Source organism: Citrus sinensis, chromosome 2 (assembly GCF_022201045.2).
Source record: "Citrus sinensis cultivar Valencia sweet orange chromosome 2, DVS_A1.0, whole genome shotgun sequence".
NCBI classification, from domain to species: Eukaryota; Viridiplantae; Streptophyta; class Magnoliopsida; order Sapindales; family Rutaceae; genus Citrus; species Citrus sinensis.
Window position 1 is genome coordinate 18,188,646 of NC_068557.1, and position 120,095 is coordinate 18,308,740.

The following is a 120,095-nucleotide window of genomic DNA, read 5'->3' on the forward strand; positions in this document are numbered from 1 at the left end:
ATATGGTAGCATTATCAGTAAGATTCTTCGATACTTTCATGTTCCCTTGATTGAACCTGTCTATGTGAAGCAAAAAAGCTGGGTAGGAAAATTATTTCGAGGATTGGTTTTCATTAGAGGCAAGATTAAATCCTCTAAGAATGAGGAAACTTTGGTAGCTCTGGAGGATGACCGAATGCTCAATGACGTTTATTCAAAGGACGAGTTACCCGATTTTCGACTTGGTGCTAGACCTCATGCCCTTTGCTGAGCAGCAGCAGCCCCATTTCAGGATGAGGAGCCAGCCGAGCCAGTTGTGCCTCCTGCAGCACTTATAGTTTCTGAGGACTGCATCCAGCAGCTCTTCGACAAAATGGATACCCTCTCCATGCAGCAGCAGCAGCTCCAATTCAAATTTGAGACATTTCAGCATCAGATTCTAGACTAGCAGATGGAACTACTTGCTGGCCAGCCACGATCCTTGGTCACTTAGGTTACGATCCCGATAGTTCCTCCTCGCAGCCTCCATCTTAGTTTCTGTCTATGCATTTCGCACAAACATTACTAATATCATGTAGTTTATATGATACTAATTTTTTTGTTGTGCTTGTGGTGATTTTGTGATGATGTGTTGATTATTTGAACTTTTTTTGTGATTGTATTGCTTTTGATGATATGCTAGTGTTTTTGCTTGTGATTGTGATTATTTTAATGGTATATTGCTTCTCTGGTTGGACAGTTGATGAATATGGAGTTTGGTTGATAAATCGAAGTTTATATGAAAGTGATTTGACTGCTTTTATTTTTTAGGATATGTTCATTTTTAAGGGGAGATTCTGCCGAAATTTTCACACATGATAGGTAATATATGCAATTCTCTCTTTAATCTTTCTGTTTTCATTTATTTTTTATGCTGAAGGGGGAGATAAATTATATATGATACTGTTGATAAAAATTCATTTTTTGGTTAAAAATTGATTGGCCATATACTTAGGGGGAGCACATAATTAAGAGGAGTAAAATTAAGTTTATCATCATAAAAAAGGAGAGATTGTTAATATGAATATTTCTTTAATAATGATTTTAATGATAACAAAACTTGATTAAGATTGATTAAGCCTTTAAAAAGCTCAAACATTTTTCATACATTTTAAATAAATTTCTATTTTGAAATAGTAAATATTTGAACTTAAATGAAAAATGATTTTATGAAATTTGGTTTTCAATTTCATGTCCTTATTAAAATGCCTTCTGGACACTTTTGGCAATCCGACAATATGATAACGGCGAACCAATATCAAACAGACTTGGTGATTTAGTTTTTAGACACTGTCGGCTATCGACATCTTAATAACGGCTGACTGACATCGAACAAAATTAAAGTTTAGCCTCTGGACACTAACGGCAAACCAACTTCTTAAAAACGGTAAGCCAACATTTTCTTTGCAGGTCATCGGAAGATAATGGTGATCCGACATTTCCATAACGGTGTTGCGATAATTTGAAATCTGTCCAACGGTCACTTGCTCATGTCAAAACGGCGATCCGACTTCTAGATAACAACGATCAGACTTCGAGTAGAAAGTCAATAATGGCTAGTTTTCAGTTTCAACTATAAATAAGTTCTATCAAATTCAAACAAGGGTTGATCACAATGTTATCATTGAGCAAATTATTGAGCAACAACTTTCATTGGGCTTTAAATTCTTGTATATATCTCATTTACTCACACTTTAGAATTTCATTTGTAATCAAACACATTGTGTGAGAGAGATTAATTTTGTAATCTTTTTGAAAATCAAATTGAGAGGGTGTAAGTGTTGGGATACACTTTAGTTAAGAGATTGGGGATAATCTCTTATTATAAAGGTTTATTGACACCTTGGAAATCAATTGTAAGAGTGGTTGAAGCCTTGGAGGCTTGCTAAGTGGAATCCTCAAGCGCAGTGAGCTTGGAGGTGTGGATGTAGGCACGGTTAGCCGAACCACATAAAAATCAAGTGTTTGATCTCTCTTCCCTTACTCTTCTATTATTGTGCTGGATTAAATTTATTGTTTTTGTTCTTATTAAGGCAATAGATTAAATTTTTGTGTGGTTTGTTTTGCATAAGTTTTAAAATCTCAATTCACCATCCTCTTAAGTTGCTTAGATAGTATTTCATAAAGTTGATGACACAATGATTTATTGCCCTTGTACAAAGTGTTGCACTCGATATTTTGTTGAAAAAGATGTGGCAAAAGACTTAATAGTGGATTAAATTTTGCCTTCGTATAGAATTTAGACAAAGCATGGAGAATCTATTATATCGATGCATACTACTAATAGTAATATGGCTATTCATGATTCAATTATAAATAATGACATGGTTGGAATGCTACATGATGCAGTGGGTGTGCCACATATGGATCTTAGTGATAGTGATAATCATCAAATGGAATCAGATTGAGGTGAAAGGCCAAATCCTGAAACTTCTAAGTTTTTAAAGCTGCTTCAAGTGGCAAAATCTCCATTGTATCCATATTGCAAAACGTTCATAGCATTTTCATTTATTATTTGACTCTTGCGTCTAAAAGTGATGTATGGTTGGACAAATAAATAATTTACACTATTATTATAGTTACTTAAAGAAACATTTCCTGAAGATGTAATACTACCGGATTTATATTATGAGACCAATAAGATCACTTTTGATTTAGGCTTCACGTATAAGACATGGGATCCATGCAAATATGTTGAAAAGTGTATTGTACTTACACTTTTTCATCTAGAAAAGATCTTTCCATTGTTATTATTCAGATGAGAGAAAAAAAAAAAAGAGAAACTTGATAGATTGAGCTTGTATATCAAGCCACGAACTAAAAATAATGGAACTATACGAGATAAAGAAGGTGCAAAGATTATTTTAAGTATATTGCTTTAGTTTTTGCTTTCTTTGTATACTTTGATTCGATATTTGGTTATTTGTTTTACAATTAGTGTTTGCTTTTTTCAATTTATGAGTTATGAAATATTAGTTATGCAACCCAAGAGGAGGGGTGAATTGAGATTTGAAAACTTAAGATAAACAAACCACACAACAATTCAATCTATTATTTTAATGAAACTTAAAACAATAAATTAAATAAAGCACAATAATAAAAGAGTAAGGGAAGAGAGAGCAAACAAAATGATTTTTTCGTGGTTCGGCAATCCCCGCCTATGTCCATGCCTCCAAGCTTACCGAGCTTGAGGATTTCACTAATCGAGCCTCCAAGGCTTTAACAACTCATACAATTGATTTCCAAGGTGTCAATAGACCTTTACAACAAGAGATTATCCCCAATCTCTTAACCCAAGTATCACTCAAAAACAAAGATTACAAATAAATTTTCTCTCACACAATGTAAATCATTACAAATGAATGAATGCTCAAAGTGTGAATAAATAAAACAAGAACAAGTTAAGGCTCGATGAAGGTTGTATTCTCAATAACAAGCTTAATAATTACTCTTGGATGATTTCTTATTTGAATTTGACTGAGCCATTTTATAGTTGAAGCTGAAAACTAGCCGTTGTTAACTTTCTGAGAGAAATCAGATCGCCGTTAACTACTATCAGTTAACCATTTTGACTAGTCCAAATGACTGTTGGGCTGAATTTTAAATAATCTATTAACCGTTTGAAATTATCGGTTAACCGTTTGTGGTTAGGATATAATTCCTTTTTGGAAATTATCGGTTTGCCATTTATTTCCATAAACCTGTAAAACAATTTGTGCTTATCCATTTTTGCTAAACGGTTCAAGGTTAAAATCAATATCTCTTCGGAAATTATCGGTAACCGTTTTTAATAAACGATTCACCATTATTTTCTAGAATCAGCTTTTTTTACAGTTTTTTGCAGAGAATGGTTTTCTAATTAAAGTTAACGATTATCCAAATTTATAAACATGTCTAGAAATATTATACGGCTTTAAAAAAAAATTATCTATTAATGAAAGCTCCAACATTTTTAATCAAAAACATATAAAGTGTGTTATCATCAAAATCAATTTTATAGACATATACATGTTAACATTCTCCCCCCTTTTTTATGATGACAAACCTTACAAGAAAAGAATATTTACTCCCCCTAAATAAATACTCTCCCTAAGTGTATGGCCAATCAATTTTTAATCAAAAGTATGTTTATCCAACAATATTATATATCTCCCCCTTCATCATCAAAAAGAAAAAAAAAATTGAAAAGATTTAGAGAAGAGTTTAGATATTACCCATTTTGTGCGAACAAAAATTTCGACAGAATCTCCCCTTAAAAAATAACAAATCCTCAAATACAAAGATGATTAAAAACACTTCCATATAATCTCAATCAAACTCAACTCCAACAACAAAATCAAGGTAGCTCAACTTCATCGATCCAACAACTCAAAATAATATCTAATCCAAGAAACAACATGCATATAACCATCAATCATTAAAATCATCAAGTTAAGCTAGAAATATCCATGCATACCAAATACCATCATAAAAACGAAAATAGTACATATGTTATAATAATATCATCCAAAATATGAAAATGATAAAAGTAATGTATGTGCGAAAAACATATGCAGAAGCTAAGACGAAGCTACGAGGAGGAACCACCAGGATGGGAACCAAGAATAACAAGAATACGTTGTTGACTTTCAAGAAGTTGTTGCTGTTGATCAAGTATCTGCTGCTGCTGAAGCTGAAACGAAGCAAACTGAGATTGAAGCTGCTGCTATTGCTTAAAAAGACTCTGAACATCACCAACTAGAGCTGGGGGCTGATTAGTATCCATCTCATGCTCCTCAGAATTAGAATATGCTGGAGGCTGTGATACGGATCCATGACGAGGCGGTAAAGGTCTAGCTCCTAGCCTAAAATCGGGTAATTGATCAGGAGGGTAAACATCATTAAGCATGCGATCGTCTTCTGGAGCAATAAGGGTGTCTTGCTTCTTAGAAATGGATGTCTTGATTGACTTCCCATTCTTCCGAGAAAATCTGATACTCGTCATAGTTTTCTTACCAATCCTCATAGTCTACACATAAACTGAGTCTCGAATAGGTACTCAAAAGTGCCATAATATCTTAGAAATAATACTACCATATGGAAGCAATCAATGGTTAACCCCCGGAGTACTTAGCATGTGCCTCAAAATAATATAACCAGGGTTAATAGGTCACCTCTCAATAAGACTATCTAATAACCCCACATCTATCCTTGTCATCTCATCTGAATGCCTATTTCGATGAGTAAAAATATGTTGCAATATAGTGTGAAGGATCCTAATTTGTAAAGGCAATAACTATGATAAAAAAAGAAGAGCACAAATATCATTTGTTAGGTCTTAACATCTACAAATATTCCTAACACCATTAGGGTGAAAAAAATCGGCAAAAGAGAGAGCCTTCCTAGCAGTAGAGATTTTGCGACTGACATCCAGAGTACCAAGGATGATGTTTAAATCCTTAACATCAAATTCTATGGGGACACCTCTTACATGAGTAATTATCTAATCCAGCCTTTCTGTGTAAATTTCCATGTTCGAATAAAAGACACGCACTAGATTAGGATAAATCCGTTCATCAAAATCTAAAGTTGACTCCCAAGGCAATAACATATCTCTTACACTTCTACCACATACAATTAACTCCCTAAAGTCTTTCAAATCCACATAATAAACGTCAATTACCTTGCGTCTCATAAAGTGTGATTCGAATCGTTTCGCCAAAGGAGCCGTGGGAAAGTGGATCCTCTCGAATTCTGAAGTCTCCCATGGTAGTATTGGATTCCTACCGGGTACACCTTTTCTCCTGCGAACAGCCCTAGAAGATTTGGCCATGGATATAACTAAAGAAATTGGGGGTTTTGAGAAATGATGAAAATAAAAGAAATTAAATCGATTAAAAGGATACTAGGAGATAGAGGAAGTGGTTATGATGCTCAATTTGGCTAAAAAATGACAAAAATCCAACCAAAATTGAAGAAAATTGTTTGGCTGTCCCTAGGGTTTTGATTTGAGGCTTGATTTGGTGTTTTGAGTTGATAAAACTAGTCTAAAGATGTTTAGAAAGGTTTATAGCAGATTAATTTTGCAAGAAATTCCCAGAAAAATAAAGGATTTTAGAGAGAGAGAGAGCTTGGGTAATGCGGTTTAGAGAGAAAACGATGAAGGGGTAAGTAAAAGTGGGGAAAAAACCCTAAAACGGTTTTTATCATACGGAAATGGTGAGCCATTTACTGCAATCGGTATGTCGATAATTTCTAGAGAGCTCCAAATGAAAAACAATTGATCCGGTTGCCAATAACGATGAAGGGTTAATAAAGGTTAGCTCTCTACTTTTAATCGATTGACCTTTTTTACAAACGGTTGGCCGATAATTTGCAGATATCATTTTCTAGTTTCTGCAATTAAACGGTAAACTATTTATTACCAAACAGTGAGCAATTTATTTCAACTATAATTTCGCACATTTGTTTTAATTTTTGGCCAACAATTAATCCACTCCAAGATCATTTCATTGATTCAAAATGTTTTAAGGACCGATTTAATGCATGATTAATGAATGCACACAATTTAAACAACCAATAAGTAATCACATCATGAACAACAAAATAAAGTTGATATCACATAATGCTAAGCTATTGTGCAATATTCATCATTCCAAGCTCATGTCTAATTTTAATAAACTGTTCTTCATTAAGAGGTTTTGTGAAAATATCAGCAAGTTATTTTTTTGTTGAAACAAAATTTAATAAAATATCTCCTTCTTGAACATGATCTCTCAAGAAATAGTGTTTAATTTCTATATGTTTGGTTCTTGAGTGTTAGATAGGATTATTTGGAAGATTTATGGCACTATTATTATCACACATAATAGGCATTTTATCAAGGTAAATGTCATAGTCTCTAAGAATTTGTTTCATTCATAAGGCTTGAGTACAACAACTTCTGGCTTCAATATACTCAGCCTTGGTAGTTGATAGTGCAACCGAATTTTTATTTTTACTAAACCAAGAGACTAGAGAGTGATCTAAGAAGTGACATGTTCCACTAGTGTTTTTCCTATCAACCTTATATCTGGCAAAATCAGCATCCAAATAACATGTTAAGTCTATATGTGTTCTTTTAAGATACTGAAGGCCAAGATCTATAGTTCCACTCAAATAATGAAAAATCTTTTTTACAGCAAGTAAATGAGATTCTTTAGGATATGATTGAAATCTTGCACATAAGCATGCACTAAACATAATGTCAGACTTACTAGCAGTCAAGTAAAGTAAGGACCCAATCATACCTCGATAAATTTTGATGTCAATTTCCTTGCCTTTTTCATCCTTGTCAAGTTTGATTATTGAGCTCATTAAAGTACTTTTAATCTTTCTTTCTTCAAGTCCAAATCTCTTGAGTAAGTTTGTAACACTCCACTATATTATTTACTTAAAAATGATTAAAAACACAGTTACTTTTAATATAACTACGAATTCTAAAAGTTTACAACAAACAAAAATTTCTTACAAAAAGTAAGAGTCATACAGAAACTCCTTAGTATAAAAACTTTATTTTACACAAAACTAAGATGTTTATTTTTATTGAAACAAAGCTGAGCCCATTATAAAATCCCAAGATCTGTTATGCCCATATGCACTTCGTCTTGGTTAGGACTTGGAGCCAGCTTGCCCTTCTGATCGTTACCTGCAATGTAAGGACTTAGTGAGCTAATGCCCAGTAAGATAACACTTTGATGCATGTATAAATTATGATGCATATGGATGACCATATTCAACTCTTAAAATAAACTTAGAAAATACAAAACAACTTTATTTGGGCCCTAGGTATGTTGCACTACAAGGCTAGCACTTTGACTCTTTAAACAATTTGCCCTTGAGCCTTATTAGTTAATTTATTGGGCTTTACGTATTGCCGTCCCCAAAAGATTTCTTTCAACTTAACTTTGAGGGCTTTCTCTCCTTAGAACTTTGCCACTTGGTAGTACAACCACCTATTTTTCATAAATTCATTTTCTGAAACGTCTTTTTCATAATGTAGTCCATGATATGCATCCATCAAATGCAACTTATAACATTTGAAAATCCTCGATACATAACAAAATCAACACACAACTTATTTAAAAACTAGAGTTTTTAGTATAGGCGGCATAGCCGACCATAGCATAATTAAGTATAAGTATCACATATTAGGCGACAGAGCTGACCATAGCATCACATATTAGGTGGCAGAGCCGACCATAGCATCACATATTAGGCGGCAGGGCCGACCATATAAAGATATAACTAATCACACTATAATAGCCATCATAATATAAATGAATTGTTAAAACTGAACTTAAATATGAAAAAAAAATTTCCTTACATTGTTGTTGAAGTGTTACTTACCTCTTGATCTTCACTTCTTTAGACGTTTCTAAGTTAAAGATTCATTTACTCTCGTTATTATGACTTAGAATAGAAAGAAATGAAATTTCTAGGTTGCATTGAAAATGAGAGGTAAGGGGGGTATTTATAGAATTTCTTAAGGCTAATTGATGGTTAGGATTTTTCCACCACAACTCTTGATCAATGGTTGAGATTAATCTTTATAAATAACTTACTAAATTCAAAATGTCTTAACTTTCTCTACATACTTCTTCTTACATCATCACTTATGTCATTGCTTATGTGATCATTTCTTATGTCATTGCTTATTTCATCATTCCTTAAAATTAAATATTATAAACTTAAAGGGCTTGTTAGCTTAAAATAAAATATACTATATTTAAGTGATAAAATTATGAAATACTATCTAAGCAACCCAAGAAGGGGGTGAATTGGGTTATAAAAAATTATGCAAAAAAAAACCATACAACAATTTAAATCTAATACCTTAATAAGAACGAAAATAATAAATTTAATCATGCAAGATAATAAAAGAGTAAGGGAAGAGAAATTAAACATGTGATTTTTATGTGGTTCGGCTAACCGTGCCTACGTCCACGCCTCCAAGCTCACTAGGCTTGAGGATTCCACTAAGCAAGCCTCCAAGACTTCAACCGCTCTTACAATTGACTCTAAGGTGTCAATAAACCTTTACAATAAGAGATTATCCCCAATTTCTTAACCCAAGTGCATCCCAACACTTACAATCGCTCAATTTGATTTTAAAGAATATTACAAAATAAATCTCTCTCACACAATGTGTTTGATTACAAATGTAAATCCAAAGTGTGAGTAAATGAGATGAATACAAGAATTTAAGGCTCAATGAATATTGTATGCTCAATACTTTGCTCAATAATAATTGTTGGAATCGTTAAAGTTTGAATTTGATTGAGCTTATTTATAGTTAGAGCTGAAAAACTAGTCGTTACTGACTTTCTGCTCACTATCGGATCGTCGTTCACTAGATGTCGGATCACCGTTTAACTGGTCAATATAACCGTTGGGCTGAATTTTCAAATATCGAATCACTGTTTTTAAGATGTTGGAACACCATTTTCAAGATGTCGGATCACCGTTAGTGTCCAGAGGCAACTCTTCAATTCTGTTCGATGTCAGATCGTTGTTATCGAGATGTCGAATTGCTGTTTTCTACAGTGACTGCTACAGTGAACTATTTTTATAAAATTATAGTTTGGCCCCAAAACTTTATAAAAATATACTATGACCCGAAACTTTAAAAAACTTGTCAGATAGGTCGATTTTCAGGATTTTTAGTAATACTTGTTATTATCAAAATTCTCAAAGCTTTTTCAATTGAAACCATTAACATGAGAATAACCAATTTTATAAAAACATTTTCATAGAATATAAAGCCTTTATAAAGTGAAAATGATGATTTAAAAGTATATGAAAATTATTTTGAGCTTTTAAAAGATTAATCAATCTTAATCAAGTTTATTATCATCAAAATCAATAATAAAGAAATATTTTTGTTAAAAATCTCCCCATTTTTTATGATGACAAACTTTTCAAGAAAATACTTGTGTAATTTTGCTCTCCCTAAATATGTGCTCCCTAAGTAAAATATTTGTAGAATTTAGCTCCCCCTAAATATATGCCCATCAATGTTTAACCACAAAAAAAATTAATAAAAAGAAAATTATTCAATAAATTATAAATTATCTCCCCCTTCATCATGAAAAAGAAATGAGCGCAAAAAGATTAAAAAGAGAAGTTTAGAGATTACCCATGTCGGAAAAAAAAAATTCGGCAGAATCTCCCCTTAAAAATGAACATATCCTCAAAACAAAGTGGTTAAAACACTCCCATATAAACTCCAATTTAGCAACCAACCTCCATACCAACAAATTCAACATTATCATAAGCAACAACCAAACATGTTATCAAAATCAACTCAATCATAAACAAAGCCCACATATCCAACAAAATCATCATAAAAGCATCACAAGCACAATAAAAAAAACAAATAGTATCACAACAACTACATGAGATGAGTAATGTTTGTGTGAAATGCAAAGGTGCAGAAAACTAATATGGGGGCGGTGAAGAGGAACTGCCGGGATCATAGCCAAGGTGACCAAGAATGCGGCGTTGTCCAGCAAGTAACTCCATCTGCTGATTTAACATCTACTGCCGAAAAGTCTGATTGAAGTGCATCCACTTTGTCGAAGAACTGCTGAAGACGGTCCTCAGAAGCAGAAGATGCTGCATGAGGTACAGCTAGCACGGCTAGCTCATCATCCTCAGAGGATGCTGTTGCTCAGCGAGGGGCACATGGTCTAGCTCCAAGGCGAAAGTCGGGTAACTCATCCTTCGAATAAACGTCATTGAGCATGCGGTTATCATCCGAAGCTACCAAAGTATCCTCATTCTTAGAAGAGGTAACCTTGATCCACTTGCCTTGCCTCTAATGAAAACCAATCCCCGAAATTATTTCCCTACCCATCTTTTTAGTCTCAACATAGACAGGTTCAGTCAAAGGAACATGAAAGTGTCTCAGAATCTTACTAACAATGCTACCATATGGAAGAGACATGTTAGACACAGTGGGGGTAGAGAGCATATGACGTAAAATAGTGAATAAAAGGTGCACTTGCCTTCCTCATATAAGAGAGTCAAGTAAACCGACATCTAATCTAGTCACCTCATTAGTGTGTCTCTGCCTAGGTGTAATATAACACCCCAAAACTAACACGTGCGAAGTACGTGAAGAAGGATGTTACTTACAAATCGTAATCCTTACTCATAAATTCCAAACTGAAATACCTCAAAATCTTATTCAAACAAATCCACAAATTCCAACGTTTAACACTAAATAATCTCTCCCAAAACATAACATTACCAAAAGTCTCAAACTCCAAATTACAAGTTCATAACAGAAATAAACTAAATAAATACATGAGTTCATTCCTCTTCTTATTCAAATAGCAAACAGAAATGAAATCATTAACTCCAAAGCTAGGCACACCTTTCAAATGGAACTTAATCTTCAAAAAGTAATGACGAGGGGTGAGCAGTCAACTCTGTAAGTAAAATCATTTCTAACACACTAGCCCAACCGATACCAAAAATATTGCAAGTCTTCTTTTATTTAAAACATATATATTACAATTCATAAATTTCATAAAATGATATATCACGATAAAATAACATAAATTCATTGTATCTCAGAATATCAAAAGCATAGTTACTTATGAAAATAAATCAGAGATCACATTTACAGAAAACAGATAGTTAGCTCATGTCACATAGTGTCACCTATAGTCCTGGTGACCCGGCCAAAAACAGAATCAGAATATCGTGTGCACACTCAGAACAGAAACCCAGTACTGGTCCAGATAGATATATAATATATTACGATCAGAATCAGAATCAGAATAACTATGGACAATGAGCCAAAACATTAGGAATCCCATACAATCATCAATAATTGAAATCAGAGATGGGTACAAAACATTCGTATCAGATTCATAAAAGTCCATAACAATAATTTAGGCTTGCATAATATTTTATAGACAAACTTATAAAAAGTAGTCGTGTCATAAAATAATTTACATATTGAAAAGCATTTATGAAATATTTTGTTAAAAGGATTTAGATTTGAAATATTTTCATAAACTGACTTTGTAATGAAAATCCATTACTCTTCTAAGTAGTATAAAAACTCTTACAATAATATCAAAATACTTATATATATCCAGTATTTTAGGAATGAAGTTACTTACCTCAATAAATGGATTTGAACTAACACACCTCTAAGTCTCAGAAAGTCTCAATCACCTCCAATACCTTAACAAATATAAGATATAATTATTAATAACTTATCTAAAGAATCTGATTCGCTAATTCATACCCGTACTAGTCTGGTTCTTAAAATTTTAACTCTTAATCTAAATTCAAAATGACAAAATATTCCATAGAACTATTCTGGACATTCATGGGTACCTCATATAAAAGTTCCAAGAGGATCCGATACCAAAAACATTTTCAAAACTATTTATTAATTGACAAATTCAAAACTGTTTCACAGTATGGTAACCGAACAGAACGTATTCGGAGAATTTTATAAATTCCGTTACTGATCAGAAAATTATGAAATTAAAACCGGGAATATTAGACACATGTATCAACTCCTATATAACATTTAAGAATGTTTTGAGTTCATTTAATAGTACAAATAAGTTTATGAATCGGATTGCCTTGCTGTAAACACAGTTTTCCAGTGTATTAATGTTTACTTCAAAAATCCATATAAAATTGAAAACAAAGTCAAATCTTATGAACCAAAATTTAATCAATAAGCCCTACATGTCTAGTTTTCAGAAATATAAAGTTCTTAAGAAAAATCATTCAGAAAATATATGTTTAAATTCGAGATACTCATATTGTCCAGATTTTTCCAGTGTGCTTAATACACCAAGGGTTGATTATTAAAACCCACAATAAATCAAAACCCTAAACAAAACCTAAACACACCTTAAATCATGTATTATAATCTGTATCAATCTAAAATCATGCTAATATAAATCCTAAATAAAGTGATTGGAAATCTCATGGAAAATAAGGAGAGTAAACTTACCAATTGCTTTAATTTTCTCCTAAACAAATGTTTTAATTCCTAAGTTGGATTGAAAATGAAAGGGGGTTAGGGGGTATTTATAAGATTCTTTAAGGCTAATGGATGGCTAGGATTTTGCCACCCCAACTCTTGATTAATGGTTGAAATTATCCTTCATAAATACCTTACTAGTTTCTAAAACTCTTATCTATCTCTACAACTTCTCTTACATCATCACTTATGTCATAGATTATGTCATCTTTACTTAGAATTAAATACCTAAGTAAAGATGAGATTATCCTTCATAAATGTCTTGCTAACTTTTAGAATTCCTTAACTTTCTCTACACTTCTTCTTGCATCATCGCTTATGTCAATGCTTACGTCATCATTCCTTATGTTAAATATTATCAACTCAAGGGGCTTGTTAGCTTAAAAATAAATTCTACTATATTTAAAAGAATTAGGGTATTACACTCCCCCCTTAAAAGAATTTTGTCCTCGAAATTCAAAGATTACCTTATGCATAAAAGAGTTGAGGGTATTTTTCCAACATTTCTGCCCCTCGCTCCCATGTGGCTTCCTCAATAGAATGGTTCTTCCAACATACTTTAACTAAGGGAATAACTCTACTCCTTAATATTTGCTCTTTTCGATCAATAATCTCAATAGGCTACTCCTCGTAGGACATGTCTTCTGATATCTCAATTGGTTGATAGTCTAGCACATGTGAAGGGTCCGCTACATACTTTCTTAAAACAGACACATGAAATACATTGTGAAGCCTAGACAAACTTGGTGGTAAAGCTATGAGATAGGCCACCGGACTAATTCTTTTTAAAATCTCAAATGGTCCCACAAATCTAGGGCTAAGCTTCCCTTTCTTCCTGAACCGAAACACCCCTTTCCATGGTGATACTTTCAAGAAAACAAAATCTCCTTTTTCAAATTCCAACTCACGTCTACGACGATCTGCATAACTCTTTTGTCTGCTCTGAGCTGTTTGAAGATGTTCTCTAATCAACTTGATTTTATCAACAGTAATCTGTACTAATTCTGGACCCAGAAGTTTTCTTTCACCAACCTCATCCCAGCAGATTGGGGACCTACACTTTCTTCCATATAATGCCTCAAATGGTGCCATGCTTATACTCAAATGGATGCTCTTCCCATCCACCACTCAAATCTAGTACACAAGCTCGAAGCATAACCCCAAGTGTTTGAATAGTCCTTTCGGATTGTCCATCTGTCTGTTGATGGAAAGCAGTGCTAAATCTTAATTTTGTCCCCAACTCTTTATGTAAGCTAGCCCAAAACCTTAAAGTGAATAATGGATCTCTATTAGACACTATTGACACTGGAACTCCATGAAGCCTTATTATCTCTTTAATGAATAACTTAGCTAGTTGCCCTACATTGTTTGCACTCTTCCTTGCCAAAACATGAGTCGATTTCGTCAATTGATCAACAATTACCCAAATGCAATCATATCCCCTCCTAGAATGAGGTAATCCAGAGACGAAATCCATTTTTATGTGTTCCCATTTCTATTTAGGAATAGGAAGCGTTTGTAAAGTTCCTACTGGCCTTTGATGTTCGACCTTCACTTGTTGGCAGACTAAGCATCGAGACACAAAAGTATCAATATCTCTCTTCATATTCCTCCACCAACAACTCTGCTTTAGATCCCGATACATCTTAGTGCTACCAGGATGCATACTGTAAGATGATTCATGTGCTTCTTTTAAGATCTCTGTCTTCAACTTTTCATCTGTTGGCACGCATAGCCTTTGTCCCAACCATAATGCATCCCCTTTGTCAAGTCTAAATCCGGGCTTATATCCTTTGTTCACATCTTCACGAATTTTATTGAGTTCCACGTCGTTCTTTTGAGCTACTTTAATTCTATCAATTAGAGTGGGTTGGACTATTAAATGTGCTAACAAGTCTGCTTGCCCATGAGTAATTATCTCAATCCCGCATCTCCTTAAGTCTTTTTCCAAATGAGATTGCATTGTGATAAGATGAGCCATGCACCCAGACGATTTCCTACTCAAGGCATCTGCTACCACGTTTGCCTTACCTGGATGGTAATTAATAGAACAATCAAAATCCTTCACCAACTCCAACCATCTTCTCTACATCAAATTCAATTCCTTTTGAGTAAACAAATACTTCAAACTCTTATGGTCGGTGAAGATCTCACAAGTCTCCCCGTACAAATAGTGTCTCCAGATTTTTAGAGCGAACACTATAGCAGCCAACTCTAAACCATGAGTCGGATAATTTTGCTCGTGGTTCTTTAACTGCCTAGAAGCATATGCTATAACTTTACCATGCTGCATTAAAACACAACCCAAACCTTTTCTAGAAGCATCACTGTAAATCACAAAACCTCCACCTTCAGAAGGGAGAGTTAAAATGGGGGCAGTCACCAAATGACGCTTGAGCTCTTGGAAACTCTTTTCACAAGCTTCATCCCAATTGAACTTTACATTCTTCTTAGTCAAATTAGTCAATGGTGCTGCTATGCTAGAAAATCCTTTCACAAAGCGTCTATAATAACCTGCCAATCCCAAGAAACTCCTTATTTCAGTCACATTAGATGGTCTTTCCCAATTCACAATTGCCTCCACTTTGGCTGGATCTACCGAAATACCATCCTTTGTCACAATATGCCCCAAAAATGCCACACAATCAAGCCAAAACTCACACTTCTTAAACTTTGCTAAGTTGCTTTGATTTTCTCCTAAATAAATGTTTTAATTCCTAAGTTGGATTGAAAATGAAAGGGGGTTAGGGGGTATTTATAGGATTCTTTAAGGCTAATGGATGGCTAGGATTTTGCCACCCCAACTCTTGATTAATGGTTGAAATTATCCTTCATAAATACCTTACTAGTTTCTAAAACTCTTATCTATCTCTACAACTTCTCTTACATCATCACTTATGTCATAGATTATGTCATCTTTACTTAGAATTAAATACATAAGTAAAGATGAGATTATCCTTCATAAATGTCTTGCTAACTTCTAGAATTCATTAACTTTCTCTACACTTCTTCTTACATCATCGCTTATGTCAATGCTTACGTCATCATTCCTTATGTTAAATATTATCAACTCAAGGGGCTTGTTAGCTTAAAAATAAATTCTACTATATTTAAAAGATTTAGGGTATTACATGTAATCATGTGCTGGAGAATACTGTGAAGAAAACGGACTTGGAAATGTAACAACTAAGACCGAAATGATAAGGAGCAGACCTTGTCAGAGAGATCGCGACGTCTACAAATATTCCTAACGCCCTCAATGTGAGTAAACTTACTAAAATGAAGCTCTTTTCTAGCAGTATCCAGGTTTAGCCCCTCATAGGATATTCCAAAAATATGATCAAGCTCAAACATATCGAACTCAATCCTAACACCTCCAATATGTATTACGATCTTATCTTAGACTCGTTCTTCAATGCCTAAAGTTTCATTTCATTGCCTTAGCATTTGAGGTAAAGTTCTACCACATATAGTAATATCAGAGAAAGCGTTAATATCAAGATAGAAAGAGCTAGTTACCACTTTTCCCATGAATTTCTCGTGAAATCGTTGAGACAGTTGACCATTTTGAAAATGCAAGCTATCAAAATCTTAGGAAAGAAGAGGTCTGGAGGAACTGGATTACTTGGAGTTGCATGCTTGGTTCGAGCATGCTTCGGTCGTGAAGCCATTGATGATTTTGGAAGAATTTAAATCGATAGAAAGTAAGTTTGAGAGATGAAAGAGTGATTACAAGTTGAAATTGGATGGAAAATGGAAGAAATTTGGGTCAAATTTGGCAAGGGCAGTGCGGCTGGTTCTAGGGTTTTTAATTTGGGATTTTTCAATTTTTGAAGTGAAAATCAGTTTTAATTAGTGGAAAAGGTTCTAAAGAAGATAATATGTGTTTCGAATGGTTCAATTTGGTGAGAAATAGCAAGAAGAATGGTAGATTTGAGAGGAATAAGTGGTGGTAGTCGCGAGTTAAGAGAGAGAGAGAGAGAGTTAAGAACAAAAACGAAATAGGGAAGAAAATGGGTCATTGTGCAATTAACGCGTGATAACGGCGAGCCGTTATAGAGGTATCGGTGAGCCAAAAGCATCCAGAGAGTTCCCAAAATTTTTCATGAAAACGGCGAGCTGTTATTGTGCTATCGGCAACCTGACAGCGTCCAGAGAGCTCCCAAAATGTTCCATGAAAACGGCGATCTGTTAATGTAATGTCGGTGAACCAACAGCATCCAGAATACTTGTCAAGGTTTCTGCTCGAAAACAGTTAGCCGTTTATTGAGATAATGGCAATATGTTTTCTAAAACTTATGATTTCGCACATTTATTTTAGTATTTGGTCACAAATAATACATTTTAAGATCATTTCATTGATCCAAAAACATTTTAAGGACTAGTTTAGTGCATAATTCATGAAAGTACATGTATTTAAACAATTAATTCATACACACATTCAAAGAATAGTAATACAAACACTTCACTTATTAATCATGCTCAAACACTTCATAGTCATCAAATAATCAATCAATCAATTTCTTTAGACTAAATAACATAAGTAGAAATGTTAATGTGAAAATTTTATCATCCTAAGTTCATGCTGAATTTTTGAAAATTGGTCTTCGCAAAGAGGTTTTGTAAAAATATCGGCAAGTTGTTTTTCTGTGGAAATAAACTCTAATGCAATATCTCTCTTTTGAACATGATCTCTCAAGAAATAATGTCTAATTTCTATATGCTTGGTTCTAGAGTACTGAATGGGATTCTTTGAAAGATTTATAGTACTGGTATTATTACACTTAATAGGAATTTGTTCAAGATTTATGTCATAATCTTTAAGTGTTTGTTTCATCCAAAGTATTTATGCGCAACAACTTCTGGCGGCGATATATTCAACCTCGGTGGTTGAGAGTGCAACAGAATATTTTTTCTTACTAAACCATGAAACAAGTAAATGGCCTAGTAAATGACAAGTTCCACTAGTGCTTTTCCCATCAACTTTGTATCCAGTAAAATCCGCATCCGAATAACATGTTAAATCTATATGAGTTCATGTAGGGTACCAAAGGCCAAGATCTATAGTTCCACTTAAATAACGGAAAATTCTTTTTACAGCAAGTAAATGAGATTCCTTGGGACATGATTGAAATCTTGCACACAAACATACACTAAACATGATATCGGGTCTACTTGCGGTTAGGTAAAGTAAATATCCGATCATGTCTCGATACATTTTGATATCCACTTCTTTGCCTTTTTCATCTTTGTCAAGCTTAGTTGTTGTGCTCATTGGAGTGCTTTTGGTTTTTGAATCATCAATGCCAAATCGCTTGAGTAGGTCTTTCATATACTTGGCTTGATTTATGAAAATTCCTTCCTCATTTTGTTTTATTTGCAACCAAAGGAAGTATTTCAACTCTCCCATCATACTCATTTCAAATTCTTTACTCATACAAGATGAAAATTCTTTACACAACAATTCATTAGTAGAGCCAAAAATAATATCATCAACACAAATTTGAACAACAAGAATATATTGGTTCTTATGCTTAACAAAGAGAGTAGCATTTGCTTTACCCATCGAAAAACCGTTATCTAATAAGAAATTCTTAAGCCTATCATACCATGCTCTAGGTGCTTGGTTTAATCCATACAATGCTTTTAACAACTTATAAACATGATTTGGAAATTTTTCATTTTCAAAATCAAGGGGTTGTTTCACATAAACTTCCTCCATAATATAACCATTTAAGAAAGCACTCTTGACATCCATTTGAAATAAAATGAAATCTTTATGACATGCAAATGCTAACAACATCCTAATGGATTCTAATCTAACTACAAGTGCAAATGTTTATCAAAATCAATTCTCTCTTCTTGGTTGTAACCTTGAGCCACTAGTCTAACTTTATTATTTACAACTACACTGAATTCATCCATTTTATTTCTAAATGCCCATTTAATGCCTATAATGGATTGATGTTCTGGTTTAGGAACTAATTCCCATACATTATTTCTCTCAAATTGGCTCAAGTCCTCTTGCATTGCCATAATCCAAGATGCATCATTTTCTATATCCGCAAAAGATTTTGGTTTAATTTGAGATATAAATGCAGCATGCTCACAAGAATTTCTAAATGATGATCTAATGGTTAGATCTTGTGAGGGATCTCCTAAAATTAAGTCTTTAGGGTGAGAAGAAACATACCTCCACTCATTGGGGAGTTTTCAAAAGTACTTTCATCTTGCTCTACATTTGTTTCTTCATGTTAATTCTTTTGATTTCTAGGTGGTGCATCATTTTGGTTATCATTTGATGAATCTTCTTGTAGTCCTTCATCTGCATTATCATCAACAACAACAACTTTCCTGTAGATGAGGGATTAGACTCATTGGATGTGACATGCATAAATTCTTCCACAATTAAAGTTATTTTATTATACACTCTATAAGCTTTGCTTGTATTTGAATAACTAAGAAAAATGTCAACATCAGATTTTAGATCAAATTTGCCAAGATTATCTTTTGTGTTCAAAATAAAATATTTGCATCCAAAAATTTTGAAATAACCAATGTTGAGTTTTCTATCTTTCCAAAGCTCATAAGGAGTCTTGTTGAGATAAGGTTTAATAAACACACAATTTAAAATATAACAAGTGATGTCGACAGCTTCGGCCTAAAAATACTTAGGTAATCCATTTTCATTCAACATGATCTTTGTCATTTCTTGAATAGATCTATTATTTCTCTTAATAACTCTATTTTGTTATAGAGTCCTAAGTGATGAAAATTAATGCTCAATGCCAAAATCATTACAAAAATTCTCAAATACATGATTTTCAAATTCTCCACCATGATCATTTCTAATATAAGAAATAACATATCCCTATTTCATTTTGAACCTTTTTACAGAAAACTCTAAATGCATCAAAGTCATCATCCTTATTAGTTAAGAATAATACCCATGTGTATCTAGAACAATCATCCACAATTACAAATGCATTACATTTGCCACTTAAACTAGCATATCTAGAAGGTCTAAATAAATCCATGTAAAGTAATTGAAGTGGTTTTGAAGTAGAGACATGGTTCTTATTTTTTAAAGAAGTTTTAATTTGTTTTCCAAATTGTCAAAATTTAAAAATTCTACCTTTTTGAAACCGATTTTTGGAAGACCTTTAACCGAATCATTTTTTGAAATTTTTGAAATCAAATCCATGCTTCTATGACCTAATCTTCTATGCCATAATCAATCATCATCATGCAATACAAAGAAATGTTTATCATTAGTAGATCCACAATCTATATTAATTGTATAAACATTAACACATCTATTTCCTGCAAACAAAATCTTGCCATCACATGTATTCTCAATAGTACATTTCGATTTATTAAAAATAATTTTATAGCCTTTATCACACAATTGACTAATGCTAAGAAAATTGCGTTTCAAGTTTTCAACCAAATACACATTTTCAATAAGAGTAGAGGATACATTACTGACATTGCTAATACCAATGATTTTTTCATTTGAATTATCTTCAAAGTGAAATAATATCTAAGCAACCCAAGAAGGGGGTGAATTGGGTTTTTAAAAATTTATGCAATGTTTGAACAAAACTTAATGCAAATCTTAAACGAATATAAAACAATGATAAATAAATCAACCAAAATGTAAAAAGATAAAGGAAGAGAGATTCAAATACTGAGATTTTTACGTGGTTTGGCCAACCTTGCCTATGTCCATGCCTCCAAGCTCACCGAAGTTGAGGATTCCGCTAATCTAGCCTCCAAGGATTCAAGAACACTTACAATTGACTTCACATGTGTCAATCAACCTTTAAATTAAGAGATTATCCTCAATCGCTTAACCCAAGTGTATCCCCACACTTACAATCACTCAAAGTAAAAATTACAAAAGTGTTTCTCTCTCATACAAAATATATGATTACAAATCTATACTCAATATGTGAATAAATGAAACAATAATGAATTTAAATCTCAATGAATGTTGTATTCTCGTTTACAAGCTTAATGATAACGTTGTGATCTACCATTGTTTGAATTTGATTGAGATTTTTTATAGTTGGAGCTGAAAAATAGCCATTATTAACTTTCTGTTCGAAGTCAGATCACCGTTAACTAGAAGTCGGATTGCCGTTTCGACTTCAGCAAGTGACTGTTGGATAAATTTTCAAATTATCGGATCACCGTTACGCAAATGTCGGATCGCCTTTATCTTCTAGTGACCTGCAAAGAGACTGTCGGCTTACCGTTTTCAAGAAGTCAATTTGCCGTTAGTGTCCAGATGCTAAACTTCAATTCTGTTTAATGTTGGTTAGCCGTTATCATGAAGTTGAATTACCAACAGTGTCCAGAGACTAATCTTTAATTAGCCGTTATCAAAATGTTATATCACTGAAAGTGTCTAAAAACTAATCACCAAGTGTGTTTGATATCGGTTAACCATTATCATATTGTTGGATCGCCAACAGTGTCCAAAGACTAACCACCAAGTCTGTTTTGATATCGGTTAGCTGTTATCATATTCCCTACCCAACTTTTTTGTCTCAACATAGGCAGGTTCAATTAAGGGAACATGAATGTGTCGAAGAATCTTACTGATAATGCTACCATAAGGAAGAGACTGGTTAGACACAGCAGGGGTAGAGAGCATGTGACGCATAATAGTGAATGTGAGGTGTACTTTCCTCCCTCGGATGAGAGAGTCAACTAAACCAACATACAATCTAGTCACCTCATCACTGTGACCTCGCCTAGGTGTAATCATATGTTGTATAATGCTGTGAAGAATACGAACCTGGAAAGGTAACAGCTGAGACCGAAAAGACAATGAGCAGACCTGTCAGAGAGATCGCGTCGTCTACAGATATTCCTAACACCTTTAAAGTGAGTAAACTGGCTAAAATAAAGCTCCTTTCTTGAAGTATACATTTCTAGCCCCTCATTAGAGATTCCAAGAATAGTACTAAGTTCAAAAACATCAAACTCAATCCTAACACCTCTAACATGTGTCATGACCTTATCTTTTCGGGTAACTGAAAGCTCCATATTAAAGCAAAACACCCTAAATAGGTTTTCATAGACACACTCTTCAATACCTTAGGCTTCATCCTATTGTCTTAGTATTTGAGGAATAGTTCTACCACATATAATAATATCAGAAAAGTTATCAATATCAATGTAAAATGAAGAAGTTACCGTTTTTGCTATGAAGTTCATGTGAAATCGCTAAGCCATGTGACCATTTGGAAAATGTAGGTTGTCAAAATCCTGAGAAAGAGGCTTGGAGGAACTAGGATTATTTGAAGCCGCTTGTTTGGTTCGAGCACGCCTCTGTCTTGCAGCTATGGATGTTTTTGGAAGAAATGAAATCGGTAAAAAGGAAGTTGCAGAGTATAGAGAGTGATTGCAAGTTAAAATTTGACGGAAAATTGAAGAAAATCCTGTCAATGTAAGTAAGAACAGGTCGGGTGGTTCTAGGGTTTGAACATTGGGATTTTTCAATTTTAGAGTTAAAAACTAGTTTTGATCGGTTCAAATGGTTCTAAAAATCATGAGGATTGATTTTATCATTTCAATTTAGTGAGAAAAAGCAAAAATAAAAATGATGAGTTTGAGAAAAAGATAGAGATGCAGCCGGTGAGTTTAGAGAAAACGGTTCAGGACTAATCGAGAAATGCAGAGAAAACGGTTCACTGTTCTAATATCCTGCAATATCAACGAGCCGATAGTGTCCAAAACCTTGTTCTATTTCATTCACAATATCGAACACCCGTTATCCTATTAACGGTGAACCGATAACTTTCAGAATGCACACCCAAAATTTCTTAGAAAGCGATGAGCCGTTATTATGAAATCGACGAACCGTTAGCATCGAAAATGCTTTCCTTGGTTTCTGTCAATAAAACAGTTAACCATTTATTAAGAAAACGGCAATCCGTTTTCTACAACTTATGATTTCGCACATTTATTTTAATTTTTGGCCAACAATTTATAGATTCCAAGATTATTTCATTGTTCCCAAATGTTTTAAAGGCCAATTTAATGTATGATGCATGAACTCACGTGTATTCAAACAATCAATTCATAAAAGCATTCAAAAATTAATAATTCAAACACATCACTTATATATCATGCCCAAATACTTCATAGACATTGACAATCATCAATCAATCAATTTTAATAGACTTAATAACATGAGTAGAAATGTTAATGTGAAAATTTTATCATCCCAAATTCATGCCGAATTTTTGAAAATTGATCTTCGCAAAGAGGTTTTGTAAACATATCAGCAAATTGTTTTTCCGTAGAAATAAACTCTAATATAATATCTCTCTTTTGAACATGCTCTCTCAAGAAATGATGTCTAATTTCTATATTCTTGATTCTAGAGTGCTGAATGAGATTCTTTGAAAGATTTATAGCACTAGTGTTATCACACTTAATGGGGATTTGTTCAAGATTAATGTCATAGTCTCTAAGTGTTTGTTTCATCTAAAGAGCTTGTGCACAACAACTACCTGTGGCAATATATTCAGCCTCGGTGGTTGAGAGTGCAACCGAATTTTGTTTCTTACTAAACCATGAAACAAGTGAATGACCTAGAAAATGGTAAGTTCCACTAGTATTTTTCCTATTGATAACTCTATGAAATGAGAGTTATTACAGCAATTCTAAACTTAAATCAAGATCACTTAGAGAGTAAATGATGTGTTTTTATTATATTTTGATTATATTTTGCATAAACATTCATTTTAATGAGTCTTAATAAGTTTTGCTTGAATTAAAGTAATTTGTGCTCAACACATGTGCATAATTGTAGGTTTTAAGAAGTTTATAATTCATAAAGGGATGCTGAGATATTAGACTACCAAGAGGAGGAAAGAATATGGCCACAAAAGAAGTTAAGCACAACCGGGAATAATGGAGTGTTCTAGCCGTTGTCAGAGCAACCATTGTTGTAGCAATTCTGGAGCACTGAGGGAGAAAACTTAGTGCGGGTCAGCTGCAGAACTGCGATCTACAGTTTCCTAATTTAACTCATGCACGCCCGATGCTTTTTTTTACCCTAGTTTTTAGTTATAAAAGGAGGCATGCACTACATAAAACGACGGCAAGCAATTATCATTAAACACATTAGAGAGAAAAAAGAAGAAGAAGATCAAAATTCAAGAGGACGGCTTCAACAGCATTGAAAAATCCCGCAGAGTTATTTGAATTTACTTTTTGCCGTTCTCAACTTATACATTTCTTCTTTCTTTGATTAATCTAATGTATCCCACGAACAATATATTGATATTTATTTTTCTCTTTCAGAATATGAACTAGATTTGCTTGTACTTGAGTGACAAATAATCTAATGGGTTATTGATTGTTCTTATGAGTTACTATATCATTGTTGTAGCATTTTATTCTAGTAGCTATTATTATAACTGTTATTTCGATTGACCACTCATTTAATAGTTCAAGTTAAGATAGAGCCGCAAAAGGGCATGTCTTAGCGGATATTATTAGAGTAATACATGATCTTAATTTAAGTTTCTTGGATTAAGTTATCTTGATCCCCCGAAAAGATGGAACACCATCTTCACAACTCTTACAATAGAGGGGGCATCGTGGGCTAATAAGGAGGGCATGTAATTAACATGATAGATTTAAAACCTATTGCTAAAGTGTGGGTGAAATTTCTAAAATCCAGGCTTATGCCAACCACACACACTACTACTGTTTCACAAGAAAGGTTGGTTTTGTTATATGTTATGTTCGAGGGCTTCCCATAGATGTGGGAAGCATTATCGAAAATGAAATCAGAGATTGTGCCATAAAGAAACACAAAGCTGCTGCCTTGCTATTTCCTTCACTCATCACCAACATCTGTGTAGTATCAGGTGTTCGTCTTGATGCAAAGGATGAACATGTCAAGAATGATGGTGCCCTTACTGCACGCACCATTAAGAGAATTGCTGGTGAAACTGCTGGAGCAACAGCTGAACCAGCTGCTGTAACAGGAGCGAGACAAGCTATTGGTTTAGAACAGACAATCCAAGCGTTGAGCACCAGTATCACTCAATGTACTGAGGCTCAGCAGAGGGAAAATGATCGGTTTTAGAGTTATTTACATCACTTGGACAACCACCTACACCAATTTGCTCTTTACATGAAAAACACACACCAGAATTTCCCTGATTCATTGCTCCCGTAGTACAATTTTGACGCCAACACCACAGATGCTCCAGCAGAAGTCAGTGAAGAAGCCATTGACACAGATGAACCAGAAGCAGAAACTACAGCAGACCCATAAGCAGAGGCTGACTCAGAAGATGCTGAACCATCTGATCAACCTAAGGAAGAAGGTGACAAGTTTGCGACTGACAGTTCGCCCACAGAGGCAGAGGAAAATTCTGAGAAAGAACGTGAGGAACCCCCAGTCAGGACCTTTTCCAAAACCAGGAAAAGGCACATCATTCAAGAATATGAAGACAATGAACCTAAAGAGAAGCCCCCCATTCCAGTCATTTCAAGAAAGGGCAAGGAAAAAATAGCACCCTCTCCTGCCTCCAAAGATGAAGCCGAGCAAGTCAATGCAGAGCTAGAAGCTGTAGCAACTAGAGTCACGCGTACACCCACAGAAGCCAAGCAGCTACTTGACATCATTGCCACCATCACAGTTGAGGGACAGACAGCTAATGCACCAACCCCAGCTCCTCCACAGCCCACTCTTAGCAAACTTGTTCGTGCTAGTCCAAGAGGATCCAGCAAAAGAAAGGGCAGCACTTCTAGAGGCATTGCTACAACAGCCTTGACAAAACCAAAAAGGACCATATCAGTGTCAACCAAGCAAGTTGCCCTAGCTGCAACTCCTCCCACCAGCCCATTGAAGAAAAAGACAAAGACGCTGTCAGCTACCTCCTCATAAGCTTTCCCAAAGGATAAGCTGCGCAATGCATCCAAGAAGCGTTGATGTTATCCCACTATGTTGCAGCAATACCCAAACAACAGGGGAGTATCCCCTTCTTGCTAGTCAATTTATTTAATTCTGAAAAACTTTTCTTTTATTATGTTTTCAATTTGTGTGGTATTTTCTAATGTCCTCCTCCATGTCCTTGTCGAATTGTGTGACTTTGCTGTTGTGTGCTTGTGAGGACTGTTGTGCAAATTTTAATGTACTCACAAGCGCACGAATCTATTGTAGAATAGACTAATGATGACGAGTGTCGATCCCACGAGGAGATGGATTTTAATTATATGTAGAATTAATTTTGTAAATGGGTGGTTGAAATTATGGTGGAAATGATTTAAATTATCCTAAATTGGAATTGAAATGGCGATAATAAATTCTAAAATTGGAATTGCAATGGCGAGAATAAATTGAAGATAATTCTATTGAAATGACGTACTTGGGTATTCGGATCCGTATCAACATGCATCACGGGCTAAATAATCCTTATTAATGCCAATTAAATCATGAGGGGGGAATCCACACCTCATGAACCACGCTCTAATCAATATGGTGCTAAGGGCTTATCGTGCCAAATAATAATAACCTTGTACTAAAGAGTCGGTGTAACCAAGGCGGTATCTAGACAAGATTATTATTATTTGTCGACGAGAAGTTAAAACATCCACAAAAACTAGAGGGGAAGAGAAAATAAATTTACCAAATTAAGCCCATGACACATGTTGAGACTTCACCTTCAACCCAAGCTTGAAAGAAAATTAGCCACTCATAATTGAACTAGGGGCAAAATGGGAATTTATTAAAATACGAAGAAAATACAAGATGAAGAAGGAATTACAGAAAATGGATCCCAAAAATGGATTCAGAGATATCAAATTAGGGGGGAGGCCCCCTTTTTATAGATACATGGAGTAAATTATGGTCATCGGATTAAAAACAGCTTGGACGCTCAGGATTGCGCCACGTCATCAGTCAACAATCCACGGTTTGACCCTGATGAACAGTAACACGGTTTGGTTGAAAATAATCCTGTGTGATGCATGCACCGTACGCGAGATTTTTTGTCCACTGATATACTGCCACGTCACCATCAACAGTACATAAGAATTTTAGTCCAACAGGATCGTGACACCTCATCAGTCAATGCCACATCATCGGTCAATGCCACGTCATCGGTCCGTCTATGTGAACAGTGCTGTGAACAGTAACGTATATAGTACCGTATGCGTGAATAGTATCGTACATGTGAATAGTGCCATTTTTTCTTTTATGCTCCTCCTAAGGTTTTCGACCGTCCTGAGTTCAAAAGTGATGTCCGTTTTGCCGTCTGATCTCTCCTTTATTGTGAAATGACTATAATGCCCCTAAAATACATAAATTACTTAATTAAAATAAAACACACGTAATTAAATCACAAGAATGTTAAAAACATAAAAGTAAGGGTTGTTAGTAAGACTTGAAATGTAAAATGATTGTTTTCTCCTTTATAAATATGCATTTTCTAACACTCAACACACCCCCCAACCAGCTTATTGCTAGTCCCTAGCAAATAAAGCGAAAACAAAATTCAAAATGATTTTTTTTTGAAACACTCGTATTTATTCAATTAGATGAATGATAGCAATCAAATAAAAGTATAAGCATTATCTCCAGTCTAAAGAAATATCACACCCATATTAACCATCCACATGAATCAACCCAGTAGACTTTGTTATAGTTACTTTCAAGAATGACATGTCAAACCCCAAAATCTCACTGGAAGTAGTGACACTCTCACAAATAAATTAAACCCAATAAAAATAGTCACTCTAATGAATGGTAATTGAGAGAGAAAATAATAAAGAAGTGATATCACATGCTCTCACCAAGATGAAATAAATATGCCCTCAACTTAGAAATAATATGATCTCAAGTTAAACAAAAATGCTAGTCAACCCACTTTATTTATCTTTTTTTTTATTATGCATCACTACATCTTTTTAGCCCATATAACTAGCTTCTACTTCAAACTATAGTTCCCTAAAATCAAGAAGGACTTTTATTAGGACGTAACATAGGCTAGGGACATGGCTAACAAAGAAGGGAAATAACGAAAATAAAGTGTATGTTTGAGAAAAATACAGAGATTTTTTTTTTAAGAAGATGCGAGGTGAATTTCACCTATTGTTGTTATTTTTATTCTTTTGAAACAACAACTTTTGTTTTTTTTTTTTTTGCTTTTATTTGGCATAACTTCACTGAACAAAATAATTATTTACATTTTCTCAAACATAAATAGGTGATGGAACTTATAAGGCATCGGGTAATACTCCAAATCAGAGTGGGTCAAGATGATAAGTTGACAAAGAAAATATTTTTTTTTTTAAAGGCTCAAAAGGGTTAACTATGGATATTTAATAAAAGGGATGGCTAGAAAGGCTCAAACGGATCAAAGATGGCCTTTCTATCGTCTTTTAGGGCTCTAAATAATCATCCATATCTACTAGTTAGATGGGCCTCCAAATGTAGCAACACACATTTTTTTTCTTTTTTTTTCTTTTTTTTCTTTTTTTTTTAATTTTACAATTTTCTTTTTTAAGGGTTAACTCAAAAGAAATATAGAGATCGTGTATACAATAATAAACTGTTAAGCTGTATAAAGAATGGGCAAAAGGGTTACTCTCCAAGAAAAATGATAGGCTCAAAAACTCACTTGGTACTTATTATGACATGTTCATTCCTTCAAGCAACTCATATTTGTCTCCAACATCAACATGTAGAGTAGCAAACATAATGTCACATCACTTAAGACCAAAGATAATACAAATACTAAAATTTGAAATTAATCATGTCATCCAATGTTAAAACAAACCACACAATTTTTTTTTTTAAACAACATTCTACCCCCCAACCTATTCTAAACATAAAAGAAAAATATGCATGCAGAAATGTGAAAATGATGTAGAAAAATTAATTAGAAAAGTTACACTTAAAATGATAGAAAAAGAAAATAATTTTTTTTTTAAAGAAGATGCGTTTCTAGAGGCACTACACTCCATATTCAGCCATCTTCAACTCAAAAGTTGGAAAATGTATATTTATAGAAAAGAAAATAAAAAAATAAAAAGAAGAAGAAAAATAAACATAAAAACAGAATAAAGAAAAAGAAAATGTTTGAAAATTTTTTTTTAGTTTTTTAATTTTTTTTAAACGATGAAGATGCTTTTCTAGAGTCAATACACTCCATATTCAGCAATCTTCAACACAGAAAGTTAGCAACAGTTAGTTTCTATAATAAAAAATTAGTAAAAACTTAACCAAAATTCCATAATTGTCGACTATTCCCTCCCCCCAACCAGAACGAAACATTGTACTCAATGTTTGAAAGGAAAGAAGTAGAGTTTAGAAGACATCACCTGGGTGGTGCAACACAGAAAACAATATTTACAAGCGGAGAGTTAAATCTAATTTGTACTTCTTACTGCGGCTACTGTTACCATCATTATTTGGATGCTCCAACACAAAGGTCCAGGGGTCTGGCTCTGGTCTATAAGCTTGTAACATATCAAGTAGCTCATTAGCAGTGTGAGCACAAATAAAGAGTTTTTTCGCATTAGAGGGAATGGAATAGTTTTTTATTGCATGGTTAAGAAATGCGATAAAGCCATCATAAAAGTTATTGACATTTAACAAACCGATGGGTTTCTGGTGGATGTGCAGATGGGCCCAAGATGCTAGTGTGATAAGTGCCTCTAGTGTTGCAAGATCTCCTGGAAGGAAAATAAAAGCATCAGCATGATTAAGCATTTCAGTTATTCTTTCTTGCATACCTGAGACGACTAACTCTTCTCCAGTTGATGAGTCAGACGAACTGCCCAAAGGTTTTAGGGCTCTTGGGATGATGCCTAACACTTGGCTGCCTCTGATAAAAGCTACTTCTGAGACCATTTTTGATAACCCTTGATTACCTCCTCCATACACCAAGTGTAATTTTCTCGCTGCTATGCTGCGACCACAATCTATGGCTGCCTCAACGAACTCTTTATGTTTGCCATATGTAAATCCAGAAAGCACACAAATGTTCTTGAATTGTCTATTTGGAGTAGCTGCCATTGGGATACTTCTCAAAAAATAATTTGTGAGTGCTTGACAAAAAAAATCACATTTAAGAGTCTTGGTGACAATGGGTCACAGTTGTGTATGAGGTAACATGTCAGTGTCAAATAATGCGTAAAGCACGTGGCTCGCGAGTCAAAAAGGAAACAGTAAAAAGGAAAAAAAACAGTAATAAAATTATTAAGGACAATAATACACACAATAAAACAATAGTGAAATAAAATAACAGTAAAGTGAAAGAATATTTACAGGTAGTTGCGACTGTGGCTCACATCTTCCTCTGGTTTTACGTCCAGAAACGGCTTGAACACCCGCTATGGGTCGAGGATAGGCTTCCTATCCAGTTTTCTTATAAACTGGCAAACAGGGTCGTTTATAGTCAGATTCCCGAGACTATATCGTGCATGTTCTTTTTGGAATAATGGCCATAACTGGAGAATCGCTCCTTGCACATATCCACTGGGATGCGTTTCAAGAGACAAAAGGATAGCATCCAATGACTCCTTATTCAAGCCATCCCTAATGAATTGAATCTTATCTTCCCTGTTATCAGACACCATTCCTAAAGAACATGGGTTTTTATTGCAACTCATTCTGGCACACTTATGACAAGCAACAGAAATTCTTCGAGCTCGTCGTTTTCTTGCATAATTTCCTTTACCACAACCAGGCATGTATGCAATAAATTTTAGAGGTAACTCACCTGCCGATCGTACTTTAGCCTCGATTAACCAACGGATGTCAGCAGGTATGTTATTCCTCATGCGTAATCGCATGCGTTCGGACCGAGCTTTATAGATCGTAAGGAGGGCATTCTGAGGAAGTGAAAGGAATCGCTTGTGAAGCTTCGCTAGAATCTCGTTTCTGTCCATACTTTCACCTCAGAATATCAGTTATTATGGGAAACTGAAGTAACCGACTTGATTGTCACGGAGTACCGTTATCCGCCACTTCACCGGGGTAACAAACTAAAGCACACAAATAGAAAAAAAAATTGAAATACACAAAGAAAATTAAAATCGTCCTCTTATTGAATTTACCTCAAGCTCCAACTGGATGTCGTAAACACTTCTCTCAATGTCTCTGAGTTGGCGTTCTAAACCTTCAACATAGGCTACTAACTCTGGTGGTTGTAGAGCCCAAATGCGTTGTGTTTTACAAAATTGAATCTGCCTTTTGAGATGAGTTTTGACACGTTGAAGTGGTTTAAGAATGTTCAGAAGGAACGGTCTAAGTATGAGACTCACGATTAAAAATGATAAGAGAAAACTTAATGGTAAAATAAACACACTTATGCAAAAATAATTTCAATTAGCAAAAGAATAATAATAAAAAGAAATACAGAAAAATCAAATCAACGAAAAGAAAAAAAATCAATTCAAATTTGGTGGGTCACTCAAATTTATTTCGGTGTCTTCTTCATGTGGTTGGTATTCTAGATATCGCTTTAATCTTTGACCATTAACTTTAAACATGACACCGTTCTTTGGGTCCTTAATTTCAATTGCCCCATGTGGAAAAACAGTATGAACAATAAATGGGCCAGACCAACGAGAGCGTAACTTACTTGGGAATAGGTGCAAGCGAGAATTGAATAAAAGCACTTTCCGACCTGGAGTGGATGATTTTCTCATAATTTGCTTATCATGGAAGACTTTCATTCGTTGCTTGTAAATCTTGGCATTTTCGTATGCATCATTGCGAATTTCTTCAAGTTCTGCCAGCTGTAATCTTCTTTCTGAGCTGGCTTGTTGCATGTCAAAATTGAATTTCTTGATGGCCCAATACGCACAATGCTCAAGTTCCACAGGTAGGTGGCAAGCTTTTCCATACACTAGCCTATAGGGTGACATCCCAATCGGGGTCTTGAAAGCCGTTCTATATGCCCATAATGCATCATCAAGTCTTAATGACCAATCTTTCTTGTCTGGCCTCACCGTTTTTTCTAATATGTGCTTTATTTCTCGATTGGATATCTCAACTTGGCCACTGGTTTGCGGATGATACGGAGTTGCCACTTTGTGTGTGATTGAATACTTTGTCAAAAGAGCTTTGAATGCTTTGTTACAAAAGTGGGCACCACCATCACTGATTATCGCTCGAGGGAATCCAAAGCGCGAAACAATGTTGCTTTTCAAAAATCCTATCACCACTTTGTGATCATTAGTTCTGCATGGAATTGCTTCTAACCATTTGGATATGTAGTCAACAGCAACCAATATGTATTGATGGCCAAAAGAAGGGGGAAATGGTCCCATGAAGTCGATACCCCATACGTCAAAAATCTCAACCACTAAAATTAGATTTAGTGGCATCATGTTCCTTCGTATAATGCTCCCTATTCGTTGACACCTATCACATGAAGAACAGAAAGTGTAAGCGTCTCGAAATATAGATGGCCAATAGAAACCACATTGTAAAACTTTAGTCGCTGTTTTCTTAGCACTGAAATGGCCTCCACAAGCTTGTTCATGGCAGAATGAAAGAATATTCTGAATTTCATTTTCTGGGACACATCGTCTAACAATTTGGTCTGCACAATACTTGAACAAATAAGGGTCATCCCAAAAGAAATTCTTTATCTCTGCAAAGAATTTAGCCTTATCTTGCTTGGTCCAATGCTCTGGAAGTTTACCTGTAACAAGATAATTAACTATATCAGCATACCAAGGTAATACTTCCACACTCATTAATTGTTCATCTGGAAATGACTCATTCAATATTAATGGCTCTGTAATTGTGTCAAAATGGAGACGAGAGAGGTGGTCCGCCACAACATTTTCTGTCCCTTTCTTATCTTTGAATTCTAAGTCAAATTCCTACAAAAGTAACACCCAACGAATTAGTCTAGCTTTTGCATCTTTCTTTGTGAGAAGATATTTAAGAGCAGCATGATCTGTGAACACGATTATTTTACAACCAATGAGATAAGATCGAAATTTTTCTAATGCAAACACTACTGCTAGCATTTCTTTTTCAGTAGTTGAATAGTTCAACTGTGCATCATTCAATGTCATACTAGCATAGTAAATAACGTGGGGAATTCGATCAACTCTTTGTCCTAATACTGCTCCTACTGCATAATCAGATGCATCACACATGAGCTCAAATGGTAAGTTCCAGTTCAGGGGCTGAATGATGGGTGATGATGTCAACAAATGCTTTAATTTTTTAAACGCAACAAGACATGAATCATCAAAGACAAAAGGTACATCCTTAGCAAGTAGATTGCATAAGGGTCTAGAAACTTTGCTAAAATCTTTAATGAAACGTCTATAAAAACCAGCATGCCCAAGGAAAGATCTTACTTCTCTGACTGTTTTGGGTGAAGGAAGATTAGAAATGAGATCCACTTTGGCTTTGTCAACCTCAATACCTTTGCTCGAAATGATGTGACCGAGAACAATACCATGTTTTACCATAAAATGGCATTTCTCCCAATTTAAGACCAAATTCTTCTCGATACATCTCTGCAGAACTAGTGTTAGATGATGTAAACATTGATCAAACGAGTCACCAAAGACAGAAAAATCATCCATAAAGACTTCAAGGAATCGTTTAACCATATCAGAAAAAATGCTCAACATGCATCGTTGAAATGTAGCAGGTGCATTACATAATCCAAATGGCATTCTCCTATATGCAAATGTGCCAAAAGGGCAAGTGAAAGTAGTTTTTTCTTGATCTTTTGGTGCTATGGGAATCTGATTATATCCTGAGTAGCCATCTAGAAAGCAATAAAATTCATGGCCTGCTAATCTATCAAGCATTTGATCGATAAATGGTAAAGGAAAATGGTCTTTACGTGTGACAGAATTCAACTTTCTATAATCAATGCATACACGCCATCCTGTAGTTACTCTAGTGGATATCAATTCATTATCAGCGTTGGTAACTACTGTGACTCCTGACTTTTTAGGGACAACTTGTACAGGACTGACCCATGAACTATCAGAAATTGGGTAAATGATACCTGCGTTTAATAGCTTAAGGACTTTAGTTCTAACAACTTCTTTCATATTAGGATTTAACCGACGTTGCATTTCCCTAGTAGATTTAGTATTTTCATCAAGATGAATGTAATGCATGCAGTCTACTGGATTTATACCTTTTATGTTTGCTATGGTCCATCCTAATGCTCCTTTGTGCTTTTTCAAAACATCCAACAACTTACGTTTTTGTTCGTCATTGAGGGATGATGAGATGATTACCGGCAGGGAACTTTCTTCCCCCAAAAACGCATATTCCAATGTGTTGGGCAATGGTTTGAGCTCGAGTTTTGGTGGTGATTCTAATGATGGGATGAGTTTCTTCTCTAATGGTGCTAGTTGTTCAACTCTTGACTTTCATTTATTAGTGTCCATGGATGGTACTGAGTCAAGCAGGGCGTTGACCTCATCAACCGATCTGTCAATATCAAAATCAAAACCAAAGTGAGTTAAACATGTTTGTAAAGGATCATCACTAAGGTTTGAAACAAAAGTGTCATCAACTAATGCTTCTATTAAATCCACATCAACAATTCCATCATCTGCATTGTGAGGTTGTTTGGCGATGTTGAAGATATTCAACTCCATAGTCATGTTGCCGAAGGACAATTGCATATTTCCAGTCCTGCATTGAATGTGAGCATCCGCAGTTGCCAAGAAAGGTCGGCCTAGAAAAATGGGAATGTGCTTCCTTGAATCCTGTATTGGTTGAGTGTCAATTACAATGAAATCAACAGGAAAATAAAACTTGTCTACCTGGATAAGCACGTCCTCCACAATACCATGAGGTATTTTCGTGGACCGATCTGCAAGCTGTAACACCACTGGAGTTGGGTGTAATTCTCCCAGTCCAAGTTTCAAAAATACTGAGTAAGGCAACAGATTTACACTAGCTCCTAAATCCAACAAAGCATTCTCAATTGTGTGGTTCCCTATACTACATGAGATAGTGGGGGAGCCTGGGTCTTTGTATTTTAAAGGAATTTTATGTTGGAGTATAGAACTAACGTTTTCTGTTAAAAATGCCTTCTTTTGAACATGCGTATTTCTCTTTTTAGTACAAAGGTCTTTAAGAAACTTGGCATAAGATGGAATTTGTTTAATAGCATCAAGCAAAGGGATGTTAATACTTACCTGTTTGAAGATTTCAAGAATCTCACCTGTGGATTTTCCCTTCTTTCCTTTAGCTAACCTCTGGGGGAATGGAGCTTTGGGAACATATTCTCGTGAGTTGTTTTCGTCTTTCTCCTCCGGTGATGAGTCTTCAACATTTACAGGTACAATTTGATTTTCTTTTGTCACCGGCATCTCCACTTTGTTGTCGACTTCTTTTCCTTTTCGCGAGGTCATGACTGCTTTGACCTCTCCATGCTGCTGTGGTGAACTGGTACTTGCTTCATGTACTCCTTTAGGATTAGGCACTGGTTGACTTGGAAACTTGCCTTTCTCAACAGTCATTGCCAAGGTCTAAACTGAAGAAGCAAGTTATCCCATCATTTTCTCGAGGCTTGAAACTGATTGGGCTTGTGAGTTGAAGCCCACTCTCAATTCATTTCATAGTCCATCAATGGTGCGATTCTGTTGCTCAATCGTAGAGTGAGTAAGATTCTTGAGATTCTGGAATGAATCCTCCCATGGTCTGGGTTGAGAGTAGTTCTGGTTCTGATTGTATGATCTAAATGGGGGCTGAGAGGCTTGAGGATTTTGTGGAATTTGTTGCATTGGTGGAGCTGGAGCTGCTAGTCCATTCTGTTGGAATCCTTGAGACCATGAAAAATTGGGGTGGTCTCTCCATCCAGGGTTATATGTGTTGGAGTATGGGTTGTAATTTGATGGCTTTCTCATTACACCTATGGCATTGGCTTGATCTAAGTATGAGTCATGGTCATGTGGCTCTGTTGATTTAGCAGTCGATAACGATGCTATTTGTCGAGCAAGACCTTCAACCATCTCCTTGACTTCTTTGATTCCCGAAGTTGACTCGCCAATTTGAACCTCATTTACTCCCTTAATTCGTCTAGTATTCCTGAGTGATCGACTTCGTTGTTGGGAATTATCCGCTTGTCGCTGAAAGAATTCCCAAATCTTTAATGCACTTTTTGACATTAGCACTCCTCCACTTGTTGCCATTAGCCATTCTTGCACATTCGGCAATAATCCCTCCAAAAAGTATTGGCATTGGTGCCATTTTTCGTACCCATGATGTGGACACTTCAAGAGTAGCCCATTGAATCGCTCCCATGTTTCAAAAAACTGCTCGTCCTCTCTCTGGGTAAACTCTGAGATTTCCCTGCGAATAGCGTTGGTTTTATGCACTGGGAAATATTTATTCAAAAATTTTGTTACCATTTGTTCCCATGATGGAATGCTATTAGCAGGTAAAGTATTTAACCATGAACGAGCTCTATCCTTTAAAGAAAATAGGAATAATCTGAGTTTAACGTCATCGTCTGAAAAATTTTCATATTTAAAAGTTTGACAAATTGCATGAAAATCATTCAGATGATTATATGGGTCCTCATTTTCTAGGCCATAAAATGTTGGGAGACAATTTAGCACACTGGGTTTTAATTCAAAACTCCTAGCAGCTACATTTAGGTATCTTATGCATGATGTGCTCAAATTAGCTAAGGGACTAAAATAGTCCTTAAATGGCCTCTCTTGTGGTGCTTGTAAATCCATTCCAAATTTATTTTTAATGTGCTTTTGTGTGCGAAGTGTTTTTTCTAGTTCAAGGTCTATAGGTTCAAGATTAGGAAATAAAGACCTACAACCATGCATGCAAAACAAATAAAATAAAAATAAATATAGGAACAAAATAAATAAAAATAAAGAAGAGGGAGAAATTACGATACTAACTTTATTGCGCTATTACAACATTTGTATAAAAATACACAAAAATAAATACGTGAAATAAATTAACTAAAAATTAAATTAATTAAAATAAAATAAAAAATTACAAAGAAAAATAAATTGAAAATTAAATTACAGAATTTTAAAGAAGAGAAAAGGAAAAAAAAATACTAACCTTTAAATGTAGATTCACTTTTTTTTTCTTTTTTTTTTAAAAAAACAATACAAGAAAACAATTTAAATGGAATTATTCACAAAAATTAATTTTACGAATTAAAATTACTTACCTCCCCGGCAACGGCACCAAAAACTTGTTGTGCAAATTTTAATGTACTCGCAAGCGCACGAATCTATTGTAGAATAGACTAATGGTGACGAGTGTCGATCCCACGAGGAGGTGGATTTTAATTATATGTAGAATTAATTTTGTAAATGGGTGGTTGGAATTGTGGTGGAAATGATTTAAATTATCCTAAATTGGAATTGAAATGACGATAATAAATTCTAAAATTGGAATTGCAATGGCGAGAATAAATTGAAGATAATTCTATTGAAATTACGTACTTGGGTATTCGGATCCGTATCAACATGCATCATGGGCTAAATAATCCTTATTAATGCCAATTAAATCATGAGGGGGGAATCCACACCTCATGAACCACGCTCTAATCAATATGGTGCTAAGGGCTTATCGTGCCAAATAATAATAACCTTGTACTAGAGAGCCGGTGTAACCAAGGGGGTATCTAGACAAGATTATTATTATTTGTCGACGAGAAGTCAAAACATCCACAAAAACTAGAGGGGAAGAGAAAATAAATTTACCAAATTAAGCCCATGACACATGTTGAGACTTCACCTTCAACCCAAGCTTGAAAGAAAATTAGCCACTCATAATTGAACTAGGGGCAAAATGGAAATTTATTAAAATACGAAGAAAATACAAGATGGAGAAGGAATTACAGAAAATGGATCCCAAAAATGGATTCAGAGATATCAAATTAGGGGGGGAGGCCCCCTTTTTATAGATACATGGAGTAAATTATGGCTATCGGATTAAAAACAGTTTGGACGCTCAGGATTGCGCCACGTCATCAGTCAACAGTCCACGGTTTGACCACGTGGATGAACAGTAACACGGTTTGACCCGGATGAACAGTAACACGGTTTGGTTGAAAATAATCCTGTGTGATGCATGCACCGTACGCGAGATTTTTCGTCCACTGATATGCTGCCACGTCACCATCAACAGTACATAAGAATTTTAGTCCAACAGGATCGTGACACCTCATCAGTCAATGCCACATCATCGGTCAATGCCACGTCATCGGTCCGTCTATGTGAACAGTGCTGTGAACAGTAACGTATATAGTACCGTATGCGTGAATAGTATCGTACATGTGAATAGTGCCATTTTTTCTTTTATGCTCCTCCTAAGGTTTTCGACCGTCCTGAGTTCAAAAGTGATGTCCGTTTTGCCATCTGATCTCTCCTTTATTGTGAAATGACTATAATGCCCCTAAAATACATAAATTACTTAATTAAAATAAAACACACGTAATTAAATCACAAGAATGTTAAAAACATAAAAGTAAGGGTTGTTAGTAAGACTTGAAATGTAAAATGATGGTTTTCTCCTTTATAAATATGCATTTTCTAACACTCAACAAGGACACAACACCTTTTCAGTTTGGAGGGGATGTATATCTGGGTGCTTTGGATATGTGTTTATATATGTGTTGTGTGAAGCTCTGATATCTAATATTTGTGTATGGATTTGAAATCCTAATGAAGATAAATTGAGTGTTAATGGGTGATTATAAAAATGCCAAGTAGAGACAATAATAGTTGCAGAGGGAAATTATGTCCTTATACTTAACCTTTGGTAGAGTTTTATGCGATTGCTATAGCAGAGCCAAAAGAATAGAAAAGATCTTAAGTTTGAGGAAAAAAGTTTGATTGATTGTGCCTACTATGAAATAAATTCTGCTCTAATGGCTCAAGTTGCTGAGTAACCAGAGCTGAGTATGTACCCCATATGCAGAGTTGCGTTCAAAGGCAACAAGAGTTATGAGCACTGCTGTAGCAATTACTTTATTTAAAAAAAGTGAGACAATAATACAATGAAGTCCTCTGTCTAGGGTATTGAGTAGCCAGGTATGTTCATGATCCCCATGTTTAGCCTTGAGTAAAAGATATCTCTAGATAAGATTATATTACAGATATTGCTACAGCAACTCTGATCTGTGCATGGTTTGAGTAATTGGGTGTCATCATTACAATTGATTGGCATTCACATGAAAAGTAAATATTACAGTAAGGAGGTTGAATACTCTCAAGTTTTTATTCGTAAAGACAGTACAGTTTAAGTATGTGAGATTTATGCTACCCCATATATGAATAAAATTGTGTTACTGCTGAATTACATGCAATCTCTTGGTAATGTTGTAGCATATCTGGAATTCAATCAAAGTAACACACACACACTGTGGACAGAAGGAAGCTTAAGTCTAGAACTGATTTACTATGGTCATTTTACATTATTGGGATTGTGATATGAAGGTGGAAGAATCCTTGCAAATTTGATAAAATAGCTAAGTTGTGTGTTGCATGATTGTTTATGTGAAGTGTTAATATGTTGTCATTACTTGAGGATAAGTAACGGTTTAAGTTTGGGGGTGTGATAACTCTATAAAATGAGAGTTATTATAGCAATTTTAGACTTAAATCAAGATCACTTAGAGAGTAAATAAGGTGTTTTTATCATATTTTGGTTATATTTTGCATAAACATTCATTTTAGTGAGTCTTAATAAGTTTTGCTTGAATTAAAGTAATTTGTGCTCAAAACATGTGCATAATTGTAAGTTTTAAGAAGTTTATAATTCATGAAGGGATGCTGAGATATTAGACTAGCAAGAGGAGGAAAGAATATGGCCACAAAAAAAGTAAAGCACAACCGGGAGCAGTGCAATGTTCTAGTCGTTGTCAGAGCAACCATTGCTGTAGCAATCCTGGAGCACTGAGGGAGAAAACTTAGCACGGGTCAGCCAGAATTGCGATCTGCAGTTTCCTAATTTAACTCATGCACGCCCAAAGCTTTTGTTTACCCTAGTTTTTAGTTATAAAAGGAGGCGGGCACCACATAAAACGGCGGCAAGGAATTATCATTAAACACATTAGAGAGAAAAAGAAGAAAAAGATCAGAATTCAAAAGGACGGCTTCAGCAGCATTGAAAAATCCCGCAAAGTTATTTGATTTACTTTTTGCCGTTCTTAACTTATACCTTTCTTTTTTCTTTGACTAATCTAATGTATCCCGTGAACAATATGTTGATGTCTGTTTTTCTCTTTCAGAATATAAACTAGATTTGCTTGTAGTTGAGTGACAAATAATCTAATGGGTTATTAATTGTTCTTATGAGTTGTTATATCATTGTTGTAGCATTTTATTCTAGTAGTTATTATTATAACTGTTATTTCGGTTGACCATCCATTTAATAGTTCAAGTTAAGATAGAGCCGCAAAAGGGCATGTCTTAGCGGATATTATTAGAGTAATACATCATCTTAATTTAAGTTTCCTGGATTAAGTTATCTTGAATCCCATAAAGGCTATACTTAAAGTTAAGATTTGTGACAAACTAGACATAAGTACTCACCTTATAGGGTAGAGAGAATAAAGGTTCATAAGACCATGCAGTAGGTAGAATAGCAACTGGTTATTGCTAATATACTTAAGGGTGTGAGAGTTCCAACACGCGACAGCTGAGGATGCAAAATAATTCTGCCTAGTACTGTAGCAATTGCTGTAACAACTGGTGTTAATTTGATGAAAAGCAGTCAGCCCATAAAGAGAGTTTGATCATTCAACTACCATATTCTCAATTGATTTTTAAACACATTTAATTTAATTCATTACTGCATTGTTTTATTTTATTCTCTCACAATTATCAATTTCACTAGAACCTACTTTACATTTGTTAACTTCGGACTTAAGGTAGATTGCACTATTGTGATTGCTGTAGCATTTTTAGTGACATCTATCCTTGTGGAGACGATCTTGAATATTCATCACTTTATTACTTGCTATGTACACTTGCACATTGGCATCAATAGCATTTGATTATAAAATTTACCAACACCTATCAACTTTGTAACCGAAAAAATTCGCATCCGAATAACAAGTTAAATCTACATAATTTCCTCTAGGATACCAAAGGTCAAGATCTATAGTTTCACTCAAATAACAGAAAATTCTTTTTATAGCAAACAAATGAGATTCCTTGGGACATTATTGAAATCCTGAACACAAACATACACTAAACATGATATCGGGTCTACTTGCAATTAAGTAAAGTAAAGAGTCCATCATACCTCGATACATTTTGATATCAACTTCTTTACCTTTTTTATCTTTGTCAAGCTTGGTTGTTGTGCTCATTGGAGTGCTTTGGTCTTTGAGTCATCAATGTCAAATCTCTTGAGTAAGTCTTTTACATACTTGGCTTGATTTATGAAAATTTTTTCCTCATTTTGTTTTATTTGCAGCACAAGGAAGTACTTCAACTCTCTCATCATACTCATTTTAAATTCTTTAATCATACAAGCTGAAAACTCATTGAACAAAGACTCATTAGTAGAACCAAAGATAATATCATCAATATAAATTTGAACAACAAGTGTATTTTGGTTTTTATGCTTAACAAAGAGAGTAGTATCCGCTTTACCCATCGAAAAATCATTATCCAATAAGAAATTCTTAAGCCTATCATACCATGCTCTAGGTGTTTGCTTTAATCCATACAATACTTTTGACAACTTATAAACATGATTTGGAAACTTTTCATTTTCAAAACTAGGGGGTTGTTTCACATAAACTACCTTCATAATATAACCATTTAAGAAAGCACTCTTGATATCCATTTGGAATAAAATAAAATCTTTATGACATGCAAATGGTAAGAGCGGTCTAATGGATTCTGGTCTAGCTACAGATGCAATTGTTTCATCAAAATCAATTCTCTCTTCTTGGTTGTAACCTTGAGCCACTAGTCTAGTTTTATTCCTTACAATCACATTGGATTCATCAATTGTGTTTCTAAATGCCCATTTAGTGCTTATAATGGATTGATATTCTGATTTAGGAACTTATTCTCATACATTGTTTCTCTCAAATTGATTTAACTCCTCTTGCATTGCCATAATCCAAGATTCATCATTTTTCGCATCCACAAAAGATTTTGGTTCAATTTGAGATATGAATGCAGTATGCTCACAAGTATTTCTAAATGATAATCTAGTTGTTACACCTCATGAGAGATCTCCTAAAATCAAGTCTTTAAGATGAGAAGAGACATACCTTTACTCCTTGGGGAGTGATTGAGATGTACCTTCATTTTGCTCTACATTTGTTTCTTCATGTTGTTCCTCTTGATTTCCATATGGTGGATTTGTTTCTTCATGTTGCCTATCTTGATTTCCATGTGGTGCATCCTTTTGGTTATCATTTGGTGACTCTTCTTATAGTTCTTCATCTGCATCATTATCAACAACAACTTTCTCTGCAGAGAAGAGATTAGATTCATCAAACGTAACATGCATAAATTCTTCCACAATTAGAGTTCTTTTGTTATAAACTCTATAAGCTTTTCTTAAGTTTGAATACCCAAGAAAGATGCCAACATCATATTTTAGATCAAATTTACCAAGATTATCTTTTGTGTTCAAAATAAAACATTTGCATTTAAAAACTTTGAAATAACCAATGTTGGGTTTTCTCTTTTTCCAAAACTCATATGGAGTTTTATTGAGATGAAATCTAATCAACACACATTTTAAAACATAACAAGTGGTGTTAGCGGCCTCGGCCCAAAAATACTTAGGCAAAGAATTTTCATTCAATATGGTCGTAGTCATTTCTTGAATCGACTTATTCTTTCTCTCAACAACTCCATTTTGTTGTGAAGTTCTAGGGGATGAAAATTGATGCACAATGCCTAAATTATTGCAAAAGATTTCAAATGCATGATTTTCAAACTCTCCTCCATGATCACACCTAATACATACAATACTATACCCTTTTTTCATTTTGAATTTTCTTACAAAACAATTTAAATGCATCAAGAGCATCATCCTTATTAGGTAAGAATAATACTCATCTGTATCTTGAAAAATCATCAACAATTACAAAAGCATAATATTTGCCACTTAAACTAGCATATCTTGAAGGTTCAAATAAATCTATATGAAGTAATTGAAGAGGTTTTGAAATATAAATATGATTTTTACTTTTAAAAGAGGTTTTGATTTGTTTACCAAATTGGCATGCTTAACAAATTCTATCTTTTTGAAAGCTGATTTTTAGAAGACCTTTAACTAAATTATTTTAAAAAATTTTTGAAATTAAATTCATGCTTGAATGTCCTAGTCTTCTATGTCATAACCAACCATCATCATGCAATGCGGAAAAATATTTATCATGTGTAGATGCACAATCTATATCAATGGTATAAACACTAACACATCTATTTTCTACAAACAATATCTTGCCATCACATGCATTCTCAATAACACATCTAGTCTTATCAAAAACAACTTTATAACCCTTATCACACAATTGACTAATGTTAAGCAAATTGTGTTTCAAGTTTTCAACCAAGCACACATTTTCAATAAGAGTAGATGATACATTACTGATATTTCCAATACCAATGATCTTTCCTTTTAAATTATCTCCAAATGAAACGTTTCTACTGTTTTCAATCTTAGTAAAATTTGAAAACCAAGAGTAATTTCCTGTCATGTGTTTTGAACATCCACTATCCAAGTACCACTTATTTTTCCTTTTCTTTGATCCCTGCAGAAAACATTTCTAAGTTTTAAGTATCTAAAACTTCTTAGGTCCTTGAGTGTTAGCAATGGTTCCTTTTAGAACCCAAACACATTTCACACCATAATATGCATTTCTTTTCACTGGACATCTATTTTTCAATGACCATCTTGATTACAATAATGACATACAACTTGATTATTAATTGAGGTACTCTTCACAAAGTAGTTCTTATAATACTTTTGTTTTAAATTTGGCTTATAACCAACACTTCCTTTGTCAAACACACATTTTTCTAAATTAACCAAGTTATGCAATATCTTTTTCCCATTTGTGAATTTTAGCACAATTTCATTTAACTTATTATTCTTCTTCTTAAGCAATTCATTTTCTCTTATCAATTCATCAACATGTGATTTTTCATGCTCATAAAAAGTACTTTGTTTTCTTTTAAAAGATGCAATCTTATCATGCAACATTTTATTTTCTAATTCTAATTCTTTTATCTTCTCATTCAAAGAATCCTTGAATTTTTGCATGACATCTTTTTTATTTGTGAGTTCTAGCATTTTCTTTTTAAGGCATGCATTCTTTTTACCAATTTTTATCCACTCATCATGTAGTTCGTTAAAAGTATTATGTAACTAATCATATGTTGGAATATCACTTACCTCATCAAGTTCATCAAATGATTCTTCCCCGATTGCCATAAGAGCTAGATTTTTCATTTCTTGATGCTCTTCATCATCACTCGTTTCCTCATCGCTATCATCCCATGTGGCTACCATTACTTTCTTCTTGAGCTTGTTGAGAAGAGGATATTTAGACCGTGTGTGTCCAGGCTTTTTACATTCATAGCAAGTGATTGACTCACTTTTCTCCTTTTAATTCTTGAAGTTTCTGAACTTTCTCCGCTCACTAGTTTTCTTGTAGAATTTTCTGAATCTCTTAGTCAGTATAGTCATCTCCTCATCATCCAGCCTGCTTTCCTCATCACTCTCATGTTTTGAAGCTTTGATTGACTCACTTTTCTCCTTTTAATTCTTGAAGTTTCTAAACTTTCTCCGCTCACTAGTTTTCTTGTAGAATTTTCTGAATCTCTTAGTCAGTATAGTCATCTCCTCATCATCCAACCCGCTTTCCTCATCACTCTCATGTTTTGAAGTTTTGAGAGCAATGCTTTTCTTCTTCTCCTCATGCCTTTTTTCTGCTACCAAGTCTTCTTCATATAAAATGAGAGAGTCAATTAAATCATCAATAGGTAAAGTATTTAAATTTTTGGCCTCTTCGATGGCAATCATCTTAAGTCTCCATTCTTTTATAAATACCTAATGATTTTCTTGACTTTCTTGCTATTCAAAAACGTTTTTCCTAGGACTCCTAGGGTGTTCACTATGTCTGTAAATCGTGTATACATAGAATACACACTTTCATTTTTTTCTATTTGGAACAATTCATATTGATGAGTATATCTACTGATTTTAGACTATTTAACTTGATTTGTTCCTTCATAGACAACCTCAAGTTTGTGCCATATTTCTAAAGCACTCTCACAACTTGATACTCTATGAAACTCTTTCTTATCTAGAGCGCAAAACAAAGCATTCATTGCCTTAGAGTTTAAATACATCTTTTTCTTTTATGACTCACTCTATTGACTTGAAGGTTTTGAAATATCATCTCTTACTTCATTTTTAGTTATAGGCATGAATGGATCATCACAAACAACTTCCCAAATTTCGTAATCTAAGGCTTGCAAATAAATTATCATCCTAGTTTTCTAATATAGGTAGTCATTACCATCAAAGAATGGTGGCCTAGTTGTGGATTATCATTCCCTAAAGGAATTCATTTTAGGTTGCCATGAATCTTTACTCTAGACGGTTAAGTCCTAATAAGAGAACCTTACTTTGATACCAAATGAAATACTATCTAAGCAACCTAAGAGAGGGGGTGAATTAGGATTTTAAAACTTATGGAAAACAAACCACACAACAATTTAATCTATTGCCATAATAAGAACAAAAACAATAAATTTAATCTAGCATAATAATCTTGAGGATTCTACTTAGCAAGCCTCCAAGGCTTCAACCACTCTTACAATTGACTTCCAAGGTATCAATAAACTTTTACAACAAGAGATTATCTACAATCTCTTAACCAAAGTGTATCCCAACACTTATAACCTCTCAATTTGATTTTAAAAAAGATTACAAAATAAATCTCTCTCACACAATGTGTTTGATTACAAATGAAATTCTAAAGTGTGAGTAAATGAGATGTATACAAGAATTTAAAGCCCAATGAAAGTTGTATGCTTAATAATTTGCTCAATGATAACATTGTAATCAACTCTTATTTGAATTTGATTGAGCTTATTTATACTTGGAGCTGAAAACAAGTCATTATTGACTTTCTACTTGAAGTCGGATCGTTGTTATCTAGAAGTTGGATCACCGTTTTGACTTGAGTAAGTGACCGTTCGACAGATTTTCAAATTATCAAATCGCCGTTATGGAAATGTCGGATCATTGTTATCTTCCAGTGACCTGCAAAGAAAATGTCGGCTTACCGTTTTTAAAAACTCGGTTTGTCGTTAGTGTCCGTAGGCTAAACTTCAATTATGTTCAATGTCGGCTAGCCGTTATCATGAAGTTGGATTACCGACAGTTTCCAAAGGCTAATCATTAATTATGTTTGATGTCGGTTAGCCATTATTAAGATGTCGGATCGCCAACAGTGTCCAAAAACTAAATCACCATGTCTGTTTGATATTGGTTAGCCATTATCATACTATCATATCGTCGATAGTGTCTAGAAGGTATTTTAACAAGGACATGAAATTGAAAACCAACTTTCATAAAATCATTTTTCATTTAAGTTCAAATCTTTACTATTTCAAAATAGCGATTTATTTAAAATGTATGAAAAACGTTTGAGTTTTTAAAGACTTAATCTATCTTAATCAAGTGTTTTATCATCAAAATCATTATTAAAGAAATATTCATGTTAACACTATATGATTATATCTAGCAAAAAATGTTCTTGCGAATGTAGGAAAAATTCATTCGGCAAAACAACTTTAAGAGAGGCTACAAAATTAGTATCAGACAAAGAGCATCTCTAAACGTTTGTACCTTAAGGAGCGATTTCACACGCTGAGAATGATTGAAGGTACAAAAATTTCTAATCATCTTAGTGTTCTTAATGGCATCGTGACAAGACTAGAAGCAATTAGAGTTAAAATTGAAGACAAGAACAAGGTGCTTAGGCTATTGTGGTCTCTTCTATCTTTCTACAAGCATTTGTTGCCAACTTTAATGTATGGGAAGGAGATTATGGATCTTGAAGAAGTTACCATTACTCTACTTTCAAAAGAAAGAAGATTGAGTGGTGGATGTAATAAAGCTTTTGATGATTCGGCATTGACAGTTGGTAATTGGAAGAAAAATAACTCCAAGAATAAATGAGTCTACTAGGTGTGTGTGTTGAGTGTTAGAAAATGCATATTTATAAAGGAGAAGACCGTCATTTTACATTTCAAGTCTTACTAACAACCCTTACTTTTATGTATTTAACCTTCTTGTGATTTAATTACATGTGTTTTATTTTAATTAAGTATTTTATGTATTTTAGGGGCATTATAGTCATTTCACAATAAAGGAGAGATCAGACGGCAAAACGGACATCACTTTTGAACTCAGGACAGTCGAAAACCTTAGGAGGAGCATAAAAGGAAAAATGGCACTATTCACATGTACGGTACTATTCACGTATACGGTACTGTCTACGTTACTGTTCACGACACTGTTCACATAGACGGATTGATGACGTGGCATTGACCGATGATGTGGCATTGACTGATGAGGTGTCACGATCCTGTTGGGCTAAAATTCTTATGTACTGTTGATGGTGACGTGGCAGCATATCAGTGGACGAAAAATCTCGTGTACGGTGCATGCATCACACAGGATTATTTTCAACCAAACCGCGTTACTGTTCATCCGGGTCAAACCGCGTTACTGTTCAAAGTCGGGTCAAACCGTGTTACTGTTCATCCGCGTGGTCAAACCGTGGACTGTTAACTGATGACGTGGCGCAATCCTGAGCGTCCAAACTGTTTTTAATCCGATGGCCATGATTTACTCCATGTATCTATAAAAAGGGGGCCTCCCCCCCCCTAATTTGATATCTCTGAATCCATTTTTGGGATCCATTTTCTGTAATTCCCTCTCCATCTTGTATTTTCTTCGTATTTTAATAAATTTCCATTTTGCCCCTAGTTCAATTATGAGTGGCTAATTTTCTTTCAAGCTTGGGTTGAAGGTGAAGTCTCAACATGTGTCATGGGCTTAATTTGGTAAATTTATTTTCTCTTCCCCTCTAGTTTTTGTGGATGTTTTGACTTCTCGTCGACAAATAATACTAATCTTGTCTAGTACCGCCTTGGTTACACCGGCCCTCTAGTACAAGGTTATTATTATTTGGCACGATAAGCCCTTAGCACCATATTGATTAGAGCGTGGTTCATGAGGTGTGGATTCCCCCCTCATGATTTAATTGGCATTAATACGGATTATTTAGCCCATGATGCATGTTGATACGGATCCAGATACCCAAGTACGTCATTTCAATAGAATTCTCTTCAATTTATTCTCACCATTTCAATACCAATTTTAGAATTTATTCTCTCCATTTTAATTTAAGTTTTAGCATATTCCAATCATTTTCACCACAAATCCAATCACCCATTCACAAAATTAATTCTACACAATTAAAATCCACCTCCTCGTGGGATCGACACTCGTCACCATTAGTCTATACTACAATAGATTCGTGCGCTTTCGAGTACATTAAAATTTGCACAACAGTGTGGACAATCAAGGCATCTTAAAAAGGATTGTCAGAAAGCAAATAGAGCAAGTTCGACAAGTGGCTTTAAGTAAGTATAGAAAGATACTGATAGTATTTCTAGTACAAAGTCTCTTATTATTATGGGAGACAATGATCCCTTATAATAGATTATGAAGATATCCTTATGGTAAGCTGCTAGTGCCATGGAAAAGGATGTATCACTGTTAACGGGTCCACAAGATTTGCACACAAGGCATGGTTTGGCATTTATGCAAAGTGTATAGTGAAATTTTTATGTTGATGGCTGAGGACTCTCAAGGAAGCCAACATGAGAGTAGCTATTTTCAACAAGGTGATCGACATGTGCCGAATATGTGTACTATGGATAAGGTAGAGTATGATGATTCTCGGTATAGAGAATTATAGCTGCTAGATAGAGGACAAGATTTTACCCCTTGTGGAGTGATTCTCATAAGCCCTATGTGACTATAGTTTTGGTGGAGTAAAGAAGGTGGAGACGACATGATTGTGTGGATACATGGTGGATCATATTTTGTCCCCTAATTGAAAAACTCGCCAAGGTGGAGATTGTTAGGAAATATGTCTTATTTTTCAATAAGGATTTCTTAGAATATTTTCCTTTCTGTAGGATTCTTATTTAAAGAATAAGGATTTCCTAAGACATTTTCCTTTTTGTAGTATTCTTATTTAAAGAATAAGGATTTCCTAGGATATTTTCCTTTTTTGTAGGATTTCTATTTAAATAATAAGTAATTTTCCTTTTGGGACTTAACTTATTCAAGGAGGAATATTACTAGTATAAGAAAAATGATTACTTCTCCTATAAGAAATAATCACTATATATAAGGAGGTTTGGTTCACTCATTGGGATAACACAACAATCAATTCTCTGCCTGTAGACAGTTTCTTGTGTGAGAGAAATAATAGGTCTATTGAAGGCTATTGGGGTTTTGGGTGTGAGGAAAATATTAGAGTGATTGTAACAATTTTTCACATAATGGATTTTTCTCCATTATAAGAATTTTCTGTATAAATTCTTATATTGTTATTAATTTTATTATTTACCTATTTTTTAATGTATTATTTATTTGATATATTTTTACTTGTAAGATCTTGGGAGGATTAAAAATTCCCCGACAACATGCATATTTTGTCACTAGTTTGCTGGTAGTTTGGTCTTCTTATTCAATACATGCAATTAATTCAACTGTATACATGCACAAAATAGAACTTGATTTTGTGTATGTTAAATTAGATGAGGTTTGGCATTTTGCACTTTTTGAGTTTGCACGAATCACGTGATGTTGAAAGTTTTTATTAATTCAATTTTATAAAGAAGAATTCTAATTAATGTGTAAAAATGTTTCATATTTCTTCAAGTTAATTGGTGAATTGAGGTCGTAATTTTCAAAGAAATTATCAGTTTCTACGTAAGGTCAGGTTAGACGTTTTGCATGGCTCACGACCCGATGATGATAAAACATTCATGGTGCGTTCACAAAACGAAAATCGGAATAAAATGGAATCAAAATAAATTGAAATCTGAATAAGGAATTGAAATAAAAATAAGTTGTTTACTTAAATTGTTAGAATCGAAATCAAAATAGACTCGATTTTCATTAATGTGTTTATTTTGTTTTGAAATTAGAATTAGAATTAATTATATTATTACTACTAAAAAATTATTAATTAATTATTAGCATAATTATTATATTTTATTCAAGTATTATGATTATTATTATTCAAAAGTTAATAATTATTGTTAATAATAATAATAATATTTGCATTGTTGTTATATATTAATTAATTATAGTACTTTTATCATAATCATCATCATAATTAATAATAATAATAACAATAATAATAATAATAATAATCCATTTCAAAAAAAATAAAATTGGAATCATTATCATCAACAAAATAATAATCCATTCCAAAAAAAATAACAATAATAATCAAAATCAAAATTATCATTATTATCAACAACAGTGGCAACAACAAATTATCATCATCGACATCGTCATTTTATCGAAGCGGAATTGTGGTCGTCGCAGACCAAACTAGAGAAGAAATAGTGACGAAACCAAGCAGATCAAATGGAGACGAAACTGAGGCGAAGACGGCCCAAACGAAAACGAAACACGCAACTAGCTATTACTTCACAAACGAAGAACTAGAGACGACAAAGATGGTGGTTGATTTTGGCAGCGTTGGTGATGGAAGTAGATGCAATGGCATTTAGCTGAGAGCTTCAATGCAAGAGAGAATAGGCTTTTGGGGATTTTTTTTAATTTATTGGTATTTATAATTTTCATTTAAAGGGAGGGTATTTTAAAAATGAGAGACTAATTTCCAACTCCCTGAGAAAATTAGTCTCCCACTCCCCATTCCCAAATTGAGGCAAGCTCACAATAATAATTTCAATTCCTGCCTTTATTTTGTGAAGTAAACGCTATCAATGATTTCAATTTCCCATTTTAGAAATTAAATATGTCATTACCTTAATGACACCATTTGAACCCGAGTAAATTATATAATTTCTATCCCATTCTAGTTGAGTTTCTCTACAATATTATATGAGTTTTTATAGCACTAATAATAGTGTTGTTGTGGACTCTTGGATTTAAGTATTTTAGTCTCAACAATTTATTTAATATAATGATAACAAAAATAAGTAATTAAAGAATAATATGTAGCCTTCAGGTTGCAGGTAAATGTAGATTTTTTTAATTAATTAAAAAATTCTATTTTATTGGAATAAAAATAATACAATCAATAATGGGGTTATTATTGATTATTGGATTTAAATATTAGAATCTTCACCCTTAATTTAATTTTAATGGATAAATAATTATGAAACAAGTAATATGCAGGTTGTGATATTTTTTCATAGTTTAAATTATTTTTTATCTAATCAATTGAAAAAAAATTTAAGTCACCAAAAAATTAAAATAATAAAAATGATTTTGAAATTAAAATGATTATGTACTATATCTATAACTGTACAATTTTACATTCTTTTTACATTTAGTATTACAAATATATATAATAGCAATTAAATAAATTTAATTAACAAGTAATGTTATTTCAATAGTACTTTATAAAAAAGATATTTCAGAAGGTCTTCTAATAATTTATATTGTATGAATTTAATCACAAAACCATTATTACTTAAACAATAATGATCATACAAGGCATTGCAATAAATTATTTGAAATATATTTTAATAATAATATTATATAAGTTAAAATAAATGAAAAATATTTTATTCAACAACTATAATTGAAAAATATATGTGTGTATAAAACTAAATGATGCCTTGGATATTTATTTTTAGAGTTAGATTATTTTAAATTGAATTTTTGACAAAAAAATGTAAACTATTGATTTCATGCATTCAATTGTGGATGATATAATGCCATAAAATGTTGTTTTGTCTTTTAATGTCAACCATTAGATTATGACATATTAATTGCTCAAATTTTGTGTCAAAATTTTAAATTAAAATATTTCAAATTATTTTTTTATAATCAAAATATAAAAATACACAACGAATTTTTTTTCTCATTCTTTCCCATGTAAATATTATTGGAGCTAATATTTTATTTATTGTCACCATTAATTTCCATAATAAAAGTAATGATTCATAGCAAGATAAAATTTTATAATTACAATAAAAAAATGTCAATAAAATAATCTTTCATGATTCATAAACTAAAATTAATTAGGAATATATGTTAGTTTTAACTTTTATAAATTTAACAAAATGATATTCAAAAATAAAATAAAAATAGGCTTGTGAAACTTAAATTTTATAAGGTTTGGATAATTTCCTACCATATAAGAATATTATTTGTAACATAAACCGTAATTTCATCGAATAGGTATGCTAAATGGCTATTAAAAATAATATATACTTCGTAATCAATTATATAATAGCCCTTAATAGTAATGGTTATTTTAATATGCGACATTAAATTTTATTAAAACATGGTTGATCAAGTATTTTTTGAATTACAAATAATCTCACCCATGAGTCTATTGATACAATTTATAACATTCACTTAAACTATCGTACTTAGTTGTGTCATTTATTGGTGTTGCACTATATATATCTTTTATAATTACAACTTATTTATTTGATTTGTATTAGAGAATCTACTAGATATCAAATCTTATACTTAGTACTATTAGATTTTAAAACATTTCTATCCCCATAAAAACTATCACATTACAAATTTAAAAGAGGACTGAAATGTAACTTTTGAATAAAACATGCTATTCAAGTGAAATTGTTTCAACCTCTAAGAGTGGTCATAATTATTTTACAAAAATTCTCCACACTCTAAAATAGTTAACAAATTGGTTACAGTTATTTTTAATTATTTATTTTATACAAATATTGTGCATTGTTAATTAAATCTAATAGTACATGATTAAAATATTATAGATGCTATAAAAAAATTACGACATTAATGAGTTATACATAAATAAAAATATTGTTGTCAAGGTCATTTCAGAAAAATATAAAAATAAAAATTCAAACAATTAGATTGTAAACTTTTTTCAAGGATGACAATTTAAGGGTTTGGGCCGAGCTTTTTCAAGTCTAGGCCCAGGGCCAAAGTATTGACAGCAAGCACAGGCGCAAGCCGTCCAAAAGCTCGTCCATACTTAGACGGGCCAAGTTTGGGCCTAAACCCCACAGGCCCGAGCCAGGTGTAGGCTTAGATAATTTTTTTTAAATTAATTTTTAATAGAGTTTAAAATTAAAAAATTAAGGAACGCTTAAATTAAAAATGATTAATTGATTATATAATATATAATAGACTAATAATTAAATAAACAAAATTTAAAATTTAAAATATATATAATTTAAAATTTAAAGTCCATAATGTACAAAATAAAAATATTTTATTTTTAAAATATAAAACCTAGGCCAAGTCCAGCTTTTCTCATGAGCCCATATCCAAATCTATCTACTGTAAACCAATGGGCATTTGGTCCAATGGGAGAAGCATTGCACTTACAATGTTGAGTGCAAAGGTTCGAGCCTTCATAAGAGCATTATGGAGGTTAGTTTCAGTTCTTCCTTAATTATCAACTAATTGAGTGGAGACAATCCCTTCCTTACGAAATGTGAGTAGAGTAGGCACCCCTTGAATATTAGAGAGGGTTTAAAGCATTTGGGCAAGTATTTCAGTGAGTTAATGTATGGCGGTGGTCCCAGTTGCTTAGTATGATTAGAAATATTGTAATTGTAATGTCTGATATAATATTAGTAACAATCTATGTATAACAGAATTCAAAAAAAAAATTCTATCTACTGTACATTTTTAAATTTTCAACCAATAATTAAGTTCATTCGTTGCGGGTCTGAACATACTTTTTACAGGCCAAACCAAGGCTTTTTTGACCTCTCTAACTTTTCCAATGAGTTACTACTATCATTTGGAAAACTTCTCATAAGTTAATTTAAATTTAATTATATGGAGAGAGATTTGACAGTTGGTATGGTGACTATGGTCTATTTTCAACATATAAATATCTGCCTAACAAATTTATTTCGTATTTAATTATGTTAGTAGCTTTCAGGTCAGTCAAGAAATTGACGGAGGAATAAACCCACAGCAATTAAAATTAATTATTTCAAGAAATTATCACATAACTCAATGGCAGCAGGTCAGGAATTGGCACGATCTCAAGCCTAATTTCAACTGTTTTAAGACTTTTCCCTTAAGCAACTAAGCAAGGAACCTGCCTACACCAATAAAGGAAAAATAATAATAATAATCCGAACTGGTGTATGAATCATAAATATTAAACAATTGTGTTTTCCCTAAACTTGTGCGTTCATATTATCACTAGGACATGAGATTCTATCACTATATAAGATACGTTTAAACAAGAACAATATTAAAATGGGTGATGTTTACAATCCTTGTGTTTGTGTTTGTTAAGAGTTTTTATTATTGGTATTATTGTATTAATAATATTTTAATTTATTTATTCTTTTTATTAGAATTTTTTTTATCAAGGATTTTGTCTACTGTTAGGAATTATTAGGTTAGATTACGTGTAATAGTAGGAAATATTTATAAAGACACAAAGAAGTAAATTGGCGTGAAAGGAGGATTACATATTAAATTGTTTCAAATAAAGATGATTATTGTATTGGTAAGTATGTCAAGTATTTATGTAATATTGGACTTTTAAAGGAAGTATATATTAGTACTCCTCTATTAGGGTTTAGTTAAAATATTGCTCTTATATAAAGACAAGTATTTCACATATTGAAAACTATGAAGACATATTATATTTTATATCACAGAAGCAACCAACGAAGAGAACAAGAAGAAACATTATTTGGCCTCATATAATGTTTCATATCTCTACGGTGTTTTAGGCTTCGTCATCAAGTCTTCATCATATCAAGTCTTTTATTGGACATTCTTTTATATTTACTTTGGTATCTTTGCGACAAAGGGGTGGTTTGTTGTGTTGAGTGGATCTCAAGAAAAGCAACAAACAGAATTGAAGATGAGTGATGCTCACTAAGTAAGGTTGACTAAGTTAGACATAACAAGGTGGTAGCAAGAGTAATAAGAAGTCTGAAATTGTTTAAAAATCCAATAGGTCGTAATATTTTAGTGTATTGCTTATTGTTTGGGTGTAATCCTATGGATATAGTATTGTAACCCGAATCACGTAAAAATCTTTGTGCTTTAGTTTTTGCAGTTTACTGATTCTAGTATATATGATAGATTTAGGTTGAATGAACAATGTAATATACAATAGCCACGAATAGTGACACATATAAACAATATCGTATGCACAGTGACGATAAACAATATCATATGCACAGTGACTGTAAACAATATCGTAAACATTAATTTCTAGATTAATTAATTAAAAAAATTAATTTATTTATTGTTTTGATTTGCCTATATTTTTTAAAATAGATCTAATTTTTAGTGTGTTTCTACATCCACTTTTTAACCAAAAAAATAACAGGAAGGAGGATGAAGAAGTATACCAACACATGGTATTAAATTTCTTACGTCCGTCATTTGAGCATACGCGTGACAAACAAATGTCTAGCAATTAATGGAGGACAAAAAACGATGGTGGTGTTTAAAAGAATGAGTTGTTTGGCCTAAAATGCATGCACCTTTCATTGTTATATTCTGTAAATATATAAATCAATGTACAGAAAACTGAGTCACCCATTTAGCTTTTTCTGTGTACAAAAATTCATTATCACTGTGAATTAGGATTGGCCAATTAATTTCATCAGTCCACGAACGATTGAAATAAAGATAACAGGTGGTAGCACTTGAACGATGACACTAAAGTTTTTACCCTTTTGTGGCCGGTAGGGGTGGGCAAAAAAAGTTGATTAATCAAAAACCGAACCGAACCGTTTGGTTTGGTTCAATTTTTTTGCGGTTTTTTTACACTAAAAAACCGAATAAATAAAATAGTAAAAATAATAAAACCAATCGGTTTGGTTTTTCGGTTTTTTAAAAAACCGAATAAATAAAATAGTAAAAATAATAAAACCAATCGGTTCGGTTTTCGGTTTTTTAAAAAAAAACCGAAAAACCAAACCGATTATCAAATAAACCGAAATCTGAAATCCCTAAACCTAGTGACTCTAATTCTCTAAACCAATTGTCCACTTCAGATTCCTTCAGTTCTGAGTTATGATCTTGAGCCACTGAACTCGTGACCTTCAGCCGCTGGAATCTCGTCCCCGTCGCTTGTCTCCGCACTGTTGGTCGCTGCTGCCGCCGCTGTTGGTCGCTGCTGCTGCCGCTACTCGTCGCTACTGCTGCCGCTGCTTGTCACTGCTGCTCTTCGCTGCTGCTCGTCGCCGCAGTCGTTGTCATCTGGAAATATTGTGATCTCCATAAAGCTACAACTTGTGAGTTGATTCTTCATTTCTTTCACTCTTTTTTTTTCTTTTTCTTTTCACCACGTGATGGGCAACATGGAAGGCCACTTTCCCCAGCAGGCTGTGTATCGCAACCTTAATTCATTTTTCGAACTTAAATTTTACTGGAATGCAAATTATTCATTTGGTTGTGCCTTGTGATTTCAACTTATTCTGCTTTGATTTAAATTTCTTGTGTATGTGTTGTGATGGCTTGTTGTAAGTTGATGTTCTAAGTGATGATAATGTTGAGTCGAAGTAGAATTGTAACACCCCAAATCTAACACGTGCGGAGCACGTGTTAGATGGAGGTTACTCACAAATCATAATCTTTACTCACAAGTTTCAAACTGAAATTCCTCCAATTCTTATTCAAATAAATCCATAAATCCAAACGTCAAATACTAAATAATCTCTCTCGAGGACATAAAAATAATAACAAAAGTCTCAAACTCCAAATTACACGTTCATAATAAAAGTAACTAAATAGAAACACAAGTCTATTCCTCCTCTTATTCAATAGCAAACGGAAACTGGAAATTACTAACTCCAAAGCTAAGCGCACCTCTCAAAAGAAACTTAATCTGCAAAAAGTAATGACGAGGGGTGAGCTGTCAACTCGGTAAGTAAAACCATTCCTAACACACTAGGCCTATCGATACAAAAAATATTGCAAGCCCTTTTTTTTTATTAAAACATATATCATAATCCATAAATTTCATAAAACGATATTTCACGATAACATCACATAAATTCTTAATAATTCAAAATATCGAAAAGCATATTTACTTACGAAACAAATCATATAATACTTATACAGAAACAAAAAGGTTAGCTCTTGTCACATAGTGTCACCTATAGTCCCGGTGACCCGGCCAGAAACAGAATCAGAATATCGTGTGCACACTTAGAACAGGAACCCAATACTGGTCCAGACAGATATATCGTATATTACGATCAGAATCAGAATAAGAATCAGAATAACTATGGACAATGAGCCAAAACATTAAGAATCTCATACAATCATCAATAATTGAAATCAAACATAGGTACAAAACATTCGTATCAGTTTCATAAAAGTTCATATCAATAATTTAGGCTTGCATAACATTTTATAAATAAAATCATAAAAGTAGGCATGTAACAAAATAACTTACATATTCAAAAGCATTTATAAAATACTTTGTTAAAAAGAATTTAGCTTTAAAACATTTACATAAAACTAATTTTATTATCAAAATCAATTAATCCTTTAAGTAGTATAAAAACATTTATACTTATAACAATAATATCAAAATACTTATACATATCCAGTATACTAGGAATGAAGTTACTTACCTCGGCAAATGAACTTGAATTAACACACCTCTAAGCTTCTAAGAGCCTCAATCACCTTCAACTCCTTAAACAAATACAAGATATGACAATTAATGACTTATTCTAAGAATCTGATTTTCTAATTCATACCCGTACAGGTCTGATTCTCAGAATTTTAACTCTTAATCCAAGTCTCAGAATGATATAAAATCCTATGGAACCATTCTAGACATCCATGAGTACCCCATGTAAAATTTACAAGAGAATCCGATATCAAAAACATTTTAAAAACTATTTACTTCTCAGCAAATTCGAAACTGTTTTCACATAATCTAAACCAAACAGAACGGGTTCCGTGATTTTTATAAAATAAAATACTAATCAGAAAATTATGAAATTAAAACTGGGAATCCTAGACACATATATTAACATACATATACACTTTCAGAATTTTTTGAGTTCATTTGGTGGTACAAATAGTCTTGTGAATCTGATCACAATACTGGAATCGTGGATTTCCAGTGCAGTGGTTTCTATTTCCAAAATACGTATAAAATTGAAAACGAAGTTGAATTTAATGAAATAAAATTTAATCAAGAAGCCCTACATGTCGAGTTTCCAGAAATATAAATTTTATAAGAAAATTCGTTCAGAAAATAGAGCTTTAAAATTCGAGATCCTCATGCTGTCCAGAATTATCCTGTGCTTAATACGTCAAGGATTGATTAACTAAACTCATACTAAATCAAAACCCTAAGCAAAGTCTAAATATATTCTAAACCATGCATCATGATCTACAACCATTAGAATCGTGCTAATATAAACCCTAGTTAGATAGAGTGATTAGAAATCTGTTGAGAACATGGAGAACAACTTACCCGTCGCTTGATTCTCTCCTAAACAAAGGTTTGAATCCTAAGATTTGGGTAAGAGCGTAAAGAGCAGCAGAGAAGAAGAATAAATGTTGTGAACTTAGGGTTATGGAAGGGGGAAAAGTATGTATTTATAGGGGATCTTAAGAAACCCTATTCAATAAGGAAAAATAACCCTTTTCCAAAATGATCTCATAAATAACCTCTATTTAATTAGTACCCCTTTCTAAATAAGGGTTATAGGCCACCCATAATTCTTAATGAAAGCCCAATTTCTATAATTTAATATGTATGGGAATTTGTGGCGTTACAAGAATGGAGGCTTTTTTCAGATCTGGGAAGTGACTTAGTGATATTGACCATTTTCATAAGTATTTGCTTGTGTAGTCTTCTTTTGTGATATAGAAATGTAGACAAGTTCAAGTCCGCACACACAAAAAGTCACTAGGTTCAAGTTCATGGCATTTGTTGCCTAAGGCCTACGTAGCAGCTACAGATATACCTATTACTACAACTACAACAGAACAAATGAAAAGTAAATGTTCAGGAACATCAATGTCTTTGTAGCACCGCATTTCACTCCATTTTTTTTTTTTTGTGATTTTCGCATTAGTGTCTTCAGATCCTTTTGCATACTTAACGGAGACTTGTTCCTAGACCATCTAATATTGCACCTCTGTTGACATCATTTGGGGATGGAATCCAAAACTTAGAATAGCTGCAGCTATTGTTACTGTCCATACAGGTGTAGTAAAGCTTGTTAATTAAGGTTGTCATCTAATTCTGATATCTTCACAGCGGCTTTTTGGTTGTACCTACATAGTTTGTTTGCCATTAACCTCATTCCTCTAGCTTGTGCATTCTTGGCTGCTTGATCCCCTCGTGGGGTGAACTTGTGAAAAAGTATCATGTACTACTGAAGTGTTGTGCGTACATATAAACTGGGGTGCAAAGCCCTTATTTAATATTTTTACTATCTTATGCATTGTAAAACATTATACAAATCCCATATTTTTATCTATTTGGCTTTATTTATTAATTTAAGGTTTTAAATTTAAAAAAGCCCAAAATAGGCCCAATAGGCCCATAATCGAAATAATCGAACCGAACCGAACCGAACCAAATTATTTCAATTAATCAAGTATTTGATTATTTTGGTAATTTGATTAATCGCGATTATGATTTTAAAATAATCGTAATCGAACGATTATGAAAAATTTAGTAAAAAACCGAACCGAACCGAACCGCGCCCACCCCTAGTGGCCGGCTATCAATGGCGTGTTAAAACAGAATAGCTTTTGCTAGAGCCATGGCTAAAGGCAGATAATTTTACCTTCACGTTCACTTACAACATTTTGTCAGTTGTAATTGTTTGGATTCATTCACCAACTCAGTCCTTGGAATTGACTAAATTGTCATCACAAATTGAGCAATGGACGACATACAAAGAGCTTGAAGATCTCAAGTTTTAGCCACACAGGTGGACTTATAGGTATACAGCAACTGTGAACAATTGTGTGGACAAGGACATCACTTCCAGTGTGAGCTCTCCACGTATCCTCCTTCAATTGAGGGTCTAAAGTGATTGGTATCAAGGAAAATTATGAAATAAAATATGTGTCAGAATCACTTGCAATCTCCTTAACATGTCCTGCTTCTCAGAATCTCTTAATTGCGTTAGTGGGTACCACTCAGAAAGTGCTTTAATTTTAGACCATACAAGCAATTTCTTCTTTAGTAAACTAAATTGACTTGGTAACCACTCAATGAAAAAAATCATGGTTCATAACCACCCTCCGAGCATCTAATAAAGCTTGGAGTTTAATCATGTTTTAGCTTTTTCTGCTGCATTAAAAAATTAATGGACTCACAACCTCTTTTATTAATACCTGAGATTCCATTGGTTCGCTTTATTCAACTTACTATAAAAGCAATTTCTTAACCACAAGTTCAAATTTTATGCTTTCTAATAACAGTTTTGTCAAGTAGTGGCATTCTTGTCATCCTGTCGAATTAGAAAATTCTAATTGCATGTGATATTTTATTTGTTATATACATTTGTCAATGCCAAGTGGTAACAAGCTTATAAAAGGGCCAGCCTAGGTATTATCTAGCATTCAAAGTTCAACCAACTTATCATCTGTGTAATATTTGAGTTTGCTACAAAATGTGCCGAGGAATTCAAGAGGCAAACCAAGTTGTTGGTTCCTGCAGCTTCAAAGGAAGTGCTTCTTCTAATGCAAACACTGTTGATTTTATGTCTTGTGAGCTCTGCGGTTCTAGGGCTTCATTGTATTGCCATGCTGATGATGCATATCTATGTAGAATATGTGACAAATGGGTGCACGAAGCTAATTTCTTAGCACTTAGGCACGTTAGGTGCTTTCTCTGTAACACATGTCAAAACCTTACGCATCGGTATCTCATCGGAGCTACGGCTGAGGTCTTGCTTCCCACAATGGAGAGTTTGATAGAGAAAAGAAGGCAGTGTGATTCCAAGGTTGAAAAACAGTGCTCAAGAAATCTCAAAATGCCTTTTTAGTTTATTTGATCTTCTTTTCCATTTTGGGTATGTAATTTCTCTGTGATAGGGTTGTAAAGATGGAGACCAAGTTTTATTATTTCAGGAGGAAAAAAATGGGAGATAAGGGCAGTTTAGGAATATAGAGATACTGAAAGTTTATATGGTAGCATTGGAATTATAATCATCTGCAATTCTGCATGTAGTTCTGAAACTTATGTAAGCCAGAACGACTCATTTATGAATTTACGGTTGTTGTTTTTTTTTTAATTTTGTCACAATCACTGCACATGTCTTCATTTTTGCTTTTAGCTTGCAAGCATTATGGAAATTTTCCTTACTTCATTTGATTTCATTCAAGTTAAAAATTATGCATTTTGTTCACTTCATAAAAAGGTTATGTTTAGGTGCCTGGTAAATAATAATAATAATAATAATAACAGAGAATTGAAGATAAATCCCTCCATTCCAGGTAAAATAAATACATTGATTGCAGATAATGTGTTTCTATTATCAATTATATAAACGGAACATAATTGACACACTGAGTCATCCAAATCCATCATGAAAGCTTGGCACTTCTTGTGGTTGATGTCACTAGAAAAAGGTGGAAGACAAAAATGGCTTTACGTTAGAAAGAGAGATGCCTAGTGAAAACTGCGGTCAGCTTAAAAGAGTTGTGTTTGTGTAGAACTGCTCAAAGCATTATATGATATTGTTCCGCTGGTGGTCCATGCTACGATGTATAGAAGTAGTCTCTTTGTAATTGTATATGTTATCTTCTTGGTGGGTCTTTCTTTTTATAGGGGAAAATGCCAAGATAAGTTTTCATCAGGAGAGCCCCAGTAACCTGATCTGATGATGCTAATGAATAAGATGATAGCATCCCAATAATTCAACACACTTTTTGTTTGTCAGCAAACTGACCCTAAATGGCAGTTCATGGCAAACCACAAAATGAATTCTCAAATCTCCATTGTTGGCATCTTCCTTTACCCATTCCAAACAAAATGAGCAAAAAATGAAGTAAAATATTAATATTAATCTCTCATAACATTGTCGTTTTGTGAATTACGATTGCGGCCAACTTCTCTACCTTACCTCATAGGTTACAATTGCGGCCAACTTCTCTACCTTACCTCATAGGTTACCAGATTGTGAAATATTAAAGCTTACCTGAATCTTATAATTAAGAAGTCTTCTCTACACTTGGTAACACACAAACTGTGGTGTCTAGCATCGCTAATAACCAACGGCTTGAGAGATCAAGGTGCCTTTGTCATCAACTGATATAAAGATCATGCCAGAATAATGAAGCAACAGATATGAAAGCTTCATGAGAGGACCATTTCAATTCTGCCATTTACTATAATGAAGCTAATGGAATGGTAACTTTAAACTTGCCAATTATTATTGGCTTTTGAATGTCATAGTTTAACAACAAAGATATTACAGCTATCAGCATGTTTTAACCATGGCTGGTAATATTGGAACAAAGCCTTTTTGTAAAGCATAGGAACAAAGCCTTTTTGTAAAGCATATGAACATATCATCTGGTAAAGATGCAGAATGAGAAGAACATACATTGATAATATAGTAAAATTCATAACAGAACTCCATTGTTGTCCTCTCGACCAGAACCTCATCAGGAACTAATATCGTTATTTGTCTAAGCAAAAATATAATAATATAAATTCCATACTGATCAAGTACACAGGAAGAAATAAAAAGGCTACAAACTTGTTTTTGTACTTGGGATCAGAAGTTATTGTTTCAAAACTGGTGAGTGTGGATTAAAGTTTATTACATGGAGCAGAAATCGACAAACCATACAAATGCAAATAAAGTAGTCAAAACTGAACTTGCAATAAGGAATTTTCCCTACTGCAAGAGTGGTAGTGGAGGCAGCAAAAGTAAGACCAGGATCTATTTTTTGCAAGGCAAAAGGAACATCCAAAAAATTCATGAGGTAGCATCATGGTGGCATATAAGTAGTGCTTCTAGGAATAATAGAGGTTAAAGTTACCATAACCCACAACTGAAACAATGAATGTGATTATTATTGTTTCGTGTTGATTGAAACATGAATAGCGAAAGTACTTGATATTATCGATGCCTACAATGAGAGAAACCTGTGGAAAGATAGAAGTTGAATCTGCTGTTTATAATCTCTCTGTGAAATTACAGTAGAGCACTAAGGACCTGTAATCACAACATAAATTTAAAGACTTTCCAAGTAACAAATATGTTTGAGTAAATGACAAAGTAAAACAATAATAACAAAATGAAGAGAAAAGTATTCTTGTGAATATCACGAAAAATTGAACTAATTACTCTTGCAAAATCCATGAAATACATAGTAAATCTCTAAAATTGTTCATTCTCATAAAAAACTCAACTATGGAAGAAAATGATAAGTTTATATGCATGAAATAGTCATCAAGCCACAAAGCTTCTTTAAAGTACTGGAACATACTGAATCTATTCATCAATGCCACATAATACCATCAAATACTTTATCTTTTATACCAACTGGTCATAATTTCACAGAAAAGATTTGAACTTCTTTCGTATCTCATATTCTGCAATTAAATTTGAACTTTTTCCATCCTCAATTTTATGATTGACAGTTCTTGTCTACAGAGTGAACCAACTAATCAGAATAGAAGCTCATCTTGAGAGCACTGAGGTGAAGTTTCTTGGTCCAAGTCACACATCTGAGTTTGAAGTTCATTTAATAGAAGCTCTATAAGAATGATAATTATTTCACTTATTAAATCCATGATAACATGTTCGATAATATTTTTCTCCTTGACAATGTAGGATACAATATTAAGATTACGTTAGACCATTAATTCAGTAACAAGTGAGACATGAATGCAGAAAGAAATTGCACAGATGGTCCAAGATAGTCAGAGATTTACGGCATAATTCATTAAGTGTACATGATGCAACAGCTGTCTCTATCTTTAAATCTTTAACGTTACAGGAAACACAATCTGTGTACACTCTGCAGAAGGAAAAATTAGTACCTTATCAATTCATACTGATCATACTAACTAAGGGAAAAAAATTTGGTAGCTCAAAAGTTCCTTGTCCCAAGAGGGTCATAATCATATGCTTCTCCCGCTTTCACAAATCTACCTTTCACCCGTTTTCTAGTATCAGCTCTGGCTTTTCGAGAGACATATCTTATTTGCTTACTAAACCTACAAAAAATAAATTAGAACAGTCTGTTAGGAAGTGAACTTGAAAGAACTGTTAAAAAGATGAAGATTTTTTAGAATCATGAGAATGCAAACAACAATCAACATCTAGGTCATGACAAATTTCTTGACTACATATTATGTTGTGTAGTCGAAAAATGACTCTGCCTAAATTTTTAAGATGATGTCAATTAAAGGAATGCATTTGAGATTTTTCCAAAAGATGTTCATAGAGCTTGCTATTCTTTAAGGCTTATCTTTCACCAACAAATCCATGCCTTTGGAGCATTTTTTGTCAAGAGAAGTCCTCATTGTAATAAAAGTATTATGAAATTACGAGAATTTATAATCTATAATAGGATTTAAGAATCAAACATCTTTTATGTAAATAGAATTTCAAAGAAATATCTACCTGGCAGATTTGAGGTGTCATAAAGGCATTAACTTCAGGGTGTTACAGATGCATCAACACACTGGGCTAATAGGAAAAGTGGAAAACAACATGAAAAGGATTCCATAAGAAGTTTTTTTACATGTCTTGCAATTTGAAGTGCTATTAAGTAAAAGACTCAGAATTTTTATAAATTCCTGGAAATCAAATAAAATGGTAGATGCTTACTAAGATGCACAAACATCATGCCAAATTTTCCTAAAAACAAACAGAACTAAAGCACTTACGTCCGTGTCTTCTTTTTCTCATTGTATCTCATCTTTGCTTTATCCCTGGCTTGTGGGCAGCTAGTTTCCAAATTTGGTTCCCATGGTGATTCACCCGTTAGGAATATTAGTGACAATCCACAATCTTGATAATTGGCAGCAGTACTTTCACCAATGAGGTTGGATAGCGAAAGTGACATGCTTGAAGGGACTTGGCCAGTAGGAAATCCAAGACTGATATTCCTGTTGCAACTAAGATTTACAAGCATGCAATTAGCACTACCATTTATTCCCTGCATCACACCAACTGCCCCACCAACAGGCGAGGATTGAAAAGCCACACAGTCCTGTTGTCCTGATGATGATGCCTGGACAGAATATACAAGGATGAGAAGGTGCCATGCTTATTTTCACAACCATCGATAATGTTATATGGTATACCTCATAAGTAATGAGAATGTAACCTATTGAACTAATTAAACTAATTAATCTTTGAAAATCAAAATCATTATTTATCCCTTCTTATCTCTCTTACCATCATAATCTGTCATTATTAAAATATAAACGTTGTGCTTAACATTTCAAATCATTGAACAATAGTTCACCAAAAAGACTACTAATGCTTTCAAGCCATGCATAAACTGAATAATGATCTCCAATGTTTGTGATGAAATGCATTGTTTTCAATTTGGTGATAATCTAATTTGAGGATGGATAGTGGAAGTTTCCACAGGTTGAAATAGCACAAACAAGATGACAATAGTGAAACTTGTTTCAGTATTTAAGACACTCAGAGACCAGATAAGCGGGCATTCGATATTTTACATACTATTTTGAGCTAAGTGAGATGTGTGGAGACTGGAACTGTAACAAAAAGTTTTACATTCATTATATAAGACACCAAAAGGAATTAATGAACAAAAGAAAGTTAGACCACAAAAGTTATAATCACGACAGATAATGGCAAGATGAACAAAACAAACACAATACTCTATCAAAAACACATAATTAGATATGCAAAGCAGGAAGAAAAAAGCCAAATGAAAAAGCTGCAAGAAACTTAAATTTAGAGCAAACCTCTAGAGCATTCTCAATAGGACCATCAGATTCAGTAACTGATATATTTTTCTCCATTAATTGGCGATTAGTCCCTACATCTTCAAATTGGTATCTGGTCTGACCTTGTGAACAGCCAAATATTTCATCACCGGATTCAAAATTTAACTGAACATCATCGATGTTGAGCCCTTCACAGAGATCATCGCCATCAGGAAGTTTAAGATCTTTGAAATCAGAACAGCCCTGCAGCAAGAGAAGTAAAACATAAATCCCTTAATACTCATACTGTTTTAGTTAGTTAAACAAAACTGAATATCAAAACCTATAGACAAAAGTTGTAAAATAACCTTTGGCTCGCCAGACTCCTCAAAGAAAAATGGTGCTTGATCACTACAGTAGGGCATGTAATTTGGATTTGGTGGAATGGTAGAACAATTCCCTATCCAAGACTCAAACTTGGAAGAAGGCTCTAATTCATTCAAGTTGCCCGTCACCAACCCAAATGACCCTTCATTATCTTTTTGCTCCAAACAAGTACTCCCACTTCCACAATTCTCATTCAATGACAAAGAATTGGGCGGCCCCCAACTAGTACTAGAATCACCTAAACAAGTGGAATCAAGAACCGAAGACCAAAGCCTTGTAAACTCCGACAAGGAAGGACACCCGGTATAAGGATTTAACACCACACACCTATGCCCTAAACTCGAACAACTATTACTGTTCCAATCACAAGCTTGACAAAGGCACAATTTCGCATCCATAAATCGGATTATTGCCGGCTGAGAATAGCACTTATCACACAAAAGCGAACGAGAATGCCTTCTTGACAAAGAATTGGCTGAGTGTACACAACCATCACAATGCAAACAAAGCCTTGCCATATCTGATTTACAATAAACAACTGCTCTCACCACCCCACAAAACTCACATAAAGGTTCCATTTTTCTTCTCCCCTAAACAAATTATAATCAATGGTTTCGCCTATAAATGAAACTACCCAACTTCAATCTCATGGCGGGAAATCCGGTTTTATTCGTTAAATCACCACACCCCTTAACCCTTTAATAATTAACAAATAACCAAAATCACAAAATTACCATGCACCCCTTTTGAATTTTGATGAAATCAAGTGCCAAAATCAAAATAATTAAAGCCATTTTTCAAAGTTATTTTCTACTCACCCGAGTAAAAAATCCAAATTCAAGTGAAATTGATCAAAGACAAAACAAAGGATCAAATAAGATTCAACACAACTACTAGTTGTGGTTCGCTTTGTTAGATTTTGAGTTCTGACACTGGTGAGTCAGTTCAGTTTGTTAGTGATGTTTATTTATGCACGTTTTTCCTGGATTATCTCGGTGTTGGCCAAGTAACTGATGACATGGGCGGTCACATCTCGAGAACGTTGTTATCATGGTCAGTCTTATTACTCGAAAGCGGGACGGAGGGATGGCAAAAGCTGTAAATAAGTGAAAGAACGAGGTCGGTTTGTTTAACAAAAGTGGGTCGCAAAACTGATTGACGAATCAGCTTCCGAGATTTTAGGATTTCATGGGAGACGAGTGTTAAGCTTCGAAGCAGGAGATCACACGTGTCCACGTGGATTTACTCGCGAATTGCTTTTTGATTTTGTGGCGAGAGAGCCCGACGATGTAGCATCTCTGTCAGCCGACGTGGATTTCAATTTTATCTTTTTGTCAAATTATTTTGTCTTAAATCTTTTTTTTTTGTGGTAAAAGAGGTTGATGACGTGGCATCATTATCTTCTTTTGTTGATTTTCTATTGGTCCAATTTTCAAGTCAAATTATTTACTCTTGTATGTATTGACTATGCCGGTTTTTATGGATTCTAAATTTTAATCTTATCTTCCTTGTGACCCAAAATTAGAAAGATCTTTTCTTAATAAGAAATATTAAGGGAAAAAAAATTGAAATACCTCTTCGGTTTTCTCCTATATATCCCACGTGCAGCATATGATTCTAAATTTTAAAAAAATGAATAAAAAAAATAACAAGAGAGGAGAAATTTGAATCTTCATGATATGTGTGGTGTGAGCGTGACAAGGTAAAAAATTAAATATATTTTATAATTAATAACACAATCACAGTACAGTAAATGATTTTATACGCAGTCATTAACACTCATGAATTTTTAGGTTAACCAAAAAACACATTTCAAGCAAAAGGGACCTTAGTGAGAAAAATCCAAGGAGAAGCTAACAAAATTTCATTAATCACCAAAAGGCATAAATAATACAAATAAAAACATTCTATTGCCAAAATATGCTAAGAAAACATAATATTAATATTGAACTTAAAAAACCAAAGTACTAATTTGAATTTCTTCGAGATACTCATTCATAACATGAAATGAGAATCTGGCGTTCATATCATGGCACTCAAGGCTCAAGTTTTGACGTATGAGTTTGGACCTTACCCAATTGAACAACATAGGGTGACTAGTTCGGACCAATTGGAACCAATCTTAGCATCCTACCTTGTATCTTTCCCAACTGAACAGCATGGGGTGATTGGTTCGGACCAGTTGGAACCAATCTAAGCATCCTAACTTGTGTCTTACCCAAGTGAACAGCATGGGGTGCCTGGTTTGGACCAGTTGGAACCAATCTAAGCATCCTGGCTCGTGCCTTACCCAAGTGAACAGCATGGGGTGCCTGGTTCAAACCAGTTGGAACCAATCTTAGCATCCTGGCTCGTGGCTTGCCAAAGTGAACAGCATGGGGTGCCAGATTCGACCCAGTTGGAACCAATCTAAGCACTCTGACTAGTGCCTTGCCCAATTGACCAGCATGGTGCACCGAGTTCAGACCAGTTGGAACCAATTTCAGCATCCTACCTTGTGCCTTATCCAAATGAACAGCATGGGATGCCTGGTTCGGACCAGTTGGAACTAATCTCAACATCCTACCTTGTGCCTTGCCTAAATGAACAGTATGGGGTGCTTGATTTGGCCCAGTGGGAACCAATCTTAGTAACCTCGCTTTTAACTTGCCTAACCCATTACCATGTTCAGACTCAGACCCATGAGCATTGGCAACGATCAGCGCAGCAAAAAGGAAAGGTATCAATCGTCTTGCCATTTGAATTATTTTGACGAGGAAAATTATGAGAAAGTATGAAATTTCGAGCCATTTAAATATGCTGAGTTGAGAGATTGTCGCGTGAATACCGAGATTCTGTCGCTTGAATACAGATTTCTATCGCATAATGAATGCAGATTTAGGCTTGCAATTACCATATATTTTCCAGCCGTATTAATAAAAAAAGTGCATATATGGAAATAGGGATCCTATTATGATTATAGCTTTTCTAATAAATTAGTAATTCAGATGAATAATTTGTTTGATAAAAATTGGAGAATGAATGTTATATTATACACAAATACCACTCCTCAATCGTTTGTGATTGTCTGCGAAAATCAATTGTAGTTTTGTCCATTTTGTTTCCATATGAAATTTCAATAAACAGTAAAACTGTTTGCGTGCCGGTAACATAAAGATAATTGATATAAAGATAATTGATCATGCCAAATCTTTTAAGAATAATCTAATGAATACAAGATTGAGTAATTCACGTAATATTTTTTCATATTGGTTTGACTACTATGAACATGATATTTGAAAATTAACTTATAATTAATTAATATTCAATTAATACATCTTTCTTGGCCCTAATGGTACTAACTCATGGAGATTTTACTATATATTATATGAGAGGAGATTATCAATTTCTTTCATACTGAAATTAATATATACCTACCACTTACCTATATTTTCTTTTCATAATAGTCAATAACTCCCATGACAACATAATTTTACAGTATTACCTTTATTTTTTAATACACTTTTATTCATATTTATTATAAATTAAATAAATTATATTGTTGAAAATTAAAATTAAAATTGAAGTACTAAAAATAAGAAAATATTTTTTTGGAGGGAATAAAATTAATTATAGGATATTTTCTTTTATTTTTTATTTTTTAAATGTTTTTCTTATAATAAATATATTTTTATATTTTTCAAGATAAATCATCAAACAAATAACCTATTTACCTCTCTTTTCATTTAAATTTTTTAATTAAAACATATGAATATCGTAACTAATAAAACCACATTGGCTGTAGCATCTCAATATTTTCATCTTGGATGTAACACTTATTTATTGAATAATATTTACTTATTGCTCGATCTCATTATATATATATATGTCACTTCTTTTTCGATACTAAAAGCCGAGATACCACAAAAGTGTACCATCACTCGTATTACTTTATGCATATAAATATATTTATTAATATTAAACTGAAGATAATTTAGAGATGGCCAACGGGCCGTGCCGGCCTAGCCCATCAAAGAAAGCCCATGCACGCGTGCTTGTACTCGTAACTTGTCGTGCCCACTATGTATTTCGTGTCGTGCCTAATTTTTTTTGTTTAGGCCCGGTCCAGCACATGTGCCGTGCCCACTCGTGCCATACCTACACGTGCCGTGCTGTGGGCCATGTCGTACCGTGCCTAGGAAAAAAAGTCTACTAAGCTTTTTTTCTTTTTTTAAGAGCGCATTCTAGTTGTTGTCTTATTTTTTTCAAGCCTATGTATTTTTTTGGATCCATGTGCCTTTATTTTAATTTAATATAATCAAAAATTCAAATTTCAAGTCTATATTTAATAATAATAAATTAATAATAATAGGATAATGTAATATTAGTTATTAAGTTTGACTCTATGGTATTAGAATTATTTTTTAGTACTTAACGGCAACAACAATAATAATTTTTTAAGGGTTAATTTAATTGTTAACTTGGAATTACGTAGAGTCATATATCATAGTTTATAATAATATTAATACATATTTATAAAATCATGATATTTATAATTTTATTTATTAAAATCACGATATCAAATATTTATTTAATAAATTATAAACATAAATCAATTATAATTTTTTTGAAACTAAGAATTAAAATAAATTTAAAAAACTTGAGCTAATAAAATATATTAAAAGATTCAATTTAAAGTTATTTATAAAATCATAAAATTTTAAGTTTACTTTCTTTAAAAAATGAAACGTGCTTATTGCGTGTTTTTTCGCGTGCCGTGTTTTGACACATCTCTAATCGTGTTGTGCTTTTAAGACTACATATTTATAAAATCATGATATTTATAATTTTATTTTTTAAAATCACGATATCAAATATTTATTTAATAAATTATAAACATAAATCAATTATAATTTTTTTGAAACTAAGAATTAAAATAAATTTAAAAAACTTGAGCTAATAAAATATATTAAAAGATTCAATTTAAAGTTATTTATAAAATCATAAAATTTTAAGTTTACTTTCTTTAAAAAATAAAACGTGCTTATTGCGTGTTTTTTCGCGTGTCGTGTTTTGACACATCTCTAATCGTGCTGTGCTTTTAAGACCCATATGCCTAAAATTTTAAGTCTGACTCAGCTCACGTGCGTGCCGTGCCGTGCCGCGTGCTCTACCGAAACGTACTTGTGCCGTGCCGTACTGTACGATCACGTGTCGTGCCTCGTGCCATCCAACCCATTGACCACCTCTAAGATAATCTCACGAATTAAATTTTTATCTTAAATTTTAATTCTCCATTTTTATTATGAGAAACAAAACAGAAAGCCTCATGACGTTTATTCCAACAACAAAATCATCACTCACCAGAATATCTCAAACTCGGTTGGCGTCATGTATTTAGGCCACCTGACCAGAATGAGGTGCGCCTGGGTTTGGACCATAGGGAGGATACCTGAAAGGTTGGACTTTAGGAAAATGGGCTTCAGCCATACTGCCAAATGAGGTGCCCCTGGATTTGGTCCAGAAGGAGGATACCTCAAAGGTCGAATATTAAGAAAATGGGCTTGAGTCATACTACTAGCATGAGGGGGCCCCGGGTTTGGGCCAGAGGGAGGATATCTCAGTGGCTGGATTCTTGAAAAATGGGCTTGGACCACATTACCGTCATGAGTCGCTCCTGGGTTTCGGCCGGATGGAGGATACCTCAATGGAACAATTCTTGAAAAATGTGCTGGATCACATTGTTGGCATGAGGATACCTCATAGGATTGAAGAAGAAATTGGGTTTGCCCAATTGGGAATTAGAAGCAAACAATCTAGCTCTGGCATTGTCAGCCTCTTTACTACCTCCATAGCCATTGGCTATGGCTAGCATAACCATAAGGAAGACTACCAAATACTTTACCATGTCGATACGATTAACCTTGGCCAATTTGAATAATTTTAACTATATGATAAATGAAATTTTGAGTTCTATTTATAGGTAGAGTATCAGCTTTTAGTATGGCAAGAAAGATGAAATATTACTTTTATTTTCAAGTGAATGAGATATTACTTTTAATATTTAGTGTTTTACCTTTATTTTCAGTTGAATGAGATATTTACATATATATACACAAACACTATACTTTTTTAGTTCTATTTAAAGGTCTAACATCTTTCAGTAGAGCAAGTATGAGATAGAATAAAGAATGTGCTATTATTTTACTTTATTTTCAAGTAAATGGGATATTACTTTACATATATATGCACAGTACATAGATTGTGAATGTTGGGCATAATTAGGGTCAGTTTGGCACTATTACGTCATAATTTTGTTAAGTATTTACTGAACACTAATTATTTAATTGAAAAAAAAAATTATACTCGAAAAGCATTTAATTCGTGAGTCGAAAATTATTTTAAAAATTTTGAATAGAATAGAAAGAAAATTCAATGCCTGATATAACATTTAAAAGCTGCTTTGAATTTTTTTTTCTTTTATAGAAACTGGTTTGAAATTTTAAAAATTGTAAATACATGTTTGACATAATATTTGAAATTACGTAAAATAAGGATATGCATTTGCTTGAAATTGTTTTCAAGAACAATTTTTAGTAACATTTTACTTGTGCTAAACGAGATAATGAGTCTAAACAATTTTTGGCTTCAAACAAAAGATTGGTATTATTTTTTAAGTAATTTAATCCAATCACATTTTATCATCACAAAACAGCCCTAATAGTAGAAGGATCATTGGCAACTATTACACAGGAAAAATATTAAATAAAAATAACAAAAACTATTAATCCTTTTTATTTTAAAAATTCTAAATTTTAAATATCAATTTATATTCTAATTGATATGACATTCATTTATTAGATGATATAATAGTAATTTGACATAATTATTCATTTAATAGATGAGTCCCAATATTATGTGTTGCTCTCTTATTGGATGATGAATTTTATAGTTTATAAAATTATTTAACCACTACTTAATGGATAAATGCCGCATTAGTAATAACTCAAATTAAGATTTAAATATTAAATTTTTTTTTTCTAAAATATTAGTTGATATCTAAATGTCAAAATCCTCATCATTTGAAAAAAAAAATCTATTTCTTTCCAATTTAACATGCCCCTTTTTACAAAATTAGTACAAATCAAGAAACGTAAATTGAGGGCAATGCCCGAAACGCCGCCTTTAATTATTCATTAAATTATTAAATATTTAAATCTCAACCAAAACCCCAATAGATCCTAAAATTTGCAAAATTAGCCCCGCCACAATCGGTATCTTGGCCCGTCACTCCCGGCTTCCTTAAATCTTACTCAAAATTCATCCCAATCACGTTACGACTTGCGAGATCCAGAGAACCGCAGCAAGGTTCGCATTTAACGATAACTTTCAATCAACGCCACGCTGTTACTGTAAGTATCTTCTGATCGGATCTGTATTCATTCATTTTCAAACTGCGATAAACTTTCGCGGAACAATTTAATCGCATAGAAGCAAATAAACAGTTAGCTTTTCAATTCTCATTTTCGCGGAAATTTGAGTTTGATATTTCACTTCTTATGCAATTTTATTTTATTTATCCATTTTTTGTTTGTTTGGGTAGGTAGAGGAAACAAATTTTTATGTATTCACTCTTCGGAAAAATCGTACTAATTTTAGTAAATTATTGTGCTACCAAAATGAGATATTGCAGATTCAGTGTAGGCCACGTGGCGTGAGTTGGTACATTTAGTATCTGCTGTATGCATCTATGTTTGGAGGTCTAGCAACTGCTCCTGTTAATAGTCCACATTTGAGAAAATCTGGAAGCAGGGCAGTAGTTTCTGATTTTGGTATAAGATTAATTTTTTTTTTTCTAAAAAATTATTATATATTTAATTATTTGTGCATTGGTGGATAATCTGAGTGATGTAAATGTATGTTAGGTGATGAGGTGGGAAATGATGTTGAGGAAGATTTCTTGCAGACAGAGGCTAATGGTGTGAAGAACTCAAGTACAACGATGAGTACTGTTGATATCATGCCATCTCCAGTTTTATTGTGGAGATTCAAGGTTTTGTTGTTAGTTTAATGCAGGGATTTTGTTTCTGAATGTTGTTTAGCTTGTGCTATGAGTGGCTCAACTTAACAAGAATTTATATCTGAGTTTAGATTCATGTTTATGATGAATATGGAAGGTATTGTTCTACGAGTGTAATTGCTTTTCTTCAAAAAGTATAAAACCTAAAAGTGGTATTTTGATTAAGTACAAGCCAGTTTGTCACATGATTATGGTAAATGCTGTCTTCAGTTGATTTGAAGCCAGTGTTTTCTTCTTCAATCGTATTCTTTTCAGGTGAGATGTTTTATATATTTGCTCTTATCCTAACTTACAAATATGTCCAGGTACTGCTATTCTTCATCTGGGGTTTCATTTGCTGCAAGGTCAGACTTTTTTTTTTTTTTTTTAATCTTTCTACAGCCTACATGTTAGAGATTTTAGCTTTTCTGGTAAAAATGTACTATTTGATGAGAAAAAGACTACTACTGTGTTCTTATTGGTATTTTGTAAAATTCGCAGGTTGGATGGGATTCTGTCATGAGGATGAGTGCAGATCTGCGGGATCTTTTTCTGTACGAGGCATTTTTGTACTATAATCCTCTTCTTCTTGTGGTTAGTTACAGTTTTGTTGTAGATAATGAAATATTTTAATTTAATCCCCACTTCTTCTTTCTCTATAATAATCTTGCTATGTTTGGATTTGATGCGACAGACTATGATGGTGTGGCTTTGGGGAGTAAATTTATGGGTTTTTGCGCAGTCTAATGTCAATTATGTAAAGATTTTTGATCTCGATCAAGATCATCTTACACACAGAGAAGTATGGAAGGTATTGAAGTTGATCAACTTGTTGGCACATAATTTAGACTAAGCTTAATCTCACCTTAAAATTCTACACATTGAGTTTCTGCCATTACAAATATGCTATGTTTATTAAATTTTTCCATGACTTTTCTATTGCGTTAACAAAAAATGCTACGAGATTGCTACAGAAGTAGCCTTTTTGTGTTGTACTTCTATCCAAACTTATTATAGGCCTGCGTTTCAACCTTTTTATAAACCATTTTAGAATGTAGCGTTGTGTTTGAACTTTCCTTTATAGTTGAGGTCAATATCCAATCTTAAAGAGTACTTTGTGTCTTATATTCATCTGATGATTATTCTAACATCTTATGAAAAGAAATTCTTCGAATGGGATGTGGCAATGGATTCTTTCTTTCTATAGTTTGAATTTTGGCATGTGATCTTGTTTCCTAATATTATATATCTGTAGGAATTGCTGCTCTCTTTTCTCCATTCTAAAAACTTTTTATATCTAACCAATAATTAATATAGAAAATTGTGGCTCCGTAAATAACATTTGTTTTTCAGTAGACTCATCAGAAGTCTCTTTTATTTTTTAAAGAATACTAAGATGATTTATATCAAATTCCAGACCATTCTGGCATGGACTAATATAGAACTATATTGCAAAGTCATGTAATATCGAGCTCCTTATTGATAAACAAGCAACATTACAGTTGTTTTTCTGAACTCTTTTTTCATAAATTGCAAGTCCCCTGTCCCAGATGATTTCCCTTTATGGTACAATTTCATGTTCCATTTCTATGTCATAACTTCCTTTTATTTGTTATGACCTGAGTTAATCACTTAATTGTATTTTAAGGGGTTCATAATTTAATATTTCTTTCTTTTTATGCCTACCTATTGTTGATTCAATTACTTATACCATCCCAGAGGAACTCTTTTTATGATGTATATCAGTCCAGAGTAATTGGTCATACCCCTTTTGGCATTTGCAGTGTGCCACATGGATGACTATCATTGTCCCAACAAGCATGACAGCATATCTATATCTTTACTCACATGGAGAAGTATCATTGGCGGCTTCACAACCAGTGTAATAGATGCATCCTCTCTTACTAAATATTTGAGAATCTTTTATTTTTGTTGTGATTATCATTAATTCTTTGAATTTTTTTTATACATCTTGTGCTGTTTCCAGATGAAATTTGCTTCGGTCTGCAATTTTGGTGCTAATTTGTTTGCTGCCTTTAGTTAACTTGAGCTATTCTAAATTTTTGCAATATTAAGTGTTGATTTTCATATTTTTTGTCCACTTGAATGATATGTTGAAGCTGCATTAAGTTTTACCTGCTCGATTCTGCAGGTGCTTTTATATATAGCTGTTGCGATGATTTTGATATTCCCTTTTGATATTTTTTATCTGTCATCCCGATACTACTTGTTAAGGACACTTTGGCGGATAGTTCTTCCACTACAGGCAAGTATATTGCTTCATTTATTCCTTATTGTAGGTAGTATATGCAAATGTTATTCATTCTGATGATTTTATATTCTAACTGTGTTAGTTGTGGAAATCAAACAATGAGTACAATTATTGTTGTGCTGGCCTTATTTTTGTTAGAATTCAACCTTTTTTTTTATTGGGGGAAAATCCTCTTTGATAGGGAAAAGAAATCGTGTTTTCTGATATTAATAGAATGGCTAAAACTACTACCTTCGTGTAAGTTTCTTTCTCAAAGTAAGTGAACAACGCCTTTCAAGAAAGAAATAGAAGGTGTACAATGTGCATGACTGACTGCATGTATAAATGTTTGCATTATGATTAGAGTGTTGCCAATCAACCAGCTGAAGATGGCTGGAAGTACTTGATCCCATAGCTTCCCTAGTGGTTTTTTGTGAAATGTTGTTGAGCGACTATATTACTAACAATAGTCTGACTAGGCCAGGGCATTTCTTAACATGACCGAGCATAATCTCCAGTGGGCCTCTGCATTTTTCGTAGTACTTGGAGAAAAATCCATTTTCTGGTCTCAATTAATGGTTTGAATTTTAAGTAATTTTAAGTAGTTAATGTGCCGTGTTATTCTTAAATTTCTTTAATGTGATGTATACAGGCAATATCTTTTTCTGACTTCTTCTTGGCTGATATTTTGACCTCCATGGCAAAGGTATGTTCATAAGTCTTTTGGTGTGAATTAGACATTCTCTGTAATAGGTTATTTTTCTTTTGTATTTGGCTGCATGTATCATATTTCATCTATGCTGTATTGTAGATATATGGTGCTGTAATGCTTTTCGTTGCCATGTTGATGATTTTAAATGCAAGGTTTAAAATTGCAAAAATTTCAATGTTTTTATTGATGGTTGAATATGTTGAGTTACTTTGGTTTGGCACATGTATGAAAATACTGCCAAAAGACTGTTTCCTTCTATGCTGGGATTAGGTTTTTTATGCATACAGTTAAGCTTGTTTCTTGGGCGGATACAAATTATTTCTGATGAGTTAATCTGTTAATTACCTCCCATGGTTGGGAGTATATGTTTGTGTGTGTGTGTGTGTGTATCTTTTCCACACATTTAATTGAGAACAACCAATAATATAGTGAGCAAACTATAGGATGGTTGCTATTAGACAATTCTAATTTTAGCTTTACTTTGCAAGTGAAAGATTAGAAATAGTCTGTCGAACTTATTTTACCATATTGGGTTTCGGGCTAATCTTCTACAGATTTTTGCTCAGAAGAGGGATGGTTTTCTAAGATTTTTGTATTGACTATTCCCCTTTCTCTAATTTTCCCATTTTGCTTTTCTTTGAGGATGACACCTGGTCCATTTTTGTTTGTGCTTTATTTCGTCAATCAAATATACATTTCTAAGTCTCGTTTCAAAAAATAACTATCTCATTTTACTTTATGTTTATGAATTACTTAATTGTGTTTTGTTAGTATACCTTTTTGGTAATTTGTAATTGTCAATCTTGTGCAGGTGTTTTCAGATTTGGAGCGTTCAGTCTGTCGTATGGTTCATCGACAGGTCAATATTTTATTCATACGCTGGACTTGTGATATTAGTTGAGCAACTGCATTATCTTGAACATTAGCTATTCCTAAGTTCCACTTTAAGGTCACAGTCGGATTAGGGTTCATCATGAGTTTCTGTTGTTACTCTTTGTATAAAACATTTATGTTCTTAGTTATGCCAAATCAACTTACAAAAGTAAATGCTTTGTGAATGACCAAAGTGATTCACTTGTTGAAGGCTTTGATTTCAGTTAAGCAACTGTTATAAGATAATTGAAGGTCTTAGAGTTGAAAAGCGGTCGGTTTCTAGAGCAATTTATATTGTTTGCAAGTGTCATTGTAATTCTTTCTTTCTGACATTTCTTCATATATCAACAAATAATTATGCTTTTCTTTTTGTGTTAAGAGATTCTGGCTTAAAACATGCAGGTTGCCACTATTGCATGGTTTGAAGCTGATTCTGTTTGTGGAAGTCACTCCGTTGCAATCCCTTTAGTCCTAGTTTTGCCTTACCTTTTCCGTCTGTTTCAATGTCTTCGACAATACAAGGATACAAGAGAGAAAACAGCCCTTTTTAATGGTAAAGATCTCTTGGAACTTAAAAAGAATTTGGATGTATATGCATTCAACCTTTAGCCATTTAAGTTTCCATTTTTTCTGTTACTTGCATATCTTTGGCCAATTTTTTTTTTTTTTTTGGGGGGGGTTGTGAAGGAAAAGAGAATCTCATACATGAATCCAGTTCTTTCTGAAAGTCATTAAATTGCAAAATTGGATATAGATAATTCTCTTGGTAACATATTTTAAAACATTTGGATATGGTTAATATTTTCTTTTATGTACCTTTCATGTCTGTATTATATATATGCATGGATGTGGCATTTATGTTAGCTGTGATGTATTTTTTCGGTTTTATATCACATACTAATGTAACTTTACTGGCTAATGGTTTCAGCACTAAAATATTCGACTGCAGTACCAGTGATTTTTCTTTCGGCCCTGAAATATCATGTCCTCCCTGGTAGTTGGACAAATTTCTATCGGCCCCTCTGGCTTCTATCTAGTGTTTTGAACTCTTTGTACTCGTTCTATTGGGATATAACCCGAGATTGGGACTTGAGGTATGCCAAATGCCTCTTCTTTACCTGCACATATGTTAAATATTATTTTGTTTTGTATTTTGCACTTCGATGTATGTGGAAATTTTCAAGTCATAATTAGTCCACAGAAGACTCAGGCATTTCGACTTGTATAAATCTTCAATATCTTTTAGTGATGTGCCTTTACTCCTTCTACAGTTGCTTCACTCGAATTTTCAAGTTCAATAGGCCACATCTATGCTCATACCTTTTTCACGGACGCAGATGGGTAAGTACATACATTTTCTGTCCTTGGTAAAGAAGAATATATCTGTGTTAGTGCATTATTTGAAGTAATATTTCTGGTACCTGTTCTTTACTTTCCTATGGGACATCTAATGAAACTCTTCACTGGCATGCATAATACCTGAATTAACAGCACTGCAATCATAGAACCAGCGTGAACTTTTGAGATTCGGAAAATTCTGAATTAAAAATGCCAGTATACCGGACAAAACCACTGATTGAATCAGCATCTTCTAATTTGGTTTTATTACTACTTCACTCTGTAAAATTTTGCTCTTATTATACAATAATTATTCAAGTATGTATTTTGCAGGTATATGTTTGGGTGATAGGAAGCAATTTGATCTTGCGATGTACCTGGACTTACAAGTTGTCTGCCCATCTTCGGCATAATTACCTTACTGTGTTTGCAATCACTGTTTTGGAAATGCTCCGTCGATTCCAATGGGCATTTTTCCGTGTTGAAAATGAGTGGAATAAAATGAACTCCAAGTCTAATATTCAGCTCTCTGAGAAAGACAACACAAACGAGGAAGCTAAATCACTTATTTCCAACGACCACAATGTATAGACACCACGAATTGGTCTTTTTGGTAGCAGTACGAGCCAAGGTTTAAAGTCAACTAAAATTCTTCATGAGAGATTTTGATCCATAGCTTTAAATGATGATAGCGAAATTCTTTTGTTCATATAAGACTGTTGATTAAAATCGTCTAAATGGATACATCTGTTCAGTACGGTTTACTGTCAGTCATAGATGCTAGAAATCTTTTTCCCCTACACCTACATACTAGTAATTCAGATTTCAGTCCTCAAATCTGTTTTCTGGTTCAGGACAAACGGGACAGAATTTTTAGTGTTTGAACCAAGCATTTCCTGAATTGTTGCTTTTCAAACGATACCCACTTTGAACTGAGACCCAGTCAATCCAACGGCTCAGAATCCCTCGATGCCATACACACCCTCCATCCAACCCTCCAAAATCTGTGAGTGCTAGAACACATCTCGCCATGCGCACGTGTCAAAAAAAGGAAAAGGAAAAGAAAAAAAAAAAAAACAACTCATGATTCATCCCTTCTGTTACAAAGCCAGAAATGCCCACAAGCAAACATACAACGGGTACACCCACTTTAGAACCACTCAAAACGTCTATGACGGTGTGTCTGATGGCCTAAATGCTAGCCGCTACAGGGTACAGTACCTACCAAGGCCGGCTGCCGGAACCGAGCCAAAACGAGACAACCACACCAAGAGTGCTAACCATAATCGCTTCTGTGATGGAGAAACTAGTGGCTAGAAATGACCGGCTAGCGGATAGCTTAAGCCGCCAGTTGACTAAAGGGAATGGAGTGTTCAGTGGGTCGACTCCTATTGGTACAAGCTTGAACACATTCCATGGCGTGAGAGCACCTAATATAAGCATAGCAAAGTACTTGGAAAGGATATACAAATACACAAATTGCAGCCCGTCGTGCTTTGTGGTTGGTTATGTGTACATCGACAGACTGTTGCATAGGCACCCTGACTCTCTCGTGGTGTCGTTGAATGTGCACAGATTGCTTGTCACAAGTGTCATGGTTGCTTCCAAGACGATGGATGATGTGTGAGTCATGCTTTCCTTTCTCTTCACATCTGTTTGTTCTTAAGGCTTTCTTCAAGTATCTATTTAACTATACAGGTTTGAATGGTTTAGTTTGGTTCTTCGTATGCCGTAATTGGTTCAATTGAGTTCGAATTTAAGCCATTTGGAACTTTGAAAAACTAAATTTAGAATTTGTATCACATTTTTTAAATATCAGCTTGATGTTTCAGCCCTGAAGAGACGTTGTTTTATGTGGGAGATAGGGAGCTCTGTTGATTACTTGATTTTGTATGTTAACTGACTCTTGTCTTGAATTGGGGACATGTTATGCAGACACTACAATAATGCATTTTATGCTCGGGTTGGGGGAGTGAGCAATGCTGAATTGAACAGGCTCGAATTGGAACTGCTTTTCCTTCTAGATTTTGGAGTTATGGTGAGCTCTAGGGTTTTCGAGAGCTACTGCTTGCACCTGGAAAAGGAGATGCTGGTGAATGGCACAACCTCGAAGATTGAAAAGGCTTTCATCTCCAATCCTGTAGATGATGTTACTGAAATATCAGCTGAAAATACAGCGAGTTGCTCCCCGCTCTTGAGCATTGGACTATCTTGAATTTTGTGGTCTTTTATTTTTGCTTCACTTGAATGTAAAATTTGCCATTAATTCATGTTCTTCATTAAGAGTTGTCACATAATCATCCAACTTCCTTAGAAATGTGAAACCGGTCACACTACATTATTAGTTGATGTTCAATAACTACTGTTTGGGAAGGAAATATGAGGCCAATGATGAAGCGCCACGTGTCGATATTTAAAAAATTAGCTTATCTCGGATACTTTGGGTACCCTGGCTACCCTAGGTACTCCGAGGGTGCCTCGGGTACACCATTTAAGGATACAAAAAGCTTTCGTAAAAATGTGAAGGGATATGTGGGCCCCAAATATAAAAAAGATCGGTTGAATACGTGTCAAAAAATAAAAAATCGGTGAGGAAATCTCATGCTACAAAAGAGGAGACAGTCGCTTGTCACGCCAGTAAATCCGCAAAAAGTTTGATATTATGACAGTTGGGACCACTAGCTTTTCTTGCTACGCCTAGCATTTGAATACGCCATAAACTTGCCCTCCACGTATATTTTTGAAACGCCTAAACCGCCATACGCATGAAAATAAGAATATTCCTGACATGACAGCAGGGAACGCCACTAAAATAAAGTTAGGTGGCACGGTGACCCGGGGTACACCATATAAATACTCAGGTTTACTTTTTATCAAGTAAGTTAACACACACACTACGAAAAACTAGGGTTTCTTCAACCTCAAAACCTCCATTATCGAGAGCTTGCAAGCTCTCAAACCTGAGATAACCCAACTCTGGCTTGAGCGTCGGAGTGTGGTCGCCGACCACCCCCAGCTCCACCTCTAACCTCTTTTTTTGGTTGTTTCGCAGGTTTAAGGCGAGTTTCACCAGCCCTCCGCACCTGAAGTCAGATCCCCTTCATATCCACCGCCATCTCAATCCTCCTCCACTCCACAAAAAGCCTAAACAGCCTGCACGCGCCGAACAAGCGAGGCACCCCGCTCCCCAACAAAATATAAATTTATTGTTCTTAGTTTGGTTTTGTGGTTTTTTATTCATTGACCCAAAATCAGCCACAAACAACTACTCTAGCATCTCACATACAACATTTAGTCATTGGAAGACAACAACAACAAGATTTGTGGTGATATTATTCTGCACTTTTGGAATAAGGCGACCGGCGATAAATCTTGGGCGCCGAGTGTGAGAATTTGTTTCTTCATTTTATGATGCTTCCTATATGATAAAAGTGTGTGATTAGGAACTTGTATTTGTTTAATTCATAACATCTCGAGAGCATTACACAAGGAAGAAAAACCAAGAAAAGTTAAAAATTGACGACATTGATTAAAATTTCTTGTACTAATTAATCCTAGGCATTTTTCTTTGTGGTAACATGTTATTTTTAGTGGTAACTAGTTGAACTTTGTAGGAGCCAACATTATGCGGTCTTTATTTTACATCATCAAATGATTATAAATTAATTGCTATCCCCGCTTCCATTGTTTTCTTATCAAAAACATTTTCTTATCTTACTCGTTAGCTGCATAAAAATTAACAAATTAATACATTATCATTTTTAAGTCATCAATTAAGTAAGAATATTACATTATTTAGCCAAATAACAAAAATAAAGAAATATCTAAATTTCAGTTACAAAAACATATATTAAATTAAAGCCAAATAAACAAAAGAATATATATTTGCACTTAGAAACAATTGATTTAAACTATTTTGTGATTTTCAAAAGTTTTTTTAAAATGAAATAAAATAAAATAAAATAGAAGGAAGTAAGAAGCCAATATTTTTATTTTCAAGTGACAAAATAAAAATTCTGATTACTGTGACAGTGTGACTTGTCTTGTATTGCCTAATAATTGCAATTAGCCAACAAATTGTCCATTCTCTTATATATATATATATATATATTCTTTTTGAATGCAATTTGCAAATGAACCTTTACACCATCCCCACAATATTCATCTAATTAAAAAAAGATTTTTGTTTGTTTAGTATATGGGGCAAATATGTGTAAAAAATAATAAGAAAAATTTTATTAATTGGGGTAAACTTCAATTCATCCCCCACCCAATAAAAATCTTCAATTCACCCTCCAAAAGAATGAAAACCTCAATTTACTTTAATTTTTTTTAGAAGATGAGCGTAAATAGCGGGTACGTTGATAAATTTTCTATTTATTTCCTTTGCAGTAAATAAGGGTAAGTTGATGTTTTCACATTTTTTAGGGGTAAATTGAAGATTTACGGAGTGTAAATTAAGTTCACTCTTCAAATAAATTCAGATAGTTTTGTAATATAAGATTCCGATAAAATATAAAGGTTCAGAGTTTTTTTTTTTTTGTTAGGATGCAGTTAGGCTCACCCTAAAAGAAAATGGACTTAAAATTCAAATATTAGAAATAGTACTAACATAGAAATAATGATCGCTTTATCATTTTTAGTATTTCAATAGATTGTCCTCTGGTAGATTCATTCAACGATATGCATACAAAAAACAAGCCAATTCACACACCGAGAACACATGACCTAACGTTACGTACTTATAATGAATTAATTTATTCTTTTATTAAAACATAGTTTCAATTTCACTACAATTGATCATTATTGCAAAAGCACTCATAAAAGACAAAAGAAATAACTGATTATCAAAATCATTTGCATCCCCCCGGGGACAGTAGTATTTATAGTCTCCGAGAGCGTTCTTTAACTTCTCGATCAAACACTCTTCCCTTGTAAGCCTTGAGCAATCAACAATTTCAGGTGATGCTGCGGGTTTATTAGAAAATGAAGCATCTGGGTGATATCCTTAGCTAAAACGACTGGCTGTAATAAGTGTGCTTTTAGTGTTTGTCACTACAAGTAAAGCCAAAATGATGAAACTAAGATTCTTCGACATTTTCTATTTATTAAGTGAATTGTAAGCAACTTAATTAGAATTAAAGGAGATGTGTAAAAATCAGAAAGTCATGAGCCTCTATTTATATGAATAAATATTGAGAAACTTGCCACAGTGATTTTAATGGAATTGAAAGATTCCATAAATAAGGAAAATAAACATGCTGCGTTTGTTTGCATTAACTGTTTATTTTAATATCGTGTTGTATGATGAAAGCAATTTTAGTATAATTTAATTAATATTATCATTTTTAGTGTTATTATTTTGTTTAGTTTTTTATTAGATTTTACTCTTTATATCAATCGTCAAGCTATTTTTTAAGATAAAGACCCTTCACAAGTCTACATTGCCCTTCATTTGGTTTTATCAGGTGGTTCGTGCATAAGACTTTCTCATTAAATTGCAAGGAAATTATTGTAGAAAACAAAAATCAATTACGTACACTTGATTAAGTTGGCTTGTATGAATGAGAAGATTGAGATAATGATAGATCAGCCCTCATGATCCATTAGTAAGATTCATTCAACAACTCTGAATAAATCATCAATGTTCCTTGCCGTTTATAGGATTTGATTTTATCATTCCATTAGATTGATTAATTTTTTTTTTCTATCCTATATCGAATGGCTGATAGAGCCAACCAAAAGAAAAAGGGAAAAAGGCTTGCACATATTGGGCAATCGAAAGTCTATACATTTATCCAAAAAAAAAATTGAAAACTTGTAGTGAATGGTGGTTGTGATAGTTGAACATCTCAACTAACAAAGTATCGCAACATACGTCTTCATCTGCTTCTTAACTCTATATACTCATGTGTTTTCCATTAGCTAAATGTTTTGGTTCAAATTAACCTTAAAATTTTTTCTTTAGTTTATATGATCAAAATCAAGAAGTTTGTCACTATAAGTAATTGTATCATCAAATGTTCATCACGAGGCTATACACTTTTCTACTGAGGCTAACGACCTTTCTGCTATGATTGTCATGGCTACAAGCCATGAAGAGCTACCTTCTTTGCAGTGTCATCATTTGAAGCTAAGTACAATGCCATGTCGGCATTTAAGTGAGTTATATAATTAAATTCAATGTCTTGCATGCTTTATAAATTATCATCAGGTTTTTTAATTTGCAATGTTTAATAGCCAATGCAGTTGTAAGCATCTATGGCTTTATGGTTATGTTTATTCCTTTCAGATAGTTTAATTTGGGGATTAGTTAATCCTTTGTATGTGGTAAGAGCTCTTACCTAGCATACATGGGTGGCTTTAAACATAGGTGAACCAGGCTGTTGCCTAGGGCTTTAAACATATGTTAGAATCGCTCAATTGTGGTTGTCTAGGCTCTATATGTTAAGAAGATTTGTTTCTTTCAGTATTTTCTTGATATGGTCAAATTAATAGATATTTTACGCTTCTAAAAAAAATAGATATTTTACGTTATACTTACAAGAGGAAAACTTATTTTTAGGTCTCTTTTTAATTAATAATTATTATGTTATTAAGAATTTTGACACAAATTCTATATTCGTTAGCATTATTGCTAATAAGATGTGGTTAATAATATTTTTCGTTTTTAGTTATTCCAAGAAAAACCATTAAAGTTTTTTTCAATATACACTTTTTTGTTGAGGCTAATGGCCTTTGGAGAACACCTTTTCTGCTACGATTGTCATGGTTACAAGCCATAAGGAGCTACCTTCCTTGCAGTGTCATCATTTGAAGCTAAGCATAGTGCCATGTCAGCATTTAAGTGAGTTATATAATTAAATTCAATATCATGCTTGCTTTATAAATTATCATTAGACTTTTTGATTATCTATAGGGATTAATGTTATAAGATTTGCTACAACAATCTTAACAGTGCAATTTCAGTCCAAATTAAAATAAAATAATTGATGAAATTAATAAATTAATTAAATTAAAAATGCAATAAACAAAATGCAATGAGAAAAATCTCAAGTTAAACATAAGGATGTAATCAATGGGAGAGGAATAGTTGAGTGTTTAAATTCACTTAATGGTATTGACTGTTTTTTTCAATTACAGTATTGTTGCCACAACATTTACTACAACACTAGGCAGAATGCCTCAAGCATCCTCAATTGTCGCATGTTGGATATCTTATATCTATATACAACTTAATAGTGACTAGTTGTTATGCTAACATTAGATATAACATTATACATTCTAAGTTCCAATTGCCTTACAAGGTGAATTCCTATGTCTAGCTCTTGACCAATTTTAGATTAAGAATGACTATTCAAATTGAGATTAACTCAACTTGGGAAACTCAATGTAAAACCGTGTATTGTCTTGATCTGTTCCACTAAGTCAGACTTGTTTTAGGCACCTTCTTAGTGAGTATCCATTAAATGGGTGGTGAACTGAAATGGAGATTTGTAATAAGTAAAATCAAGTCAAAATACTACAGCAGATTCTGAGCAACACACATATATAAGTCAAATAACCATTAAGCTTCTTTAACACATAATTGCATCAAGTTTAGTTCATGATATGAGATAAAACATGAGCAATACTCTTTTTTTTTTTCCATAAAATACATTCCCATAAAGAGATAAACATAAGAAAATAAAGATGAGAAATTAAGTTCCGCTAAATCTGTGTAATCTCATTCTTCTTCTTCTTTTAAAATCCCTTCCTACAGCCCTAAAATCTCTTTTATTCTTTGTTTTCTTTTGTTTTCTTTGTTATTTTTCTTGAGTAACGATTCTCTCCTCTTTTTTCTTCATGTGTGCTCTTTTTATATCTTAAAATTAGGGCAACCAAAAGTATGTGGCTATGTGTCTCACTTTTTTGGAAACCTCGGATCGCAATCTTTTTGTGCCATCTGTTGCTGCCTTGTCAGTTAACACGCTCCTAATCTTGTCTGCAGTTGTTCTCGAATAGCAACATCTACAACATCTTCTTTGATTCAAACTTGTTTTAATTCATCTGCAACCATGTTCTTTGTTGTCTCTGCAAGTCTACTGCTACAGTATTCCATCCCTAAAACTTGAACTTTTTTTTATTGCCTACAATCACGCACATAATCAAAGCACAAAATGATCTAAAATTAATTTATTAAAATTAAATTTAAATATATGCTCATGCATAATATAACTTTAAAATGCAATAAAAACACATCATTTACTCTCTAAGTAATATTGGTTTAAATCTAAAAATGTCATGATAACTCTAATTTCATAGAATTATCACACCCCCAAACTTAAAACATAACTTGTCCTCAAGTAATAACAAGAATACTAACACTTCATTCACATAATACTAACATTTCACTCACACAATAATGCAACAAACAACTTAGCTCTGTCGACTTGCTTGCTAGGATTTATCAACCCTCAGATCTCATTCTTAAAACATGCAAAATTACCATCAACAGTTCCAATTCTAGACTTAAGTCTTATTCTGTCCAAAGTGTATGTGTGACACTTTGATCAAGTTCCAGAGTTGCTACAATATCACACAAGCGTCAAATAGAACTCAAAGATAAAATAACAGACATTTCCTTTTATGAGGGAAAAAGAGTAAAAAATGGCTTCAAATTGTGCTACAACAATTATCATTTTCTTCTCATGTTTTTTTTTATACGATCATATACCTTTTAGTGTAACATTAATTTTTCATGTAAATACCTATCACTTATAATGATGACACCTAATTAGTTGACCAATGTATAGATCAAAGTTGTTACAGCACAAACATCTAAGATGCTATAACTTAGTCTTTTCTTTAGACACCTTTGACTCAAGGCTAAACATGAGGCTTATGAACAGACCTGGTTACTCAGTATCCTAAACAGAGGACCTCTCTCTCTTTTTGAGTTGCTACAGTAATGCTCAAAACTCCTACTGTCTTTTTACTTAAGTCTGCGTATGGGGTACATAATAAGTCCTGAATACTCAACAACTAAGTCATTGAAGCATAATTTTATTCATATCTAGCATAGTTTGTAATAATTGTGAAAAGTTTTTCAAGTTTCCCCCAAACTTGAGATATTTTTAACCTTAGACTATTGATATTTTCTATATTGCTCTACTTGGTTTTGCTACAACATATTCACAAAACTCAACTAAAGCCTAAGTGTTAAGATATAATTTAAACCTTCATTTATAAACTGTCCCCACTTGGCAGTCATTCACCTAACTTTTTATCGTTCAATTATTCCTCATTGGGTTTTCTAATCCAAATATAAATATTGGATAAACAGAGCTACACACGCAACACAAACACATACATTCATAGACACATTACACTATAACACAAACCCCTTAAACTTGAGAGGTGTTGTGTCCTCACATGCACTCAAAATAAATTAAAGACAAACATGCGTATACTTAAAATAAAGAAATGGAAAAGAAACAAGATAAAATAAATAAAGGAAAAGAAAAGTTTTAGAAATTGCAAAGTAAAACTGGGTTAGCAGAGGATACTCTTATGTTGTTGGAAGCAATGCTGCAGCATATGCTGTAAAGAGTCACTTCTTCTTTGATCCACTTTTCAAACGCTCTTTTGGTGAACCCAATGGTCCCACAACTGGTTGTTTCTTCTTCTGACTTTTGGTTGGACTGGTTAGAGGGGCTCTAGAAGCTTCTATAACTTTAGGCAGAGTTGGCTTTGTTTTCTTGTGAGTGCTTCTAGTACTGCAATACCTCCAGAAGGTTGTGCTCTTTTTCTTTTGCTAAATGCCCTTAGAGTTGGGACATGAGACTCTTTGGGGGTTTTCTTTGTGGTAACTAGTGAAGGTGTTGTTGCTTCTGATTGCTCAGCAGTGATGCTCGCAATGAGTTCCCTTAAACTTCTCATTGCTTCTTTTGTCCTTGTAGCTTTGCTAATGGCTTTCTTTAAGACTGATCAACATCTTTCTCTTCCTCTGTCTCAGACTCCTCATTGCTCAAAATTTTTTCTTTTCCCTTGCTTTTGGAAGTCTCAATTAGAGGTTCCTCTTCATTTTCCTCTTTTTCTTCCTCCTCTTCTCTTTCTACTTTTTTCTTTGCTTCATCATCTTTAGCTGACTCTCCTTCAGTCTCTACTTCTTCACTTTCTTCTGCTGGAGTAGTCTTTTCAGCTTTTTGAAAATTAAAATGCTGCAGCAGAGACTTAGGGAAATCTATATGTTAATTGTTCAAATACATGGCAAATTGATGTTTCTGGGCTTGAAGATGTAGTAAGTAAGTCTAAAACCTTTGATTCTTCTCCTTTTGTGCTTGGACACATGCTTTCAAGCTTTCACTGAGTTCTTGCAGCATCTTTTCAATCCCTATAGCTTGCATAATTTAGCTGGAGGAGGATGTTTTAGGGCTGCTGCAGCAGTAGATTCCCCGACAATCCTTTTGAATGTCCTAGTTGTAATTGTTGAGTGTTAGAAAATGCATATTTATAAAGGAGAAAACCGTCATTTTACATTTCAAGTCTTACTAACAACCCTTACTTTTATGTATTTAACCTTCTTGTAATTTAATTACATGTGTTTTATTTTAATTAAGTATTTTATGTATTTTAGAGGCATCATAGTCATTTCACAATAAACGAAAAATCAGATGGCAAAACGAACATCACTTTTGAACTCAGGACGATCGAAAACCTTAGGAGGAGCATAAAAGGAAAAATGGCACTGTTCACATGTACGGTACTAGTCACGTGTACGGTACTATATACGTTACTGTTCACATAGACGGACCGATGACGTGGCATTGACTGATGAGGTGTCACGATCCTGTTGGACTAAAATTCTTATATACTGTTGATGGTGACATGGCAACATATCAGTGGACGAAAAATCTCGCATACGGTGCACGCATTACACATGATTATTTTCAACCAAACCGCGTTACTATTCATCCGGGTCAAACCGCGTTACTGTTCAAAGTCGGGTCAAACCATGTTACTGTTCATCCGCGTGGTCAAACCGTGGACTGTTGACTGATGACGTGGCGCAATCCTGAGCGTCCAAACTGTTTTTAATCCGATGACCATGATTTACTCCATGTATCTATAAAAAGGGGGCCTCTCCCCCCTAATTTGATATCTCTAAATCCATTTTTGGGATCCATTTTCTATAATTCCCTCTCCATCTTGTATTTTCTTCGTATTTTAATAAATTCTCATTTTGCCCCTAGTTCAATTATGAGTGGCTAATTTTTTTTTCAAGCTTGGGTTGAAGGTGAAGTCTCAACATGTGTCATGGGCTTTATTTGGTAAATTTATTTTCTCTTCCCCTCTAGTTTTTGTGGATGTTTTGACTTCTCGTCGACAAATAATACTAATCTTGTCTAGTACCGCCTTGGTTTCACCGGCCCTCTAGTACAAGGTTATTATTATTTGGCACGATAAGCCCTTAGCACCATATTGATTAGAGCGTGGTTCATGAGGTGTGGATTCCCCCCTCATGATTTAATTGGCATTAATACGGATTATTTAGCCCATGATACATGTTGATACGGATCCAGATACCAAAGTACGTCAATTTAATAGATTTTCTCTTCAATTTATTCTCTCCATTGCAATTCCAATTTTAGAATTTATTCTCGCCATTTTAATTTAAGTATTAGCATATTCCAAATCATTTCCACCATAAATCCAACTACCCATTTACAAAATTAATTCTATATATAATTAAAATCCACCTCCTCGTGGGATCGACATTCGTCACCATTAGTCTATACTACAATAGATTCGTGCGCTTGCGAGTACATTAAAATTTGCACAACAAGTTTTTGGCGCCGTTGCCGGGGAGATAAGTAATTTTAATTCGTAAAATTAATTTTTGTGAATAATTTCTTTTATTTTTTTCTTGTATTTTTTTATTAAAAAAAAAGTGAATCCGCATTTAGAGGTTAGTAATTTCTTTTCTTTTTCTCTTCTTTAAATTTCTGTAATTTAATTTTCAAGTTATTTTTTTTCTTTGTAATTTTTGTTTATCTTACTAATTCTTTTTAGTTAATTTATTTCATGTATTTGCTTTTGTGTATTTTTATAGAAAGGTTGTAATAGCACAATAAGGTTAGTATCGTAATTTCTCCCTCTTCTTTATTTTTATTTATTTTGTTCCCATCTTTATTTTTTTTTTATTTGTTTTGCATGCATGGTCGAAGGTCATTATTACCCAATCTTGAACCTATAGACCTTGAACTTGAGAAAACACTTCGCACACACAAACAAATTATAAATAAAATGGATTTGCAACCACAGGAGAGGCCATTTAAGGACTACTTCAGTCCTTTAGCTAATTTGAGCACATCATGCATAAGATACCCTAATGTAGCTGCTAGGAGCTTTGAACTAAAACCTAGTGTGCTAAATTGTCTCCCCACATTTTATGGCCTAGAAAATGAGGATCCATATAATCATCTGAATGATTTTCATGCCATCTGTCAAACTTTTAAATACGAGAATTTTTCAGATGATGATGTTAAACTCAGATTATTCCCATTTTCTTTAAAGGATAGAGCTCGTTCATGGCTTAATACATTGCCTGCCAATAGCATTGCATCATGGGAACAAATGGTAGCTAAATTTTTGAATAAATATTTCCCAGTGCATAAAACCAATGCTATTCGCAGGGAAATTTCAGAGTTTACACAGAGAGAGGACGAGCAATTTTTTGAAACATGGGAGCGATTCAATGGGTTACTCTTGAAGTGTCCACATCATGGGTATGAGAAATGGCACCAATGCCAATACTTTTTGGAGGGATTATTGCCGAATGTGCAAGAATGGCTAATGGCAACGAGTGGAGGAGAGCTAATGTCAAAAAGTGCATCAGAGATTTGGGAATTCTTCCAGTGACAAGCAGATAATTCCCAACAACGGAGTCGATCACTCAGGACTACTAGAAGAATTAAAGAAGTGAATGAGGTTCAAATTGGCGAGTCAACTTCGGGAATCAAAGAAGTCAAGGAGATGGTTGAAGGTCTTGCTCGACAAATAGCATCGTTATCGACTGCAAAATCAACAGAACCACATGACCATGACTCATATCCAGACCAAGCCAATGCCATAGGTATAATGAGAAAGCCATCAAACTACAACCCATACTCCAACACATATAACCATGGATGGAGAGACCACCCCAATTTTTCATGGTCTTAAGGATTCCAACAGAATGGACCAACAGCTCCAGCTCCACCAATGCAACCAATTCCACAAAACCCTCAAGCCTCTCAGCCCCCATTTAGACCATACAATCAGAACCAGAACTACTCTCAACCCAGACCATGGGAGGATGCATTCCAGAATTTCAAGAATGTTACTCAGTCCACAATTGAGCAATAAAACCGCACCATTGATGGACTACGAAATGAGTTGAGAGCAGGCTTCAATTCACAAGCCCAATCAGTTTCAAGCCTCGAGAAGATGGTGGGACATCTTGCTTCTTCAGTTCAGACCTTGGCAATGACTGTTGAGAAAGGTAAGTTTCCAAGTCAACCAGTGCCTAATCCTAAAGGAGTACATGAAGCAAGTACCAGTTCACCACAACAGCATGGAGAGGTCAAAGCAGTAATGACCTTGCGAAAAGGAAAAGAAGTCGACAACAAAGTGGAGATGCCGGTGACAAAAGAAAATCAAATTGTTCCTGTGAGTGTTGAGGACTCATCACCGGAGGAGAAAGAAGAAACCAACCCACGAGAATATGTTCCGAAAGCTCCATTTCCTCAGCAGTTAGCTAAAGGTAAGAAGGGAAAATCCACAGGTGAGATTCTTGAAATCTTCAAACAGGTAAGTGTTAACATCCCTTTACTTGATGCTATTAAACAAGTTCCATCTTATGCCAAGTTTCTTAAAGACCTTTGTACTAAAAAGAGAAATATGCATGTTCAAAAGAAGACATTTTTAACAGAAAACGTTAGTTCTATCCTCCAACATAAAATTCCTTTAAAATGTAAAGACCCAGGCTCCCCCACTATCTCATGTAGTATAGGGAACCACACAATTGAGAATGCTTTGTTGGATTTAGGAGCTAGTGTAAATCTTTTGCCTTACTCTGTATTCGTGAAACTTGGACTGGGAGAATTACACCCAATTCCAGTGGTGTTACAGCTTGCAGATCGGTCCACGAAAATACCTCGTGGTATTGTGGAGGACGTGCTTATCCAGGTAGACAAGTTTTATTTTCCTGTTGATTTCATTGTAATTGACACTCAACCAATACAGGATTCAAGGAAGCACATCCCCATTATCCTAGGTCGACCTTTCTTGGCAACTGCGGATGCTTACATTCAATGCAGGACTGGAAATATGCAGTTGTCTTTCGGCAACATGACTATGGAGCTGAACATCTTCAACATTGCCAAACAACCTCACAGTGCAGATGATGGAATTGTTGATGTGGATTTAATTGAAGCATTAGTTGATGATACTTTTGTTTCAAACCTTAGTGATCCTTTACAAACATGTTTAACTCACTTTGGTTTGGATTTTGATATTGACAGATCGGTCGATGAGGTCAATGCTCTGCTTGACTCAGCACCATCTATGGACACTAATAAATGGAAGTCAAGAGTTGAGCAACTAGCACCATCAGAGAAGCAACTCATTCCATCATCAGAATCACCACCGAAACTCGAGCTCAAACCATTGCCCAACACTTTGGAATATGCGTTTTTGGGAGAAGAAAGCACTCTGCCGGTAATCATCTCATCATCCCTCAATGACGAACAAAAAGGTAAGTTGTTAGATGTTTTGAAAGAGCACAAAGGGGAATTAGGATGGACCATAGCACACATAAAAGGTATAAACCCAGTAGACTGCATGCATTACATTCACCTTAATGAAAATGCTAAAACTACTAGGGAGATGCAACGTCGGTTAAATCCTAACATGAAAGAAGTTGTTAGAACAGAAGTCCTTAAACTATTAGACGCAGGTATCATTTACCCAATTTTTGATAGTTCATGGGTCAGTCCTGTACAAGTTGTCCCCAAAAAGTCAGGAGTCACAGTAGTTACGAATGCTGATAATGAATTGATACCCACTAGAGTAACTACAGGATGGCGTGTATGCATTGATTATAGAAAGTTGAATTCTGTCACACGTAAAGACCATTTTCCTTTACCATTTATTGATCAAATGCTTGATAGATTAGCAGGCCATGAATTTTATTACTTTCTAGATGGCTACTCAGGATACAATCAGATTCCCATAGCACCAAAAGATCAAGAGAAAACTACTTTCACTTGCCCTTTTGGCACATTTGCATATAGGAGAATGCCATTTGGATTATGTAATGCACCTGCTATATTTCAACGATGCATGTTGAACATTTTTTCTGATATGGTTGAACGATTCCTTGAAGTCTTTATGGATGATTTTTCTGTCTTTGGTGATTCGTTTGATCAATGTTTACATCATCTAACACTAGTTCTGCAGAGATGTATTGAGAAGAACTTGATCTTAAATTGGGAGAAGTGTCATTTTATGGTAAAACAAGGTATTGTTCTCGGTCACATCATTTCGAGCAAAGGTATTGAGGTTGACAAAGCCAATGTGGATCTCATTTCTAATCTTCCTCCACCCAAAACAGTCAGAGAAGTAAGATCTTTCCTTGGGCATGCTGGTTTTTATAGACGTTTTATTAAAGATTTTAGCAAAGTTTCTAGACCCTTATGCAATTTACTTGCTAAGGATGTACCTTTTATCTTTGATGATTCATGTCTTGTGGCATTTGAAAAACTAAAGCAATTGTTGATATCATCACTCATCATTCAGCCCCCAAACTGGAGTTTACCATTTGAGCTCATGTGTGATGCATCTGATTATGCAGTAGGAGCAGTATTAGGACAAAGAGTTGATCGAATTCCCCACGTTATTTACTATGCTAGTATGACATTGAATGCTGCACAGTTGAACTATTCAACTACTGAAAAAGAAATGCTAGCAGTAGTGTTTGCATTAGAGAAATTTCGATCTTATCTCATTGGTTGTAAAATAATCGTGTTCACAGATCATGCTGCTCTTAAATATCTTCTCACAAAGAAAGATGCAAAAGCTAGACTAATTCGTTGGGTGTTACTTTTGCAGGAATTTGACTTGGAATTCAAAGATAAGAAAAGGACAGAAAATGTTGTGGCGGACCACCTCTCTCGTCTCTATTTTGACACAATTACAGAGCCATTAATATTGAATGAGTCATTTCCAGATGAACAATTAATGAGTGTGGAAGTATTACCTTGGTATGCTGATATAGTTAATTATCTTGTTACATGTAAACTTCCAGAGCATTGGACCAAGCAAGACAAGGCTAAATTCTTTGCAGAGATAAAGAATTTCTTTTGGGATGACCCGTATTTGTTCAAGTATTGTGCTGATCAAATTGTTAGACGATGTGTCCCAGAAAATGAAATTCAGAATATTCTTTCATTCTGCCATGAACAAGCTTGTGGAGGCCGTTTCAGTGCTAAGAAAACAGCGACTAAAGTTTTACAATGTGGTTTTTATTGGCCATCTATATTTCGAGACGCTTACACTTTCTGTTCTTCATGTGATAGGTGTCAACGAATGGGAAGCATTACACGAAGGAACATGATGCCACTAAATCCAATTTTAGTGGTTGAGATTTTTGACGTATGGGGTATCGACTTCATGGGACCCTTTCCCCCTTCTTTTGGCCATCAATACATATTGGTTGCTGTTGACTACGTATCAAAATGGGTAGAAGCAATTCCATGTAGGACCAATGATCACAAGGTGGTGATAGGATTTTTGAAAAGCAACATTGTCTCGCGCTTTGGATTCCCTCGAGCAATAATCAGTGATGGTGGTGCCCACTTTTGTAACAAAGCATTCAAAACTCTTTTGACAAAGTATTCAATCACACACAAAGTGGCGACTTCGTATCATCCGTAAACCAGTGGCCAAGTTGAGATATCCAATCGAGAAATAAAGCACATATTAGAAAAAATGATGAGGCCGGACAGAAAAGATTGGTCATTAAGACTTGATGATGCCTTATGGGCATATAGAACGGCTTTCAAGACCCCGATTGGGATGTCACCCTATAGGCTAGTATATGGAAAAGCTTGCCACCTACCTGTGGAACTCGAGCATCGTACATATTGGGCCATCAAGAAATTCAATTTTGACATGCAGCAAGCCAGCTCAGAAAGAAGATTACAACTGGCATAACTTGAAGAAATTCGCAATGATGCATACGAAAATGCCAAGATTTACAAGCAACGAATGAAAGTCTTCCATGATAAGCAAATTATGAGAAAATCATTCACTCCAGGTCAGAAAGTGCTTTTATTCAATTCTCGCTTGCACATATTCCCAGGTAAGTTACGCTCTCGTTGGTCTGGCCCATCTATTGTTCATACTGTTTTTCCACATGGGGCAATTGAAATTAAGGACCCAAAGAACGGTGTCATGTTTAAAGTTAATGGTCAAAGATTAAAGCCATATCTAGAATACCAACCACATGGAGAAGACACCGAAATAAATTTGAGTGACCCACCAGATTTGAATTGATTTTTTTTTCTTTTCGTTGATTTAATTTTTTTTCTTTCTTTATATTATTCTTCTGCTAATTGAAATTATTTTTACATAAGTGTGTTTGTTTAACTATTAAGTTTTCTTTTATCGTTTTTAATCATGAGTCTCATACTTAGACTGTTCCTCCTGAACATTCTTAAACCACTTCAACGTGTCAAAACTCATCTCAAAAGGCAGATTCAATTTTGTAAAACACAACGCATTTGGGCTCTACAACCACCAAAGTTAGTAGCCTATGTTGAGGGTTTAGAACGCCAACTCAGAGACATTGAGAGAAGTGTTTACGACATCCAGTTGGAGCTTGAGGTAAATTCAATAAGAGGACGATTTTAATTGTGTGTTTTAATTTGTTTTTCTATTTGTGTGCTTTAGTTTGTTACCCCGGTGAAGTGGTGGATAACGGTACTCCGTGACAATCAAGTCGGTTACTTCAGTTTCCCATAATAACTGATATTCTGAGGCGAAGGTATAGACAGAAACGAGATTCTAGCGAAGCTTCACAAGCGATTCCCTTCATTTCCTCAGAATGCCCTCCTTACGATCTATAAAGCTCGGTCCGAACGCATGCGATTGCTCATAAGGAATAACATACTTGCTGATATCCGTTGGTTAATTGAGGCGAAAGTACGATCGGCAGGTGAGTTACCTCCAAAATTTATTGCATTCACGCCTGGTTGTGGTAAAGGAAATTATGCAAGAAAACGACGAGCTCGAAGAATTTCTGTTACTTGTCATAAGTGTGCCAGAATGAGTTGCAATAAAAACCCATGTTCTTTAGGAATGGTGTCTGATAACAGGGAAGATAAGATTCAATTCATTAGGGATGGCTTGAATAAGGAGTTATTGGATGATATCCTTTTGTCTCTTGAAACGCATCCCAGTGGATATGTGCAAGGAGCGATTCTCCAGTTATGGCCATTATTCTAGAAAGAGCATGCACGATATAGTCTCGGGAATCTGACTATAAACGACCCTGTTTGCCAGTTTATAAGAAAACTGGATAGGAAGCCCATCCTCGACCCATAGAGGGCGTTCAAGTCGTTTCTGGACGTAAAACCAGAGGAAGATGTGAGCCACAGTCGCAACTACCTGTAAATATCCTTTTACTTTACTGTTATTTTTTTTATTGTGTGCATTATTGTCTTTAATAATTTTATTACTGTTTGTTTTTTTTCTTATTACTGTTTACTTTTTCCTTTTTGACTCGCGAGCCACGTGCTTTACGCGTTATTTGACACTGACATATTACCTCATACACAACCATGACCCACTATCACCAAGACTCTTAAATGTGATATCTTTTGTCAAGCACTCACAAATTATTTTTGAGAAGTATCGCAATGGCAGCTACTCCCAATAGACAATTCAAGAACATTTGTGTGCTTTCCAGATTTACCTATGGCAAACATAAAGAGTTCGTTGAGGCAGCCATAGATCTTAGTCGAAGCATAGCAACGAGAAAATTACACTTGGTGTATGGAGGAGGTAATCGAGGGTTATCAAAAATGGTCTCAGAAGCAGCTTTTATCAGAGGCAGCCAAGTGTTAGGCATCATCCCAAGAGCCCTAAAACCTTTGGGCAGTTCGTCTGACTCATCAACTGGAGAAGAGTTAGTCGTCTCAGGTATGCAAGAAAGAATAACTGAAATGCTTAATCATGTTGATGCTTTTATTTTCCTTCCAGGAGATCTTGCAACACTAGAGGCACTTATCACACTAGCATCTTGGGCCCATCTGCACATCCACCAGAAACCCATCGGTTTGTTAAATGTCAATAACTTTTATGATGGCTTTATCGCATTTCTTAACCATGCAATAAAAAACTATTTCATTCCCGCTAATGTGAAAAAACTCTTTATTTGTGCTTACACTGCTAATGAGCTACTTGATCTGTTACAAGCTTATAGACCGGAGCCAGACCCCTGGACCTTTGTGTTGGAGCGTCCAAATAATGATGGTAACAGTAGCAGCAGTAAGATGTACAAATTAGATTTAACTCTCCGCCTGTAAATATTTTCTTCTGTGTTGCACCACCCAGGTGATGTCTTCTAAACTCTACTTCTTTCATTTCAAACATTGAGGACAATGTTTCGTTCTGATTGGGGGGAGGGAATAGTCGACAATTGTGGAATTTTGGTTAAGTTTTTACTAATTTTTTGTTGTAGAAACTAACTGCTGCTAACTTTTTGTGTTGAAGATGGCTGAATATGGAGTGTAGTGACTCTAGAAACGCATCTTCATCGTTTTAAAAAAAATTTAAAAAAAACTTTAAAAAAAATTCAGACATTTTCTTTTTCTTTATTATGTGTTTATGTTTATTGTTCTTCTTTTTAATTTCTCCTCTATAAATATATATTTTCCAACTTTTGAGTCGAAGATGGCTGAATATGGAGTGTAGTTCCTCTCGAAATGCATCTTCTTTAAAAAAAATAAAAAATCATTTTCGTTTTCTATCATTTTATGTGTAACTTTTCTAATTAGTTTTTATGCATCATTTTCACATTTCTGCATGTATATTTTCCTTTCATGTTTAGAATAGGTTGGGGGGTAGAATGTTGTTTAAAAAAAAAAATTTGTGTGATTTGTTTTAACATTGGGTGACATGATTAATTTTAAATTTTAGTATTTGTATTATCTTTGTTCTTAAGTGATGTTACATTATGTTTGCTACTCTACATGTTGATGTCAGAGACATATATGAGTTGCTTGAAGGAATAAACATGTCATAATAAATACCAAGTGAGTTTTTGAGCCTATCATTTTTCTTGGAGAGTAACCCTTTTGCCCATTTATTATACAGCTTAACAGTTTATTATTGTATACACGATCTCTAGATTTCTTTTGAGTTAACCCTTAATAAAAATAAAAAAAAAGAAAAAAAAAGTGTGTTGCTACATTTGGAGGCCCATCTAACTAGTAGATATCGAAGGTTATTTAGAGCCCTAAAAGACGATGGAAAGGCCATCTTTGATCCGTTTGAGCCTTTCTAGCCATTCCTTTTATTAAATATCCATAGTTAACCCTTTTGAGCCTTTAAAAAAAAAACATTTTCTTTGTTAACTTATCATCTTGACCCACTCCGATTTGGAGTATTACCCGATATCTTATAAGTTCCATCACCTATTTATGTTTGAGAAAATATAAATAATTATGTTGTTCAGTGAAGTTATACCAAAAAAAAAAAAACAACAAAACAAAAGTTGTTGTTTCAAAAGAATAAAAATAACAATAATAGGTGAAATCCACCTTGCAACTTCCAAAAAAAAAAAAAATTTCTCTGTATTTTTCTCAAACATACACTTTGTTTTCTTTATTTCCTTTCTTTGTTAACCATGTCCCTAGCCTACGTTACATCCTAATAAAAGTCCTTCCTGATTTTAGGGAACTATAATCTGAAGTAGAAGCTAGTTATATGGGCTAAAAAGATGTAGTGGTGCATATAAAAAAAATATAAATAAATAAATTGGGTTGACTAACCGTTTTTATTTGACTTGAGATCGTATTATTTTTAAGCTGAGGGCATATTTATTTCATCTTGGTGAGAGCATGTGATATCACTTCTTCATTATTTTCTCTCAATTACCATTCATTGGAGTGACTATTTTTATTGGGTTTAATTTCTTTGTGAGAGTGTCACTACTTCCAGTGAGATTTTGGGGTTTGACATGTCATTCTTGAAAGTAGTTATAACAAAGTCTACTGGGCTGATTCATGTGGATGGTTGATGTGGGTGTGATGTTACTTTAGACTGGAGATAATGCTTATACTTTTATTTGATTGCTATCATTAATCTGATTGAATAAACACGAGTGTTTCTAAATTTAAAAAAAAAAAATCATTTTGAATTTGAATTTTATTTTCGCTTCATTTGCTAGGGACTAGCAATAAGCTGGTTGGGGGGTGTGTTGAGTGTTAGAAAATGCATATTTATAAAGGAGAAAACCGTCATTTTACATTTCAAGTCTTACTAACAACCCTTACTTTTATGTATTTAACCTTCTTGTGATTTAATTACATGTGTTTTATTTTAATTAAGTATTTTATGTATTTTAGGGGCATCATAGTCATTTCACAATAAACGAAAAATCAGATGGCAAAACGGACATCACTTTTGAACTCAGGACGATCGAAAACCTTAGGAGGAGCATAAAAGGAAAAATGGCACTGTTCACATGTACGGTACTAGTCACGTGTACGGTACTATATACGTTACTGTTCACATAGACGGACCGATGACGTGGCATTGACTGATGAGGTGTCACGATCCTGTTGGACTAAAATTCTTATATACTGTTGATGGTGACATAGCAACATATCAGTGGACGAAAAATCTCGCATACGGTGCACGCATTACATTGGCGCAATCCTGAGCGTCCAAACTGTTTTTAATCCGATGACCATGATTTACTCCATGTATCTATAAAAAGGGGGCCTCTCCCCCCTAATTTGATATCTCTAAATCCATTTTTGGGATCCATTTTCTATAATTCCCTCTCCATCTTGTATTTTCTTCGTATTTTAATAAATTCTCATTTTGCCCCTAGTTCAATTATGAGTGACTAATTTTTTTTTCAAGCTTGGGTTGAAGGTGAAGTCTCAACATGTGTCATGGGCTTTATTTGGTAAATTTATTTTCTCTTCCCCTCTAGTTTTTGTGGATGTTTTGACTTCTCGTCGACAAATAATACTAATCTTGTCTAGTACCGCCTTGGTTTCACCGGCCCTCTAGTACAAGGTTATTATTATTTGGCACGATAAGCCCTTAGCACCATATTGATTAGAGCGTGGTTCATGAGGTGTGGATTCCCCCCTCATGATTTAATTGGCATTAATACGGATTATTTAGCCCATGATACATGTTGATACGGATCCAGATACCAAAGTACGTCAATTTAATAGATTTTCTCTTCAATTTATTCTCTCCATTGCAATTCCAATTTTAGAATTTATTCTCGCCATTTTAATTTAAGTATTAGCATATTCCAAATCATTTCCACCATAAATCCAACTACCCATTTACAAAATTAATTCTATATATAATTAAAATCCACCTCCTCGTGGGATCGACACTCGTCACCATTAGTCTATACTACAATAGATTCGTGCGCTTGCGAGTACATTAAAATTTGCACAACAGTAATAGCCCCTTCATTCTTTACTGTAACACCCAAAATCTAACACGTGCGGAGCACGTGAAGAAGGAGGTTATTTACAAATCGTAATCCTTGTTCATAAATTCCCAGCTGAAATACCTTAAAATCTTTTTAAAATAAATCCACAAATACATACATCTAACACTAAATAATCTCTCTTGAAACATAAAAATAATAACTAAGGTCTCAAACTCCAAATTACAAGTTCATAATAAAGATAAACTAAATAGAAACATGAGTCTATTCCTCTTCTTATTCAAATAGCAGACGGGAACGAAATCTCTAACTCCAAAGCTAAGCACACCTCTCAAAAGGAACTTAATTTGCAAAAAGTAATGACGAGGGGTGAGCCGTTAACTCGGTAAGTAAAACCATTCTTAACACACTAGCCCAACTGATACAAAAAATATTGCAAACCTTCTTTCATTTAAAACATATGTTACAATTAATAAATTTCATAAAACAACATATCTCAATAAGATGACATAAATTCATGGTAATTCAGAATATCAAAAGAATAATCAATTATGAAAGCAAATCATATAACGCGTACACAGAAAGCAAATAGTTAGCTCATGTCACATAGTGTCACCTATAGTCCCAGTGACCCGACCAGAAACAGAATCAGAATATCGTGTGCACATTTCATAAATACCTTACTAGTTTCTAGAATTCTTATCTATCTCTACAACTTCTCTTACATCATCACTTATGTCATAGATTATGTCATTGTTACTTAGTTATTGCATCATCACTTATGTTATTACTTCTCTTAGAATTAAATATTACATATTATTATTATTATTATTCTAATACTTAAAGGGGCTTGTTAACTCAAAATAAATTCTATTATATTTAAGTGAGAGAATTGAACCTTACATTTACACTCATCACTTGCCTCAAATTTTACCCCCGGGACCTTATAAATGCCCGTGATAAGTGAAGAAAATAGCAAGGGAACAAACTTTTGCTTTTTTGTTGCACACTCTCTAATTTCTTGTTCAATGATATTTCCAACATCAATGGCTAAACCCTTTACTATAGCATTAAAAAGTATGAGTCTATCTTGGGATATTATGGTCATGTGTGCAGTTAAAATCAGTCTAGATTTCAAGAATTTCACCCAAACCTTAGCAATAGGCTTTAAGTCTATCCTATTGACTACTATACCCTCCTCATTCATCCATTCACTGCTTGTTACAGTTAGGGTTTTAAAAACTTTCCCCCACTTCTTTACAGTCATGTTTTCAGCAAACTTCGTATACTCACAATCAATAACAGCAGGCAAGTCATAAAAAGCATTGATAACTTGAGAATCTAGGGGTACTTGAACTTGCCTCACAAAGATGTTGTTAGGGGTGTTCAGAATCCAATCCAATTCGCTCAATCCGTCTGATCGGTGGATTTGATTGGATTAAAATTTTAAAAATTCGTAGTTGGTGGATTGGATATGGATTTAATTTTGTAAATTCGCAAAAATAATAAAGTAATAAATATTTAATTAAAAAAATTTATAGATGTAACATTACTAATAAATAAGTATGTGACAATTTTTACATACTTATATTAACACCATAGTATTAACATACCTTGTCCATTATTCAAAAATAACATAGAATAAAAAATTCTCCCACCAGAATATTGGACCCAGTCTGAAGAACATTTCAAAGCTGTCAATGGCAAACTCTTCACCACCTCTTTGATTACCAGAAAATTCATTGGTATTCAAATCTTCCCAAATTGTGTCATTTGGACCAAGGTTATTGGTTCCACTCTTCCTAATAAGGATATTTTATTAGGATTTGACATCCTTTACCAAATCAAACACCTCCAAATCATTCCCACTGGTATCAGAGCCATACCCATCCTTGAAAATTTCATGTTTTCTAAATTCGTATCTTCTTGACCAAAATGGTATGATTTAAGGCTTTTTCTGTTTTGATCTCTAGAACTTCAGGCGTAGAGAGAACTTCTCCTTCATGGCATCCACTTCATCTTCCCCTCCTGTTACTCTTTCTTCTACTCTTTCTTTGCCCCGCTCTTGCACTTCTCATACTACCAATAAGATTGAAAACCTTGTCGAATATTCCTATATCCCTGAATCCGCCCAAATCAGTGAGTCCTCATACCCTCTTATCAGCCCTTATCAGTTGTACAAACGACCTAGCTCCTTTACCCGCAGTATCCGCACCCTTATCTCTACCAGACGCCCTCACCCTAAAGAATATATCCAGTCTTCTCGCCTGGATCAGTGTGCTCTTCAAGCCACCTCTGCTGAGCAATATGTCACTCTTGACATACCCTCCGAATTGATTTCCAACTGGAAACGCGAAGGTTTTACCCATCTCCATCTTGGAGGCATCAAATTAATCCTTACCCTTCATGGGAGGAAAGGATTACCGGTTACCGCTCGACTTGCTATGCTTGATACCCGGTTTAAACAGTACCAAGATGCTGTCATCGGTACTGTCCTCACAACCCTTCATGCAGGAAGTGTTTTACTCACTTTCTACCCAAACTTTAACCTTTCTCTCCAAGACCCAAATTTGCCCACAACCTTGAAAGTCCAGGTTCAGATTCAAGGTGCTGAACAGATTTCTTCTGCAAAAATTGCCACTTTACACCACCAACTGGGGTACAGGCTTCAAAATCACGCCTTAGATCTACCCGCTCCAGAACACCACTCTGACACCCTCATGGTGCTAGCAGAATCTGACCAGATCCCGACAATCATCCAGATTCCACGACAAATTCCCCGCCATGAGCTCATCAAGCTTATGCCTCTTGAATGGATCTCCAACTATGAACAGTTCCATAACAATACAGCTCCAATTCAGACCTCTGAAAGCATGTTTGAACGACGACAAGATGGAACCGTCAGAATGACTTTTAAACCACCTCCCAGTGCTCCACAAGAGCCTCCTAGGCTCTCTTTTACCTATTCTTCAATGATCACAGCTGTTCAGACAGCACAGGAAGATCTGCCCATTACAGGGTTTAATTCTCAAGGCTACCCTATTTATCCAGCCAAGCACAATGGCCATTTCCTATGGGATGCCCCTGGTTCCGGCATGTGTGACCCAAATTGTCCCTGCTGGGATGATTGGGAAGAAGACGATGATTATGCAACCACAAGGAAAAAGAAACCCAAAAAGAAAAAACCTCTTGTCCCATGTCACCACTGTGACCCTAAACCACCATCAGATCCTCCACCTCCACCGGCTCCATTACCCATCTACCGAAAAGAACTCAAATGGATTGCCAAACATTACAACTCTAAGATTCCATCACCACTCTCACACCCAACACCTATCGTCCAACCACTGGCTTGTATGATGTTTTCCTCTACTTCTTCCGATTACTCTTCTTCCTTTCCTCATTTGGAACCCCATACAGATTCTCAACGAAATGTTGTGTCTAAACCCTTTATCCCTTCACCTATTACATCCACTGGCCACCTGGAGCCCCCTAAACCTTTTGAATCAGTCCTCAACTGGCAAACTCAAAATGCCAGGGCCCAAAATGATACCTTGTTGCATCTCAATTCAAAAGTTGAGAACATCAGTTTGCGAACTGAACAGATTGAGACAAAAGTTGATTCCATCACTGCACAGATGCAGCAGATCCACCAAAATCTTCACTCCCGAATTGGCCAACTCGATTCAGAGTTACGAGCCATGCTCGCCCACAGATACAATGGTCCCGAATTTGACCAAAAAGAAAGGGAAATCAGGCGATTAAAAGCTGAACTTGCTCAGATTGAATCTGAAAAACAGAGACCTACCATTTTCACCACTTCACCTCCTATCCCTTCTATCGGTCCAACTTATCATCATTTTGCCTCTATGCTCTCTCCTATTAAACAATATGACCATTCCAAGTTATTTGGCATGACCCATACTCTTTTTAGAGACAATCCTTTGCCACCGCCACCTAAACCTAAACCTAAACCTAGACCGCATCCTCGACCTCCCCCTCTTCATCCTTCCTCTCTGACCATCCCTGGCCAACCATCTCCTACTTTTACACCGACATCACCACCAGCTCCTTTATCAGTCCCTGCCCAATCAAAAGATAAAGAACCCTTGAACCAATTTACTGCTCACACAGTCAGCCATTCATCTACAGACGATCAAACTTCTGATTCAAATCTAGCTGTTTCAGATAGCCATACTGAAACCAACTCAGAATCTTCAGCATCCACCAGTGACTCTGAAAAGTCCTATGCTGATATTACCAAAATCCTGATGGCTCAACCTGATCAAGGCCAAACCTCTCATACAGAACCATATGTTGATATTCCCTCCGAAGTTGAAGAAGAAATGCCTGAATCCTCTGCCACAAACCAACCTTCTCCAGCCCAGCCCAATCCACCCAGTCACAAATCGTCAAATGGTCCATGGTTCACATTTGATGATCTTCCATCTCATAAATGGCGTGACCGACTCAATGAAATGTCTGCCTGGATTGACCTACAGATGCTAAGAACAGGAGCAACAACTCAATCAGTCCTTAGAGAATTTGCTACTCGTTTTACGGGTGCTCTAAGAGATTGGTTTGATTCGTTAGGACAATATCGCCAGTTACAATTTGTTGACCTTCCAGAAGTTTCAAGTGCTCTTGCTGTACTTCATGATCAATTCCTTGGCGATCCTTCTGCAGTCTTTGAAGCTGCCAGACGAGACTACCTCAACATGAAATGCTGCTCCCTCAATGCTAAGGATCTTGACTTCCATTATAAGCGAATGTCCCTGCTGTTCTATAAGCTTAATGGATTCAATGAGCCGACATTAAAGCATGTCTTTCTGGCTTCCCTCCCCGAAGAACTCCAACCTGACATCCAGAGACAACTTACAGCATCCAATCTTTCCCTAGACAACATCTCCCTTGGCAAAATCTTCCAATTTGCCAAAACCTGTCTTGACAAACTTTGCGAGCAAAAACAGTTTTTCAAAGAACTGTTGAAAGACAAAGAACCTTTCCGCAGTGCTTGCAAAAAGCCTTATTTGCAGATCAAATGCCACAAGAAAAAGGATTGCGATTGCAGTTCTAAGAAAAAACGGCATTTTCAGAAATTCAAAACTCCAGAATTTTTATCCAAACCTCGCAGATCCCAAAAGCCCTACCGGTTCTTCAGAAAGAAATCTTCCTCCTCTAGAGAATTCAAACGAAAGCAATCAAGCCGATGTTTCATCTGCAAGAGAAAAGGCCACTATGCCAAAGATTGCCCCAACAAAAGAGAAAAATCCATCCGGTTGGTTGAGCATCTTCAAGCAACTACAGACTACTCTCCTGCCAAAGATGAATTGGAATTCTATTTCTCTGAACAAGATGAACCCAACGATGAAACAGTGTTCGCACTACAAAATTCCTCTGACTCAGATAGTGACCAGCCTCAAGTGATTTTCCACCAACAGTTACTCTCCCTTGATACTACAGTTCCTATCCCATCCATCAAACTCCAGATCTTGCCCTCAAAATTCCAAAGGCCCATTCCAGCAATTGGTCTTATAGATACTGGTGCCCAACGAAGCATGTTGAACCCCCATATTCTCCCACTCTGGACCACCTCCTTAATCCAGATAACGCCACCTCTCTTACCTGGACCCTACTTGAATGGTTCTCCCCCATCCCATGGTGGAGAAAGAAACTGCAACAACTGTCCGAAATTTACAACCTTGACCGTATGCCTGCCCCTGAAGCACAAATGTTCACATCCGTTTTTATTATTCACAGGCCATACTTCCAACATCCAGACACCCATCTCTTTTGGACTCAAAATCAGGTATATGAATGGTTCACTGCACCACATATAGCTGTGATTGAAAATGACATACAAGACGTCCTGCACAATTACCTTTGCCAATTAAACCACCAACCTCTGCCACTTAAAGATATCTCTCACACCTCCTTAGGTCCACAACATGACCTTCTCATGATACCCACTCCATCTGCCATATCTAAACCTAAGTCCACTGGCATCATCATCAAAGAAGAACGACCAGACTACACTGACTTCCTTTACCAAGACTCTCAAGACCCATGGGAAGACTTTCTTCCTCTGAGCCAACACCTCCACCAGTTTCCCCAACCAACAATGGATGAACCTGGCCCCTTTGAACCAGGACCCTCAACCCAATCTTCCAAACGACCAGCTCAACCATCCAAAGTTGACAAAGCCACCCAAACTTCCCCTAAGTATACTCCGAAGTGTACTCCCAGAGACTATAATTGCCCTTATCCACCATGCCGTGGTCCCTCCTGTAAGCATCCAAAGCTCTCCAAAACTTTCTTCCAACAGCATCCTCACTCTGGTGATGCGGACCCAGATGAGACCGAAAGCTCATCCGAAGACGAGTACATGAATCTCCGCTCTCCATAAAGTTGTTTGTCTTGTTGCTTTCAATAAAGTAGTTTGTCTTGTTGTAATAATTACGTTTTACTTTATGGTTTTGTCTTGGCTTGCCTTACGCTTTGGCTTTTGCCACTTGTAAAAGTCTTTGTAAGCATGCTTTATCTTTTGTCCATTTGTCAAAGTCTTGATCGGTGGGCTTGGCTTTCTAAAAAGGTGTGCTATAGGTCATAATCTATGTTGTCGTATCTTAAGAAGATAGGGGTCATGTCCTATCTTCCCCGAGAATTCTCCTATATAAAGAGTTCTCCCCTCCTTTGTAAGATATAGAAGTTTTTGAAATAAACTCGTGTTTTTCTCTTACAACATGAATCCCTAAAACTCTTCTCTCTCCCTGCAAATGAAGTTCTAAAAAAGAAAAAGAATAAAGAATTAAATTTGTTCATTTTGAAAACCTAAGGAAGTATGCTCTGCACTTGCCTTCCAGTAAGGATCCTGTGCATCAGAAAACTTTTGACCATTTCTTATCTGGTTTGGTACCCTGTTTTAGACTAAAGGAAAGTCTGTTTTGGGTTGTATAACCTGAGAAAAAATGTTTTAAAGGTTTTTGATTACAGAGGTATATCGGCTGGAAACCCGAGCTTGCGGACTACTGGTCCAAAGTACAGTTTTAACTGTTGTAGTTCTGGTATAACAACGCCACGTACAATATACAAATATAAATTGTAAAAATTATAAAACAAAATAAAAAATCATAAGTGAAACAAGACATTTATCACTTAGCACCAATCCATCGACAACAACGATTTCAAACAAAAAACCCTAGCCTTTTTAAACTTCACTGTCGCGAGCACAAGGCCATCAGCTTAGTAAGCCTCTCCTCCAGCGATTTTTGGTCTCCTTGCAAGTGGTCACCTTCCTGTACTTGCTTTGGAGGGAATCAACCTCCACGACATCTTGGGCGGCGATTCTTGGTCTCCTGCAGGCATTCAATTTCTTGTCCTTGCTTTGGTGGGAAACGACCTCCATGGGTCACGACATTTTGGGTGTGGGCATCAGATGCTGTTAGTCGACGAAGTGGACAAAGGTTTTAGTGTGTGACTTCTTCATTGTCTTCTTTGTTGAGTCCTATTGTCAAACTACTTGAAAATCACCAGCTTCTAGCTGAACGATTTCACAATCATCACACTCAAGGTCACTGCATGTACTCAATTTTGAGCTTAATTTTATTTGTTATTGCATTTAAGTTTATAGAAGATAAAATTGCAAGGAGACCAACTAGTGGAAGAGATCTATATTATATTCAAATGAATTGTTGATATAATTAATTTTTAGCAGTAATTAATTAATGAAATGAAAACAGTTAAAAGGTAATTAATCAATGGATTACATTCAGGTGGTTGCGCTGCTGCTTAGAAAAATAGAGTCTTCTTTGTGTTTTCAATTGATTAATTCTTTCTAATTTTCCAATCTTTCTACTTTATCATCTGACCTTGCATATTCTGGGGATGGCTGGCAAAACTGATAAGCTATCCTTTGCTCAAGACCAAGCTTGTAGTATTAAAGAGATCGAGCCCTTCAATCTGCAATTTTATCTTCTAGAAACTTTAATGCAATATTTCAAAATCAATTATGAAATAAGCTTAATTTCTATTCGTCTTATTATTTTTTCATAATTAATTTTAATATTTTTTTATTTGTGGTGTAGATGACTTCTCAACTTGATAAAGGAAAGCACATAGCTGTAGATTCAGCTCCTCCAAGTTCTAAATCTTCCATGTACGCCGAATAGACCCACTACTTCAAAAGCTTAAGAGCCTTTTATACAATTAAGTTCTGATCCATTACATCCTAGATCCAAATGTCGATATTGTGGAAAAGAGTATAAATGTGGTTTTAATAAAGAAACGTCTAATCTTTTGACTCACATAAAAGAGAGGTTCAAAATATACTAGACGAGCTCAAGTGGACAAAAAACAAAAAACTTTGTCTTACTAACCAGTGAAAAGTGGAGAGTCATGTAGCCTTGTATTAACGATGTATAAAGTTGAGGCTTGTAAAGAAGCTATTGCTAAGTTTATTAGATCCTCGTTATTTCATTAAATTTTTGAAGGTTTCTTACGATGCCACTTTGACATTTTCAGGTTCTTTATATGTGACATCCAATACTTTTTTACACCAATTATGTTTGATTCATACATAATTGCAAGCTCGGAGGGATAGTAAGGATTTATTTTTGAAGATATTGGCTGAGAGTATAAATAAGTATAATAAGTATTGGGGAAATTACGAAATAGTAAACCCTTATTTTTTTGTTTCTATTGCTTGATCCTCAGCATAAAGCATGTTTTTTGAGATATTGTTTTGTAGTATTGTTTGGTGAATTTAAAGCTAATGAGCTGGTTGTTAAAGTGTGGAATACTTTATGTAGTTTATATGATGAATATAAATTGCTTTATTGTGATGATGTATGTGAAAGTAATGGATGCTGTGAATGATGAAAAGGAGTTAGATGTTGATACTGAGGTTAATGTTAGGCAAGTGTTTGATTATAGTTATATAAAGATTTTAAAAGACAATACTTTTGTAGAGTGAAAAATAGAAGTGGATCTTTATTTGATGGAATCATATGAGTACCCGGAAAATGAAAGTTTTGATATATTGGATTGGTGGATGATTAATTCTTCTAAATATCCAATTTTATCTTACATTACTTGAGATATTTTGACCATGTCTGTTTCCACAGTGGCATCTAAGTCAGTATTTATCACTGCTGGTTGCGCTCTTGATCCACATCGGTGCTCACTATCTACAAGGACGGTGGAGGCACTAATTTGCACACAAAATTGGTTACATTCAACTCCGATAAATATGGATGAAGCAATAGATGAGTTCAACATATTGAGACGGTTAAAATGTAACAACTTAACTTTAATTTTATTTATTGATTATTTTTTGACATTATATTGTTATTCTATTTTAAAAATTGACATTTTTCTTGTCTTTCACGTACAAAGATTTTGGGAACTGATAAGAACATATTTGATGAAGTTTTATAGCATTTGATAGGATAGTGAGGGTAAATATTTATTAATTTTTTTGAACAATTAATCTCTGTGTATTATATTTTAAAACTTTAAATATATTATTTTAGCTTTATTTAAATAGTTAATTTATTTAAATGGTTGTTCAATTTTGAATTTAATTGGTAGTAAAATTATTTTTATATTAGATTTATTTTTATTTCATTAATTCATGGATTGGATAGAATTAAAAGCTTTTAATCCGTAAACTAATTCAAAAAATGATGGATTGGATATGGATTGAGTCAAATATGCATCCAATTTGTAGACGTATGAATTGGATTTATATTGAATTTGATCAATCTTTGGATTGAATTGGATTAAAAATTATAATCCGTAAAATCCTGGATCGAATATGAATTGATGTTCAATTTGCAAAATCCAATTCGTGAACACCCCTAGATGTTGTGTTGGTCTTGCTGTAACATGTTTGAGTAGAACTCCTTAATGATTGAAAGGATTAGGTCTTGAGGGTGAGCACATAACTTGATCCATCCTCTCCGTGCTACAGCAGTATAGATATTATTCATCAGCCCAGTTGGCTGTTTTGGAAATTAGAAACCCTTTTCTTCCAAAATTTTCTGAGGCTTGATAATTTTTTCATATTTTTCCTCGACTTTAAAGCTGTAGAAACACTCAGGATCCTTCAATCTGCCAGCATGCACTTTAATTTTTGGCATTGCTGCAACAATTCAAATTGAGTTGTGTTGTGCTGAAAAGATAAGAACGTGAAAAAGAAATGTAAAGATTTTGAGAGTTACAGACGGGGAGAGAAAAAGTAATAGTGAAATAGAAATAGTAAAAGTAAATCCTTAATTTATAGCAAAAGGAAAGTTGAGAGAGAGAGGCAATTAAAATGATAAACTTGGAAAAAGTTTGAATTTTAAAAACAGATTTTTGAATGGAAAAAGAGAGATATATATCACAATAAATTATGGATTGCATAATATTTATTATCATAAATTCTGATATGCTGACATAAGCGTGTCAGCAACCAACGGTAAAAATACAAGGCTGACGGCTCAATGATAAAAATCATTGCTATAACAACCAATCTGTTGCTGCAATATGTCGTTTGAGAACCATCTTCACTCTGCCATGCTGTAAGTGATACTGCAGCAATTCCTTTCTACTTCTTTGCTCACATTGTTTTTAAGTCAATTTCTACTTACTGTAATTTAACATAAGAAAATAACAGAAAATAAAAGAAGTTAGATGCAAAATATAAAATAACAAATTGGAAAATTAAAAAATTAAAAAATCTTCAAAACTAAATTCAATGCTTTAAAATTTTTTTAAACAACTTCCCTCACTGGATTGCCTCCCAATCAACGTTTGATTTTAGGTCATTCAGCTTGACTATCTCTGATTGCTCAAGTTAGATCCTTTAAGAACAAACCCTCCATTGGATTGTTCATAGCATCTCCAATGTAGTGCTTCACTCTTATTCTATTCACCTTAAATTGCTTACCTATCTTTTCATCTTGAAACTCCACAGCGTTGTGAGGATGGACTTCGATAAGTTTGAAAGATCTTGACCATCTAGACTTTAATTTTCCGGGGAAGAGCTTTAATCGTGAATTATACAGCGAGACTTGATGACTTGGAATGAGCTCCCTCTGTTGAATTTGCTTGTCATGCCATTGCTTGTTCCTCTTCTTGTAGAGTCTTGCATTTTCATAGGAGAATAACTGCAACTCTTTTAGCTTACAAAGTTGTAACTTCCTCTGCTAAGCTGCAGCAGTCATATCCATGTTCAATTGTTTTATTGCCCAATATGCATGGTGCTCCAGCTCTAAGGGCAAGTGAGAAACCTTCCCGTAAATAATTTTGTATGGAGACATGCCAAGTGGGGTTTTGTAAGCTATTTAGTAAGCCCATAAGGAGTTATTTGATCTAAAAGATCAATTCTTTCTATTGGGATTCACCACTTTCTCAAGAATATTTTTTATCTCTCTATTGGACACTTATTCCTGACCACTTAATTGTGAATGATATGTTGTAACAACCTTATGCTTGATCCCATACTTATCTAATGCTGCAGCAAATATCCTGTTACAAAAATGGGTTCCTTCATCAGTGACAATAGCTCTAAGAGTGTTAAATCTTAAGAAAATGTTCTTCTGTAAAAACTTCACCATTGTCTTGGCATCACTGGTTGGCAATGTCGCGGCTTCTACCCACTTGGATATATAGTCTACAGCAACTAAGATAAGTTGCCAAATGAGGGTGGAAATGATCCCATAAAGTCTATTCCCCATACATCAAAAAGTTCAACCTCCAAGATGTTGGTTAGTGGCATTTTATGCTTTTGAGAAATATTTCTTGTTCTTTGGCACCTGTTACAACATTTAACAAACTTATAAGCATCTCTAAAAATAGAGGGCCAGTAATAACCTAATTGAAGAAATTTTACTGTTGTTCTGTGCCCTCTAAAATGTCCACCATATGCTGCAGCATGACAAGACTGCAGAATATTTGAAATTTCTTCATCAGAAAGACATTTTCTAATCACATAGTCTGAACACATCTTGTATAAGTAAGAGTCATCCCACTGATAACTTCTGACATCATGGAGAAATCTATTCTTCTGATGGTAGCTCAAATTAGGGGGTAGTAATCCACTCACTAAGTTATTAGCAATATTTGCATACCATGGAAATTCATATTGTTGCAACATCTATTATGTATACTGTATCATTAGCAACCACTCATTAGGAAAAGTTTCTATTATGTCTTAGTTAGAGTGTTTGCATATGCTTCCAGCCTTGAGAGATAATCCGCTAATTGATTCTCAGTTCTTTTTATGTCCTCAATCTCTAGGTCAAACTCTTGCAGTAAAAGAATCCACCAAATCAACTTTGGTTTGTTATCTATCTTTGAAAATAAATACTTTATAACTGAGTGATCAATATAAACAGTCATCTTGGTACTAACCAAATAAGCTATGAATTTATCAAATATAAAAACAACTGCTGTCAATACGTTTTCAGGGTCTTGTTGGCATAATAAATGGAGTGAAAATTCTTACCTTTCCTCTACCCTAGCACTGCTCTAACAGACTGGTCGCTAGCATCATACATCAACTCAAATGGCATACTCCAATCGAGAGCTACAATAATTGCCACTGTAACAAGGGCTCTCTTCAACTCCATAAAAGCCTTTAAGCATTTCTCATCAAAATTAAAGGGTCTGTTATGCTCCAGCAACATGCATAAAGGTTTGGATGTTTTGAAAAAATTCTTAATAAATCTTTTATAAAACTCAGCATGTCTTAGAAACTCTTTATATCCTTAACTGAAGTAAGTGGTGGAAGTTTATCAATCACATATGTTTTTACCTTATCTGCCTATTCCTTTTTTAGAGACCATATGACTTAACATTATCCTCTCTTGTACTATGAAATGACACTTTTCCCAATTCAACACTGAGTTTGTCTCTTCACATCTCTTAAGCATATTTTCTAAATTATGCAAACAATTATCATATGATTCCCTAAAAACTAAAAAATCATCCATTAATACCTCAAGTGCTTGCTGAACAATATCTAAAAAAATAGACATTATACACTTCTGAAAAGTTACTGGAGTATTGCACAGGCCAAATGGCATCCTTTTGAAAGCAAATGTTTCATAGGAATAAGTGAATGTTGTTTTCTCCTGATCCTCTGATATTATAGCAATCTGGTTGTAGCATGAGTATCCATCCAAGAAATAGTAATACTCTTTTCCAGCAAGTCTGTCTAGCATTTGATCTAAGAAAGGTAATGGAAAGTGATCTTTCCTTGTGGCTTTGTTTAACTTCCTATAATATATACAAACTCTCCATCTAGTTACTGTTCTTGTGGGAATGAGCTCATTCTTTTCATTTGCTACAACTATTACTTTACATTTCTTTCTAACACATTGTACTAGGCTTACCCATGAGCTGTCTGATGTTGGGTAAATGATTCCGGCATCAAGCCACTTGATAATCTTCTTCTTCACAACTTCCTTCATGATGGGATTTAATCTTTTTGTTGCTCTACTGAGTTGTTGTAGCAATCTTCCAATAAAATCTTTTGCATACCTATAGAGGGCTGATTCTTTTGATATCTGTCATGGTCCATCCAATGGCCTTCTTGTATCTCCTTAATACATCCACTAAGCTCTTCTCATGTTCTGCATTCAAAGAAGATGAAATGATTATAGGAAGTGTGTCATTGTCACCATGATAAACATATTTCAAATATAAAGGTAAAAGTTTTAATTCTAAAACAAGAGGTGACTTAATCGAGGGAACATAAGGTTTTATTTCCCTGTTTGAAAGATCTAGAGATTTAAATTACTTGTCAGTTCTCACGAGTTGCTTCTTTTATTACCATGCTATGTCAGTTGTTTCAAGATCTTATTCTTCAAGTTCTTCAAATGTTGTAGCCTTGATTTCTTCATTGCTGCAATAATTGTTTAATCTCTTTGTTATAGTAACATCCACAATATTGATAAAATTACAGTTTTCAACATTATTAGGACACTTCATGGCATCTAATCCATTGAATATAACTTGCTGATCATTAATCCGCATAGTAAGTTATCCTTTTTGTACATCAATTAAAGTCTTTTCTGTTGTTAAGAAATGTCTGCCTAAAATGATTGGTACTTCTTTATCTACCTCAAAGTTCAGCAAATCCACTGGAAAAATAAATTTATCCACCTTTACCAATATATCTTCAATCTTGCCTTCTAGATAGGCATGTAATATGTCAGCAAGTTATAAAGTCATTGTTGTTGGTTTAAGTTCTCTAACTCCCAATTGCTTGAACACTGATAAAGGTAAGAGTTTGATGCTAGCCCCCAAATCACAAAGTGCCTTACCACTGTATTTAGTTCCTATAGAGCATAGGATTGTAAAATTTCCTGAATCCTTCAGTTTCTAAGGTATTTTATTCTAAAGCATATAACTGTATTATTATGTTAGAGCAATTGTTTTAAACTCTCCAAGCCTTATTTTCCTTGTCAAAATATATCTATATGCATTTTGGATATATTATATCTATATGCAACCTAACAGTGACCAGTTGTTATGCTAACATTAGATATAATATTATGCGTTCTAGGTTCCAATTGCCCTACAAGTTGAATCCTTATATCTAGCTCTTTACTAATTTTAGATTAAACATGACCCTATTCAAATTGAGATTAATTCAATTGTCTTGATCTGTTCCACTAAGTCAGACCTTTTTGAGACCCCTTCTTATCTAGTATCCACTAAATGAGTGGTCCACCAAAATAATGATTTACAATAAGTAAAATCAAGATAAAATGTTATAGCAGATTCTGAGCAACACACATATAGAAGTCAAATAACCATTAAACTTGTTTAACACCTAACTGCATCAAAGTTTAATTTATGATATGCAATAAAATAATGGCAGCAATCATTTTTTCCATCGAATACATTCCCATAAAGAGATAAAAACAAGAAAATAAAGATGAGGAATTGAGTTCCACTAAATCTTTGCAATCCCTCCTTCTTTTTATTTTAGAATCCCTTGCTGCAGCGCTCAAATCTCTCTTATTGTCTGTTTTCCTTTGTTTTCTTTGTCATTTTTCTTGAGTGACGGCTTTCTCCTCTTTTTTTCTTTCATGTGTGCTCTTTTTCAATCTTGGAATTAAGGGAACCAAAAGCATATTGCCGCGTGTCTCTTTTTTTGGAAACCTCGGCTCACAATCATTTTATGTCGTCGATTATAACCACGTCAGTTAACACGCGTGCAATCTTGTCAGCAATTGCTCCTAGATTGCTGCAGCAACGTCTACAACACCTCTTTTGATTCAGACTTGTTTTCGTTCATCTGCAGCAAAGTTATTTGTCAACTCTGCAAGTCTGCTGCTGCAGCATTCCATCCCAAATGCTTGAGTTTTTTTTTATCACCTACAATCACGGACATAATCAAAGCAATAAGTGATCTAAAACAAAATCACTTCATTAAAAATAAACTTAAACAGATGCTCATGCAAAATATAACTAAAAATGTAATAAAAACACGTCATTTACTCTCTAAGTAATATTGGTTTAAGTCTAAAATCGCCATGATAACTCTCATTTCATAGAGTTATCAGAAAAACAAAAATCAATTACATACACTTGGTTAAGTTAGCTTGTATGAATGAGGAGATTTAAATAATGATAGATAAGCCCCCATGATCCATTAGTAAGATTCATTCAACAACTCTAAATAGATCATCAAAGTTTCTTACTGTTTATAGGATTTGATTTTATCATTCCAATACTTGATTCAATTTTTTCCATATTATATCAAATGACTGATAGAGCCGACCAAAAAAAAAAAAAGGCTTGCACATATTGGGCAATCAAAAGTCTATACATATAGCTAAAAAAATTGAAAACTTGTAGTGAATGGTGGTGGTGATAGTTGAGCATTTCAACTAACCAATTATCGCAACATACGTGTTCATCTGCCTTCATAACTCTTATTCATAATGAATTAATTTCTTATTTTATTAAAACAAAGTTTCAATTTCACTGCAATTGATTATTGTTGCAAAAGCACTCATAAAAGATAAAAGAAATAACTGATTATCAAAATCATTTGCATCCCCCCGGGGGACAGTAGTAGATATAGTCTGCAAGAGCTTTCTTTAACTTCTCGATCAAACACTCTTCCCTTGTAAGCCCTGAGCAATCAACAATTTCAGGTGATGCTGCGGGATTATTAGAAAATGAAGCATCTGGGTGATATCCTTGGCTAAAACGACTGGCTGTAATAAGTGTGCTTTTAGTGTTTGCCACTACAAGCAAAGCCAAGATGATGAAACTAAGACTCTTCGACATTTTCTATTTATTAAGTGAATTGTATGCAACTTAATAAGAATTAAAGGAGATGTGTGAAATTCAGAAAGTCATGAGCCTCTATTTATATGAATGAATATTGAGAATCTCGCTACAATGACTTTAATGGAATTGAAAGATTCCATAAATAAGGAAAATAAAACATGTTGCGTTTGTTTGCATTAATTGTTGATTTTAATATCGTGTCGCATTATGAAGGCAATTTCAGTATATATTTAATTAATGTTATCGTTTTTAGTGTGATTATTTTGTTTAGTTTATTATTAGATTTTTTTTCCCTTTATATTAATTGTGAAGCTATTTTCTAATATAAAGACCCTCTCCAAGCTACATTGCCCTTCATTTGGTTTTATTGGGTGATTCGTTCATAAGATTATCTTATTAAATTGCAAGGAAATTATTAAAGAAAACAAAAATCAATTATTTACACTTGGTCAAGTTGGCTTGTATGAATGAGGAGGTTGAGATAATGATAGATCAGCCCTCATGATCCATTAGTAAGATTCATTCAACAACTCTAAATAGATCAACAATGCTTTTTACCGTTTATAGGATTTGATTTTATCATTCCATTAGATTGATTCAATTTTTGTCTCTATTGTATCAAATGACTGATAGAGCCGACCAAAAAAAAAAAGGCTTGCACATTTTGGGCAATCTTTTTTCATATAGCTAAAAAAATTGAAAACTTGTAGTGAATGGTGGTGGCGATAGTTGAGCATTTCAACTAACAAATTATCGCAACATACGTGTTCATCTGCCTTCATAACTCTATGTACTCCTGTGTTTTCCATTAGCTAAATGTTTATATTCAAATTAACCTTAAACTTTTTCCTTTAGTTTATATAACCCTCATTTGCCAACTCATCAAGTTTGTCACCATAAGTAATTATGCTATCAAATGCTCATCACGAGGCTATACACTTTCTACTGAACCTAATGGCCTTTGGGGCAACACCTTCTCTGCTACAATTGTCATGGCTACAAGCCATGAGGCAGCTACCTTCTTTGTAGTGTCATCATTTTAAGCTAAGTATGGTTTATAAATTATGATCAGGTTTTTTAACTTGCGTTTTTTAATAGCAAATGAAGTTGTAAGCATCTACGGCTTTATGGTTCTGTTTATTCTTTTCAGATAGTATGATTTGGAAATTAGTTAATCCTTTGTATATGGTAAGAGCCTATTGCCCGTCTTACAGGGGTGGCTTTAAACATAGGTGAACCAGGTTGCTGTCTAGGG

At 34.3% G+C, this 120,095-nt stretch overlaps 3 protein-coding genes, 1 long non-coding RNA gene and 2 other non-coding genes across 9 annotated transcripts; 3 read left to right on the forward strand and 3 right to left on the reverse strand.

The window, feature by feature from the left end:
• The first annotated feature begins 36,302 nt into the window (after window positions 1–36,302).
• On the forward strand, window positions 36,303–36,406 carry LOC127900469 (small nucleolar RNA R71). Its single transcript, XR_008052652.1, has one exon. It is a non-coding gene; the product is annotated as a small nucleolar RNA R71 (small nucleolar RNA).
• A 20,559-nt stretch (window positions 36,407–56,965) lies between these two features.
• LOC127900392 (uncharacterized) lies at window positions 56,966–58,984 on the reverse strand. The gene is made up of 3 exons (XR_008052473.1): window positions 58,798–58,984; window positions 57,941–58,004; window positions 56,966–57,186 (listed from the first exon to the last, which is right to left on the reverse strand). It is a non-coding gene; the product is annotated as an uncharacterized LOC127900392 (long non-coding RNA).
• Window positions 58,985–62,475: 3,491 nt separating this feature from the next.
• On the reverse strand, window positions 62,476–68,015 carry LOC102620516 (zinc finger protein CONSTANS-LIKE 12). 3 transcript variants are annotated; one of them, XR_008050949.1, is made up of 5 exons: window positions 66,582–68,015; window positions 66,253–66,477; window positions 65,197–65,543; window positions 64,345–64,521; window positions 62,476–63,514 (listed from the first exon to the last, which is right to left on the reverse strand). XR_008050949.1 is itself a non-coding variant. In XM_006469659.4 (5 exons), the coding sequence occupies exons 1-4, from the start codon at window positions 67,176–67,178 to the stop codon at window positions 64,973–64,975; spliced, it is 1,188 nt and encodes a 395-aa protein (XP_006469722.1). In that variant the 5' UTR covers window positions 67,179–68,015; the 3' UTR covers window positions 64,166–64,521; window positions 64,931–64,972. The 3 variants fall into 3 exon arrangements, 2 of the variants coding, with proteins under 2 accessions (XP_006469722.1, XP_015382990.1); XM_006469659.4 differs by lacking the exon at window positions 62,476–63,514 and adding an exon at window positions 64,931–64,991 and having other exon boundaries at window positions 64,166–64,521; XM_015527504.3 differs by lacking the exon at window positions 62,476–63,514 and having other exon boundaries at window positions 64,170–64,521; window positions 66,582–68,014.
• A 5,788-nt stretch (window positions 68,016–73,803) lies between these two features.
• On the forward strand, window positions 73,804–80,569 carry LOC102620042 (uncharacterized). Of its 2 annotated transcripts, XM_006469657.4 has the most exons (14): window positions 73,805–73,991; window positions 74,273–74,411; window positions 74,505–74,632; window positions 74,965–75,003; window positions 75,140–75,232; window positions 75,333–75,449; window positions 76,423–76,518; window positions 76,791–76,904; window positions 77,542–77,595; window positions 78,413–78,460; window positions 78,877–79,027; window positions 79,403–79,568; window positions 79,746–79,815; window positions 80,146–80,569. In XM_006469657.4, the coding sequence occupies exons 2-14, from the start codon at window positions 74,330–74,332 to the stop codon at window positions 80,401–80,403; spliced, it is 1,416 nt and encodes a 471-aa protein (XP_006469720.1). In that variant the 5' UTR covers window positions 73,805–73,991; window positions 74,273–74,329; the 3' UTR covers window positions 80,404–80,569. The 2 variants fall into 2 exon arrangements, with proteins under 2 accessions (XP_006469721.1, XP_006469720.1); XM_006469658.4 differs by lacking the exon at window positions 74,273–74,411 and having other exon boundaries at window positions 73,804–73,991.
• Window positions 80,570–80,709: 140 nt separating this feature from the next.
• LOC102619769 (cyclin-U1-1) lies at window positions 80,710–82,095 on the forward strand. Its single transcript, XM_006469656.4, has 2 exons — window positions 80,710–81,435; window positions 81,748–82,095. Exons 1-2 carry the CDS (start codon window positions 81,008–81,010, stop codon window positions 82,025–82,027), a joined length of 708 nt encoding a protein of 235 aa, XP_006469719.1. The 5' UTR covers window positions 80,710–81,007; the 3' UTR covers window positions 82,028–82,095.
• Window positions 82,096–92,481: 10,386 nt separating this feature from the next.
• Window positions 92,482–92,585, reverse strand: LOC127900510 (small nucleolar RNA R71). The gene has a single exon (XR_008052694.1). It is a non-coding gene; the product is annotated as a small nucleolar RNA R71 (small nucleolar RNA).
• Window positions 92,586–120,095: the final 27,510 nt, after the last annotated feature.

Excerpts from the sequence above, each read along its gene's own strand:
- LOC102620516 (XM_015527504.3), bottom strand. The coding sequence starts at position 67,178 with ATGGAACCTTTATGTGAGTTTTGTGGGGTGGTGAGAGCAGTTGTTTAT. Across the intron at positions 66,478-66,581 it reads AGGAGTCTGGCGAGCCAAAG|GGCTGTTCTGATTTCAAAGA; the intron begins GTTATTTTACAA and ends CTCTTGCTGCAG. Across the intron at positions 65,544-66,252 it reads CTATTGAGAATGCTCTAGAG|GCATCATCATCAGGACAACA; the intron begins GTTTGCTCTAAA and ends TATTCTGTCCAG.
- LOC102619769 (XM_006469656.4), top strand. The coding sequence starts at position 81,008 with ATGCTAGCCGCTACAGGGTACAGTACCTACCAAGGCCGGCTGCCGGAA. Across the intron at positions 81,436-81,747 it reads TCCAAGACGATGGATGATGT|ACACTACAATAATGCATTTT; the intron begins GTGAGTCATGCT and ends CATGTTATGCAG.
- LOC102620042 (XM_006469657.4), top strand. The coding sequence starts at position 74,330 with ATGTTTGGAGGTCTAGCAACTGCTCCTGTTAATAGTCCACATTTGAGA. Across the intron at positions 79,028-79,402 it reads GAAAACAGCCCTTTTTAATG|CACTAAAATATTCGACTGCA; the intron begins GTAAAGATCTCT and ends TAATGGTTTCAG. Across the intron at positions 79,569-79,745 it reads ACCCGAGATTGGGACTTGAG|TTGCTTCACTCGAATTTTCA; the intron begins GTATGCCAAATG and ends CTCCTTCTACAG.